The sequence below is a fragment of the Phalacrocorax carbo genome, chromosome 7 (assembly GCF_963921805.1).
Source record: "Phalacrocorax carbo chromosome 7, bPhaCar2.1, whole genome shotgun sequence".
Taxonomy (NCBI): domain Eukaryota; kingdom Metazoa; phylum Chordata; class Aves; order Suliformes; family Phalacrocoracidae; genus Phalacrocorax; species Phalacrocorax carbo.
The window spans coordinates 15,603,314-15,745,264 of record NC_087519.1 but is presented as its reverse complement, the minus strand read 5'-3'; the positions used below and the strand labels follow the sequence as shown (position 1 = coordinate 15,745,264).

Below are 141,951 nucleotides of genomic sequence, written 5' to 3'. Positions count from 1 at the left end.
TAGCTGGTGTGATGTTAGAATAGTTTATTGCAGAAGACTGCTGAGGATCAATATATAGTTTTACCTTTGCTTAGACCAAAGAACATGTGTTATTTAGTTGTTACCTATGGCCCTCTTCCTTCTGCAGCCACAATTTTTGTGATGTCTCTTTCATCCCCTAATAAAATTATAAAAGCATGAGATTTTTTTATTAAGCTATCACCTTTACACTTTTAGACACATTTTTTGTTCATAATATCTTCTTCTTATTGGCCGAAAGATTCATTATACAGAATTTTCCATGCTTCTCACAAAAGTTGTGACATTTAGTAGAGACCTAGAATACTATCAACAGCCAGCATTGTAGGAAGGGACAGGATTTCACTGTATATCACATTACTTGTTAGAAACACAGGAACAACTGTGGTTTAGGACAACATTTTCTTCCACAAAATCCATTGCAAATGTGTCAGGCCAAACAGACAATAGCTGGTACTCTTGCTCAAGTTTTTGGTGTTTGTTTTTGGTTTTGGTTTGGTTTTTTAAATAAGGCCCACACTTGCTAACAAATAAATAGCATCATATATATGCAAAAATGCTCACCATTTTTAGGCCAAGAATCATGTTAAGGATCATATATTGTCTTTGGTATGTGGTAGAGCTAAATTCAATTACACATATATATGGCAGAGGCCTGTAGTAAAATATTATCTCTGTTGATCCTACCTCTAGAAGGAAGAGTATTTTAGAGGATCTGCTGCTGCCTGCTGTACCCTCCATCCTAGGAAAGAGGAATGCTTCTCTAAGGCAGTGTAACACAAAGTGTTTTGTTCTTCCTTGTACACTAGTTTATTAGACCAGGACAGTCTGTACTGCTTAGATTACCCTGCTCCAGGTTCAGCAGTCATAGAGAGGCTGTTTACTGCACCACATTTACACTCTCAGGTCTGAATGCTGGTACTTTTCTCAGTCAACACCCATGTTTTTAGGCCCCAAAATCCAAAGCAATACGGTCCAAACTTGAAGGAGGTCTGTGTTACCACCATGGCTGCCTCTGTTGCATCAGTGTGCCACACAGCGCTGCCATATCTCGTGGTCCATGTGATATAAGCTACTGTTCACACCATGCCTCTTATTGGTGTGCTTCACAAGCAGGGCATGCACAGGGAGCCTCATGCAGATCAAAAACCACAGCCTGTGCAGGCTGAACCCAGTCATAAGGAAGTAAACCAGAGACAGGCTGACTGCAGCACTCACAGATGAAGGCAAAGAATTTTAAGTTAGCAGGCAGTTGTTTGCTTCTTTACTTATTTATTCTAAATGTACCAGAGAGGATGTCAAACTTATATCCAAAGCCTATCACTGTAACCTTAGCAACTGTAACGATTACAGCCCCTTCACACTTGAGTAGTTTACCTACCTTAAATTTTTGCTTCGTTTTTCTAGTTCCAGTTTCCTGGAGGGGAGAGAGGGAAGAGCTGAATTTTGGAATGAATTGTAAGTGAAATTTAATACTTAACAGCATTCTGAAAACTTGGATTTTTTTCTTTTTTTAATCTCTAAATACTCAGTTTTTACTTTAAAAGACTAAAAATACATAATTTCTATGCAATAATAGGAAAAATAATATGAACTCACGTACAGCATTTTCAAACATCAGTGGAGTGGTAGGATCTGGACAATGTGTAGCTATTAAATCAATAATCCAGACACCGAGGGAATTCCCCAGACAGCTGTTGGATTTTTTCCCCTAATCAGTAATAATAATCCAGTGGTGTTTGAAATGGCATGACTGTAAATTGGAACGTTTTTTTGTGCTGATATTTTCTCATCTGTCTCCAGTGGCTTCCTAGAATACAAAGAAGACCAAGTATTATGAATAGCCATGTGTTATGAAAAATCTGCTAGCTGTTTGGGTATCTGAAGTCTGCAAAAAATATTTAGACCTCACTGACAAATATCCTAAGCTGTTTTACCACCAGTATGGCCTGTTTTCTTTTGTTTTCTAGCAGAATTACCGTGATGGATGTCACTTGCTTGTGTCAAGTTTTGTGTGGCAGGAGTTGGGGAGGTGTGGGGGAACCAAGCAACTAAGCACACAGATTTTGAGGGACAATGGGACTAGGGGATGGGCAAGCTGACCTAATAAGTTTCTTCCATCTCCGGTGTCTCCAGTTTTGCTTCCATATAGATTTCAGTGCAATGGAAATGTGTATTCTATTTCTAGTAGCTGTATACACATACGCAGTACCTAGTTTCTACGCTAGTCTAAGTTATTTTTTTATATATCTATAACCAGCATACTTAAGAGTATCTAGACTGCTATTTAAAAATACAAACATTTTTCTTTGTTCTTCTCTGCTTCACTGCACTATTGGGGCTTATTTATTTCAGTGTCATCCTTCCTAACCTAATCCAAACAATAACCTTGGCTCAACAATTTAAACATATTGAATCCCCAACCAGAGTAGTTTTCCCTAGTAATACTCTGATTACAGCAGCTTTTATGCCTGAACAGGAAAGGACCTTAAACACTAAATCTCATCAGCACTGTGAAAAATAAGTGGTGAGCATCAGTCACATTTTCTTGAAATACCACAAGCCTTTCTTGAGGCCTAATCCTTTAATCTCTGGATTTTGGGCACTTCTGTTCTGATTACTAGGGATCAAAAGGTTTGGCAAATGCTCTTCAGACCACTCTTCGAAGTGGCCACTGTAACATCACCAGGTTGTTATGACAATTGTATAATTTTTCGTTGTAGTAGTAGCTGGTTTGGTGTTTGGTTTTTTTTTTTTTTTTCTTTTGGGGGGGCAGGGGACACACACACACAAAAAAAAACCCACAAAAAACCAGAGAAGTTAGTTTATCAATGCTCCAGTCTGTCACACTGAAAACTAATAAAGAAGCACATGGTCCTCTAGTACAGTAGTTCAGAGGATTTCAGAAAATGGCAATGTCAAAGTAAAAAGGAAATATCCTTCACTGATGATGGAAATTCTTCCTACTGTGTAAGACACATTTTCCAATGGAGGGTACCCATAAAGGGCTGCTGCAACGTATGCAAATGCTGTTTTCCTAGCTTGTTGCCAAAGCTACAAAGTAGTAATTTGTTTTACTGAAACTAGAAGTCTTGAACCATTTCTGACCCGACAAGCTATCATGTGTGAAGTTACATTAGAAAAAAAGAAAGAATTTTGCATGTCATCCATAGACCAAAATCAGTCCCTTAGACCCTACTACCAGATAGATTTGTCAAATGTTCATTGGTCTGTTCTGGAAGTATACAGTTTTTTCGTAACAGAGATGATTTCCTCATACTCTTTCAAACAAAGGCTATGTGAGTTGAAAGAAATCAGTGATGACTCCTTCCCAAGTTTCATGTTACTTATTGCAAACTAGAAATAAAATTGGGCTAAATATTTTTCCCTATGTTTGATCACCAGGACTCCTAAAGATTGTCACTTTACATGTTAGATCTCTGTCTGAAGAAAACAAACCCATCTCACTTAATTTTAAGAGCAGAAACATGTTTCAACAGAGAGGCATGCTATTGACAGGGTAGATTTTGAAAAAGAAACAATCTTATCACCTAGATGCAGAGCCCTGCAGGTGTAACAGGAGCAAGTGCAAATCTGTCCAGGCTATTCCTGTTCATCAGAGCCCTCACTACTGACCTGTATTTATTGTTCCTGTCCATGCAGTTGTCGGTAAGAAATCCAATTGTGTATTTAGTACCAAAAACCCTAGAGCCTGAAGGAGCCAAATACTCTTCTGCTCTTTTCAAGCATATTCTTATGTGCATAGGTGTGTCATCACTTGTATCCAATTCCTCTTCTCTTGGAAGATTATGTTCTGCTACATAGCATGAAATTCGTTTAGAAAACACTTTTTTATACTGTTGCTTTCATGAGCTTGCCACATGTATATTTGAGCATGCATACCAAGGGTGAATGCAGATGAGGTCTTTCAAAATTACTTTACTGTGGTGACAGCACCACAACAGATCAGGCCTTCACTATAAACTTGCATATTTTGATTAATTTTTCATTCAGTGCAGAGTAAGACATAATGGTTCTAAAATATTCAGTGAATACAGCGTGGCATCACCAGGCAAATTAATATCACGTAACAAGTACAAACAAGTTCTAACATTTTAAATGTGTCAATGTTAGCATTCAATGTTAGTCTTAAACTACAATAACACACACTTCGGCATTTGCTCATTCTATGTTGCTTGATAAAATAAATGCTAATTCGGTCTGTATTGTCAGTTCAGCCCTTGGCTTCCTTGCTAATGTCTATTCTCTGTGAGAAAACTTGTTCCAGTGTAATAAAATGGATTAAAAGTCAACACATATGCCCCTGTGTAAACCACCAGTGTGAACGCACTTGACTTGTTAGTGCATTAAACTGCATCGAAAAATTATTTCAGCTTATGGCAGGTACAAACTTCTTCCCTAACTGGAGTAAAAGATATGTAGCTCAGTGTTGGCTGGGGGGAGAAGGTTAGTTTGTTATCTTTTGCCTGTTTTCATAAACAAATGCCAACAGCAATTGTTGTTATTGCAGAGCCAGCAGAATTTCATAGGAGTTTTCTTTTTGTTGTTCTGCCACACAAAAAATAGATGTTATTTTAACAACAGAATGTTTGATAGCTTTTAAAAATACAGCATCACAGCAATCAGCATTAGTAGTAATGTGCAAGTTAGCTTAAACTAAAGCAGGGCCTCTCTAATGGGAATTGCTTTGTGAGAGGGAATGCAGAGGTAAGATTCAGACATAACTGCTGTGGGTCAATCAGGCACAGCAAAACACCTGTCTTTTGAAGAAACTACCTGTGGCAAAAATAACCCTGGACTGAACACTGAGCTAAATTCCCAGGCTAGGTTCATCTGGTAGGGATTTAAGGGTTTCTGTTATATGGTCACAATGTTTTGTTTCCCTTAGAGCAGCTAAGGTTTTCCCAGGATTCGTGCCTCAGCAGGTAACAGTTACAGATAACTGAGAAGGCCATCTGAGGGGGAGGGGGAACCAAACCCCAACCAAACAAATAACAGCAAAAAAACCCAAAAAACCAAACCTAAACCAAAACACAGAAGATTTCAAATCCCTTACAAAACTAAATACATAAATACATACTACAAAATGTATTAGTTGTATATGCAAATGAAGTGGAAAAATGCCCCTGCATCTGTCCCATCACTCCTTACTGTCCTCTTTCCCAAAAAAAGTTGGATCCCTACTTTAATTTAGGTGTTGTATATTCATTGAGTGTTATAGGACAGATGGACAAGGAATGTAGTGGAATGTAAAAGGCTGTGCTTTCCTTTAAAATATATTATCAACTAATTTATTAGCATTATTAAATGATTGTCTGTGTTCAAATGCTCTGAACCTTTGGTTAAGAAGGTAGGAGAGAAGAAAACTGTCTGATGTTAATTTTGAATTAATCAGCTTTTATGCCTTTGGCTGTCCTGGTAAAAAGAGCACTCCAAAGGCATTTATGTTCAAAGACTAGGTTGTGGGTTCTTTTCCCTAAAACCCAATCAAAATAAAAAGATCCATTGGAACAGCTATATTGATTACTTAGATTTGGACATTCTTCTCCAGTGTTGGCAATGCAGATTTTGCAAGATCGTGCCACTGCATAAGAAGCAGAAAGTAGAATGTAGAGATCAAAGCAAATGTTTGCTCTCAAAGAAAAGTTGAATTCTCACTGTAAGCAGATATTTTGAGTAGTGAAAATATTAATTGTAAAATTATTGCTGGTATCAGTAAATTTAAAAAATTACACTTAAGCATTAAATGTAAAGTTACATTTAATCACGTAGTGCTTCTTTTTGTTGCATAGGAGTCTTAAAGGTTACTAAAGTAGAATTAAACCTGAAAATAATAAAATTCTAGACTGAGATTGTCATAAACTTATGTCATACCTCCAGAATGTTGACTTAACTTCTGTGAGGATCACCTGCCTATCATTTCTTAACCAGGCTGAACTAACAGCTATATTGTAGACGATAGTCTTAGTGCAGACTTAAAGTCCGAAAGTGCACTATAAACCCCACACAACTGATACTGTGCAACTTGAAAATCTGCTGTACTCACCATAAAGGCATTATTTATAGAGGAAGTCATTATCTCTGATAGCAATTTTAGTGCACTCAGTGACAACAAAATATTGAGATTCCTTTCTTAGGGACTATCTTGGTAAAAATAATGTGTGATGCTGGTCATGTAAAGTTGCTGAAGTCAATCTCACTCCTTATTTTAAATATTAGAAGATGAATTAGTTCAAATAGAGGAGGAATAGTTTCCATTTGAAATCATATTAGGGAGATATTGAATACAATAAAATAATCTTAATATTTTCTAATAAGCTAATTCTTAGCGGGGGACTATGGGTTTCTGAGACAGTATTAAACTCTCAGGGGTTTGCTCACAGCATTCCTGTTTTCTGTACTCTAGCTACATAACAAGTTTGCTGTAGTCCTCAGTAACTCACCTGTGTTCTTCTGCTCCATTCACTGGCCTGAGGCACAGTAAATTAGTGCCTGTCCCACATGCAGAGGAAATCAGAAAAGCAACTTTCTCTGGCTGATTTGGGAGATGATGCCAGAGATCACATGAACTGAGGAAAAGGAAAACAGACCCCCAGAAAGGGTTGACAGGGCTCATTTAGCCTTGGTGAATGATATAAAGAAAGGGTCTCCAAAGTCAAACTGGGGCAGCAAAGAGAGAGCTGTTGAGAGTCTACCACATCAGTTGTGAAAGAGCAATGAGCAGAGTTAGCAGAGGTTTGCCTGATTCCTGTCTTTCAAATCAAGCACGTGGAAAGACAAAGAGAAGAAATCATTTCACCAGCACACAATGGGAAATTAAGGACTGGAAAAATCTTTGTAACATGTTGTTTGTGAAAGAGAAAGCAGGTAATGGCAGTGAAAAATAAATTCCATCTTCCTTTTTATCTCTGAAGTCAGTACAGCATGAACAGCAGCCATGCATCCTTTCCCTGTGCTGCTCTGGCACCATGACTAGGTGCTGGCCTGTAGTACAGAAACCACCTCCACCAAGGTTGTGGTTTATTTTCCATGCAGCTTTTCCAACTGTGTTGACATTAACCATAAAGCTGCACATAATGTTATTCCATGCCATGTATAATTTCATTTTTCCTTATGTGGTCAGCTGTCCAATAGGAAATTAAAATAAACGACCTCTTTTCTGAGCCATGTTGAACAACTGTTAGACAAGTGCCAACCACTTGTGTGTCTCAGCATTCAGTGTTTCACAGAGCACTGTCTAGGTTTGTGTCAGTGGAGTTTTACAAAGCTACCTATGTGACAATGGCAGTTGTTAATCTGAGGGAGCTATGCTAAAGAAAGTACTGCTTGCGTAAAACTGAAAACATTTTTCCCAACTTGCATAATATTTTTGTAGATCTTGTCTGACAAAGGTTTGAGTTTTGTTGGAGATTTATTCTAGTGCTGGAACTCTGTTTCAGGAAAGTGGTTAAGCTCATATGTAGTGCTAAGCATGTGAACTGTTATCTAACTACATTGCTGTATCAGAGTTCTAAATTTGTTTCATCTCCTTTTGAATGGAAATTGATCCATCTTCTGAAATACTGCTCATGCTAATGAAAACATATTTATTTTTCCAGAAAGACATGCTAGTTGAGTTAATATTTGCCTTTAAAGTTTGGTTTCTCCTGGCAGAGGGAATAGTTTATGTCTGGGCTGCAGTAGAACAAATTTCATGATGAATATATGAGATGAGAGAAACAACATATCTAGCATTCCTGCAAGTAATATGAAACACCCTATTTTATTGTTTGATCTATGGCTATGCTGTACTGTTTGAGATTAATAGGTTTTCTTCTTTTGCTTTCAATCTTTTCCTGATGTTTCAATCCTCTGAAGTATTTACCCTTTAAATTAGTAACATGGTATGAAACCATACTCCTCTAGAATGTACCTTTATACATGAGTTTAGCTCAATTTTGAAAAAAGCATTCATGCTAGCCTTTTCTAACCTGTATTCCTTCACTCGCCTTACCTATTTGTCAAGTTTTTCTATTCTACATATTAATTTTATGGCAGAGACCATGATGCAGAGACTACCTTTGGGACCGATGCTGTGGGGTCTGGAGTCTTTGCAATATGTCTTGCAGTGATTGACACAGGATACACCTGAGCTCATTAATTCAGCTTTCCACTCATACTGTGATATTTGTGTCTAGGTGGCTTTAACCTTTTAAAATATCTCATTATTACCACCTCTGGTTCCGCTTCATGAGAGTGCTAGTCTACAGACAACCAAGCTTTTGTGTTCTAGGTCAACTAATATTCAGACATTCATCACAAAAGCAGACAAAATAGTGGCAGAAATGGTGAGAAATTACTCCTTTGGTTGAGGGAGAAAAACTGAAGAATGGAACTCATATTTCATTATCTCAAACATCAGAGAGTGTTGACACTGTGAATCTGTTAGCACATGTGCACAGTTTGAGAATAACAGTGATCATGCCCGAATTTCCATGGCATCTATTCATGCTAGTCCCTCTTCCTCAGTAAAAAAAGCAAGGTTTTGGTGCCCTTTCTGAATTTGTTTTCTGCTGAAAACTATGTATCTTAAAATCTGGATGCAACTGCACTGTCTGGAGAAGGCCAATTCTTTTGTTTGTACTTTGACCAAAGGATTACACTGACAGTTTCCCAGATCCAAAATTGTATTTAATCTGTTTGCAGAGCTACATACGTCATTGGAATGAGAAAGAAGGAAATGAAAGTGGCCGTATCTGCATCAGCTGGTAGCTGTTCACAGGAAGCAACAATTACTGTCTCGCCTTCTTCCCTGGGAACGCCCTCCTTATGGCTTCACATGCCACATAACCATGTGGTCCATGGACATGCAGCGTTGCCATCCAAAATATCAAAAAAGCATCAGAGAGCAATAAAAACTCATACATGAGTAGAATAATAGGAATTAGAATAATTCCTGCATGAGCATAACTGAAGGTAATTTCAGTTGCCATTGTCAAACTGAGCTAAACTGGCAATGTGTATTTGTAATTAGTAGCTGTGCACTTACACCGAAGCAGGGTCTCCGACATGGCACACGCAGACATTATCACCTCCTTCAAATTCACTCAGCCTGTAAAGTACCCTGCATTTTTCCTCTTTGCTTTTTTTGGTCACAGCTCATGCATCCGTGAATCATTCAAGGTGAAAGTTTGAGAGATGCTATGTGTCAGGTCAGTCCAGGTTCATTCACTGTATGTCCTCAGAAAGCCAGGAACACTGGCTTGTAAACAACAGGGGAGGGGAAGGGCAGGTTTAACAAGACAACCAGGGTTAATATTTTCTTTCAGTATTGTGTATAATTTGGTTTTCTGATTACACACTAACCCACAGTTGTATTTTCTTTAATTCAGTTCTGCAAACACAACAGCCAATTAATATTCCTGCACTGTGTTTTGTAAAGGATGCATAGAGAAAACCTTTGTTATTCTTCTGGTGCTAAAGGAGCTGTTTGAGTTAAACCATATTCCTCTACATAGCAACAGCAAAGTAAATGACAGCATTAATTCAGTCCAGAATGCTTGATAAATTGAAAGGGGTTGTTTACCTAGTGTATGAAAAAGTCTCTTGGGGATGGGTTTTACTGTGATCTGCATAGTCATCCGTCTTCCTATACTGTCTGTGCTCATGTTTGTGAGTAAAACATATATGGTAATTTAGCATTCAGATAATCCCACAGCTATAATCCAGACAGATTTAGCTCAAATTTCTCCAGGATTTCTATTATCTAGATTTAGCAGTGTGGTATTGACTGGATATTTGAAAATGCTGCAAATGCTTTTTTTCTACACTAAACAACGTATTTTGATGTTCTCATAATTGAAGCTGTGGATTCTTCCTGGCATCAACCACATGTAAAAATGTATCTTTGTGAGGACAGTGATTGCACAGCTGGAGCATGGTTTTAATGGATTCCAGCTATTTGACTACACACCACATCAGATCATACAATGTTTATATTAAAATCAGTGTAACATATATGAAAGTACTAATAAGGATAGTCTGAAGAACGTTCACCTCCACACATCATCTATTTGAAAATGAACTCAACTGCTTCAGTTCTAATAATGTTTTACTACACTATATTAGGCAATATAATAATACAGAGCCTGGCTGTCTTACAGCACTTTTCATAGGTAGATCAGAACTTTTATTGTTTTTGGTTTCCTTAGACAGAACTTCTAGTCTTCCTTGCTCAGCAGTTTTGAGGAAAAGAGGGAGTCCAGGGGGAGAGAGAGCATCATTATCCACATGAAATGAGGGGATATTAAGTCCAAGTGCACTGGGTACCTTTCACGGCAGACCACCCTTTGTCATATGTTCCTCTGATTAATTGCAAATGTATTCAAGGGAGCAGAGCAGACACTGTAGAGAGGGTCCAAATATTCTTGTACCAAAAATGCCAACCCTCCCACACTTGCCAGCATTGGTGGAGCTGCAGGAGTAAGAATGCTTATGTGGGAGATTTTTAGCGGGGGAAGTGTACTGTGGGGAAAATTGTAAAGCTGATTCTTTTACTGGAATAGCTTGAGTGAGAATGTCTGAATTGAGGCAAACTGCAGAGCGGGGCAGTGCATGCACTGTGCTCTGCCTAGTAATTGTGTTGCAAATGCACAAAGTGCATTATCCACCCCCAGGCCAGATCTTCTAGGAAGAGGCTTGTGCACACTTGGCAATAATTTGATGCTAAGATTATGTCATCCATAAGTGTCTGAGAAATTCAAAATAAGCAAACCACATGGAAATGTTTGGAAAACAAACTCTTTGGAATGATTTGTGGGATTTGGGATGCCTTGTGTCATATTTTTGCTCCCTGAACTGGAGGATTCAGATGCCAGTTCACTAGGTGAATTCAGGCATGCTGCCCCAGAAAGCACCTCCATCATGCTGTGTTCCAGATACCTTCTGTGACTGTGCAATATCACCAGCCCCAATAACTGTAAAAATCTTACGAGATATTTTCAGTGTGAAGAAAGAGAGAGGATGCTCATTAATCAGTTGTGATAAAGGTGTTTCAGGTATAGAATTTATTTACTTAGTCCTCAAACTGCAGGTTTGCCTGAACGATTGGAGGCGGGGGGAAGCAAGCATGAATGAGAAAGACTTCTACAGCTTCTGGGTAGAAGCCTTCTGAAAGAAATATGCTGCATCTATGTGACAGTACTTTTGGTTTCATACTCGCTCTGAGTTATTCTTTGCAATACTACAGCAAGTGGGTTTCAGAAGCACCAGCACTTACATACTTGCAATGAAAGAGTCAGAGCATTCACTCGCCTCACTCCGATGCCCCTGCTAAAGCAGTGGGCCTGCTCCCATTGCACTAAAAGCCCCCACTTCTGGTGTGAGAAATTTTATTTATGCTGAATATCTATCAATATCCAAGTTTGATCCCCATTAAGTCAGAACTATGAAGCTGTAATGCCAGTGAGATGGAAAAGCAATCCAATAGCTCTTAAACTGCTCCTTCTTCCAGACGGTGCCTGGGGCACCAGCTGTTGTGGCTGGGAGTTTTCAAGCCCCAGTTCTCTTCTTTTTCAAAAGGATTTCCTTAGACCCCTAAAAAGTGGTATCAAATTACCACAGATGAGCAGAAGAATTTAAAATGGACCTGACATAACTATGTCTTAGTTCCATCTTTATTTGAACAGAAGTATACAGCAATTTAAAGTTTTAAAGTCAGTGTCTGAGGAAGTTGGAAATGCACCCATAGGCCTTCTCATTGCTGCACATAACTGCTCAACTCACTAGCTGGGGTCTGGTTGCCTGCTTTGTTTTTCTTTGGTGTTCTTTTTTTAAAATCCTATTAAATCCTGACCTCTTATTCAGCAATTATTTTGAATCATGCTGAGGACACTTTTCCTCACTCCCTTTGGATTTTCACTTGCTAATGCAAATGCATCTCAAACTATCATCTTCCCAAGTTATTAGATCCAGGGTTTGATGATGCATACTGGGCTTTGCTGAAGTATCAAACCAGCAAAGACAGGCCAAGAAACGAAAGAGCACCATGTAAATATTGACAGATTGTTTTTATGACTAAGCTATGATTATTCTTTGTTAATTTGTCTGAGCTTTCAGAAAGGAAGGGAGGAAATTTGAAAAGCAGCATAGTATTTTTTTACAACAGGCAACCATGTACTGTGATTGTAGAGTTTTCTATTCAAGAAATCCCTCAAAATGAAAAAACTTCAGAACAAAAAATCCCAAAATATCTTACAGTGAGGCAAGTCTGGTATATTTAAAAGTAACATCAGTGTGTTCTATGTCTTCATCTGTAATTTGATATTAAAGACACTGTGTATAAGGTTAAAAACATAATCTTTTCTAACCACCTACCAGGCATTTATGCAGGATGTTGTTTCCTTTTTGACAGTTAAATTACTAGTAATAAAGCGCTGTATCTCTGCCATGACAGTCTTTGTCCTCTAACATGGTTGTGCAACTATATCATCTTCTGTAAGATGTACCAATACAGTGAGGGGAGAATCTGGGCCTGTGATATTTAGTTAATGATTCTGTGTGTCATTAGCAGAGCTGATACCTTTCTGCTCCCTCCCCTACCTCAGTGTTAGAGGAATAAAGCAACCCAAACTAGTCAATTGCTGCAATTCGGAAAACAGATTTTCAGTTCAAGAAGTTGCCATCTGCACAATCATCCTTTTCCTCTTCGAGTAACAAACAGCCAGAAGGTACAGAGCCCCCTCTGTGCATTGCAGAGGGAATAATCTCAGACATGGCTTTGGTAGCCGTGCCCTGCTGTTTTTTTAACCCATTGAGGTACTTTCTAAAGATGCTCTTATTTCCGTGTGCTTGGGTGGTGTTATGGTGACCAAGAGTGAGTATATCAAGTTACTGGTATGGGAGTAGCCCTGCCAGGAAGCCAGAGGGCATGTTCAGTGCAAACTGGTTTTAGAAGCCTAAATAGGCACAGCTCTAAGTTGAGTGCCTGCTATGTTAATAAAAGGACTAAACATTACTTCTCCTACCTCCTGAATGTGGGCAGAACACAGCCTGTATCTAAGAAAAGGCTTACTTCTGGGTTGATGTCACACTTGGTTAGTTGGCCTGTATGGCATTGTGTAAATATCAATATTCTTAAACTAGGGTTAGATAATTGGATTTTTGACCTTGGGGTCTGCTAGAATTCAGGGGGAGGACTTTTTAAAAGTAGAAAGAGAAGAAATTAAGAAAAGAAGCGAGCGAACAAAGAAACAAATGCCCCATCCCCTGCAACATGGGAAATTGTAATGAACAAAAGGTGATCAACTCATTCTAGGGGTTAAAGGGCAGATGAAGAGCAGAGGGAAAGCTGCCCCACTTCCTTTCTTCCTTATGTTGAAAGTGATCTGTTCCTTGTCTCATGAAGGAAATAAAATTATCTGCCCCAGGAAAATCAAGTTAGGAAGGTGACCTACTGATTTATTTATTTTACTCTTCTCATGGTGGTATAAAACATCCAGCTGCAAAGTGCACTGTTTTGTAAACTAAGCTGCCCCACTCTAGAGGTTATCCAGATTAAAACTGCTGAAAAACTCTAAGCACCATGCTAAACAGTAAAGTCCAGGATTTTATCAATTATAATCCCCACGCTTTCCTCCTATCCCCAGATGATATCAGTTGTAAAATGGCAGCTTTTATCTAAATTTCCACAATTTCACACATGATATTTATTAAAAAGCTATTTAAATACATCAAACATCTCTTAAATTCACTTAAAAATAGTGGAGGACATGAAGTGCTCCCTTGTACTGAAGATTATACCTTAGTCTGTTTTTCTTTTGAATTGTTAGAGAAATGTTAGAAGCCTGATAGTATGAGAACAGCTGTTTCTTGGCTGAATCAGGTATTGATTTGTAAGTGTAGAAGTATTGTAATTGTTCAACTAATTAAGATATTGATAAAGCCTCTTCATAAAGGATGTCGTTCTTCTCTTATCTAAACTGATTTGCTATTGGGTTTTTTGCTATGTTGAGCATCCAACCCAAACACATTAGTTAAGACCACAAAGATCCCTGTGGCTACTGAGAAGACTATAACTACCACTGCTGACTCATTCACTGCCCCACTCATCTGACATGGGAACTGCTACCCAGCCTTTCCCTCATTACCCCGTTCACATTTTGTTATCTGCCCATGGATCAGGTTGCCTCAACAGCTCTCTGACTTCATCCCCATCTCAGTGGTACCTTTCCTGATAGCCTAATTTTGACTCTGAGCTAGATCCAGTGCCTAGATAGGATAAGTGTAAGATTTCAGCCAGATGGATTATGAGCATTTTTTTTCTCATGGTCTTGGCTCCATCCCCACAGAAGATTGCTTCAGCCCAAGAGAATAAAATCCCATCCTTCAGGCAGCTGAGCTAGTTGCCTTACTTTAGCATGCAATGTAATTATGCTCTATATTCCATGTAACAGATATTCCACACAGAGCTTCTGTTTTGCACCTGAAATCTGGATGCGCTGCTGACTTCAGGTCCACACAGTGCAAACTTCCTTACAAAGGTGGAAGAGGCATTAAGAATCTGGACCTAATTATAGTATAATAAATAAACAGCCTTTCATTTCTTACATTTCACCCTAATAAGAAAAAATGTCATGCTCCACTGAGCTTTATGCTGGTGGGGAAAACTCACTTGTGAAGCTTATAAACCTGTTCAATGCAAATAGATAATATGACTTTTATTCCCAACTTGATTCAGTCTATAAATGAATGAGATTTAGTCCACCAAGCCTTACTGAGTAATTCTGCAATCACATATTCACACTGAGGAAGACCTTTCAGTGGGATTCTTTGCAGGATAATACTTTGTCAGCTATTGGAAGTGGGATCATTGCAGAGATACTAACATTTTCTTGCTACTTATCAAATGCAGCACAGACCTGCCTGGCATCTTTATTAATTATTTACAGTGTAGCAGACAAAGATAATATTTTTAGAATTATTATTTGGAGAATTTATGATCTATTATAAAGTGGAAGCAATTTTTATACATGAGCAGTATTGGGAGGAACTGCCAGTGTGAAAACTCAAACCGGATCTGTGTGCATAATATTCTTGTCTTGCAGGAAGTAGTGGGAGTAATATGTGAAAAAGAGATGTTCACAAATCAGTATCCTTGGGAGCTCTCTAGATGACTTTTCATCCACTTTGTGATATTCTGCAAAAAGAAAGATCCTTTTTCCCCTTCTTGAGCCTTTTTATGTCACAAACTGTGCACACAAAGCCTTGTGTGTAACAGCTCACAGTGGTTCTTTAGCGAAGGATGCAGCATAGGATGAGGTACAAAACAAAGGTTCCAGTCCATGATGGTGGTTACAACTACAAACGTCTGTGCAAAATAATGTTAATCATTGAAACCAAATGTATTCTTAAAACTGTCCCTGTTATTAAAGGCTGAATTATCTTTCCACATTATAGTAGGACGAATACCACACAAGCCTTTGCACTGCCTTCACTCACAGCTTAACTGGAATCACAAACACTTTTCATAATGAAGTCCACAGCCTGCAAAAGGTCTGTATTCCAAGTGTATGCGTAGACCCTGTTTTCCAGATTGTACTTCTTTCTCAAAGCATGCACTGACAAGCTTGCCAGTATGTTTATTACTGTACATCAGGGTGAGCCAAATAATGTTTATTACTGGCTGCACATTAGGTCAATCCAGAGTTTCACCACAACATGGTAGTTTTAAATGGGTTGTGCCTGAAGGGCACTATGCCTTATGGATCAGCTTAGTGGAAAGGAGAACCTGCATCTTCTGGATGTGCTGAGCTCCCACCTCAGCCTCAGGGGAGAGTAGGTACAGTGACAAATCCTGTCCTTGTATTCCCCAAGCACAACCACTCTTGATTTGTACCTGGCCTTTTTCCAGGGCTCTGGGATGGAGGAAATCTTCCTCATGTCCTGCCTCACTCCATATAGCTGCACTAGGGCCAACCGCAGTTACTGGTACATGTATTATGCTGAATAGTTAAGTCTATGTAACATCATAAATACATGTGTATAATACCTAAGTTGTTATGTTCTTGGAGTAAAGATGCATCCATAAATATATGTACCAGCCTGATCCGTACATAGAAGACAGATGGTATTTATTCTATGTTAATACTGCATGCAGAATTTCGTCCCTCTAAATATCTCAAACATCCTTTTTTAGAATCTAAATCTACACATACAGATTCTTTTTGTTTTGACAGCTGACTGTTGTCTTTTACCTCCATTCAACATAGGCGGCCTTGGTTTGTTCTTATAAGTACTATCATCTTGTGTATCTTCAACCTAAATGTCTTGTAATTCTCCTGTCTTCTTAAATCAAGTTAATCAATTGATTTAATCAATTTAAAGATGGAAAGCAAACAATGCTGCTAACAATCCTGAAATTTGGAGAGTTAATAGGTCAACTTTGACAGGATTTGGATCTGCAGGTGTTGGCTTCACTGGCCATCACCTTTTTTTTATAGCTTGTTCTTTCTTAGTCATTTGTTTCAGAATACCATTACACATAAGGATGAAATGCAGCCACTGCTGAGATTTTACTGTTCAGTGTAACTTGTTCAGTTACTCAGTTGTTCAGTTACAATAGAAATACTGTTTGAGACACATGGTCTTTGCCATTGTAGTCTTACTCTGGAGCGTTTCTGCCTTACAACTACAGCCACACATAGATGTGGCTAAAAATTAAAAAGCGATGGCACTATCGTGGATATCCAAACCCCACTGTTTTAAGGGACTTTCTAAAGGAAACTAGGCCAAAAACTTCACCTATTTTAAAAGATATGGCAATCTGTTGTTTTAAAAAATCATTCACAATTCATTGAGTTCTTCTCTCTCCTATACCTTGAAAAATATAGTAAAGTAGCAAGATTCAGAATTCTTCTATCTCTGTACAGTTTTGCCTGCAAATATTGCATGCTGAAGTCTCCAGTTTGACAATTTCATTTTTCTCCATCACTGATCTTGAGAAAGAAATAATCTTAGAAGTCAGAAAATTAATAAATTGAACTAATTAGGTGTTGCTAAGTAAAATTGCTACATCACTGCATTTTCTCCCTAGTGTTAGCTGCAATTGACCTATTTGGCAACCAAAAGGTCTTAGGATCCATAAAGGATTTTTGCTTCTGGGGACTTCCATGTTTTGAAATTGAAAACCAGGAGCAGTAAGCCACATTTCTCAGTTATTTTGTTATTTGAAATCTGGCTGTGAAACTCTATTTACTTTGTGTTGGACTCCTGCCAGAGGAGGCCTGGTTTCAGCAGATGGTTGTGGAGCAGAGGCCAGACGTTTCCTGCTGCATCCTGAGGAGGCACTGATAGCATCACTCCCAGGCACAGGCAGTACTGTCTTCAGCAGCCATTGACTCTGGAGGTGCAGTGACTGCTGGCAGAAAGGTTGTGAAGAATCCATGAAGCAGCCCTTGGGGCAAAAGCCTGTGTGGACAAGAAAGTCCTGATGTGGTGCTCAGAGGTGGTGGAGCTGCCAGCCAGAAGATGAGCAGAGGGAGGGCTGGAGTTTTGACCAAGAGGAACTGAAGTGTTAAAACCATATGGACATAAACCAGTAGTGATGAGATGTGATTGCTTTGACCATTGACAGGATACCCCACTGTTCTGTCAGGGACAGTGTCAGAATTCTGTCAGAATCTCCCTAAAACTGAGCCTCCGGATTAGCACAAGAGACAACTGGCAAGATCAAACATCTGCATAGGGTACTGACTGAAGATATTTTTCCCCTAACTTCTACCTGCAGGAGCATCAAATATTCAACAACACTGAAAATGGAAGGATATCTCTGTTTAAAACCTCATAGAGTCAAGTATCAAACTTTGGTATTTTTTTTCAGTGACAGCCCTTCCTTCCTACTCATTGGCCTCATACAGGACAGTCTGAATCACCACTTTCATGACCTCCTGTCCCCTTCTAAGTAGTTTTCTTAGGCTGTGGTAGTTGGTGCCTTTTTCTTCCTTACTGACTTCTTCCAGCTTGAAGACAAGCCACAGTATATAGGAACACCATACTCATAACACTTTCAAGCTCAGCAGCGAGCCTATTTGACATTACATTGAGACAAAGATTTATTTTACTGTAAAGAGGAGGCAGTCTATGGAAATGAAGTTTCAAACTATCTGTATCATCAAAGAACCTGGATGGACCTTGGGAATTTATTCTGGTTATCATGACTTACAGAATGTAAATGAGCTGTGTATTACCCCAGCAAAAGGCCATACTCCTCACCTGACTGACCATGCCAAGCTACAGCCAGGCTTGTGTGAGCCTGGGCCATCGCTGTCTTGCACCTGATGATCATCCACATCTGCACAGAGTAAGGGCTGCATACCCATTTCATTAGCACCTATAAAAACTGCCTTGCAGAGATATGACTAAGTGGATGGCAAAGCAGAGAACTGGAGCTGTGTTTGCCAAGAAAACTGTTTGCATAACTAGTCAGAGTGGTAGCTAACACTGCTTCTTTGCTGGAGAAGGACTCGTGATCACGGGGACTACCTCAGACTTCCCTGGCAATTTTTTTAATGTTTCCTGTTATTTGGCAGGTTGCGATACTGCCCACCACACAACACTTGCACCTGCTCCAAACAGATGCTGCAAGACCCATTAAAGCTTGGCAAACTTCTGGTCAAGCAGGCTATCATTATAACTAAAATAGCCCCCTTTTCACTGCCAGGTTTCTCCTGTCAGTTAATATGATAGGATAGTATGATATGAGTTTGAAGGTTTCCTAGGTAAACTGGCTTTAAAAAAAATTTTTTTAAAATAATTAAAACCATAAAAGCTGAAGTATTCATTAAAATCGGTTAGGTAGTTATTGTACTTGCATTTTACAGGTGCTACACATGAATGGAGATAACAAAACAAAGAGAACCAGGGGGAGATATCTTGGGCATAGCTCAGGATACACGGAGACAGACATCCCTAGGGAAGGAGAGTTGCAAAAGGGCATCAAAATGGAGTTCACTGAACCAGTGTTTAAAGCTTTTGGAAAGTGTCTTTTTTTAGCAAGCCTTTAAAGTCAATTATCTTCACAGAATATGTTTTATGTTTGTCTTGAGGATAAAGACAGCAAGTTTTCATTATTTATCTGCCTCATGCCTCAGGTTAGTCTCTGAGCATGCAGGTCTAGCCTTGTGCTAGACAAGAGATGGCAGATCCCTCTCTGTTGACAGGAGAGCAGGAAAAAGCCTTCCCCTTGGTGCTGGCTGCTAGCTGGAGAAAGGGCAGCAAGGCATTCCTCCTTGAAAGCACGAGATGCTATATTCCCCAACTGTCAGAGACAATTCATAACTGGGAAGAAAAAAACAAAACAAAAGCCATACTAACGCAGAGTAGAGAAAATCCTGGAAAACAGGTTAGACAGTATTTAAATGCAACTTTTCCCCACAGACAGGGCTTGTGTTATATCCTAAACTCCAGAAATGGAGGAAAAATAAAGACAGCTTTTGGAATTAACCTGGCAAAATGGAGTTAGCTCCCACCTGTCACAAGACTGCACGGTAGAGTTTGTCTTCATGCAGACAGCCAGCTCTTTCTTTCCCCAAAACAGCTCTTTCATTCTCTTTTGAAGATCATCCTCTAATGAATATATCTGTCCAACGCAGCAGGCTTCCAGTGCTTTTGAGTTAGAAAAGACAGGAACTTCAGTGCTAATACGGCAACATCAGTTTCTAGACTAGCAAAACCTGTCTGCAGAAAAGGAGAGGAGGACAGGAAGCCCCCAGCCTACCTGCTCTGATCTCAGCTGCTACACTCTTCAATAAAAACAGACATTTGGAAAATGGGAAAGAACAAGCAAGATCCTGGTTCTGCACATACCAGACAGGTTTCTGACATGCTTAAATTTTCACACATGCTTTGTTGACAGTAACGGGGCTTAAAATTAACTCCTTTCTATTACTATTTGTGTGGTTTTTTATAGAGCACTGACCAGAAGCTCAATCTCTGTGTCAAATGAAGGTGTTCAGAGCCATTATGTACAAGAAGTCCAGCAGACGATTGTAGTGGTCCTCAGTCAATATTCCCTGGAGGTCTCCAGTCTGTCCATCTGAGTGCAGGTTTGTCTCTTTGCTGTTAAGTAACTCCCCTCAGTGTCTTCAAGTTAATTCTGTCAGTGCAAGCTCTTTATTTACACAGTTATTCTGGATGTATTTGCTTTTTGCTTTAGTTGTATATAATAATGTAAACTGTGTATAAGATGCTGCCATTTTTCTTTCACCCATTTTGCATGGGTGCAGAGACTGAACAAAACACAAGACAAGTTGAGCTGGTTGTGTAGGAGTCAGCTAAAATGGCCTCCGTTTATGGGCCTGCCTACTACATAAAGGGAAAAATTCCTCACTCAGAGTTAAAACAGGCATGTAAGAAACCTGCGCCAAACCCTGTGCTCAGTTGCACTGAGGGAACATGAGGAAAGCACTGAGGGGGAATTACTCCTGATATGGAAAAGGCTCTCAGAGACCAGAGTGTGGGCCTCTGCTGCAGCTATACACAACACAGCCCCATTTATTTCAAGTATCATGCTGGGAAAAAAATGTTAAATTCTTCTTTACTGCTAGGCCTGAGGAGAAAATCTCTTCTTTATGCAAGATGGGACCCCAATCTCATTTTGGGCCTCTGTGCAATCTTAGTTTGGGTTTATGACTCAAACCCAGCAATAGAAACTGGCTTACAGTTGAAAGACTTCACACTAAAAAAAAAAATACAGAAAAATAAAAGGTGTGTTTTTTTTTTTTTAAAAGGTGAATTGATGGTGCGATATGGGAGTATAGACATACATTTTGAGGCCCACTGACCACTTCCGCCACAAAAATGCAACCTGGGACTCTGGCCCAATTACTTAATCTCTGTGCTAATTTGATTGCATTCTGCCCTAAAACACCTGGTGTGATTGCAGGGTGGCAGTGGAAGCCCTGAGGTGCCAGCCTGGGCCTGGCATGGCAGATGTTACAGAGAGATGTGACTAATTTATTTTTTTGGTCATATGATGCCCATACAGATGTAAGTAAGTGTGATTACAGTTTGACATGATTGGGAAATATATTCATGAGGAACTAAATAAGAAATTTGTTGTCCAACTGCTGGTTTAGACTGAAAGAAACACTGAAAATATGTATATTTATTCAATGTATTGTAATAGTCTATGATCCTGCAAACATGATGTGCATCTGTTGAACTTTACTCTGATGTGTAGGCCCATCGATTTCGATCCAGGACTGATAGTTACGTATTGGCGAGAACATTTTTACGGCTGGGGTCCTCATGGGTTAAGCTCTGGCCAGGCAGATGCCACAGGGTACAAAGATGATCTCATTAGAGGCAACCCTGGCTGAGTTGGTACAATTGGTATTAACTGGAAATTGCCACAAAACTAGAAAATATCACCAAGGACATTCACCTTTGTCTTCCTGTCCAGCTTACATGCATATTGATGTAGTTTTCCTGCAGAAAGCAGAACAGTTAGGGTTTTCAGATTTATTACTTCTCTGTTTATTTCTGATTACAATTTTACTTGTCTTTTTGTCTTCTTTTTTGGATGCCCTTCAGAAATTTCCCATTAAAGTTAAAAAAAAAGCTTTTAATAAGAGGCAGGAACAAGAGAGCTTAGTTTTTGTGGTTCTGATGAGAGGTTTTGTAAGGAGAAGAAAATCACCATCGTCATGGCCATTAATGTTCTGATTTTGGAGCTTTGGAAACGTAAGCGAAGATTTATTTTAGAAAAGTCTCATTTTGTTTGGTGGCATAGTAATTTACAATGTTCATCTCCTAAATTCAGCAATGTCCTGTCTTCATGTGAGTATTTACATTCTTAGTCATCTTTAGGCCCACATTTTCTGTGATTGGCATAGGCAAGTAAGTCACTGCGTACCACTGGCAGAAAGGGTACCCATGTGTCGTCCCCCTGCCAAGTGCTGCACCAGTGAAAATTGTGAATTCCTCTCAGAACACTACCAGCATTGGGGTGACTGGGAAAAGAAGGGCAACACAGGGTGGCCTGAGCCGCCTTTGCTGTTTGCAGAAAGCTGGGGTAAAGGTCCAAAATAGGGGGACTAAATGGCACAACAGCCCCAGGGACACAGGAGAAGGCTGAGGGCCCCGCATGGCCCGGCCTGCTATCGCCCGGTGCCGAAGGCTGGCTTCCACAGGGACGCGTGAGCCGCGAGGTTTATTATTATTATTTAAAAAAAAACAACCAAAACCAAACAACAACCAAAAAAACCCCCACAAACAAGGATTCCGGGAGCGCTGCCCGCGCTGGGACGCAGGGAATGTGCCGGGAGCAGCCCGGGAGGAGCCGGGCGGCCGCGGTGCCGCCAGCTGATGTAATGCTGCTGCCGCAGGAGCCGGCTTCACGTGTCTGCAGAGCGCGGCTATGCGCTCGGTGCACCCGACACAAATCATGTGCATCTACGTGTATTATACATATCTCTCCGTCTAGAAGAAACGTACAGACACACATACATACACATACGTGTTATTTTCGCCGCCGGCGCGCAGCCGGGGCCGCCCCCGCAGAGCCGGGCCGCTCCGGGAGGAGCCCCCCACCCTGCGGCGGGGCCCCGCAAGCCCTGGCCCAGGGCTACCGGAGGGGCCGCCCCCTGCCTCTGGCTCTCCGGCTCCGGCCCCAGCCTCAGCCTCAACCCCAGCCCCCTCCCGGATCCGGCTCGCCACCCCCGGCCCCAGCCCCAGCGGCGGCGCGGGGCGGCCCGTCTGCTCGGGCAGCGCTGAGCCTGCGCACTGGGCGCCCGGGCGGGCACGGCGGCCGCGGGGCGAGGAGCGGCGGCGGGGCGGGCCGGGCCGGGCCAGGTGCTGCGAGACGGGGGAGCGCAGAGCTACCCTGCGCGGGGGTGGCGGCGGCCGTGCCGCCATGCGCCGTGCCGCCGGCCAGGTTCGCCATTCTGCGGCGTAGTGGAGGGACGCGGCTCGGCTTTCCGCCCGTGATGTCCCCCGGGCAACAGGGGAAGGCAACTCACTCGAGGGCTGCGGCAGAGGCCTAGTGCGGCCAGCGCCGCTCCGCGTCCCCGCCGCCGCGCCCCCATGGCCGAAGATCAGCAGTCGGAGGGACAGCCGCCACGGCGGCTGGCCGGCACCCCCGCGCCCGGTGGGGCCCTGCCGGCCCTGGTGCCGGGGCTGCAGGGTGGCGAGGCCAGCGCGCTGCAGCACAAGATTCGCAGCTCCATCTGGTAAGGGCCGGGCTCCTCCGCTGCCACCCGGGTCGGCTGCGCCCCAGGCCGGCGCTGGGGTACCCGGGTGGGGGGGGGGTGGGGGGTGCGCTGCGCGGGTGCGAGGTGGGGGGGGTGCGGCCCCTTTGTGCGGGGAAGCGCGGAGCGCGCGCGAAGCCGTCCGCGCACCCCGCCCATCGGGGGTGCGCGCCCCGCGGAGAACACGCGTGGTCGTGGGCAGGTGTGCCGGTTAGGCGGCCGGGAGGCCCGTGGCTGCTGCCGTGCCTGGCACTTCGGTTTTCCAGGAACGCAGCGGTCTCCCGTGTGCCGGGAGTGGGCGACGGGTACTGCCCGCCTGCGCTCCGCGGCTGTGGTGAGGAGGGAGCGGCTCTGTGCAGAGGAAGGGATGCAGCCTCACCTGCTGAAAGCGTTTTAATTAGTGGGCATCTTATACGGCCCTCTGTTTCTGTGGCTCGTTTTGTTTTTTTTAGCGCTCGCATGAGACCCCCCAGCACAGAGTCTTGATGCAGTGGGGAATGCAGAGCGTTGCAGTAAGGGTGCATTTTTTTTTTCAGTCTCCCTGTAAACCTCTGTTCTTCTGAGTTTCCGGTCTGGCAATTCAAATCCAGTTTTGACTGAAATTTGTGATGATGCTTTGCAAGTTCCTGCATGGGAATCCAGTTGGGGTGTTTTGTTTTTTTCTTCCCTGAAAATGACACTTTAAGAATATTTTTGCATGCATTTGGGGGAAAGAGATAACTTGAGTTTAGCTTGCCCTGCAAAGAAATTATTCTGTCTTTTTTAAAGAAACATCTGCAAGAGACTGTCACTTGCAGCATTTATATTTTGTTTATGTTTTTAAAAGCTGCTTTTGGCTGAGGGGGCTGATAAAGTATTGTGAAAGTTGGGAGTTGTAAATATAGGTTTCCTTTATATGTTCACACCATAGATATATTTATATACATGTACTCATCCTAATAAAAACATACTGATCTAGCTTGCCTGTTACTTCGTGTTGTACTTTATAGTTTCAGTTGCTGTAGCTGGAAAAGAGAATAAAAATATAATTTTTCCTTCACGTTCTTTTATTGTATGGCATACTGAAATTGCATTTGTTGTTTGATTGTTGGTCGGTTTAGGTTTTTTTTAATATAAACAGTAAATAATATTTCATTGTCCTTAATCCACACTTGCTACCTTTTGTTTTGGTTTTCTCTGCAATGTGACCTAGAGAAGCAATACAAACTGCTGAATCTCCTGTCTGTTTAGATGATGAAATCTTGACACCCTTCTATTTGTTGTGGTATTTAGTGATGGCCTTTTTATATTTTCTTCTCTTTCCATGAATGTGCTGTTTGGAAATGAGCCTCAGAGAGCATGTTTACATCTCATTTGGATTAGGTATCATGTCCAAGTTGAAGACAAAATGGCTACTAAGTAAAACCTCTGCTTTTATTATGGGTTTTCTTTTCAAGGAAAAAGGGCACATATGTTAGCCTTTTAAATGAAAGCTGCTTATTTGTTTCAGGTAAACTTGATGAATAGCCCTAGCCCAGGTTTGGTACAAAGGAATGCAGCGTTTTGCCCGGTGTAAATGGTTTGCCTGGTGTCGAGTGCCTCTGAGCAGCAGAGGTTTTGCCAGCACCTTACAGCACCATGTCCTGGTACTTTGACAGACATTCCTCACCTCTATGCAAGCATTCCTCCCTGGCTACCTGCCTCCTGCACCAGGCTGGGACTTCGCTGCTGCTTTCAGGCAGTATCTATTCCCTGTGTGTTATACTGTTGATATGCAGTATCTGAAGATAAGGTTAATTTTTAAATAATAAAACCTTTTCTTTGACATCTTAGAGTCTTTTTGTCTGGGACTACTAGAAATTTTGTGTTTCTGTATTGCAATCAAGCAGTCTTCATTTGAGGCTGGAGTTTAATGATAATTCGCATATTTGTGTAGATGCGGTGGTTGTTTTTGAGCAGCAAGGATGAGGAACATTGCCTGGGAAGTTGTGCACACTGCACTTGGAGTACGGTGGGAAGTCTCCTTCTGTAGTTGCTGTCTTGGATCCTCTCTTCTGTTCAGTGGCTGCTGTGTGCAGGTGATGGATAAACAGTGGGGGAGATTGTTGAAGGCTGCTTGTGAAAATGGCAGTGCTCGGTTGTTAATGGGACTAGGTGTAATGTGCAGAAGAGAGCTTCCTGTTTTCTGCCTTCCCTCCTCTTCCTCCTCTCTTCCCCTGCCATGCCAGTTGTGTGTGCTGGCAGGTTGGCATGTTCAGTTCCTCCTTTGCTTCCCAAAGGGTATAGCACATCTAGATTAATACTCTCCTGTATTGTTTTACCCCCACCTTTTCTCCTACATGTGTTTCTGCATAGTGGATATTTTTACTTGTTCGTTTGTTTTTAAAAAGGGTTTCAGTCTGCAGTTGTATTGTCAGGGGAAATAATAGTATAGCAAAATATAGCAGCTACTAAAATACTGGACTTGAGGATCACAAACAAGTCTGTGCTTGTCCTTCCACTGTACAGACAAATATAAATATAGCGTGTGATGTAGGCCCTGAGCAGGACAATGAGTTATTCATTATCTCAACTCATACTTAATTTATTCTGTTTATTAAATTAAAATGTAGTTCAGCAAAAGTAGCTCAAGTAATTGTGAACATGTGGAGTCCCTTAAAATGAAACAATAGGTTAAATACTGCTGGTTAAAATTCAGACACAGTCAATGTATGTAGTGAAGACTTAAAAATGTGCTTGCTAGGAGTCCAGTCTGGTTTTGGGTTTTTTTTTTTGTTTGTTTGTTTTTTTTTTAATATAATGTGACCATTAGTTTGAACTGAGGAGGGGAAGATCTGAGAATGACTGCACTGTGCTTAAAAACAAATCAGGAAGTAATAATTTCATTAAAAATATCACATACAGGTATATAACTGCTGTTTTAGTTACAATAATTCAAGTTCATCACTGTCTAACTGTATTTTTTTCCTGTCTGCCCCACTTGAACATATCCAGCAAAGTGGTGTCCATTTTTATTTCATGTTGCGTATGTGCGTTGCTGAGGCAGTCAGATGTATTCTTATGGTGTCGCTGAAACGGGCAGAAATAATATTAGATGTCTTTTCCCATTGATGGATTAGAAGTCTAGACGGGGAGAACACATCTTTGGGAGCCCAGCCTGGCTGATTAGTGTCAGGTTGGGTGGGTTTCTAAATTGCCCTGGTCTTCGCTGGACACTGGGCCTTAATCTGTCTGGTTTTATTTCCCTTTGGATTCATTAAAGCTTTCATATTTATTAATAGCTTTTTGTCCAGACGTTGGAGCCTGAGGCGGGAAAACCTCCCTAGTCAGCTGTCTGAGCATATAGACTAATGTGGTTTCAGTTATTTTCTTTCAGTGAGGGTACTGTATTACCAAATGTTTGGTATTTGTATATGATGTTTCTGTACCCAAACATACAGTGGTGAAGACAGAGTCTACTCAATATTATATTAAGTTGCTAAAGAATATCCTGTAGCTGAAGACAGACAGTGATGTACATACAGAAAAGCAGCATGGCACAAGAATTGAGATGTGGATGCAACCAGGGAAGGTAAGTGTTGGCTGAGAGTCTGCTCTCGCTGGCGTGAAAGACAGACCAAAAGTTTTAGGCAATTTAATCCCTCCGCTCACTGTATTAATATAAAATCCAGTCTGTAGCTGTGAACACTGAAGGAACGGACGGGTTTGTTTTCTTGCTTACTGTTGCGAATAACTGGTGATGATTCTTCAATAAGTACTTGTTTACTGTTGTAAATAGTAATCTGGTGATTGCATCTGTGTGCTTGTTGGCCCCAGCTTCTTTCACCTTGCCTGCATCTCGGCTGTTTTTATCCTAAAGGCATCTGTTAGGATTTGAATATAATAATTCTGCTCAAGAGATTAATTTCTCTCCTCCCCCTCCCCAATACCTCATGTGTAAACCAAGTTGATGACCAGGCGGTGTGGAGTAGCAAACACAAAGCATTGCTTTTGCAGCCATTTCAGTTGGATCTGAAACCCGTACCCACGTCCGTAATTTTTTGTCCTCAAATCACTCTCCTAGCTAGAAGTTGTATGGGAAAACCACATGAGCTAGGCCGGGTGGTGCCAAAATGATATGTCCTAAGGCGCAGTTTGTCTCATGTTGAAGGGGGAGTAGGAGGTAAATTGTGCCCTTGTTAGTTTGGGGCTCTTAATATTGTGCTAGAAAAACAGATTAGCTGGTTATAACACCAATATTTTCTAATCTTTGGAAAGCTCCATTCTTTCTTATGACTTGCATAATTCCTGTTCCTTCCTGTGGTTGCATCCATCACTCCTCATTAGGCATTGTCAGTGAGCGTGGATTGGCACTTAGCAGTTGGCACAGCAAATGTTCTGCAATTTGGGAAATGCCATTGAAATTTTTTGTAATAGGAACTACTACTTATTTGTATGGTTAGGTCAGCAGAAAAAGAATTCTTGACAGTCTTGGTATTTTTAATAAAATACCTGGCAATGAAGAGGGAAGCTCAAGGGGTATGTGTTCAGACTCTTTGCAAATGCAGGTGCAAATGCCTTTTTGGTAGTTTTCTTATGCAGTTGAAATCCCTGTAACACCCTTTATGTATTTTTCTAAAACACAGAGTTTTTTTGAGTTAGGTTGGATTAATCTGTAGACCAATCCATCTGCATTTATTCTTTTTCAGTTTTCTGTAGCTCAGGAGAGGGAGGGAGGGAGTAAGAGCAAAAAAGAAAAAAGCCCTCTATGTTTTGTTAAATGGTCTGTCAAAATTGAGTGGAGAACTTAAAATTTCCTGTAACTATTTACAGACTCTTTGTGGTTATTCTGTGCCCCCAACCTAAAATGCAGCAGCCCCCATTTCCTCCTTTGTTCTGGTTAATTGTTGGAGGTGGGAAACAAAACTTATAATTCTTCAATAAAAGATTACTAACTATTGTGAGGAACAGCTAATAATTATTACTGACAGATGTACAGGCTGTACTCTTTCACTAAATCTATGTAACATCAGAAGTGTGTTTACCTCCTTTGAAAAAGTACTTTGAGACCCTCAGCTAAGAGACGCTGTGTAGAACTGCAAAAATTTCTTCTCACTAACCCAGTTTTCCTTGGCTTTGTGATTCTATTGTTTACAGGTGATAGGGAGACTTGCCTGTCCTGAATGTATTTCCTGATATAGTGTATAAGCAGTCAAATACATAAGAAAAAACTGAGCTGTGGACCATAGTTTAGAGTAGTCCTTAATGATTTCGGGGAAGGTTGTCCTTCCTTGGGCAAAGCATTTAACAGCATGTCAGTCTCCTTCACACTCTGTTTCCCCAAATGGATGGGAACAAAAAGTAGAATTTGTTTCATTTGATTCCATCTGTTTCTCTACAAGTTGGTCAAGGTAGTTGTTGTGGAGAAAAATGTACCTGTGAGGTGAGAGCCAACTCCTAGGGAAGACACTTTCATAAAAACATCTATCTGATCACTTTATGGGCCTATTTCTCTTTGACTGCAAACAAATTTTAAACTGTGTGCCAGGATGTAACCATCTGTGGTGCAGATCTCTTGAGCTTGGCAAAATAAATCCTACTCCATTTGTCACTTTTCAACTTGACTTCTTTTCCTGGAGAATGGCCGCTGCATCCTCTGTCGGTTGTTTTGGAGACCTTCAGTTCCCTTAAACAAGGTCCACATACACCCTTTATCTATTACTACACATTCCTGCACAGAGGAAGCCCTCCTTTTGGGGGGAAGTCCCCCTAGAAGAATGCCTTCTGACCAAAGTGACTTAAAAAGCCATTTACTATTTGCTGAAATGCATCCCCTTGCTATTGGGAAAGCCTTCCTCCATGCTGCCGGGAGCGGGCAGGTCAGCGGTACGCAGCAGTCAGTGCCAGATTGCCATGGGAGGAGAACCAACTTTCCAAAACAGGGCATGGCCACCATGCTGGTGGAGTTTCTAGGTCAGCAGGTGTGGAAGCCAATTTGGTCTGCAGGCATTTTTACAAGGTTAGAAAATAAACCTGAATAAAATGAATGCTGACCTTTATGTAACCTTCTGAGAATGGAGTTGATATTTTATTGAATATCCTGACTCCAAGTTGGACCGAATAACTTTGCAGAAAAAAAAGTTCTTTGTAAATCTGCTTTTAGGAAGAGTGGATTTTTCACTCTTGCTTGTGAGTTTTGTTTGTCTTTGTTTCTTGAAACAATAGGATCTAATGAAGTATATGGGGGAAGGGAAATGATATTCAAGTAATAAAAGATTTGGCTGTTTTACTGCTGTTCATTTAAAATGCATAGGAGTGCATTAAATTGTTGACTTCACAGCATCAGACATATGCAATTCCTTGTTTCATAAACATTTTACTTTCCACTGCAGGAGTTCCCTTTGTTGAAGCAAGTCAGATGGTGTGACATTGTGATTCAGAGCAGCATTTCTGATAAGTTCTTAATAAGCACAGAATTTCAGGATTGTCATTCCAGGCCTCTGTAGCTGGGTTGCTCACCATTTGGGGCAACTCTGTTTGATTTGCATGTGTATGTATGCTATTAGAGAGAGGGAATCCACATCTCTGAAAAGAATGCTTAGAAATCCCCCCCCCCCCCCCCCCCCCAAATTTTCTGGATGCCGTATAAATTAATGAGAAAAAATACTGTAACTGGGTGAGATGACAGTATTGCTCAGGTTTGGGTGATCGGACTTACACTGAAGCACTGGTCAATTTTTTAATTAATTGGGGCTTGGGGTGGTTTTGTTAGTCTTTTTGTGTGTGTGTGAGTGTAGTTTTGAGAGCAGGGGTTGAGTTTAATGTTTTTATACAGATCCCATAACTTAGGTATGTTGCCTTCTCTTGTTACTCCACTCTGCTGCTTGCCAAACAGAAGTATTTGGAGAAGGGCCAGAGCTGCAAAATTCAGATCAGGATCCAAATTAGGATTTTTCGTTTAAGCCTTTCTAATATCTAATATTACAAAGCCTCACGTATAAACAAGGAACTCCTTATTTTTAAACTCGAAAGATGAGGAGATGGAGTTAGCTTTCTAGCTTGCCTCTGGAACAGTCCAGGTAGAATTCTGGACTGTTATGTTTGAAAAGTTATCAGGTGGTTATTCAAAAGCTAAATTGAATAGATGACAATGCAGTCCTCTCACCCAGAAAGAGCCCAACCAGAAAGCCAGCACAAATTCGTACTTTCAAGTCAGTGAGAAGAATCCCCTAAATACATCTAAAAATTCTGAAAGTGCTGAGGTGTTTCATTGTGTTCCCTCAAATCTTTGTGAATTTTGAGGGTTTGTTTTCTTTTGTGCTAAATGGAGTTAGCCAGTATCTAAATTTTAATGCGTTTTTTGATTTAATGGAAGAAGGATTATCTACCATCAGGTAGGATGCTTGTAATCGGCTGCTGTGCCATCAACAGGCTTTCAGTAAACTGCCAGGTGTTTTCTGTTGTTGAACGTTTAATCTTTAAGACAGTGGAAAAAACATTCAAAACTTCCTGAATATTTTCCTTGTTGCTTGTTTTTAATTGCCTGTGGTTGCTGCAGTGTCATTGAACCAGTCAAAGGGTGGGGAGCCCGGGTGTTGCTGCAGGCAGGACTGGGAATGGTGTCTGTGGGTGGGACCTGCACCCTGGGTGTCCTGGTGGAGGGGCCTCTCTTGGGTGGTAGACCTGCCAGGCTCTCCTTTTGGACCTGCTTGGTACTGCACTCAGCGAGTGGTCTAGTCTTTATCTATTGTTCAGGCTATGTGAGCTGTAACCTTTTTCTAACTATAACCTATAAACACACCGCATGGTGCAGTGTGTGGTGACTGCAGAGGTATGGGAGGTGTCTATGGATGTGGGTTTACCGGGGCATACCTGTGCTCTTCCGGAACAGTGGATCCTGCTTAGCTTTTCCCTGGAGCTGGCTGGGTATGGTATCACTTACTGATTGTCAGGTACGTCAAGTTTGGGAAGAAAATCTTTTTCCTGGGAAGAGCTCGTTTATTAAATGGTCAATATCTCAATTTAAATGGTCAGTATCTCCCCCGAGAGCAAATTTGTGGTTAAATGTCAAGGTCAGTGATTTATGGCTGTCCTTTTTCTTGGATGGTCTCACAGGCATGGAGGCAATCTGTATTTCTTAGTCAAAGATTCCTAAGTGCCATTATAAGGTTGTTGGAACTCCTGCCAGTGAAAAAGTTGGGTTGCGCTGGACAGCAGGAATTACAGTTCATTACTTTGCCTATAAAGCAGTCTGTCAGCAATACAAACAGACCGTTGGAACTTTTTCTTGGTATGAGGTTGCCTGGAAGCGCCACTTAATTGTCCGTGCTGGTGGTGTGCAGGCAGTAGGTTCTCCAGAAGAGCACGCAGGTAGCAATTACCCACCGGTGTCCCTGCTGTTCCCTCGAGGGAGACTCCCTTGCAGGACAGGTACCCTGCCGAAGCAAGCTGTGCTTGTTTGTACTTGCACAGCATTGTCCACCTATGGCTACCATGTTCCACACTGTGTTCAGATTCAGATGCTTTGTGCTTCTCACAGTGTTTCTCAATGAAAGATAAATGATTGCTTTGTGATCCTTGTGCTGATTTATATAAAAGTTGGTGGCTGCAGGTGAGGCACCTGTGAGGCCGGCTGGCGCTCAGCCCTTGCATGAAATCTGCAGCTCTTTCTGCTGTGTGATGGGACTGTCTGAGGCAAAGGCCAAAAATAATTTTGAAATTATCTTGTAAGAGTCAGAGACTGTGCCACAGGAACCATTTATCCAAGCTCTGACGAAGTATGGTGTTTCTTTCATTAAGGGTACATAAAAGTTTGCCTATTTTCTTTATGGTTTGATTCTTTTTTTTTTAATTAAGCTTTTAGCATTATAAATGAAGAGCTGTGTTAGGGCCTGCAGTTGCTATTAGTGGTCATGTTGACTAAATAAATTAGTTGATATCTAAAAGACAGTCAAATTGCAAGCTGCACACCTGGAACCACAGCATGCTGAAGAGCTAAGCCAGCTTTTGGCTCCAGGAGCCTGCTCTGTAGAATTATCTTCATTATGCTTGATTCCAGTGCTATAGTTTAATGATTAACTCATAAAAAGTTGAGCAATGATTTGGCAGCTGAGAGAAAAGTGTATTTGCCTCTTCCATTCAACAAGTGAATGAAGTGGGATTTACAGATCTAGTTTTAAAAATATGGAAAGGGATATTTTGAACAGAAACTATCGGTTGTATTTAACAACTAGGGATAGCTTACAAAGTCAAAAAGACCCCAAGTAATCAACAAATATGCTGAAGACATAAGAAAAAACACTTCTTTCTCTTTTTACAGCAATTTTGAAATGCTGGTTTGTGTGTCTTTAATTACATCAGGCAAAATTTGTCTAAATGCAGTTTGTAGTGAAATTTCAGTTAAAAATTAATCTTGTAAATCATAATTTTATCATGAAAAAAAAAAAAAAAGCTAAAATGCTGACCCTGAAGATTTGGTAACCTATGTAATTAAGTCCTTGGTCCATGAAGGTATTCAGACAACTATCTAATTGATTATTTCCAAGTAGAGGCTAGATGTCTGATTACCTTGTAGATATGTCCCTGAATGTACACTATGAGTAGTCAGTTTTCGTGGTTAATAATGGCTAAAAAAATGGTAATACTCTAGGTCTCTCAGGCTGAGAATAAAAATGAAAAACAAGATAATTTTTTGTTTCGTTTTGTTTAGTACCGATCTGTTTAAGCAATCCCCATTTAGCTTTCATTGTGCATATCCCCATGGACTGCATCTTTTTCTTGCTAGAAGCTTGCTTCTCTTGGAGGGATTAAGGACATGAGGTGAAACTTGTAGCTTAATTGAAAAACAAAATTTAGATTGTGTGTACAGTGTTTCAGTGTGTGGAAGCCCTGTCTCTGTGAACCCTTAGACACATGTGTATGTACTGGGATGTCGCCAGTCAATAGCTCCAGATGGTCAGGGTGAAAATACTTGTAATGGGTAAGTGTTAGCAGTGCAGAACCTAATAATTGTTACTTGTCGCTTCACAGTGAGTCTTGTCACTTCAGAAGAGTTCTTGGTTACCACTGGATACTTAAAATACCAGAAGCTCTGTGGCAAAACTAGGCTCAATGTAGGATCAGGAGATAGCTTAAGTACATTGTATTCTTCTGGAAGAGATGGTCCTTCCCAAGTTAATCAAACACAGAAATATTGATCTGCAGTTTTGGCTTGATTATTTCAGCTGCTCAGTAAGGGAGTGGCAAAGCAGCATGTATTTCAGCTTGAAAATTGAAATCAAACTATGTTAATAATCAGGAAAAGATACTTTCATTCCCTTAACACAGACGACTGCTCTCCCACTGGCATGTTTATGCATGATGTGGTTCACAGGAATGAAAATCCAGACGGATCAGTTCTATAGTGCTCTTAGACAATGTCTCCTTCTGGAAGGACCCATCAGACAAATGGTAACATTTGTGTGGTAACATTAGTGTGAGACTTTCATACAGGTATAGTTCAGTAAGTTGTTAGATGCTGAAATATGTTAGCCAGTTACATGCTGCAGCCTACAGTTACATCCACAGCCTACATGCTGCAGATATCTCTGTGAATATTGCTTTAGTACCTTTCTGTCCACCTCTGTCTTAAATATAATTCTCTGGCACTATTATTTTTTTTTGAAGGACAGAAGTTTAATGCAGCTTTTTTGAAATCTGGTCTAGATTTAATCAAGGACAGCCTTTTCTGTTTCTGACTGCTTTACTAAGTAAGTTGTGGTGTAACTTTGCAGTTTCCTGGGATGTTTGAAATGGACACGCAATGAGTAATGAATCCATGCAGGTATTCTGCAAATTGTCTAAATAGGGTGCTAAATGCAGTGACCCGCATGGCTGTGGCTTCAGTACTTTGTACCAGGACAGGTCATATGCCCTCTGCTATCTTTTTAGAAGAAAACCATGACAATATGAAAACTTGTAAAATGGGTATCAAAATGCGTATGGACAATGCCATGCCTGCAAAACAGGTATATTACTTGAGAAAAAATGGCTAAGTTCTCAGTTGCTTGGGTCCCATCTCCCCGCAGTTGCCTACAGAATGGGGTGGCAGAGCCAGGCGTAGCAGAGTCTGCCTGTCTGGCTCAAAGAACTGGCTGCATACATTGTCCTCTGTTCTGAGGAGACGGGGTACTGAACCCTGAAGTTGTGGGGTATTAAGTACGGGTCAGATACCTGCTGTTCATAATTTCCATTCATAGATTAGGTTTTAGAGGAAAGAAAGAATCTGATAAACTTGCTTGTTCATTCATTATGGCTGCAGAGGCAGCCCAGTAGTGAAGGAGGCAGTGGGTGGAGTGAAGGTGACTTGAGTGATTGATGCTTGTCTGCTCTACGCGACTAGTTTATGCAGCGCTCGTAATGGAATTGTCAGTTCTGGCTGCTGTGAAGCTGTACACGTCTGATGGATGCCTCAGCCCGTGACCTGGTAAACGTAATCTTGGGTTGGAGTAACCGGTCCTGCAGTGCAGGCTCATGTAAGATAGCATCTTACATTGTTTGACACAGTTAAGCTACCACCTAGCAGTGAGTGCAGTCGTGTTTAAACCCAGCTTTGTAGGTGCAAAGTGAAATAGATGCAAGCAGGTATGAACTTACATGGCTTTAACTTAATTAAATCTTGTGCAGCTTTAATTTTAAGCAAGTGAGCTTACAGGTTTAGACAAGCTCTTTAGTCTGCAAGTAAACTAAAGTTCACCTGGGTTGCAGGCTAAGGGAACTCAAACTTTCCAAACTAAATCCTTGAGAATTGGAGTAGCATGTGTTTAACTTTTCTGAAAACCCTAGTTAAGGATTAAAACCATTTTAAAGGACACAATTGGTATTTTTTTTTTTTTTTACCCCTAGAAACGGAGGGTTCAAAACTGATGGGTTATACTACTTTAGTAATCAATGAACTGACTGTTGAGGTAAGTGACAGACTTCTGGCTACTTGCAGCTTTTTATTTGCAGAGACCAGACGGTTTCTTTGCCTGGAGTGGGTTGAAGCCAGTAAACAGAGGTGAGTGAGAAACACCCCAGGATGCAGGTGCTAGGCTGAAGGGTGGAGACCTGAAAACCTGTGGCAGCTGAAAAAGGAGGTGTTTTTTGAGATGGGAGGTTCTATGGCTATTGCCATCAGGCAGCAGTACCACATTCATCCCACATATGTTCAGCTTTTAAATTTTCACCCCTACAAAAAAAGTCAAGGACAGGAGTAGGGTTATGGGATGTGCCAGTAAGCAGTGTGGCACAGGTCAGGGAGAGAAGTTGCCTTTCCTGTGGCAGCAAAGCTATGCCCATCTAGCACAAAAGAAGTGACCCTTTTAGTAGGCAGATGCTTGGAAAGTGCTTGTAGATACCTGGAGCATTACTCGCACAGGGAAACCTATGAGGTTGCGAGGATTGCATTCCCTGGGAGTTACCAAGGTCAGCACTTGGGTACAAGTTCCTCCAGTGGAAAAAAGGGTGCAGAGGAGCTGTGTGGTGGACAGCCATGAGAGGAGAGGGAGTGAGGAGGAGGAGGAATGCAGACGTGTGGAGATTGGGGCAGAAGCAGAGGTAATAGGATATTGAAAGCGGCATTGGGAGAAGGGGGCTAGATAAAAGCTGGATTTGTTTGCAGAAAGACAGGCTGATGCCTAAGGGTGAGCTGTTTAGTGTGGAGGGGAGAGATGGATGACTGCGGTATGGATGAGGGACAAAGTGTGTGTCAGGGAAGCACCGTGGGTTAAGCTGAACCTCCCCAGTGCAGCATCTGTGAAGGGCTCACCAGGCCCACTGCAGCCCTCAGAATACTTCTCTGCTTCGGTGTGTGTGTGTGAGGCCTCAGGTAGCATTGAGATGGTAGCATGATGTGAAGGCTGGGGCTCCTGCGGGACACCTGCAGCTGTTGACCCTGCAGGTTTTGGAGATAGGATGGCTGCATTGGCTGTCTGAGTACTGGCTTGTCTTGGTGGGACTCAAGTAGTATGTGGGGCTCAACGCTGAGCTTGGCAGTGCAGGAGGGTCTGGTCCGTTCCATAGGCCAGCGCTCACTCAGGGTAACAGCACAAGAGAGCTTAGAAAGGACTGGGTTATGGCACTGCTAACCAGGTGATACCTCCCTGACTACCTAATGAATAGGATAATGAAGAGGTTACAGAAATAACTAGGATAGTGGTGGGACATGGAAATGTCAAAGGAAATAATCAGAAATAAAGAAGAAACAACACACCTTTTACCGGCAGGCTTAAATCTGCCATCCTGGCACCTGCGCCGGCATTGGGAAATGCATATGATAGGAGAGCATTGCTGTAGAGCTGCTAACACTGGAGAAGCTTTTATATTGGGTTCAGCGGACTTTTGTGACATGATGTCCCATAAACATAGCTCTGTACATAATTCCACATTTATGGGTGTGTATTAAACATAAGTAGAGTGTATTTTCTTGTGAGTTTGTGTGTTGTTTCACTTTGCCATCAGCCATCTGTAGCCACCATTTCTTGAAGGAAAGGCAGCAGAGGACAAAGTCTGTGCCCTGTGGCAGGCTGCGATGCACAATGAGGCACTGCCTTCATCCTTCTCACCTTGTTGGCTCTGCAGGCATGGAGTGAGAGAGTTTTGTGCATGTGTGTTTTGTGCGTGTCATTTTTTTCTCTTTTTTATTTTCTTTTTTATAAGTGCTGCTCAGGAGTGCCACTGTTTTAGTTTTACTAGGCATCCTTTCTTGGAGCCATGTGGGACAAAGGCTTGAGAAAAATCTCATCATGCTTTATAGCATCTCCAGACCCCTTAGAAATACTAGCCTTAAGTAATAATGTTGTGATTAAGCGTCTGCTGACTATGGCTGAAAATACCACAGCAGATCTTTCAGCTATCTATAGACTGAATTCAGAAGCAACTAAAGATTGATTTGTTTTTTAATAATTAGTTTTAAAACCAGAAGTTTTCATTGTGAAATACGTGAACCATTGCAATGGATGACTTGCCGTTTAGCCACAAACCTGCTTATCTGGTGACTGTATCCATTCTTTCTGCTTTTAGTGGGACATACTTTAGATTAAGTTTCAACTCAAGCAGTCTTTTTTTAAATGTTGCTTTATTGAGATCGCCCTGTGCTTTTTTTACTTAGCCTTTTTAGGCAATTGATCCTTGCAGACTGATCTTAGAACAGTGCCCTGCAATGCCCCATGTAGATTATCTTCCTACATAATGTATAGAGGGCATTGCATCCTTGGAATGGAGTCCTGACTGAATGTAACAATATGTACTGATTTTAATTCAGAGCAATGCTGAAAGAACCAGGGTGAGAGCTGTGTAAAAGCATTTTCTTTGTCTCTTAGAAGAGTTCATAAAAGTAACTCGTAGCAAAACACTGTATTTAAATATATATAAAAAAACCCAAACCCTAGGAACTTAAATTTCTGTCGTGTTGCTGGAATAGAGCACCTAGGAGTGTGTTTGTTTCAAGTTCTTCCCATTTTAAGAATTGTGGAACAAGCCTTTAGCATTGAATACAGCTAGATTTCTTCAGAGAGCTAAAAGATGTTTGTAGACCAAAATTTCAGACATAGGTATTCTGATGTCGCTGGCTAATTATTTCTTGGCAGTTCATTACAATGGGCTGCATTTGAGACTTGTGCATTTCATCAGCAGCCTTATCTTCCTTCTTTGTTCAGCTGTTTGTATAGTTGGCATTATTTAATATTCATAAAGTCATCATAGTGTCAGAAATGGTGAAGGGATTAAATTTTTATCCTATATGAAATGTTTAAATTGCAGTGTTGAAGTCATGCATTTGACCAACTTTAACCTGCACTAAGTTAGGATGTCATTGCATGTTGAACCTTTTTCAGGACTGTGATGCAGCATTGCTCCTTCTTGTGTCTGTTGAAAAACCGGTCTGGCTTACTCTCTGGCAAGTGGAAGGAGGTAGATCAGGTTACAGGGAAGATTAAATGGTTGCCGCTCTCCCTTGTTGCACTGTTTTGTCGGCTTGCTGTGCTTGTTGCTTCCCTGTTTTGCTGAGAAGAGTGGTTTGACTTGGGTTGAGGAGGAGTCTGCTTTCAAGCTGCCAGTATTTACAAATTGGTGAATACTTGCTATGTTGACTTTTTGAGTCCTGAGAGTTGGGAACTTTTCTACATTTCCAGTGGACACAACTCTGTGACTATTTCTATGCTTTAGGGAAATAACAATACTTCATGTGCTTCCAAGGTGCAATTACGGTCCCTGTAGCTTTTATCTGGAGTAAGAATATGCGGATATACTGCATTTGAATACTGGAAGATTTAATTTGTCTTGTATTAAATGTTTTGCTTCTGTTTGCTTGTGTTTGTGCTAGGTTCAAGTGCCTTGTCTCTAAGGCATTGACATTGATATCCCCAGGGGAGAGAGAAGTGCAGGCAGGGAGAAGGCCCCTAGGTGGCATCAGAAGCCACCTGATTTTTGGCTCTTGCATGCCAGAGGGTGAGGTGCAGATGGGAGGGGAGTCTTTTGCTCTGGGATGCCAGGGTTGACTTGCGGACATGCCTGGCTTGGGTGTGCTTTCCTTTCTCAGTAACCCGTGCTAGCAAAAGCTCTTACTCCATTAGCTGAGCAGTATATATAAGTAATCATTTCACTAATTCAAACACGTTTCAACCTTTTTCAGCTCTGCTTTCTAAATATTTAATTGAAGTGCTTTTACAGCCATTTTACATCTTTATCGATGTGAGCCAAGCCAGACAATGTAACATGGCATATGTTAAGATGTTAATCGAGTAGCAGCACACATAGGTGTCTGTTTCATAATTTTCTCCTTAGGTGATCCTTGGCTCCAGTTTAACATTTCTTTGTGCTTCCGAATGGAAGGTTATATAAAGATATGTTTAGAGCTGTAAGTCTAAGAAAGAGAAGCATTAATTCAGTAAGATTAAGAATTAACTGCTGAATCCTGCAGTCACCGCTGGGTCACAGAGCTTGTCGTGATAAGGATGCGATGGTAGTACCTTTCTGATAGTGCTACTTACTGTAATAGGGTTGGTAATCTTTTTATCGAGTGGTTCCTTATAGCATGCAGAGTAAATAGAATTTTTTTTTTCCTTTTTTAAATGTCGCCTGTTGTTGTCAAGAGTTGTGGAAGAGATACCAAATCTTTCCAAAAGGATGCGTGGTCAGTTTAATAATGACCCTCTTTATTTTAATATGGCTTTCAGAAAGATGACTTTGCCAAAACTGTTGCTGTTGGTACTTGGTAGTGGAATCTAACTTGCTTTCCTCAGGGAGTTAACTGGGTTTTTGCAAGAAGCAAAGGGGCAGCAGGATGCTGCACAGGAAAAAGAGCTGCTGGGTGCTGTCAACACCCAAATATCTCCTGCGCCTGGGGACGCAGGCCTGGTAAATGCTGCGAATGTGGTATTACTCCCCCCAGAAGCAGCCTTTCGAGACTATCTGTAGACCCTGTTGTTGGTTTGACAAACAACCTTCTGCAATTGTACAGGGGAATGACTGATGCAGTGGCAAATGGAGGCTTTTCAGAGCTGAGTAGTTTTAAAGGACCATGTGGCCAAAATAATTCTTCCTTGGCAGACAGCTCTAACTGCTGTCTTGGGTATCCTCCTCATGCAGAAGGCTTGTTTTCAGATATCTGAGTAAAAATATTAGGGCAGTGGTGTGTCACCATGCAGCGTTAGGGTCATAAGCATGGGCTACAAGTGAGCAGTTGGGACAGTTTCCTGGGGCCCCGAACAGCCCCTGCACTGGTTTCTCTGCCAGAGCAACGCAGAGTTGTTGCTGGTCTTGTGCCAAACTCTCAAGAACAAAAACTTATGGGTGTTTTGGTTTGGTTTTGGTCTTTCCCCTTCTCCAAATAAAGCTTATTTGAGAACTTGATAAGCCTCCTCTCTCTTTTAATTGCCTGAGAGGGTAGCTGGTTTACCATCTGAGATGGTAACTAGTTAACAGTGCCAATGATAAGCAACTATACACCTGGGTTTTCTTTCTATTTGTTACTTTTCTTATTGCATCCTGTCTATCTGGTACTAATGTAACGTAATGCATGGGTACTGCAAACTGGGAGCCCTGCAGTGGGGAATCCTTGCTATCAGGTCAGAAGTCATATCCTGTCTTCATGATGTTTGTCACAGCTATTAGCAGTGATGGAAAGTGGCTCCTTTTCATAAATTGAATTAGGTTTTGGCAGAAATAATGTTTTCCTTAGGCTCTCCAAAATGTACCAAGCACAAGAAACACAGCTACACAGGCTGTTTTCGAGAGGGTATTCCAGTTTATGCAAATATTTGCAGTCTGGGGCTGAAGGTGATACAGAATATCTGTGGCAACTTCACTGATGGCGTGAAACTTTAGATGAAAAGCCTCTGGGCTTTCTGTGTTTGACCACCTAGACAAACCACTATGATATTTTGCACAGTAAATTGCAGTTCCACTTGCCCCCCAAATTTTGCTGAACTGGACTAGTTGCCGTTACTGACATCTTCCTCCATTCGAGGACTGAGTCCACTGCTAGTGCCTGAATGATGAGAGCCATATCCCGTGTGACTTTTGGGACTGGGAGGTCCCCTGCCTGAGCAGAACTGCCGTATTCTGGAGGTGCTGTGGTCCCAGTCCTGATGGGGACACAACCAGGAGCCCCTTCGCCAGCATACTTCTCTGCACAGTGTGTCCCAGGACAGGAGTTGTGCTTCAGCGGGTGGATGTTCATACAACACGTTCACTGTGCACATGTGTGTTACTCCCCCAGTGTTTGTTTCACTGCTAGCTTTCATAGGGAGTGAATGATCTGCCGTTGGAAAGCTGATAAGGGTTAGTTTCAGTGGCTGCGCAGGCTTTGAGAAGGCTTAGAGTTAACTAGGCAGTAACTAATAAGCTCCAGGGCTTTCTTTTACCCCTGCCAACCACCTTCCTCTTTCTAGTCTCACAGGCATAAGGCTTCTCATATCCCTTGTGGTTATATGGCTTCTATTCTTTGCAGCATTAAGGAAATACTGTGTGCTCAGAGCAACTGAATTCTGTCACCTCTTGTAATACAATAGCCCCATATTGCCCAGTGTAGTTCGGCTACCTATTCCTGAAAGTAAAGTATTGCTTAATTAGAGAAGGGTTGGCAGCATCTGGTTTTATGGCACTTTGAAAAAAAATACATCTCTCTGCCTTCTCTCCCTGCTTTTTTCCTTCCACCCCTCCCTCAGTGTAAAGTAAACCCAGCTGCACACCTGGGGAGAGGACACACTCCCCATTCTGCCCCTGCCAAGTCAGGGCTGTTTTGAGTAGAAATACATAAATAGATCAGGGAAAGATGATGTGCATACTTTGGCACACGATAGAAGAGCAGTTTGAGGAAATGCTTTAGTCTGATTTCCCCCTTCCCCACCCTCCCCAGGATACTTTCAGGAGTTTGTCAACGTGGCTTCAGCATTTGGGAGCTTAAATTACTGCAGTCTTTGAAAATTACCTTCAAGATTCTCTCAAAGGTCTTGGGCCTAAAGGTTAAGTCAAAAGCTGAGGCTGTTAAGGTGGGCTGGAGGCTTTCCAGTAAGGTTTTCAGCTGCAGACCCAAAGCAGCCAGTTGTGTGTTGCCTGGGAGGACATAAGACTGGGGTCTCTGAAATGCAGTGGCTTTTGTGGGGAGCCACCCTGCTATGCTTCTTTAAACCACAGGCTAAGAAACCCCCTTTTCTCTGCAGTTTTACTGATTAGTAAAAGCTGGGCTCTTGTTTTTGAGTGGCTGATGGTAGCTCTTCAGAGCTCAGCAGGTTGATCCAGACTGGTGGTGGTTGGGGCAGAGTTGACCTTTTTGAGGAGCATTGTTGCTCAAGAGGATTACATCCTTCTGGAGTTGCTCAGTGTGCCTTAACATTCAAACAGTCTGACTAGTGGTACCCACCAAGCAAAAGTTTCATTGTCGGTTATGATACTGTCATTGATTTCATATTTTTTAATTGGCAAAGTTTTGATATATAGTTTTATGCTTCCAGGTTCTTGTGGTGGATAAGTATCTGGTGAAAGCTAGTAAATCCAAGGCAGCTGTAAAAGCAGCCACCTTTGTTATCACTTGTAAGAGACAGCTATCCCCAGAATCAGAAAAGGCACATTCTTGTTCTGGATGAAACTGCTTGAAGTAGCCTGAATTGGGTTTTAGATCAAGTAAATGAACTAGTTTAACTTCAGGGACACTGTCAGCATGAAGACTATGAAAGAGAGAGTAACATCAGCTGTGCTACTAGGTGGGGATGAATTGCAGTGAGCCCCCAGGAGTAGCTCTCCAGAAAGAGCAACGCTGGCATGGTACAGTTTCTAAGTTTAGTTTTCCAATGGGATCAGGTCCCTAATAGATTCAAATGGTTATTTTCATTAGCAAGAACATCTATCACTCCCGCTGCTCTCCTGCAGCTGTTCCTAGATGTGTAGCAAAGCATGTGGATAGCAGCCTCCAAATGTTAGAAATGGCTCTGTGTAGGACCTGATTCAGCCTTGCTCTTGGGATTGCTAGTTGCAGTTACTGTAATTGCAATAGTAATTAGGTAAGGGATGCATTTGACAGAGACTTATTTATTTGTAAACCAAATTTCAGCTTTCAAAACACATCTATCCTGTTAGTGAAGGAAGAAGAGGGGGAAATAAACAGAAGTGGAAAATACATTGTAACTGGGATGGCTGATTCTTTGCCACCTTTGTCACTTGTCCTTTTATCTCCTGGTTCAATGGAGATGCATCCCAAAGCATCACCAGATGGAGCTTTTCTGTGTGGTGCTCAGGACCACGAAGAAGTGACTGTCCCAGCACCTTCCTGGTCAAAGAGCTGGTTCCTCAGGGTTGCTGTTGCTTGACTTTGACATGGATTATCTCCACTAGAAGGTAAATAAGAAGCATATATGTCATCAGACGCAGGCTTTATAGAATCAGGCCATGTTATTTAGGATGAAAGAAGCCTTAGTTTACCAGTAACAAACTTTAATGATGTCCTCCCAGTATACTAGGCAGAATGGAGCAGGAGATGGAAAAGTTGCTGTTAAAATAGACATCATGCTTATCCCTGCTGAAGCCATAGGACCTTTGTCTTTTAAAATGTCACAAAATCTGCTTGCAGATTGGAGGGCATGAACTTGACTATCCTTTTTGTGCCGCCAATTGATGCAAATGAAACATAGAGAAAGTATATTTCCTGGCCTTATTATTGCTCTTCTGCTGCAGCTTCTTGACACTGTTGATGGGTGCTGTGGGAACACAGGTCACAACTGGAAGAGCCTGAACTACATTTGAGAGTTTACATTTACTGACTCAGACTGATATTTGGAGATAAAAGCACAGCTCTAGGGATCTCCTGCCCAGCTGCCTCCTGGCAACTTGCCTCTTTCTCTTTGCAAGAAGAAATTAATAATGCAAATGGCCATGCTTATGCACAGTTTGGCAGAACCTAGCAGGCAGGGAAACCATGCTGGCTGAAGCATGTTCTCCTGAAAAGGCTAGGGCACAATGTCTTCTGCAAGCCTGTAGAGTAGAGGCTGTATTTGGACTAAGTTTGATCTGCCTGTACCCTGCATCCCCTTATCCTCCATGCTCCTTTTCTGCATTAAGCTATCATGTGAAGCCATAAAAAAGGTTTATGCACAAAAATGGGCACATATGCCTGAGCCCTGTTGCTTGCTGCCACACAGGAGAGAGGCTGTGGATCTGTGGCAGTACAGGGACTGTGAGACCCTGCTAGGGGCAGGATGCAGTGGGGTGAGGTGGAGCCCAGGGTGAAGGATTGCTGCTGGAGCAGCTGTCTGTTCACTGACTGTGGTGAATCTCAAAGCCACTCTGACTTTGGTCAGCATGCCTCGGGTCAGATGCAGTGATAACGCTTAGCAGCAGCAGCAGGTTTCCATGCTTGGTGTCCTTTGACTTTTCTAGTAAGATGGTGGTTTTTGAAGGGTGAGATGACACTTGAGTTCCCTTCTTCAGTTGCTACAGTAGATATGAGGCTCTTCCCCAAGACAAGGAAAAGCTCCTGTTTTACCGTCATTAGCGTTCCCTGTTCTCACAAATCCCCAACAGCTCTGCTTTACTCCTGCCTTAGTGTTCCTGAGCGTCTGCTACACAAAGTCAGCTGAAGATGATGTCTGCTGATGTATTATATTCTTACCTGTTGAAATTTTTAATTGTATTCTGTCACTATATCATATGCAGTTCTTTTATGGGAAGGGGCATCAGTATTAGCAGCTTCTGCAGAACAGATTTTTAGACCATCTTTTTTCAAAATGAGGTGTTGTAACAAGATGCTCTTTGAGCATCTAGTACAACAGTAGATGCTGGTTTGGTAGCTTTGGTTCATATCACAGCAGACACTAGGGCCATTTGTTTTGCTTGTTTCTTACCTATGATTTTAGTATATCCATCAGTACCTTAAATGGTCTTTATTTGTATGTGGTAGCACCTGTACAAAAGTAAAATAACTAGAAATGAGATACTTTATTGTGTTAACAGGAGATTGAATTATGTTTTATTCTACTAGGAAAAGAATCGCTCCCTGAACTCAAAAAATGGTTGTTTAGTGCTTGTTCAGTAAGTGTCCAGCAGTAAAGGCTATTGGTTTTTGTATGTTAAAGCTCCTGCTCCTCTTCAGAGCAATGTTAAAATGCCTTCAACTAATGCAGTCAGACCAAGCATGTGAAATACAGCACCCTTAAGAAACAGAAAAGCTGCTTATGGGTGTGTTTATATGAAGTATAATAAGTTCCATACTGTTTGGACTCCTTGGCACATGTACTGAGGTTATTTATGGCATACTTTAAATCAGTCCCCACCCACATTGTCTTAATAAGCCAGCTGGGAGGTAGTGAGATTAACGTGGAAAACTCCTAAATTGCCAGTAGGATATCAATTGTCTGCTTTGTAGCAGCTCTTTGGAAAGCTAGAAATAAATGCCTTGAAGTGGTGGGATTTACTAAAGCATGGGGAGAGGGGGTGTTAATTGTGTTTACAGACAAACAAGTAAAATGCATCTGAACAGTGGAAGAGTTTACAATAAAAGTAGTGACATCCATCCTGGCTGCTTTGCAGCTTGGGATAATAGCTCCCAGTTGCAATGTTATTTCATTTTTAAAAAAACCCGAAGCAAAAAAAAAAAACCCAAAACAAAAACCAGTTCTAATATAAAAGAGCAAAACAGCAAGAGTTCTAACAAATAGTTACATTTGGGTTGACTTTCTAGTAAAAAATAGCTGGATGAGTATTCTTTGATAGATTAGCAGGATATTTCATAGCAGGAGATTAAGCCTGTAGTACAGTGGTAGAAATTCTAATATGTAATGTTTTGTCATTGCCATTTAGATTAATCCAAGATTTCTATTCTCTCTTTCTTTCCTCACATCTAGCAAAACTGTACAATCTAAAGTGGACTGCATTTTGGTAAGTACCACTCCAGAATGCTTTTTAATATTTAATAAACTGCAAGACCGAAATAGATGTCTCTGGAGACTGACAGCTATTATGAAGCTTTTCTTAGCAGTGTTTTAAGGTACTGCCACTAAACATGATCAAAATTAGTTCCCATTGCCAAAAAATACATGACGTGGTTTGGCGTTTGTTTTCCATGGAAGTATTGACCTCTCATTGCTAGCAGCAAGTGGCTATGATGGCCATTTGTAGAACTGTCAGTATAGATACAGCACAGAAAGGTGACTTTCCACTTTTGTAAGCGTGATTTTATTAAATGCAAGATTATGTATTGCACAGATGAGAGTATGCAAGAAGCTAATTGTGCCTTCAAGTTCCATTGCTCTTTGGGCCTTTAATGGCAATGATTACTGCTTTTGCTGTTGTTTCCTTGAAACAGGTAATTCATGGCCGGTGCTACATTTTAAGGAAGGAACTATACTGAACTGCATGTTTGCACAAAACATGGTAGACTGATGTTCTGGTCTGTGAAAAACTTGTGAGGGCCACAATTATCAGAGTTTTGATTTTGTTTTTTAAAATCTTGCTAACTTCAAAAGTTGCACACCATCTCAGGTACCTTCCCATAAATGTGCAACACTTACAGGTCCTCTTAGCTCTGCTGTACTACTTAGGACAGAGAGATAATAAAATTTTTTGAAGAAGGAAAGCCCTTGAAATGCATAAATGTCATCTTCCTTTGTGCATTAAAACAACAAGATCTACACAGTGATAAGAGGTTATTTCTGGGAAGAAAATATCTAGCACTGACTCAGAAACAGGTTTTATTTGTTTGTTTTTAATAGTGAGTAGGTTGCGAGTTTCTTTAAATCAGGGTCTAAGTTCATAAATCTTAAGACTGGAAGGGACTGCTTATTCTGACTTCCTACCTGCGGCATTTCATCCAGAAGTACCAGCGGGTAAGATAAAAAGATGATGTAGACAACCATTTGGATACTATCCAATAGAATTGGTCCAGCTGTGTGGCTGAGCTGAATAAGAATATTCTTTAAAGTCACATTATGAGAGGCTAATTCAGCTGGCAATGAATTCCCTTTCCTTAAAATGTTGTCTTAATTTATTGTGCTAAGAGGTTTAAAGTAAGCTGTATTGTTGTATTGCAAACAAACTTTGGACCCAGTTTTGCCTATGCTTAAAAATTGTTGGGTGCATGCAATTAAGAGCTGTGCAAAATGTCATTTTTGTCTACTTTATTCCGCATTGACATTTGTCTACACAAACCAGGTGTCTTAAGATCTTAATTATTTTTTTTATGTGAGTCTTCAGTGGCGAAAGGGCAAATTGCACTTGTAAACCTCTTTTAATGCCAGGTTTTTCTGTGGTGAAAAATGGGAAGTAGGGTAGGTGTTCCTAAATAGCATTGGAGAGGGAGTAGTTAAGTAGGTTGTTAACTGGTCATCTGATTCTTGGAAATCTCTTTTAAGAAAATGGAATTACACTAGGACTGTTCTTGCATTAAATTCCGCACATTTGTGGACCTAGGGTACTTAGGTAGGGATTATCAGTTTGTATCAGCCCATTCATTCGTGTAGGTCCCATACATTGGATCGACAAGCTATTTTTCTGAATGTGCTCTTAGATACAGAGCAGTTTCCGTAGCTTGACTTGGAACAGAACAGCAGTATCCTGATGGTCTAATTTTCTGTTGCAGACGCCTCCTTGTCTGTCTTGCTGATGAGTTCAGAGGAGTCCTGTCAACAGTGGAAAGGCCACTCTAGGTTAGCAAAGGTAGATCTAATGCTGTTCAGGTAGTTTAAAAAGAAAAATCCAAGATCAGAATAGTTTCAGGAAATAAAAATTAAGCTGAATTCTGGCAAAATGGTTTCTGTATTTCTACATGCTTTTGGAAAGCTGTGAACTGCAAGACAGAATCTAAAGGTATGTTAAACTAAAAGGCTGTGACTACATAGCTCTGAATAACTTGTTTGGAGCTTCCTTGCGGGCCTGCCCAGTTTTGTCCTGCAGAAAGTAGATGAGCAGGTTACCCCTTTGGTGCAATGTGTATGGGTTTGTCAAAGCAGTCCTTTGACTGGGGTACCAGCTGCCAGTAGAGAGTCCGACTCCAAGCTTATGGGCAGGTCAGAACATTTCCTTTAAGTGCACATATTTACATTTTTGGTTCAGAGAGAAAACTTTTCAGGCCCTTTGAATTGGTCTCATGAAACATAAAGGGACAATGTTTGTCCCTTGTCTCCCATATTACTGTAAGGAAGAGATTTGGGGCTAGCTTTCAGTTATATTGGGAGATGCTGATGATACCTTAAAGTATTTAAACTTGGTCAGTTTGCTAGCAATCTTAAAAGAGAAAACACCAGTAGAGAAAAATCAAGAGTGCACTTGTTGCCATTTGTGTTTGGTAGCACCAGTCACAGCCATAGTGAGCAGAGCTGCACACAAATGCTCTGTAGTACATAGACTGTCTAGTTCAACACAGGGTAGCAAGAAAGAGAGAAATAGGAAGAAGCAGCAGAGGTGATGGCAAGAGTCTTTGTTATGGAGGTAGCTAGCAGCCGAGGACTATGAAAACAGCTAGTATAAGGGCAGTAGGACTGCAATTACTCATACAAGAGACCAAAGTTATCTGCCTTTTACTTGTTATACTGAACCACTTACATTCTGACATACTGTCAGTTTCTGGAAGATCATACGAAAATCATTGTATGCTGTGCAATCCAAAAAAGATAATTAGCAAGAATTGTGGTGTAAACATCCATTAAAAATTCATTATAACATCTTTTTAACTGTAGTAAACACGTCTAGCAGTAGATTCTCTTATGACTTTGCTTGTTATATTTGTTGCCGCACACTAAGTGAACTCTTGAACTTGATTTTTAAAATGGTATGCTCCATATAATCTCTCAGCAAGAAGGTTAAGGTTTCTTTCCTTAGTCCTCTGAAAAGAGGTCAGTGCTGGTGAGAGAGTGCTGGATCAAAAGCCATGAAAACCAAAGCTGCCTATGGCTGGAGCAGTTACAGTGTGGGCATCAGCAGTGTGTAAGATCTGTTGAAGCAATGTGCCTCAGTCCTGCTGTGGAGAAAGTGGTAGCTTGTCAGTTATCTTTTTGGCCCTACAGGAGACAAGCAGAAGCTCTATGAAGCTTTGACAGCTGTGCTTGGACAGAGTCAAGTACAGAGCTGCCATGTGTTTTTCGGGCTTGTTTGGAATATTTAGCACCTGAAATATGTTTCTGCTTCCATTCAGATAAAACACATCAAAAGTATTCATTAGCAGCTTTTTAGAATAATACGTTCTGTTTCAAGTATTAGCTGTTTTCTGTCTTGATCATATTTCCAACAAACCATCTGACCTTAAGCAAATTATTTAACCTTTGCTTCTTGTTGCTCTGTTCACAAAGTGGGGAGATGAGATGATTGCTTGACTACTTCGCTATTCTTAGTCTGGTTGTTAAGTAATAGATGTTTGGTCTGCTGAAGTGTGACAAGTTTTAGAAACAGTCTGCCAGCAGGTGCGGGTTACATTGCCTTTGGTGTAGCCTTTTTTACTTTGATTAGAGTTTAGTTATCTGTAAATACTCAAAATGTGGAAAGAAATATTAAGATCGGTCCATGCTCTCTAAAATAGTAGTCTTGTAAAAAGCTTGCAGCAGTACCCCTGGCCTTCAGCTCCTCTTCACCAGAACTTGAGGACAGAAATAAACTGTAATTTTGCCTTCATTGTGGAAGTATGAAACAGTTCGAATTTGAATGTCATTTTCCACTATGTTCATTAGAGAAGTTGTAACTCTGCTAATTGTTCCGTAGTGTATTCTACCTCTATCTTATTTAAAGTTTGGCCTGACTAAATATTTTCTACTTTAAAACAATCCAGAAAAAGCGCATTCCCTGGAGTTTTCCCATGGTAATCCCTTTTGACAGCTTCAGGATGAAACGTCACAATGTTAGTGACCTGACAGTAGATCAGCAGTCAAAGAAAATTGGATAGAGAGAACGAGTCCACCAAGGTCAGGAAACCTTAAGTGGTATTCTGTGACTCTGGAGACTCACATTCAAATATCTAGGTTCTCTGGTTCAAGCAGGAACATGAATAAACTCATGTTTCCTATAACACAGATTAAGTCCTTCACATTCTGTGTTGAACTGATCTTTGTCTCTTTGTGCTGCAAAAAGCTCCAGTGTCTAGTTAGTGTCTCTCAGAATGGAACCAGATGTCAAAACCTGCTATTTTCATTTAAAAAAAAAAAAAAAAAAACCACAACATTTTGGCCATCCTGGTTTTTTACAACTGTTCATTTACTCAATCAAAATGCCTGTTAGAATGAAAAAGTTGCTTCTGTTCCTAAGAGATCCTTGTTCTCTGTCTTAGGCAGCAAAAGGACACATTCATTTGGAGCAGATATATGTGGCCACTGATAATGCAAATATAAATGGATCTCTGGTTTAATTTGTTTGCATATTTTGTGCATTTCTTTAGTGAACTATATATATTTGATAACTGTCAAAACAAAAATATCAGTGATTTCTGCTACTTTATATGTTACTGAAAGTCTTTGCTTAGCTGTGACTTGAGGTTTCTAACTCTTTGTCCTTAGTGTCTGTGTCTCAGAACATATGATCACTCGTATTTTGAGTACTTGATATATTCTTTGGCTAAATTGAAGCCAGGTTGTGAAAATAAGTATGAACACTGCTTGCTCCCCATCTTCACTGAATCTTCCTTTATTTAATGTGGCTCCAATTACAGAAGGTAAATACAATGTGTGAAAAGCAATTGTAGCAGGGGTGGTGCTTTGTGATGGCTTTACACCTCAGTCCTGCAAGCAGTTTAGCATGCTTATGCATTTTTCTAATGCATCTTCAAGAAATATGGTTTATAAATAGCTTTTGGAGAATTAGACAGTCTTCATCTGATTTGTTAGAACCAGTCAGTCAAGGTCGGGAAACTTCAAGGAAAACTTTTACTTAGATCCTTTCAAGTAGCAGAAAAGGATTCCCCAGACATCTTATATTCTGTGAGTTTTAAAACTACTGTAGCATAAGGTTTAATGGGCTATGCAAAGGGGAATTTGTGCAAGATGATGCCAGCACTGCAGTTTTCCTTTTGATGCTGTGACTCTTTTCCACTCTATTGACCTGTTTTTTCCACACTGTTGACCTATTTGGGAGGGGGTGATAGGGAAAATTTATAGTGTATTTTGCGTTCTTGTTAATTTTTATTCATTTCCATACACATCCAACTTAGCACAAAGAAAACCTTGAGATGAATTAATCTTTTTCTTCTTGGTCAGTAGGCCAGCTGAAATGTTCTTCCATTTTTCCCAAATTCTTTTCTGATTGCATTAGGAAATTTGAAAGTTTTGATACTTTGAACAGTTGCAGTAACACAGTTGTTACTGAATTCACCAGACCTTTAGTACTGAGAACTGGTGGATGTCAGCTGGGGCTGAAGAAGAGATTGTACTTACAGAGGTTATAAACCAGGTTTTGAGAGTTTTAGAAACATTTAGAGAGACAAGCCTAAACAAAACATGATATTTAACAAATTATTACACTAAACAAAACATGGTTTCCTGAATCTACTTGCACTGACTGTCACACTCTACCCCTTTGCAGCCACTTCTTCAGTTTTAAGATAATTTTCTCTAAATAGCTTCAGTCTCCTCTAACAAGCTTAGGTTTATCTAATTATCACCCAGGTTAGGATTACCTCCGTGAACTGCCTGTGACTCCTGGTTGTGTGTTAGCTCTCCTGTTTTGAAGAGGTCCTGCCTGCCTGGGGCTTCCTTGCAGCCATCACTGGAAGCTGGAGGAGTTCTGCAGACAGTGCTTGCCTGGTGCCTGGGGCCAGCATGGAGAGGAGTGGGTTCTGGGTGAAAACAGTGAGATGACATCACTGTCCAGCTGCTTCTGATAAGGATGTGAGAAAGCCATAATCCTCAGATGCCTCAACTCTATGGATTCAGTTTTGCTGATGAGAGAGTTGCTGGCTTGCTTGCATCCTTTAGAAAAGGCTCTGCTAACATAATCCCAGTAAAATTTTTTCCCTACCCATATACCGTTGTGGTTTTTTTGGGGGGGTTGTTTTAATGAAGGGGTTTGACAGATGGGGCCTGTGTAGCAGAGCCTCCACAGCTCAGGGAAGGCCCTTCCACACAGCCCCTTCCTTCTGCCGGGATACAGCAGAATCTGCTTCAACTGCAGTGGATACTAAGATTACTTCAGTATTTTTTGATGAAAGGTTTAATGTTTCTTCTAAAACCTTGCCCTTTTTGTTGCACTCCGGCACATTAGATTTGGACATGAGAGGTTGTCTTCCAGCCTGGTGTCACAGCCGTAGGGAAATTTTTGTTTTGTTTTGCCTGGGATGCTTTTGGCACATGGATTAGTCCTTACCATGCAAGGTAATCTCACCCAAACAGTGTCCTTTGGTGTGCAGCTTTGGTATTTGATATTTAAAACAAAAAGCATTTAAATTCCTCAAGGAAGAGGAGGTCTAATAAACAAGTGCAGATTTTCTTGCAGTTGTTAAATTTCTATCTTTTCATAAATAAATTGTTAATTTTCTGTAAATTCTTCCTTTGAAGAATGTTGATCTTCTCAGTAATGAGTTTATTAAAGGAAAATGCACCAGTCCAAATGCTGTGATTTATGCTGGAAAGGAAGAAGAGAGAATTTCACAAAATGAGCCCATTAAGAAATACCTCTCTGGATATTTGGTGGTCTGAGCACTGCTGCTGTGTAAGCTGCTGTAGAGCCACACAGAAATTGGCGTCATCAAATTTCAGGAGTTTGTCAGAGAAAAAAAAACCCCAAATGTTGTGGTTTGCTGCGGCTTATAAAAGCAAAAAATCCAGTGTCTGTTACCTGGCTGCTGGGGGAAGCATTTCTCTTGTCTCTGAGAGCATCTGTCTTATCAGTGGTGGCCCAGTTCTGCGGTGGGTTTAGATGGTGAGGATTAGCGATCCCCCATGCTCTCCGAGCGCCCTTCCCCAGATGGCATGTCCCACCGGTCCTTGCCCAGAGTCTGGGATGAGGGAGGGACCTGTGCATTGGGTGCAAAGCCAGTGGAGGGGAAGTAGGAGCTCACCTCTCTAGTACTGCTGTTAATTTTGTGCCAGCTGAAGCGAGGTGGATCTGGACATGACTGGGACAGGTAGGGAACCCCGGTTTGAAGTGAAGCTTTGGTTTTTAGTTTCCCCACTCTCTATTCTGCTCATTGCTGAAGTTAACAGCCAGGTCTCACTACCCATCAGTCCCACTCTCTTCTTTTCCTTTTGGAAAAGGTTACATTGGCAGTGGGGAACCAGTGAAGGAAAAGAAAATTAACTGCAATCCAAAACCTGTTTTCTGACTTAAAAAGGGATCATGAGAGTCTTTGACTCTGTACTGGTGGTGCACCACCTCATGCATTGCTTCTGCAGCATCTTCCAGAAGGAGGACCTGTTTGCTCCTTGCTTCCTGGCTTTACACCTACTGTTATTGAGCAGGCACAAGACCACAACTGATTTTCCTAGTATTTCTAAGTCCGTGTAGCTGGTTTCAGATGACCAAAAGCTAGTAGCAATCACCATTTGCCTACACCAGGTAAAACTCCCCCTTGTGTCTGATCCTCAGCTGGTATCCTCCCGAAGAGTCATCTGGCATCACTGAGATTCGTGTTAACTGAATGGCTGGTCTTTAGTACCTGATCAATAACTCTGATTTCCAAAGGAAACAAACAAACCTATACATATATAGATAGATTTTAAAATGTCTTCATTGAAGTCTGTGCTGCTTAACTATTAATACACATAGTGGATCACAGATCAGGTCTGATGTCCTGCGTTGTTACAGCATAGCTGTTTTTGATGCTGCATTCTCAGAGGTGCTTCAGGTGTGCTTTGAGAAGATAAAGTTTTCATGTTACATGTCTGTTTACAGAAGTGATCTACTATTGACATTTTTTCCAGTCTGCTTTTGTTGCATGTGAATTTTGTAATGGTGACCAGTGCTTTCTAGTGTGTGATGGCGTGCAAATAAAATAGAAAATCACGTTTCTAGTCATAGGGTTCTCACAGTCACATTCTTTTGTCTTGTTTAAAATTATATTACTTAGGAATACGCTGTTGGATGACAATTTTTAGCTGTCAAGCTCAATGCTTATTGCTTGCTTTTCTTCCTTCTGCTTCCCCCACCTGTTTTGTTTTGTGTTTTTTTTTTAAACCAAAATACTTTTATTATCTAGCAAGAAGTTGAGAAGTTTACAGACCTAGAGAAACTCTACCTCTACCTTCAGCTGCCTTCGGGTCCCAACAATGGAGACAAAAGGTACATGTATGAGTGCAAATGTGAGCAACCAGTAGAGAAAACTTACTTTACTTCCTGTGACACTTACCTGCTGAGAAACCATTCATATGACATGTTTGGTAGCAGTAGCAGCCTTTATTAAACATTAAGGACTCTTCTTCTCTGAAGATTGTTTTTTTTTTTAAAACTTTCCAATCTTTAGTGCATGACTAACTTGTAAATATAAACCTTCTGAAATGCAAGAGTCATCAAAGAAAGTGTTTTGCAGTCTAAGTGTGATTGTTGCTTCGCTTTTTATGTAGGAAGTGATAATATAGCAACACAAAAGTGATGGGGGGGGGGAAAGAAGGAACTCCTGGTATTTCTCGTAACATTTGTTTGACTAAAGGAAGGTCTAGAAAACCAACTTGCAGATGACAACATCACAACATTAGTATACGCTTCCAGTAGGATGGTTGTAGGCAGGTGCTTACAGGAAGCACTCTGAGCATCTGCTGGCAAACTTGGGTGTTTCCAAAGGGCAACTGGCAAACTGAGTGGGCAAAAGCTTAGAGGTGGTCAGTAAGGATCAATACATTTAGGAGGGGAAGTAGGTCCCACCTCCATCACTGTCTACTCACAGCTGTGAGTAAGTAAATAAAGAACTGGAGTGCGGAGTCTCTTTGTTAAATTGTAGATGAAAGAGGGAGATAACTGCTGGTCATGCTGCAATCAGTAGCTAAATATGTGAGGCACTGGCCCTTGTCTCTGGTGTCTCCCCACCTGTGTAGGCAGACAATTATTAAGTCTTGTAACTGAGGAGGAGCTATGGAGCAAAGTCTTCATCAGCACTGCTGCTTCTTTCACTAGTGATCAGATCTCCATGTCGTCCAGCCGTGCCCAGCAGATGCATGCCTTCTCGTGGATACGGAACACCTTGGAAGAGCACCCTGAGACATCCCTTCCCAAGCAGGAGGTTTATGATGAATACAAGTGAGTGCTCCCAGACTGGATCCATATGTATGCCTTTAGCGAGTATAGATAGTTCTGTGACACTGGCTCTGCAGGTACTCCACTGATATACCTGTACAAGTGCATATAGCAGAACAAGACCTTACGTACTAATGTGCCTGAGAACGTACTAGCTACAGTGAGGCAAACTGTATTCATTATTTCTGCCACTCCAGATAAGAATGTCATGTTTAAATTGTGCATTACATGTGCTGAAGGAAAGGTACAAGTATTTCTTGACAAGTAAATATTTGTATGAAAATTGGGTTTGTTTTGTGACCGGAGCAGCACAGGTAAAAAGCACCAGTTACTATCTTAAGAGTATGTTTTGGTCTGCTTGTATATACATACATAAGTGACTGCCTTAACAAGGATGAGGGGTTGAATTGTTCCTCCTGAAAATGTAGCTATTTTGCACATAAGATCTAGCTCATCATACTGTTCTTTCCAGAATAATGCATAAATATTGGACCTTCCTGCAGCAAACCTGATTTTTACAGAGGCACAATGTATCTGAATATGTATGAAACCAGTAGCCAAGGCCACTGTGAGTCTTTGTTGTCAAGTCTCAAAGCTACCATGTAACAAGAAAGTGACCAGAAGCAAGGGAGAGGGAGCTGTCTGACAGAAGTTGGATTTCAATACATTTACAGAATATTCCCCACAGGGGTGGGGGCAAAGAAGGAATCATCTTTAGCCCCATTGCCTGAAGATGAATAGCAGATTTATAATCTAGTATGAATATTTCCATAATCAGAACGATTACAGTAATTTGCAGTGAGCTGAGTCCCTTCACCTCCTAAAGTGCCTACAGGATTCAGCCCTTAGTAATTGTTATTGCAGAGTTGCCTTCTGCGAGTACCTCCTTTTAATTAACTCTCTGGTCAAGTTTTTTACTATGAGCTGAAATGTGATGGCATTCACTTGCCTGGGGTTGATAACATGCACACACCTATTTCTGAAATCTCGCCATCGACTGGAGCGGTGACGCAGCCTGGAAATATAGCCAATGGTGCAAACATGCTGGGGTGGCCAATCCCCAAGCAGCAGCCGCTCATGCAGACACAGCAACAGCAGCAGCTGCTGTGCAGGAGAGAGATGGAAGCATTATTCTTAAATATATTTCTTTTTAAATAATTTATGGCCTGCTTCAGCAACAAATCTGCTTGGCTTCCATGCTGTGCCAAGCTGCAGATGCCCAGAAAAATCATCACCTACAGATTGTGGAGTGTGGAATTTGGATGGCTTTTGTATGTCGCTGCATCAAGTATTTGTGTATTGTATTTTTTTTCCCTAACAAAATAAAGGTGGTAAGCAAATATTCAGGAAGATATCAAATGTTTGGAATCTGTTCTCCTTTGAAAGCATCTGTTCTGTTTTTAAACATTCAGTTTTTTTGAATATTTGAATTAGTTATTCTTGCACACCAAAGGAAGAGTAGTCTTGGAGTGGGAGGTGGGGAATGGGCATATAAATAGATAAGAGCATTAGTTTTGATAAGTCATTTTTCTTTACCTAAGGGTGTTAAGACCTCTCAAAGCTCACTTCTGCCATATTAACAAGTTACCATTTCTCTCTATGTGCAAAGATAGATGCTGCATGAGCTTGCAGTAAGCAAGCGTATGCACTCTGCATGTATAAATCAAAGTTACAAGGCTTCAGAAGAGTGCTGTGTCATACCAGCATCTCAATTTCTACTGTAAATTTCAGTCAAAATAAATCTTGCAAAACTATTGGGCTTCTGCATCACCTTTCCCATGGATTTTTATCTATAAAGAGGGAAAGACAGACACTTGTACTCCATACAAGTCCACCACTGGCAAGTGTTGCTGGTGTTTCCAGCTCCTCCATGTTTCAGTAGCCTTTTCTTGCTGAGCTTATTCAACACAGTGATTCTTCTGTTTTCTTACTCTTCTATTTAATTACGAATTCATGTCTCTAACTGAGTAAAAGTGAATGGATTCATCTTCCTTTTGAAAGGGATTAAATAAATGAAAAATGGATGGTAATGTAAGGCAGTAGCACTTGGGAAGGTTGAGAGCCTGCAGCTGAATTTCAGAAAGGAGGTAGATGAGAGCTAGTTCATCTCTCTTGTTGATGCTGTGATGCTGCTTGCGCTGCCAGAATATGTTGGGCTGTAAGAAGCTGTGCTTCTGTGGGGCACATGCGGTTCTTCTGCCAGCTTCCTCTGGGAATTACAGGGGAGTACAGTCTGGAAAATATGGGAACTCTTGGGATACTGCCTAACATGTTACCTTGCTTGCAGATGCTGCTTCCCATCAAGTCCTTTCAATGTTTTCTTGTAAGTCAGTTTTACTTGGGTATCTTCTCCCTATTAGTAAACACCCTTCTGGAGGCAGCTGGGTATAGATTTAGCTGAGTTTAGGGAATTAGGATTTGGAGTCTAAGTGCAGTCCTGGAGTACTTATGCAGTCAAAATCCCTATTTGCCCACAGAATGATTTGTTTATCCTCCAGTAAACACTTGGGTCCTCTTATCTTGCTTCTACTACAGTGACACAAGGAAAGTAAGTCATTCATGTTTAAGTTTGGTGCCCTAAAGATTCACTTAATATGCTTAATATAGATTAGGAGGTCTTTAAGTCAGCCTGTATATCTTCTCTTTAGTCTGTAAATCATTAATCCTTGCTTTACTGGCTGCTGGGCCGCTTGATGTCACCTGGCGCATAGATTATGTTTACTAAGTGTTAAGGATGTTAACCAACAAGTTAAAAGAAAAATATTCAGAAGCTAGCACAAAAAAGGTCAGTAAGTATAGGAATACCATGTCTGTTAAACAAATAAAAGACACAAGATGCATACTAATCTTGTTTGATAGCACTTAACCAGTGTTTTTATGTCAAACTCTCCCTGATTGGAACAGGAGGGGGCCTATCATGTTGTAAAGTTCAGTCCTCTGTCATAAGCAACTACCTATGTATTCCTTTTAAAAGCTGACCAAACTCCATCTAAAGCAGTTGTTTCCTACCTCTGCTGCTGCTTTTGCAAGCCTGACCTGCAATTTCATTTCTCTGAGGGTTTTTAGATGTCTGTTTTCCATCCTACCTGATTTTTAGGACTCATTTCTGTGCCAGTACTGTTCATCAGCTTAATGAGAACCTACCTCTTCCTAAGGGTCTTCGCTCTAATCCATTTTTAGAGACCAGTTGTTCTGCTGGATTGGATAAGCCAAGATCTTGGTGTCACTTCATGCAATAGATTCTTTATCATTTGCTATTCATAATGGATTTTCTGCCTAGGAAGCTACATAAGCTGGCTGCATAGCCTGACTGTCTTCATTGGCTTTTTGGTGGTTTTTTTTGTGTGTGGTTTAGTTCAGGTGCGCTTCCAGTGTATTTTATGTCTTGAGTACATTTAATTTGAAGATGTTACAAAAAAAAAAAAAGGCCTTTTCTCCTTATCATGTAAGGGAGCTTTGTACAAAGGAACATAAGCAACCACGTGTCCATTATCATTCCTATCTCTGTGTAGACCTTCCCTCCCCCCACATGCTTCCCACCACCCTTCAAACAAGCAAAACAGCTCCTGGGCTTAGCAATGTGCCAAGAGTGCAAGTAGCAGAGAGAAGAGCTTCAGGGAAGAGACTCCTGTTATGCTTGTCAAGTCAATGAGAGACCACATGGGTGGGTATGGAGGGTTCTCGGCCAAGCCAGGAGGAGAGGGGCCACATGGGTTGATCTGTCTAAAACCTGAAATTATGTGGTAATAATAATAGCTCAGAAATCACAGGCTTGCAGGGGCTGTCAGTATGGATACAAGGGGACTATGTAACTGTATGTTTTGCTGCTAGCAGGTAACTGTCTTGAAACAGATGTGCTAGACTTGAGGAACAGATTTTTTCCCCCCTTATTTATTTATTTTATTTGAGAGAGGGAATAATTTTAACTTTGAAGTTGATTGATTGGTAGGTCCTGTTGTTTTGCTAGGTTTTGTTTTTTAATTTTATTTTGCTGACATTGTTGAGTTTCAGTCAAAGTTACTGCTGACTGCAGCAGAGAAATTCGGAGAGCCCTCCTTTGCGTGCTGGTTGAGACTTAAGCCCTGAAATCAACATCAGTAAGGGAAGAAGACCCACCTTTTAGGAATTTTCAGAGTAAAGTTAAAATCTGTTGGAGCCTGACAAGGTGCAAGGGGGGGAAAAAAAGGCCCACAGAGATCTATCCATTACACATAAAGCAATGCCTGATTCCTAAGAGGGTGCAGCGAGGCAGGAGAAGTATTCCTTTGTATTAACTTTAGAGACATTCAGAATCCAGACTGTGATTGACATGCATTGAAATATGTTGGTATATAAATTGGATAAAATCCTTCTTGATGTCCCATACAGAAACTAGACTAATGGCTGCCACATTGTAGGCAGTATCTCTTGGTTTGGAGAGAGTGCACTGGTAGCTGTGGGAAGCAGGTGCACGCAAGCTCTGCAGGAAATGGCAGAACCAAGTACATTAAACTTGCTGTTTAGCATCATCAAAACCATTACATTTGTGGTGGTGCTTTCCAAGTGGAGGGTACACAAGGTGCAGGACACAGCCAAGGTAAAAGCAGCAGATACTTGCTCTCTAATAATTAGTATTTTTACAGAGAAAATAAACAACGGAAGTATCTCAGGAAGTATATACTGCTTTCTATAGAGATACAGTTTTCATAGAAGACATTTTGACTGGCCTACTTGGGTGCAACTACCATTGCTAATTGTTAGTGTTTTTACTAGGTGATGCTTCTTCCCCACTCTGCCCCCCTTCCCCGCCCTGCCCCCCTTTCCTCATTAACGTTAAATGTGGTTCTAAATACGGATGGGTATAAGTGTGTTCTTTTGAAAACCTTTGATGGAGTCTAGCATGCAGGCTGGTCTCTTGTATTAACTTTGATTCCATTCACGCTTGCTTTCTTTGTTGCAGGAGCTATTGTGACAATCTTGGCTACCACCCATTAAGTGCTGCTGACTTTGGAAAGATCATGAAAAATGTCTTTCCAAATATGAAGGCCCGTCGTCTAGGCACAAGAGGCAAATCAAAATATCCTTTGCTAGAATGCTTCTCAGTAACTTCTTCAGTTGCTTGGAGAACATTTGTCATTATGGCTTAATTACCAGCTAAATGTAGAAGTAATGTGCAATAAAAAATGCAGACACTTTCCCAACATTCTTTAAAAATTATTAATTGGGGTAGTGTTAGGCTGCAAAATATAACTTTGGAAGCAAGTACTTAAATTTAGGTTCTGACGCTTAGTTGTCACAGCAGTGAGGAGTCAAAGAAGTTTCGTAATTTTGAAGATATTGGAGGGCAGAGGAATTACTGCCCTTCCCTCCTATCCCCCAGCTAACAACCAGAGGTGATTTAGACCTTAATTCTTGTTTACATATTGCTACAGTGGACTGAGGAAGAAGGCTTTCGTGCATATGCCAACACTGCCCAACCTTGACTTTCATAAAACCGGAGATGGGGTATGATATATATTTGCTTATTTATATATATTTCTGCAAATTATAATATATTATGTTGTTTTTTCTGTCCAAAGTTTTCAAAACAAAGAGCTGTGTATTTTTTAAGATGTTTTTCTTTACGATACTTATATTCTCAATCATTGCTTGATGTTTTTCTGTAAAGCTCAGAACAAATTGCAGTGCTATTAAAAAAACTTAGGAGGTGAAGCAGACTGTCACAGTGCTGCCACCCACAAGCTATATCTTTTTAACTTGGATTCTGTTTTGGTTTTACTGTTGGTTTTGTTTTGTTTTGTTTTTTAAAAAGCCAACACTAAGGAAGAGGAATCCGAGTGAAAGAAGCAGTTCCTGGGTAACAGTGGCTGCTGTGTTGACAAGACTCCAGATGCAGGGGGAATCAATTGTTTGTGGTCTGGATATTAGGATTCTCTCTGCAATTTTCTTCCAGAAATGTTAGCTTCATATAATGCCTTTGGAAACAACCAGTAGATTAATGTTAAGACGTTTCATTCTGAGTTATATTGATATTGTGATCTCATTCTCCCAATTTCATGATAAACTGTGAACATACTTACTCAACTTTTTGTGTGTTTCTGATCATCATTTGCTCTCTATTTTTGTTTTCATGCCTTAATAATTAAAGTAACCTTTCCTCCTTTGTTTGTTTTAGTTGGATGGGGCAGAGCCTGGGCAGCTGCAAAGTGCTGATGAGGAAGTTGTCTCTGCGGCCTGCCGGCTTGTTTGTGAATGGGCCCAGAAAGTGCTGAGCCAGCCTTTTGATACAGTCTTGGAATTGGCTCGTTTTCTTGTAAAAAGTCACTATATTGGTACCAAGTCAATGGCAGCTTTAACAGTAATGGCAGGGGCACCAGCAGGTAATGAGATAACTTAATGCCGAATGGATAAAATAGGGGATCTTTTTTTAAAGAGTAATAACATCTTGGTTTGAGGAAGCACTTCTCTTCAGGGCAAACTTTAAACACTGACTCTGAGTGTTTAGCATGTATTTATGTGATTTTACTCCACATTGCTGCAAATTACTTTTCTTGCTGGAAGTCTGGGTAGAGATATCTGAAAAACGGTGTCTCAGGTTTAGTTTGTGATTCTCCCATTCCTCTGATGAGGACCCTGGTCTTTAAAAGCACTTCAGGGCATGTGAGTAATTGTGCTGAATTTATGTACTTGCTAGATCAGGAGTTTTGTGCTGGTACAGTGCTGGTTTGTAGACAAACTGCTGGTGTAGCTCTGTTTCTGTCTGATAACTTGCCCTAATTTGGAAGCAATTGTCTCTCTTAATTTTCTTTCAAGAGCAGATTTCTGGTATGTAAGATGCATATGTCTTTGAGATATCTGGGCAGAGTCAGGTAGCACATCAGATGCTGTTGTTATTGATTACATTAGAAATAAGGGCTTGAGGGGCATTGAGAGGGACAGGAGAGCCTTCTCTGGGGGCAGTTGTGTGACTGAGATTCCAGCAGTCGGTTTTAAATCTTCATCAAGGATTGAGGTAAAGAGAAGAGTTATTTTGTATTTTGCTACACTGGATGAATTCCCGTTTTATTCAGTCAGTGGGAAAACTTACACTTGATGTGGTGCTTTGTACATCTACTTTTGTGTTCCTTGTTTCCCTCTTCATGCTCAAAATCAGTCACTTAATAATTTTTAGGGTTTTTTTTTTGTGGCTGTGGATGACGTAAATTACAGGAAGGAAGTGCAGGTGCACAGCATGCCCCCCAGACATCCTTCTGGGAAGTTCTGCCTAAATAGGTCAAGCAAAATGTGTTTGGATCAAGGCAAATCCCTTAACTTGAGACAGGTGATTTCAAATGGAAACTGGTGGTCAGGGCTGTACATTGGAGTGATCACTTTCTGGATCATGTTCTTTCTCCTTCCAGCTCTCTCTCCTTTATTGCAACTTGGAACTGACAGGTGGCAGTGGCAGGGTTTGCAGCCTATGTGCTCCTTTTTTTCCCTGCCATTGCTAAGCTTCATTGGTTCTGCTTGCCATTCTGCTAGAAGGTGCGCTACAGCTCTTCAACTCATGTAGCTTCTCCCCTTACTTCCTTCAAGAGAATATGGTTTTCTTCAAGGAAAAGGGCATTTATTTCCAGTGCATGCCTCTGTGGCTTGGATAGTCATTTCAGGAAAGGTTCTTTCTAGAATGGCAAATAAAATACTCCCATTCCTCTTTATTGGAAGGAACTACAGTGTTGCTGTGCATTAGCTGAGGTAAAAGCAAACTTTTATCCTCACAGAAAAATTTGTTGATTTTATTTTTCTCATAAATATTACTTGCCTTCAGTATTCAGCCCACATAGATGACTTGTTTTCCAGTAATGGTAATCTATTTGGTCATTTCACTGCTCTGTGAACAAGGAATTGTGAAAGTGGAGACGTGTTGCAGTGTTCAAGCTCTCACAGAACATGCAGACTGCTGCTGAGAGGGTGGGCTCCCAGACCACAGTTCCTAAGCATGTACTGGGTATCTGAAACTAAATAATTGCCCTAAAATGATGTTGATTAATTTATAATTACGAGTTATTTTAAAAACAGTGAAGCCTGTGAAGTGTAAATGAAATGGTATTGAAGCATTTTTAAAGGGGCAGTTCAAAGGGTTAGTTGGTCATAGAGAGAGCATGCTAATCCTCTTGACTGTTAATAAACAAAAGATCATAAATGTGTTGTGGTTTTGTAAGGGAAATTGGTACCAGCTGCACAGATGAGACTACCACCCTGTTCTTCCTAGAAGCACCACTTGCTTGCTTGTGATTGGCAAAGGTGTTGTCTCCACAAAAAATGTTCTCATTCTATTTTCCATAGTTTTTTCACCTTTTCCTTCTTCTTTTTTTCTTTTTTCCCTAGACACTTCTCTTCTTGCCCTTCTTTCACCATTATCCCTGATCGCACACAGGTTGTGATGCATTCTATTATATGCATTGCATTTAATGCCTTGGCCGTTAGATAACACAGTCTGTTCGGAGCTGCTCCTCTGTGACACAGACCCACAGCTTTCTGGAAAGATTTTTCATTTTTAAAGCTGAATTTTAAATGTTAATCTAAAACATATCCACTGCCCTCTACTGTCAGTTAAATGAAATGCATTGTTTTTTAGATTTTGCTGATGCAAAAGTTGCAATTTGGAGTTACTAGAAACAAGATGCCAGCACGTAGTATTTTAGCAGCTAATGTGCAGCTTATCCAACAGATAAGATTTTGCCACAAATGTGGAAATAAACTGCAACACCGAATAGATTTGTGCATGAAGTGGATGGGAGCACCTCATGGAGGTCATCCCAGAATGATGGTGGAGATGGGCAGAAGTGGCACTATAGCAGATGGTATGTGTGGTTATAATTCATTCTTTTTTTTTTTTGTATTCAGGAATAAAAGGGATCCCCCAGCCCTCAGCTTTTATACCTACTGCTGAAAGTCATTCCTTTCAACCGCAAGTGAAAACTCTGCCATCTCCTGTTGATGCCAAGCAGCAGCTGCAGCGTAAGATCCAGAAGAAGCAGCAAGAACAGAAACTGCAGTCTCCTTTGCCTGGAGAGTCTCCAGCAAAGAAAACAGAAGGCACTGCAGCCAATGGTGTGACCAGTATATCTAATGGAAGTCCTGCAATTCTGTCTCCTCCACCTATTGGCATTGTTGTGGCAGCTGTCCCCAGCCCGATACCGGTAATATTCTCCAGCAATTTTCTAGAGAAACCACCTTATGAAAGGGTGGTAAATTGCTAGTAACTAAGCAGTTGTGTCAGTGGGATAGAAAAATGGCTTCCATTCAAAGGCTTGGGTACTTCAATGCTTTTCTGTCCCAATGCCTGTGTTATACCACGAGTTACAGGATTGATACAGAGGGAGCAGAATTCTGATCACATAGGATAGGCCAAGTTTGTCTTTGAAGTCATTGACAGTGGGATTTCATCTAGCAATAATTAAGGTTATATGTGGGAATAATTGCCCTTGAGACGAAGTTTAACCAGATGACAGAGCTGACACCAGTTTTCTGGGTCGCTGAGCCCCTAGTATGGAATCTAAATTGCCTTTCATTGTCCCAGTGCATTTAATGACAGCAACAATTTTATTTTTGCATGAATATCTGTAGTACGGAACATCTTTGTCTTTCAGCCATACAAAACTGGGGGGTGGTGGGAAAGTTATTTGTTTTTAAGATGTTAGCTGGGTTGTTGATTTCTACAGGAAAGCCAATTTTTGTGCCTGATAGTACGTTTGTTTTTAACTTGCTTTTGAGACCTTAACAATGAGCAGTGTTTTGAACACATCCACTCCTCTTTAACCTTTGTATGTCTGTCTTTTTGTTCTATGTGCTGAAGGATTGTATGAGAATGACCCTTTCATTACCAGAAGAGCAGACTAGTGTGTAGACCAGTGCCTCATGCCTTAAAAATTGAGGCCACGTATCTGTCTACCAATCCTTAGGCAGACAAATAGAAATTGTCTTGTATATAGTTGAAGAGCTTGTTTTGTTTCAAACTGACATTGACCAGCTTTGGTGTATTGAGCTGTGTTGTCCTTCACCTTTGGACATGGCTTGGGGATGAGGTGGTCTGTGGGTGTTGGGGACTTCCTTGCTTCATCACCGCACCTTCTTCTTTCTCTACAGGTGCCAAGGACCAGGCAGCTGGTGACGTCTCCAAGTCCTATGGGATCATCTGATAGCAAGGTCCTGCCACTCAATGTTCAGGTGGTCACTCAGCACATGCAATCAGTCAAGCAGTCACCAAAGACTCCCCAGAACGTTCCCGCCAGCCCAGTTGGTGACCGCTCTGCCCGGCATCGCTACCCGCAGATCTTACCGAAGCCAGCAAATACCAGTGCTCTCACCATCCGCTCTCCCACGACAGTGCTCTTTACCAGTAGCCCAATCAAGACTGTTGTGCCAGCTCCACATGTGAATTCCTTAAATGTGGTAAAAATGACAGCAATATCTCTTGCCCCAAGCAGCAGTAGTGTGCCCGTCAAACAGACACCTTCAGTTAGCAGTAGTGCAGGAGCAGTGGAAGAAGGGAGGACTGGTCCACAGATCAAAAATGGGTCTGTTGTTTCACTTCAGTCTCCAGGATCCAAGCCTAGCACTGTTGTAGCTGCTGTGCCGGCAGTCAAGATCAAAATGGAACCAGAAGCACTGCTGGATGAGAGCTCAGTACAGGGCCAAGAGACCTCTGACATGTCTAAATCCATAAAGGCAACCCCTGACCTGCCTCCTGCTCAACTACTTAATTTTGAGGTTGCAACCTTGAAGGTTTCAGCTGATGATGTAATGGAGGCAAAACCCGTTAAGGGCTGTGATCAGGGAGCTGAAGAAGCAGGGACCAAATATAAAACACAGTCTGAGATCACACCAGTTTCTTCAGCAGGCAATAATCAAAGCACTCTAAAGCTCTCGGTTGCCAGTCAAAACTTGTCCAGCACCAGCATTGGTTCACCTGCTACTGGTGAGTCTACAATTAAAGACAAAACATGCACTAAAAGTCCAAGAAAGCGACAACCTTCTACACTTCAAGATCCCCATATACCACCTGTGAAGAAACCACTGGTGGAGCAGCTTTCAGCTGGTAATGCCGGAGAGGGTCAAAAAGCAAACAGTGTTAAGAAATCTCCAAAGGTTGGATCGTTAGCTAACAGTGACAATACAGCAACACTTCCTCAAGTTCCCAGCAAGGTACCTGTACCTTCTGCAGCTGCAGCAAACTTAGCAGCAGACATTTCTTTGAGCGCCAATTTAAATACCAGTGATTCTACTTTAGGACAACAACTTGCATCAGCATCATCTCCAGATATAAAAGTAAAAATGGAAGGAAACATGATTATCATAGAAAATGTTTCAAAATCTGATGGCAGCTTTAACCCAAATACATGGCACCATATCGCCAAAACCTCCGACTTTGCATCTGTGAATTGTGAACAGCAGCAAGATATCAGTGTTATGACTATTGCAGGGCACTCTGGCTCTAGTGACTTACAGGAATCGGCATGGGAGCCAGTGCACTGCGAAGGTATACAGCAGGATGCATACAACCAGCAGTTACAGAGCCAGATCCAAGACTCCTCCTTAGGTCAAATGCAAGCACAGTCTTCAAATCAGTTACCTCTGCAGTCTGAGCTGAAGGAGTTTGAACATACAGTTCCTCAGTCCAATGAAAACTTCTTTTCATTTGATGATGACCTTACCCAGGATAGCATTGTGGAGGAGCTGGTGCTCATGGAGGAGCAAATGTCCATGAATAATTCTCATCCTTATGGCAGTTGTCTAGGAATGGCACTGCAGAGTCAGACCACAGCCCCAGGAGCTCCCGTGTCATCTCATCCAAGCAGTGCACACTTCTACCATTCGATCCATAACAACAGCACTCCGATTCACACCCCGACTCCAACCCCCACCCCAACTCCAACCCCCACCCCGACTCCAACCCCCACCTCTGAAATGATCGCAGGATCTCAGAACATGTCCCGAGAGAGCCCGTGTTCCAGGCTGGCTCAGACGACTCCCGTAGACAGTGCTCTAGGAAGCAGCCGGCATACACCCATTGGCACACCGCATTCAAACTGCAGCAGCAGTGTCCCTCCAAGTCCTGTGGAATGCCGAAACCCATTTGCATTTACTCCCATCAGCTCCAGTATGGCTTACCACGATGCCAGCATTATATCAAGTAGTCCTGTGAAGCCAATGCAGCGGCCTATGGCTACTCATCCTGACAAAACCAAGCTTGAATGGATGAATAATGGCTATAGTGGTGTTAGCAATTCATCAGTTGCAAGCCATGGCATCCTTACAAGCTATCAGGAGCTGGTGGAAGACCGCTTCAGGAAACCTCACGCTTTTGCTGTTCCTGGCCAGTCATTCCAGTCTCAGCCACGCCACCATGATACTCACTTTGGTCGCGTAACTCCTGTTTCACCTGTGCAGCACCAGGCAGCCCCTGTCAGTAGCACCACCAAGCAAGAGGGCTTTGCTGTTCCTGCTCCTTTGGACAACAAAGGAACCGGTTCCTCTCTCAACAACAGTCTGAGATGCCGGAGTGTGAGCCCTGCTGTCCATCGCCAGCGTAATCTCAGTGGAAGCACTGTTTACCCCGTTTCAAATATACCACGCTCTAACCTGACACCTTTTGGAAGCCCAGTGACTCCTGAAGTTCACAATGTATTTGCTAATATCCATGCAGACACCAGTGCCAATAACATAGCGCAGAGAAGCCAGTCAGTCCCATTGACTGTGATGATGCAGACAGCCTTCCCATCTCTTCAGAAACAAACAAACACTAAAAAAATAACCAACGTGTTGTTAAACAAACTTGATTCTGATAGTGATGATGCAGTGAGAGGTTTGGGAGTGAACAACATGCCCTCAAATTACACAGCCAGGATGAATCTCACTCAGATTTTAGAGACATCCACCACTTTTCCTAGTGCCAACCCACAAAACATTATCAATTCCAGCACTTCAGTTTATGAATTCCAAACACCAAATTACCTCACAAAAAACAGCAGCACCGATCAGATCAGTTTTTCTTCTGGAGATAACCAAGCACAATCAGACATCGGAGAGCAGCAATTAGATTTTAGCAGCACCGTAAAAGACCTTTTAGGGGAGGACAGTCTGCCAACAAACCAGCAGCTGGTGAATCAGGTGGCATCAGATCTCAGTAATGTTGCATCTGTCTTTCCCAGCGACATCAGGTTGTCTTCCGAGCTCTCAGGCAGCATTAACGATCTGAACACTTTAGACACAAATCTACTGTTTGATCCAGGTCGTCAGCAGGGACAAGACGATGATGCTACACTGGAGGAATTAAAAAATGACCCCTTGTTTCAACAAATCTGCAATGAATCCATTAACTCAATGGCTACATCAGGTTTTGAGTGGATGGAGAGTAAGGATCATCCTGCTGTTGAAATGTTGGGTTAATCTTGTTTTATAATATGTATGTAGCACACTGTATCTAAAAGACAGATGTATTGTATTTGTCTTAATGGAAGTGCCTCCCGCAGCAGAAACATTTGCTATGTATTGTGGCATTTTTAAAAATAAGTTTGCTGTACCTGTTGCTCACTTCTCAGCAGGGAAAAGGCAGTCTTACCAATTTTAATCAAATCTCTGAAGGTGATGGGCTGTCAAAGAACCAGTATTAAAATTAGAATTGTGCAGTGTTTCCCATTCAGCTTTTCTTACTGTAGCAAGAAGTGGTTAATAGCCAGCCAGTAGTGACAGCTATGGTTGAGGCTTTGGGAGGGTTTTAAGTTGAGCTCATTAGTAGACTTTCCATACTCTGTATTGCTGGTTACTTCTTAGTAGATGATCCTTACTGACCTTTGTCATTCAGGTCTGAAATGCAGGGTGCCTGCAGATAGGTTGCTGGTGGGGAGTGGGTACAAGTCAAGTAGGTGGCATGCAGGTGCCTGATCACTGTGTAGCTGTCTTGGGGACTGCTCAGTGGTGAACTGTGCTAAATCTCTGTAGCACTGGTGCCATTGACATGTGTAGTAGAACACAGAGACAGGAAAAACTATCAGGAATGATCAAGGAAAAAGAAAGATGCACTAAATTTTTTATTTAAGATAAATAAATCTATGTAGTTATTTTATCCATTAACATTCATTGCATACTTGATATTTTAGTTCTCAGTTCAGTGTGTTTATATTAGGTAAAATTCATGCAAAAAGATTTTGAGCACTAAGATTTAATCTAGGCATAAAAGTACCTATCACTTTAAAATAGGGTGTTTAATTATTTATCAGTGCTAGAGAAGGAATGTGATACTTCCCCTCTTTTTTTTTTTTAATAAAAGAGCTGCTGGAGCTCATTAAAATACTATTTTTAAATATATATTTTTTTTAAGTTTGCTCTTTCCTAACCTAGTGGAGGGTGTAGGAAGATGTTGTTTTCTCTATATTTCAGTAGGTTGAGTCTTTCTGTCTTTCTTGCTTGCTCTCTTTCTCTCAAACAAAAGATGGTTAAAATATTAGAAAATGTGGTTGATCTAAAAATATTTCCTACAGAGCTGTAATACTGCCAGGCACTTTACAGATACACAGTAAGACATGTGATCTTTCTTTTGGTAAAACTTCTTTTAAAAGAAGTACTTACTGGTTTATAAGCCTGAATTCCATTTTCATAAGTGATTTGACAGGGCTGGTGAACCTAATTTCTTTTTTTTTTTTTAAAAAAGTCCTTATCTGCTCCTCTGGAAAATGAGATTTCAACTTCTGCCTCACTTGTTCCCTTGAACCAAAAAAGACCTTTTGTTTTATCAGCATGGCATAGATCTCTCTAATGGTGAAAAGAGAGAGGTACTTAACCAGCCATGGCCCTGATGCTAGCAAGAGGACTTGCGGAGGCAAGCTTTTACAAAAGAACTGGTGCACTGAGGATGCTACAATACCATCCTTTAATATTAGTATAGAACTGATGACTTCTCCTGTGAACTGACAGTTACAAAACCGAAAACAGAGCAGAAAATATTCTCCTCTCTTGCATTACCTCTTTGAGCGGTCATGAATTTATCAAGGGGGAGGCACAATAAGTCCCCTTAGATTTACTTAAGGGAAAGATTCTCAGATTCTTTGTGTGATTACTGTTTTTTTGTTTAAGTGTCTTGGTGGTCTTCTGTTTCTTCAGTTTTTGCTAATGACTTGATATCCCAGTACTGGTCAATTTTTTCGGCAGTTCTGATTCAGCTTGTGCTGCTACACTGGCACTTGAGGTGCTGGTGTACTACTGTTTCTCTTGCTCTTGCCCCAGTTCATCACCAGTCTGTGGCCTCTTCTGCAGGGACAAACAGTTGTGCCAAGCTATAGCACCTTATGGGGGCTTGATTTCACTGTGTTTGCATCAGAAGTTTTGTTGCTTCATCAGGAACAAACTTGGAGAGTGCAGATCCCTCCTTGAAGCATGTGGATGTGCGATGGTGTGGTTTGCTTCACTTCAAGACCAAGTTACCCTTTTAAGTTTTGTTAAGGAAATGGGGAGGAGAATGAAACCTGCATGGTAGCCTTCTGCTTGTTATCTTGCAGGTGTCTGTCAGTAAGGCTTGAACCATTTTTCTTGTAGACCGAAGTTGCCAAAGGCAGGGCTTGAGTTCTATACCTGCCTGTGGCCTTTTGCCAGAGATGTGCTGAACATCCTGTTACGCTGTTGACTTCATGGGGTCTGAGACACACTCAGCACTTCCTTTTTTTTTCCCTCCCTGCCCCCGACCCTGTGTGAAGTGCCAGCACTACTGTGAATAGGTGAAACCTATCTTCCAATAGAGAGTGATGGTGGAGGACATGAGTGCCAGTGCTGCAGCAAGAAGCCACATGTGTGCTGCAGCAGCCCATGTATTTGCATGACATTCTGGCCTCACTTGCAGGTCACTAACACAGAAACTGATGTTAGTTTTTGCCTAACTCCACTAGTTCTTTAAGAACGTTTCTCAGAAAAGCAAGAGTAGATTTAAAGCTGATTCGTTCTAAATTATTCAGCCAAATGTTTTTAAAAGTGCATTTAAAGTTATTTTTAAATACAAGCATTATATTGGGCCTAATGTGACTTAATTGGTGGAAATATTCTATAATCAGTGGATTTAAAGCAAATATATGTTTAACTTAGGAAGTGTTAAATTTAGTGGGGATTGTTTCAAGTAAATTCCAAGGCACGGGTACAGCATTGGTTTGTATTATTTTAGAGGTATTTGTGTGTTGGTGTTATAATTAATAATGTTAGGTCCCTGTACTTAGTGCTAGTTAGTTCTTGACTATACATTGAGACACAGCACTACTGCACACCAAATTATGTAATACCCAAGGGAAAATTCTGAGATTCTAACAGATGGAAGTCTGTCTGTGTCAGATGCTCCAAAACGAAGAATTTGAGACAGTTCTGACCCCTTGTTTACATTACTGGCCTCCTACTAACATGAGAAATAAATTATTTTGATAGCAGTTTTTGCTAAAGTATACAAACTAGTGAATTTGTACCCTGTGTACAGTATTGCGGCAAACACTTTAAATTTGGTTGGTTGGGTAGTCCAGCAAACTTTCTGGGTTCATATATTGCACTAAAATTCTGTTGAACCTGTGGCAGGCACATTCCTTAGGATAAATGCAACAAATATTGCCCACAGATTAAAAAAAAAAAAGGTAAAACAAAAAAAACCTTTTTAATGTGTTTCATTATTAAAAGGCAAAATGTCATTAAAAGTGACAGGTGAAATTGTCTTATGTAGCAATGTGCATTGATCTCAATGAGATATTTCTATTTCTTATTCTCTTACATGAGAATATTACAGCAGGAAAAATTAGTTTGCTTCACCATGTTAATACATGATCACAAAACGTGCATGAGTGTTAATGACTTAATCTTGTACAGTACTAGATGTATTCCTGTAACCACTTTTTTTTAATTCTTTTGCTGTATTGAAACTGGTTCAGCGTTAACCAGGTGAGCATAGTTATTCACAAGTTATTTACTTTTTTATGTTAACTAATTCAGCTTAGTTATTGTTGAATATGTTCCTTTCTTGGATTATTTTTTATTGTTCTAGTGTTGAAAAACATTTTTGCATCATTTTATCACTATAAGAATTCATGAAGTAAATAATTTGCAAATAATTGCAATAAGCACTGACTTCTGAAGTGAAAAGAAGGAAAGCATTTCTTGTGCAGTGCATCTGAGGTTCATATAACAGTCTTGTACTATACTGTGCTTTATTTACTGCACCATAAGAAAAGAAAAATCCCTGTTCCACATTTTCATTTAGTGCAGGAAATCCAGTTTCTCCCCTCTTCCCCAGTGTTTTGTTGTCTGTTGTACTGCTGAAACCACAGTAGTTGAATATTACAGTAGCATTTCAGTTATTTTTTTTATTGAAAGTGCTCAAAAATTGTTTTTTAAATGTTTTCAAAAACAGTAAAAACCTTTTATATTAAAATTGCTTCTGGAGTTTTTTTCTTTATCTGGAAAATATGCATTAAGGTTGACCTAAAATACAGAGCTTTCTAGTTTGTGTGAAGACAGACCACAGCTGCCTAGCTGCACTGGCTGAGCCTGGTCATACACTTAAAGCTGAGCATGAAGGTGGATCTTCCCAGCTGGGATGCCTTGATCAGCCTGTCCCCTCAGAGCAATCTCTTGCGAGAAGCTGGTGGTAATGGGCTTCTGACCATTCACTTTATGTCCCATTTCTGTAGGCATTCCTTTTAAGTGGAAAGTACCTGTGTGGTGTTACTATTACATTTGGGAGATAGAAACAGCTGCAGCTTACAGATGAACCTGACAGTTCAAATTTACCATCAAACCCAAGGTTTGATGGCTGAGGCTGTACTTGAGAACCTGCTGGTGATAGTTGTGCTGGTTAGGACTGTCGTTGTGTGCAGCTTCTCTGTGCTGCATTAATCCTGGTGTGGGTGCTGGTCAAAGTGTTAGTTTTGCACCTGGGTGGTGGCTCTTGCTGTTGTGGCATACAACATGTCATTGCTGGTATAGCCATCCACAGTGGTGATGCTTGGCTGGTGTTGCTTTCTGATGCTAGTGAAGCACTCTTACAAGATAGTGTTATGATGCAGGTTGGCTTGCTGCTAAGAAGGGGAAAATACACTGTTTTGATCTATTAAGTCCTTTATCTGGGTTGTAAAATTTTATGTAAACCCAGCAGCGCTCCCAGCGCAGTCTGCATGAACATGATGGAAAAGTATTGCTACAGAGCAGAAACTGGCTACAAGAAAATGAGGGTGAGGATAAATATTCAGGTTTTCATGCCAAAAAGATAGCACTGGTTAGACTCCATCCCAGACTACAGAGGTGCTGAGATGAGCTGGAAGGTGGCAGATTTGATGGTGGCACAAAATCACTTCAGGTTCATCAACAAAGAAAAAGAATCATTAGGGAGACATAAATGAGGCAGCACGTGAATGAGAGAGCATCAGAAAGACATTAATTTTAACATTACATTGGAGGGTATGCTATTAATATATCTCACTGGATTGTAAATTAATGTGCTTTAAAAAGAGTTTTCAATAAAAAATTCACAGACACGCTTTCTCCATGGTCACAGTCATAAAAGCAAATTAAAAATCCCCAAAGAATAAGATGGAATATAATGTAGATGTGAAAGGCCATTTTAGAAACAGTTCTTCTGAAGTAATAATGCATTTTAATGGGAGCCTCTCAGCTGTGGACTGGAAAGGATTGGCCTTATTGATTAATAAAAAGGGCCATAAGAGCAAACAAATCTGTGACTGTGCGTGGAAATGGCCTAACAGGAAAGACTTAAGAAGGTAGAAATGTCAGACTAAAGGCATGATCAAAATAACTACCTCAAAATGTTGAAGTCAGGAGCTTTGTAGGTTCCAAAAAGACTAGATGTTTACATGTTTAATAAAGACATCCAGAGTAAATTCTAAACAACTACTTAAAAACATTTTTACATCTCCAGAAAGATAATCTGCATGTGTGAATGCAGCTGGTATTCTGGTAAACAATTCCCCCTGTCAGGTCATAAGGGTTGCTGTGTTGAATTAGCTGGTGGTTCATGTAGTCTGTACAGTGTCTCTGGCAACTGATACCACCAGAGAAAAAAACCCTGCATTATTAGGTGGTCACAGAATAAATTGTCTCTGTGACAGCTCCTCTCCTATACCAAAGAGCTAGAAGATGAATCTGAACCCAATGCATTAGAGCTGGGGGGGATGGACTAGGTGACCTCCAGAGCTTCCTTCCAACCTCCCTTTGTCAGCATGTGCATCAAGGCTGGAGGGTTGAGTAAACCTACCTGGATCCAACTGTGCAGCATGGCTGCTCTCAGGTAAAGTTTAAGCACAGTATTTGACAATTGTCAAATTCATCTGACAGCAAGCTTCTAATTCTCTAGGCCTCTCCTGATGCATAAGTCAGAGATAACCAATACTTGGATCTTGCTGCCCTCTTCCCTCTCTTACAAATGCCATGAGTTAAGCTTGGATAAGGAGAGGAAATACAAGAAAAATGTATAGTGAGGCTTACAAATAGTGGAATAAATCTGGAGAGCAATTCCAATCTTAAGAAATGAGCAGTGACCTGACTATACACTTAAGTTTCTGAATAATGCTTACAAGGGAGTGCAATAAAACTTGCAAACTTTGTGGTTCATGTAAAACTTTCAATCTGCATAGTGTTTCTAATAGTTACTTGTAATCATCCAGACCAGAAGACCGTTACACATCAAGCAGTTAGTGATCCACTTAACTGTTAGCAATTAACCTGAATATGCCCAGGCCTGTGTTACACTGTGGTCTTCCTGTGTTGTGCTGTGCTTATTGCCTGGCTACAGGGTAAACTTGGCTAGGTAACCACAACAGAGTAGCCCACAGGCCACTCCCACTTGCTGCCAGTGATTACACCACCTGTGCATCCTTGCCCTTATCTAAAAGCGCAGCAACACATTCTCATGTGACCATCCTTTCTGCTGGACAGCAGAAATGATGAACAGAGTTATTTTCTTCTAAGAAAGTTCCATAATAGCTCAAATGAGCCAAAGGGCATGACCCTTCCATGGGCAGGATCTGCATGTGGATCAGAGGCCCGTTCAGTGCTGAATAGGTTGAGGATCTGAAGGGTTTTAAGACTCTCTCTACTGTCCTCTATTGTGCTAGCTCTAGCAAATGGCATTTTAAGCAATGCTTCGCATAATCTGAGTGCCTTTTTTACTGCTATCATAACAAACCAGCACCTTCTAGTGCATAATTAACATTACCTAATGAAATTACAAATCATAGAATCATAGAACTGTTTGGGTTGGAAGGGACCTTAAAGGTCATCTGGTTCCGATCTTTTAGTCTCTCTTGCTTTTCCTGCTCAACTTGTTAAAAGAAGAAAAAAGGGTAAAATATAAACTAAGCAAAGCAGATCAATTAAGTCTGAAGTGAACTGATGACATGGAGAAATTTGATTAGAAAACATTCAGTGCTAAAAAGACAACAGTTTCATTCTATAGATTGCAGTGTGTAAATACTCAAAATAGAAAACCACCTTTAGAGCACATATAACCAAGTGATTTTTAGTTCCTGATTGATCATAACATTTCTGCAATGTGTTTTGAATATGTAGGAGATACCCTACTAGAGATGTAAACACTTGAGATGTGTTGCCTTGGAACATTTGCATATCTATTCTCCGATGGCTTTGTCATGGCTCCTCCTGAGTCTGTTCTCCTGGGCCTGCCTACCCATTTTCTGTATCTGGTAATGCGTCAACTCTGCAGTCATTAAAAAGGTCCAGTTTTGTTCCTGTGGCTCATCTTTCCTCTATTGTCAGCCTGGATATGGATACTATATATAGATTATGATAAGTTATGTATCATTGGAACTTTGCCTATCCACGCTACCTAACTGGATGATGCCCATTAGAATTGAATTTTCAGTGGATCTCAAGCTGCTGTTTCAAATAACGTTCAAATAATGTCGGCAGTGTGCTATTATCTGGAGCATAGTGTGTTGCATATGTGGGATTTTTTTGACGCAAGCGTTAAAATTCTACTTGAAAAATTGGCCCAAGGATGGAAACGAGTCTCAGGAGCTTATGAGAAGCTTCCATTTTAACCTAGCTATGCATAAAAGTAGCCACCTCTGGTAGAAATATTTTCAGAATTCCCAGAGAGACCAAGTCCAATTCCTCTTTGCTCTGAGACAAGAATAGGCATTTTGAAATGTGTGGTTTAAAAAGCTGTGTAGTAGCAATGGTTATGTCTGACTGGAACAAAATGCTATTTGATTCTGTTTCAAACTGCTTTGAAAATTAGAACAATTGCTCTTGCTACATATGCATAGATGAGATGGGAGATGAAACACTTATGTCCAAGAGGCCCTGCTCAGAGGTTCTTATGCCAATGGCATAACTAAAATCTACTCTGAGAAGGATTACTTGTGGAAAGCAAAACTAATGCTGGGGCCTAAAATGACTGTCTCTGCAAGAGCAAAATAGGAAATCTCAGTGCCTACTAATAAGGAGTTGCTGAAGACCTGTTATGCTGCACATAACTAGGATTATTTTGCTGCTTTAGGAATTACCTGAAGTTGCATTTTTTTGTAAATAATGTATACAAAAGGTAGCTATATAATACAGGAGGATATTTGCATTTCCCTTTGTTTGGCAGAGGTAATAGTCTTCTCACTGATAGGTATCCTTTTACAGCACACGCAAAGCCGTACATCCTTGTCAGACATTGTGGTTTTTTAGGAGTACTTTCTTGTGGAATTACTTTCTACGCCAGCCAGACCTGAAGATGTGTGGACAATTCCTGGATGCTGTGCTATTACACCTAGTTTGGCCTTATCAGTAATTAATTCCCAGTGGCAACACTTTCCAGTTCTTTGGAAGCCAATCAGTAGACCAAGGACAACACATGGAAAAACTGTGTACTCAAAATTGAACACTAAAAAAATCCTCAGAAGTAAATAAAACCCACTTAAAATGTCAATTACTTATTACACCCATTTTCCTAAGGGAATAATGGAGAAACACTATGAGAAGGAACATCTTGTATGAAAATGAGAGAGTAAAGATGGGAGTGCATGAGTGCTGCTCACTCACATGCCCAGTCAGAGAGTAGCTTCCTCTGGTCTTAGCGATGTTTTAGGCACTGGCAAAGAGTGTATAGTATGTACTATTCATACATATATGAAGAATGAAAACCTCAAGGTATTTAAAGAAGAAAAGCCCAAATATGTCATGCCCGGAAAGATCTCACTTCTGTAACATGGCCATCGGTTGAGCTGTTAGCAGAAATATCCACAATGATTCTGTTAACCATGGGATCACTGGTGGTAAATTAAGATGAGAACAGCATGACAGCAGCTGACTGGAGCTCAGCACCTCCAGATTTTTGTTCTGGCAGCTCTCCGCCCACTCAAGCTGAAAATAGGGAGAGAAAGATGACATCTGAGTGGTGGTGATTCAGACAAGTGTTTACCACTTCATTCAAATGCATATGCACAAAACGAGTGTGACTTTCCACCTCCACCACAGTTGCTCTTCTTACTATGCAGGTTTGCTCATCAAGCCAGAGAGATTTTGAAAAGAAATTGCTTGTAAGCTGTTATGCTAGTCACAGAAATTAGGAAAAACATTTCTTACATATTTCCCTTCTCACAGCCTCACCCTGTGAGAGCTGGAGATCTCAGCGGTTTTCCTGGGGGACAGGTATCTCTGCGGTGGGGATGGAGGGAGCTGGCTCAGAGCAAGTGTTAGTGCCTTGGGAACACAGACCCATGCTTCAAGTTAAATTTTTAATGCAGTGTTAAATTTTGTCTACAGGCTGCCCTCAAAAGGAGCTACTTGAGTGGAGAATTTCTGGTTCACATCTGGTCTCTCTCTGGGTGACAGTCATGCCTTGCTGTCATCCTGCAGGGAAATTAGGGCTGAAGGGTTTGAGATGGCTGGAGGCAGTGGCTTGGCAGCAGTCAACACAGAAAGCAGCATGTGACCAAACAGAAGATATGTTGCCTTTAAGGGAAAGAAAAAGGTTGCGGAAAACAGAACCAGTGACTTTGGAGAACTGAGATGAAAAGGAGCAGCAAGGGACTGGCAAAAGCCTGAGTGTGAGTTAACAACAGTCTAGTTCCAACACAACGCAGAGACAAGTCAGTCTGGGGTGACTTCTACCAGACTGAAGTTCTTGCTTACAAAATTTAAGCTTTTGTTTTGTACCAGCTTCACATCTTGTTATCATGGTGTTTGAAGTTCTGTATTAAGCACCAGCATCTAGCACATATTTGCATGTAACTATGGAGCCAAGAAGAGTGTTGAGTCTTGGGCTCTCAACCATATCTCTGGCATTATCTCATTAGTAAGTCATTGCCATGGTAGAGAAATTGAGCTTACTAGGCTATCAGTAGGTATTTACTTCTCTTATTCATAGCAATGACTCACCAGCAATACAAATTTTTTCTATTGGTGCCCCCTTGTATGTAGTTTTCCATCTACCTGCCACTGTGACATTGTGAGTGGTTCGTCATAACATTTTCTGTTGTATGACTCAGTAGAACAAAAGACAATAGAACAAAAATCTGTGTCATTTGTATCCAGATTTTTTGTTTAATTGCTAAAATTTGTTTAATCATTAAAATGACTTCTGATTCCTTTGGTTTAAAGGAAGAGCAGTGAAGATAATCTATCCAATTTGATTTAAATTCCTCTCTAGCAAAAGTGTATCCTATATTTAATAAGGCAAAACATACTCTGATGTCACTTGATGTCCTAGCTTTTGTAACTTAACCATTACTATAGTTAACATATATTCTTAAACTAAAGATTATTTTTTGATAACCCTCTGGAATTCTAAAACCAATCTCCTTTCCCACATTATTTCCTCCTTGAAGAACAAACAGTGCTTTTTTTTTTTTAGAGCAGTTCCATATTAGAGTGTATGGATTCTCTTCAGCTTATAATAACATTTACGATAAAGAAAGATGGAAATCAAATATTGTTAATGTATATAAAATTTAGACCACAAATTGGGTCTATCAGGCCAAACACCATCAAAGAGATGGAAAATATTTTTAAAGTTTCTAATTTTTGGATCTTTCATGGGACTGAAGGTTGATTTAGATGGCAAGAGGAGCCCAGCTTCTTTGTTACCAGATGAGAACCCACTATTGGTATGGAGTAATGAGATAAAATATTAATATGTTTTTAATAGGCTTGATATACACTTAAAGGGTTCCACTGCACTCAGATGATCCAAATGCAGGTTATTCTCTCAACTGAAAAGCACTTATTTGCAGAAAGAGGATACTAGCCTGTAATTGCGTAAGACCATAAAATATTAAATGCTGGAGATGATACGTATCTTACGTAAGAACCGACTGTATGTCAACAAACAATGTGGTTTATTTTCCCCTGTTTTTAAGTAAAAGAATAAATGAAAATTCTTCTCTTTTGAGTGAACTGCTAGATGTCTTGCTGGAATATTGAAGATAACTATTGATCCCACTGAAAATGCACATAGACCTTATCTTAGTGTATGGATGCCTCTGGGTTACAAACCCAGAAACACAAGCCTTGTTGGTAGCAGGTCATCTATGCACGGATTTGGGATTTGACTGTGTTGTAACTCCTGTTCTGGACAGTCAGCAGTCTTTCCACACAAAAAAATGAATCAGTGAGGTCTTACCTGTGGCCACATTATACTCTGCTACTTAAAAAATGTAATAGAACAGAGTATGCTAAAGCCCGTTGTAAAATTCAAATGGGTATAATTTAGAATTTCAATGTTATTGAAATGACACATTAGTCAGAATTTAATGTTCAAGTTTTTATGTCTTACAAAAAAGCCCAATAACTAATGTGCTAATAAAATATTCACAAACTAAACCTTTGCTGAACAGGACTTCAGGATGCTTGAGAGTGCTTCTTCTCATAGCCTTCTAGGGTACAGAGAAGCTAAGATTGAGACTGCAGAAAACCAGATGAGTTCAGGCAAGTGACAGTAATGTTGTAGTAGGAGATTTATAGGGAGAAATAAACCAGTATCTTTTATTAGACTAACCAATACAGTTTTGAAAAAAAAAAAACAACCAAAAAAACATAAGCTTTTGGGGGTCTGATGTTTTCTGTCTGACAGGGTTCATACACCCTATCAGAGTGTAAGAGGCAGCACTGCAAACCCAGGTATTCATGCTTGACAGCCACAAACACACATGCTTTTTAAGCAAGCTGTAACAACAATTTAATAATCAGTGTTACGCTTTTCACAGACACAAGTGGTTCCCGGACCTGGAAATAGTGCCTGCTGTATCTTAGGCAGGTTTTCCTTGCTTGGTTGTCACTCAGGAAGCTCCTACTTAAATTTGGACAAGCCTCTAAACTCCTGCTGGGAGAGTGCTTGTAGGCAAGGCTGAGTGAAGGCAATCGGAGAGAAATGCTGGGTGCCCAGAGGCTTGATCCAGAAACAGAGGGGACTGTTACTTTTGAATTACCCAAAAGGTTATCTGTGTCTTTTTTTCCAAACTTTTTCAGTTGGTCTTATAAAAGGCATTGTTTCCCCATGTAAATCTACCTGTTCATATTCATAGACGATCATGACTATGAAGACTGAATGGCATTTTGTCTGTTTCCCAGACACGCCCGATTTTTCATAGGTAATATCCTGTGCTGATTTTGGAACACAGACAAACTGATGCTGCTGTTGAGATTGCCTTTCCTTGGAGCCTCCCGCTAGGCCTTGGTGGACAGCGCAGGTGTGTGTGATAACAGGCACAGGTGTGCCTGAGCCCTTCTGTGGAGGTGATAGTTATCTGGGTGTTTTGTGATCTGCTTGGGGCACAGTCCAAAGAGCTGAGCCTGCGCCTGTGTTTTGGAAAGGGTAGAGTTTCTCATCAGGTGATGAGAGAAATAGGTCACCCAGGTTGTGAGGGGCCAGGCTGGATGAGCTGAAAGATGTTGAAAGACACTGGTTCCTTGCTGGTACAGGTGCTGCTATATTTGTTCTTTGTTGGCAACACACATGATTTTCCACATGTTCATCGAAATACGCAGGTACATTCTCTGCACTCGCAGGCTGTGCAGTGCCTGGAGGAGTTTGGCTCAGGCTTGTAGAAATGCTTATGGCTATACAGCTCAGACTAAACCACCCTACTTTATTTAGTTTTTTAAGCACAGCTCTGCTGGCTGGGAAGGCCGGGGGACAGGGAGGGATTTCCAAGTGATTCATGGGCAGCTGTTGCAGGCAGCATAAATTCAAGCCATTTACAAAATCATCATGGAACAAGGTCCTTCCAACAGGAGTGTGGGTGATGGCTGAGAAGCACCACTGAATGGCAATTTGGGAATGACCTCAACTGCTCAGCCAAAATATTGTCATGCTCCCTTACTAACATGTTGCTATACCACTTGTTGGCGGTGTGTGTGTGCGCGTGCAGATTTTTCTTTTGAGAAAATGGAAGGTCTTTACACTGTTGTTGTTTTGATTTCAGACAAGGCTTTTACAGTTTATCTTTTTGTCTCATCCAGCATTCTTGCTGCTTTGGTCTTATGTCAGGTCAGCTCCTTCAACAGCAGGGACTTCCTTCCTTTTCCCAGAATGCAGGAAGGCACCACCACCTCGTCGTGGTGGGCCAGATCCTTTCTGTGCATTGACAATGATAATTTTTACCTCTCAGTTTTCCCACATTTTTGCAATTCCAGAAGGTTCCCTGGTTGCTCGTAGGCAAGAGCGCCCACAGCGTGCACCTAGCCCTCAAGGACATGTGAAAGACCCCGACGATGTAAACCAGATGTAAAACTTCTAGAAAAATGTTTTTTAATAATCTGATGACCTAGCTAAGGGGTGCCCATGGAGTGGGGCAGGCGAGGCAGGGCGCTGCCCCCGTGTCCCCCTGGGGCGGGCAGCACGCCCGTGCACCCTGCGGGCTGGCGGCGCAGAGAAGGACTGGTCCACCCCGCCGCCTGGGGCCGCGCGCCCCCTCGGGCTGCCCGCGCGGCGCGTGTCTCCGGGCGTGGCGCGGAGCGAGAGCCAATCGGGAGGCGCTGCTGCCTCCCGGGTGGGCGGTGGCGCGGGCTTCTGCGCCAGTCAGACGAGGCGGGGGGGCGGAGAGAGGCGGGAGACACGCGGGCGGGGCCGCGGGCAAACACGACGGCGGGGTTGCGGCGAGCGCCTGCCGTTCGGCCATGGCGGCGTCTCCTGTTGAGGTGTTGGGGCTGCCGGGTGAGGAGGTGAGGCCTGTGACCACCCGCTCCCCACCGCTCCCCCCCCCCCCGCCGCGCTTCCCGCTTCCTTTCTCCGCGGAGGGCGGGCGGCGGCTTCCTCGCGGGGCCGGGCGGGTGGGTCTCTCCTCAGGGCGGGGGTTTCCTGCGGGCTCGCTGCGGTCTGGCGTGGCGGCGGGGGTGGGGGAGCGGGCTGAGGTGGGGCGGGGGCCCCGGCGGGCCTGCCCGGGGGTGGGGCAACGCCGGCCCGACGCCCCCCTCCCAGCTTCCCTCCGTAGAGGCTGCCGGGCCCCCCACCGACTCCGGCTGAGCGCGGCAAGCTGGCGGCTGCCCTGTCGCCTAGCACCGGCATTCCTGTCTCCAGGCTGCTTTTTGAAAGCTGTGTGAGCCTCCCCCTGTAGACGGAGAAATTCGCGTTCGTTGGGCGACTTCCTTGTGACGGAGCTAGATGGGTGAAGCGGGATTTCTTCTCCCCCCGCTCCCTCCCTCAGAACTGAAGAGTAAAGTCTTTGTTTCAGGCTTTGTCACAGCGAGCGTTTGAACCACTGAAGCGGTGCGTGGATTAAAATTGTACGAAAAATAGTTTGGGGCCTGAGCGATGGCGCTTTTCTCTGCTTTGCCGTTAGCGAGAATATGAAATCTTGTGTGCGTTTCAGTGTTTTTGTAATAAACTCGTGGGTATCTGAAAGTGACTCCTACAGCGACTTCTCTTATGAGATCGTAGTTTCGGGGCGCGTGGATCTTTGGGAGGTGGATGTACTGATGTACCTGTTATTGTGTTTAAGTGGTAGGCAGGTGGCGTGGGCTTTTGCGTTTTAACTGTGGCTTGTGCATAGGGCAGAATATTAAAGGAATAGTTAACTTTATCAAGAAGAAAGAGGGTGATTTCTTTTTTACTTACAGGTACAGGAAGACTAACGCTGTATCCATCTGAAAGCTGTTTGGTGACCTGTGTGAAATGCCAGTGATGATGTCTTTGAGCCAACAGGATATTTTACCAAGACTGTCTTTGACCAGCTCTTTTTGTGTCCACCAGGGATGATCTCTGTGTGAATGCATGCTCGTTGTGTATTAGCAGGAATTCGCTTTATTATATTCCTAGTCTGTTAGCATGGCTCTCTTTCTGAAGTTCTGCTTTACTTCTGGAGAAATAACTCTAAATCTCTCAAATTATTATTTTTTTCTTCATCTTAATATTTGAATTGCATAGGAGTTGTAACAGAAAATGAGCACAGTGTGCTGCAAGGGCTGCATAGCACTTCCCATTGTAAGATTCTATTTTCAGTTGCTAGTAACTTTTTGAGGCTATCTAGTTGGACTAAAACATTCCATGCCTCAGGCTCTCTATTTTAACTTTATTCAACTTTGGTCAGTTCAGTTGTTTCTTAGCCTCCCTTGCTATGGGAAAAATATTTTGTAATCTGCTCAAAATGGAACAATTCTGGTATTCCCTCCGTCCTTTTGAACATGAATACGTTCCTTTGGAACAGCTGGGGGAAGGGGGAGAAGGTTCGAGTATGTAACAAATCTATCAGATACAACTTTTTCCATAAGTCAAAAATTTAACCAAACTTTTTCAAGTTATAAATGTCAAAAAATGCAGTTCGTTTGTGATCAGAGACTTTGTAATGTAATTGGTGCATATTGATTAATGAGTAAAGAACTTGCTCAGTTTTCTTCATAGCTTTTGTGTGCGATTCTGCATGCAGAAATGACAAAACAAATGATCTTAGGGTGATAGGAAAACTGCTGCCAGCTGCTTTTGTACTAGAAAGGAAACTACGCTTCTGCCTTTCTAGGTTGCCTTTTTTTGTCTTTTCAGAGTTTAAATCTGGAAGATTGCATACACAGAATCACAACAAAAATACCATGTTGGAACCCCAAATCATATACAAGGTAGCATCAAAGAGTTTTTTGTAAAAACCTCCCCCGCCCTCATTTTGCAGGCTTTTCATAGTTTATGTCAGCACACTGCTGCTTACCCAGGGCTGCTCTGTGACCCATTGTGCAAGATGGATCTGCTTGGGGTATGATTCAAAATTGTCTGGTAAAAAAGTAGTGTTACCTGCAAAACATCTTTACTTCTTGCAGCTACTGCCTACAACCAAATGTTAAATATAATAATTGTAAATAAATGGTAAATAAAATAATGAAGGAAGGTGAGAAGTTGGTCTAATTGTTGAGGCAGTTGAATGCAGTATTAGAGTGTGGATTCCCCTCCCTCCCAATTATGCATTTCTTCCAGATTTCTTGGTTAATGGTGTATTAGTCACTTGAACTTAATAAAGGATTGCTAACATGATGTTGCTGACACAAACAAAATGATTAGGAAGCTGTAGCTGACGTTATTGTGAATACAGTGGGATATTGCATATGCTGTATGTAGTTATCTGAATTTCAGTGCCTGAATTTAGCAGATGCAGTTGTCCTTATTTTCTCTAGTTCAGTTTTTCTTCTGTAAAATGGATGTAGTATCTTTCTGTCACCCATAGGACATCTTATGATTTAGCTGGGTATTGAAGTAATGAGCACTAGAAAAGTCAATGGGGAAAACTAATAATTCTGTTTTCAGAGCAGGGTCTTAGTAGTGTGTAGAAAGTTAGGTCTGGGATCACGTGCTGAAAAATGAAGACAGGAGAAAATACAAATTAGTAGTTTGTGAGCAATACCGATTTTGTTTACTTAGTGAGGTATCCGTCTCTTAGAAAGAAATAGTTTATGATGCTATGATCAGAAGTTCTAATGGGATGAATATACAATAACTGGCTAAAATGAATACAGGGACAATATTAGACTAAAACTGAACGCTGATCACATTTCTGTATTCTTATTTTATTGTGAATTGTTTTAAATTGCAGGATAATATATAGAAAAAAGCAAATGAACAGATTATACACCTTGCTACAGCTGATCTCAATGTAGAAAAATGAAGAGCTGTAATAATATTTTTAAAAATTACTTTTCATCCTCCCGTTAACTTTTTCTAAAGAGGAAAGAAATGCTGTGAAGTATACTTCCCACCTCCAGGTCAGACTTTCTCTCACAGTGCTCTTTGCCTCAGGCTGCTTGAAAAAATCAGTTGGGAGCATTAACTGCTGCAGACTTAGTCTTGACCTGTGAAGTGGGTAAGTGTGCCTGTTGTTGCATACTTGGGATATGTCTACCTTTGAATATAGTTGCAGTGTTGGTTCAGATCCGCAGGAGTGGACTGAAAACTGCTGCTTTTCTTTGTCATACCAGTGCTAACTTTGCTGGTGCTCTTAAATGTGCTTGTTGAGGTGGGGTATCCTTAGCTACAGGGTTTTTGGCTGAAGGACTTCCTAATACAAAACTTTCAGGTTGCAAAGGCTTGGATTTTTGTAGATTAAACACTTCGATCAAACATTTTCTGACACTGAGGTATTATTCATTTTGAGTTACTGTGGTTTTGTGATATTTGACTGCAATACTTAATGCAGCATTTTCTATCAGTAATTGTGGAATGATTTTTCAAAGACTGAAGGAAGAATCGTTGATATCTTGGCTAATGCTCTGTTATGTTTTTGGTTACAGAAGGATTTATGTTTTTAGTGGATTGCTGGGTTAAAAATGAAGAACTGTCCAGAATGACAGTGTATTTATGTCTATTAAAATACCTGCTTGCACAATAGGGCTTTGGAATGGCGTTTAATAAAATGGCACCCCCTGACATGTATTTCATAGCCAGTTTAATTTAAAAATTTCTATATGTCAGAGTTCTTGCACTCCCAGCCTGAATTAAAGGCTTTCTTATTTTGCTTAGCTCTTCTTATGTTGCCTAACTTAATATAAGTTAGCTGTCTCTTTTGATCTGTTGTGTCTGTTATGTTTGATCTGTTTCAGGGATCAAGCTAGTAATGGGAACTTCTCATAGGCAAAAAACCACACTTGCCATAGGCAAAAACCGCACTTGCCACTTGTATGCATTTGCCATTTTGGAAGTCACTTGAGAGCTGTCCTATGTAGAACTGTTCTTGTTCTCTGTAGATCACATAAGATTTCTCATAAGTGTATGGTATTTCATTCTGGAAAGCTTTAGATATATTTTTACATTCTTTTAGGATATACTACTGGAGTAGGTTGCTGCTGGAGTAGGTTGCTTATGGTTATTTAGCTTGCTGCTGGTGAATGGGATGTCTTGGTTATATGGTTTGTCTCCTCTACTTCTGCACATCTTACCTCACAGCCCTTTTCTTATTGCTGTATTTTGAAGATGATACCGATTACCAGAAATCTTTCGGACATTACTTCAGAAATTGACATGTACAGGTCGTCTTCTGGATTGCTTTTGCCAAAACCAGTGATTTTCCTTGGCTTGTTTGTGCCTGAGCTTAAGGCAGCCCAGTGCTTCTGTTCCTGTTCAAACTCTATGGCTTCCCTTGTACCTCTGTACTGGATGTCTGCTCTATCTGACTGTTCTTATATGGGGCACTCAAATAGAAAAAAGTAGGAATGTATGCCTCTGTGCTTCAGAAATGCTCTGAATTTATTCTAGACTGTGAAGGACTTTCCCATTGCAAGGCGTGATCTGGAATCCAGTGTATCTGGAATAGTGTACACACTTGTAGAAAAGGTGATGCTTGCTGGTTTGGGAGGTTTTTTTGTTTTGCTTTGGGTTTGTTAGTGAGTTTTGTTTGGTTTTTTTGAACAGCAATGTATTTTGTGTAGCTCTGATGGTTTCCAGAAGCTGTCTTACCTACCTGCGTTTGTTTTGCTTTTTAAAGCCTTTCACACTGAACTAACAAACACTGACTATTAGGGGTGTTGGGTTGCACATGTTGAAAAGTGGCTGGTTTGGGTTTTTTGTTTGTTTGTAGGTTGGTTTTGTGGTGGTTTGTTTGGGGTTTTTGTAGTAAAATTCTGTTGACAAATGGATAACTCCATTAGTAGACCCTTATCTTGAATCTTTTCCTTAATTTGCAGTCAAGCGGAGGTGTTAAATACAATCTGTAGCAACGTCCAGCATTTATTGAAGGATGAGACTTCCTTATTTATGAACACAAAATGCTCCTATAGTACAAGTAATGTTAAAGTTCTTTTAGTGAGTTAGTAAAACTGGACTGTAAGCAGCAGGTGGAAGTTAATGACTTTCATTGTGTTTACAAGATTGATTAATGTAGTTCTATAATAGCAATCTTCCTGAATCTAAAACTTGCTTTGAGATAATTTCTTCAAAGAAAAATGGTTCAGCTCTGGTCGCCATGGAGGGGGAGGGGAGTGCTTTCTGGGTTGTGAAGGTATAGTCAAGATGGTGAAGTCTCCTTCCCACTTTCTACCTCCAGGTGAAATGAACTGGTGATGCTAACAAAACTTATTATAATTTAGAAGTCACCTAGCATATATGTCTGCCTCAGTTGTAAGGTCTGGATACTGCAGGAACTACTTTCCTTCAGTTAAGGCTCACCATTCTGTGGGAAATGCTTTGTTTCAAATGAGATGGTAGGCTCAGTGAAGTTATTGTTAAAACCTGTTTGTCATGTTGTCAACTTCTTACCTATCTCCTGGTGGGATTGCTCAAGCTGAATATAGCATATATAAGTGCTCCTAGCTAGCCTGATTTATAATAATGTGTTGGAGGTTTTTTGTTTAAGAAGTAAAGAATTTTATGATAGTTCATAGTACCTCTTTCTCCATAATGTGTGAAGAAATTCTGTTCTTAAATGTTGTTTTTAAGGTTAGACAGGTGAAGAATGTCAACATCTTTTGGACCACTTAAGGGAAAACATTCTGTGCTAACCTCAGTGTAGGTAATGGAAGAGCCAAATCCTTAATTATTCATGCTCTGAAAAGTTTGAGATGAAAAGACTACTTACTGGTCCAGTAAATGCCATTAAGGAATTTGGTTTTGTTGTGAAACACTCAAATGTAACTTTATGGTCACTAATGACCTCAAGGTAAAACCCAAAACAAAACCCATTTTTTTTTTTGCAATTTGAATTCAGTAAAGTGCTCTTGGATGGGAAATACAGGCTAGGAAGCTTGCTAAAATATGGGTTCTTTAACTTAGAGAAACACAGCAGTTTCAGCTACTAAAATTGGCATATGTAAGAAGCTGTCTGTTCAACTGAAATATGTAGTCACTTTAGCCGTAAGCAGCTTTCAGCACTGTTTCAGAGCTGCTCCTAGGCTTCAGAGCCTTCTATGGGATGATGTTGGTCTTTCAAGCACAAATCACTGATTAAATACAAGCCTCTAGTAGGGTAAGGCAGAGTACCTTGAATGAGATGTCTCAGAGATTTGAGAAGCACGCTATAAAAGAGACTATATATTCATGGTATGTCTCTCTTAAGCTAGTACTTAATCTTTAACAGGATCTTGGCTTTAGTGCACTTCTACTCATGCAAGTGTCCTGACTTTTCTTGCTGTTCATAGCTGTTCCTTAATGAGATCAGCAGTCTGTGTAGATGTACACTAAAATAGCTGATAATCTTTTCTTTTTTTCTTCTCCTCTATTGACCTTCTGGACCTCAGTACTTGGGATGGGAGGGATCCCTCTACATGGGATGTAGAACACTTCTCAGCCTGTTGACAATCCCTTCCTTTTTATGCTCTTTCGCTGGGCCAGGCTATTTACTGGTTTCTGTTTTGAACTTCCAAACTACTGGTATGTTTATTTCAGCTTGCCTTATCTGCATACACCCAAAGTTGAATTTAATGTTCTCTTTTTATCTGTGCACTGTATGCAGACATGGTATGAAACTTAAAGCCTTACTATATAATTCCTGATATGACTAGAATCTTAAAAGCTGATGCTGCTGACTGTTTTATCATTGTAATATCATTTGATGCTCTTTTTTTGGCTTGATTTAGGTCAAGAATCAACTGCCACTATCTAGCTAGAACAAAAGAATAACAGGATATTGCTGCCAAGAGCAATTGTTTACTACAAAGTGTGCTCTCTGTTAGCCTACTCAGACATATTTCTATTGGTTTCCTCAAAAAAAGCTGTCTAGTAGTCCAGCAGATACTATCGGACAACCATCCTATTTTTGGTGTTTCCTTATATCCTGTGACTCTTTTCTGTAAAAGAAATATCTTGAAAAAGGAAAACCAAAACTTGAACCAAAGATAAAAATAGGAAAGCCTAATTAAAAAACCTAAAAAATTAATTTTTAAATACTAACCAAATAGGTACTCTGAAGAACTCTACTTCTAATTAAAAACCTTTCTCTTCCATTGCTATACAATTACTTCAATTTATCTGAATTTTATGTCTTATGCATGTCAAACTGCTTTTTCTGTAGGTATCTGAGTCTGACTCCAGTCAGTCATCTGCTGGAGGTTTGGGTTGTGTCAGGAGTCATTGTTCAACTTGAGAAACAGATTGCAACTTGCTGAAGACTCCTCTGAAATTGTCTGGACTTGAAGTGTTTATGTTAACATCAGAGAGAACCCTTACAGCCACTGAATTAGATAATAGCATATTATATTTTGTCTGACCACTTCAAATGAAGGAGAACAGTTAGTATAATATGTTTGTAGCTGAATTACTGGATGTTGCAGATGTTAATGACTGGCAAAGATAAATGCTTCTTGCTGCTGTAACATTACAGTGTTTCAGTGCACAAAATGAAAAATTTTGAGCTTCTCCTCCCCCTACCCCGAGTCAGGAACAGGCAGCAGCTAAAACTTGTAAGGTGACAAGTTACAACTCTCTGTTGTAATCTTGTTGCAAAACTTAGCACATAGTTTGTGCAGGAAATATTTTAGCATTTACAGCCCGTAGAACTGACAGCACACTCTGGCTGCATGCACGCATATGAAAACAGAAATGTGCGCATGCTCACAGATTGGAGTATGCCTTTGGGGACTCAGACAAGGATCACACTTTATCATCATTCTCTGTTTTGTACTATAGTCATCACCATTTCTTGATTTATGCCTTCTTTCTTACCCTTTCTTTCTGTGTCTTTTCTTCTGTCTCCTGCTCTGTCTTGGACTTCTGCTGATGAAGTAGGAGTCACTCTTCTGTTTGTCACTAGCATTATTTTCCTACCATGTGAATTTGGGAAGGATGGGGGCGAGAATGGACAAGGTTAATACCTGTCCTTTATAGTCATTGACTATAAACAGCTGTAACCCAGGCAAGTTATGAAATCATGAACAAGTTTTAAACTCCTTAAAAGCTTGACATTTCTTTGCAAATTCAGTTTTCTTGCCCAAAATGAACACTTCAAGAACTTCTCATCTTAATATATATTTATTGAATCTAGGCAGATTTGGAGTGACTTTGTGGAAATGAAACACTATACAGTTCTGGAAGTTCCACTTTATTAGTTTGGCTCTTGCTTTGCTTTGTAGAGAACACATTTAAAATCTAATTTAATTGGCATACATACAAAGGATTTCTGTGTTATGATCAGTTCAAAGTATCACAGGCTGGCAGGCATTGCCTTTAAAGCTTTATGTTATTGTCTATGTATCAGCTCAGAAACCTTCTATTTCATCGTCTTGTTAAATATTATCTGTTAGTAAATAGATTCAGTGTTGGAAATTGTGAAAACATCTCATGTTTGCAGACCCAGCTGTTTTGACCAGTTGATCTTGAACATCTACGTTAGAATATACTAATATGATTAACAATAGAATAATGATAAAAGCTGGAAGTTCATAATAAGATAACTAACTTGCTGATTCAGCTCTGTAAAGGATGTTTTGTCTGACTTAATCAGACCAAGAATTTTTGGATGTGCGGGGTTGTAGCGTGATGGGTCCTTCCAGTGTAAGGCAATTCTGATTGCATTTGGATCGAGCTCTCTGAATTTCTCCTGATCTGCCTTGTGCACTAGTGTGACCAGAGAATGGGGAACCTAATTTCTTAGGATTAAGTGTTGCCCTTGCACATTAGCATAGTTTTTTTTCCTCAAGTTTCTAGTCTTTATAGCCTGGAAAAGGAAGAATTGGACCCTTCAGTATCACCTATCAGCTTAAAAAATACACAGAAAGGGGTGTGGTGGGTTGTGGTGGGTTTTTGGGAAGTGAAAGGGGTTAGTGGAAAAAGTGAAAGTGAAAAAGGAGCTCTGTGGGGAAGACTGTTGTTCAGAATTATTTTTTAAACTGTGTTTGTTAATCTAGAAGGATATTTCTAAATGGTAGTTCATAAGCAGATGTCAGCTTGCTTGGTTGTTCTGCTGGGCTAACTGTAGTTGTCCCTGTTTAACACCAACCCCAAACAAATAATACTCTTTCAGCAAGGCATGTTTAAATCAACATTCAGCATGCCAGCCTCAGGTTTGCAGCTTATAGTTTCCTGAGGTCACATACAAAGCAACTTGTCTTTTTTGTAAAACGGCATTCAGATAAATTCAGATCTGTATTATGATACAAGTAAACAAACTGCGTAATTAAGCCAACTTTAAACTCTGAGGAGCGTGGATCCTATTTCTGGGATCTCCTCTGTGTGGACTATGGGGATGCCCTGTTACGCCTGACTCTGAGATGCCCATGCCCAAAAGTATCTAATTGTCTTTACTTTTCTCATGCTTGAGTAACTGAGAGAAGCTTGTGGTCTAAGCAACTAAATGCAGATGCAAGAGAAGGTATTTGTCTTTTAGGGCAGTATACCCTATACCAATGTCTGCCTTTTTCTGAGAAGGGGATGGTGAGATTGTTTCTTGAGCTGGATTCTGTCAGTTGGGTCCCGTGGGCTGTGACTGCAGACCCTCCTCTTGTTGGGAGAGGGTAGTGGTGCACTGAGTGAAGTGCAGGAAGTACTCAGTGAGAGCGGAAATGCACACGTAGTACTCTTCAGCTTGAGTAGTCTCCGAAACATGCTGATGTTGAATGTCACTGCAGCTAAGTAATTGATGGAAGATAAATTGGGCGCTGTTTTGGAATATAAGACAAAGGTGGATATTTTAGGATATTTGTGATATATAAACATATTAACAAATGGCTATTCTTAAATTGATGCCAATGTATTGTTATTTTTTTTCTTAAATCTGGTCAGTTCTATTGCCATCATAAAACATATTGGTAATGGTATGTGCCTTAAAGTCTGCCTCAGGATTACCATGCAGTTCTCTCCATTAGCTGTTACAAACCACTCCAATTGGTTTTCATGCAGGAGCCTGGCCCAGTGGTTATATAGGAGACCAATGATAAAGCAAACTTTGAGTGCTTCCTGTGTGTCTCCTTTTGAAAGCACTTTTAAACATATGTGTAATTCAAGAAGGCCCCAGGGACAACATCTGCTGCTTCACCTATTCCTCTTAGTATCTGTTTAACTCCTTAACCACCAAGATTGGATCAGCATTCCTCACAAGCATCTCTTACTAGCCATTGCCTACAAACAGTCCTTCATCTGCAAAGCTTTTTGCTTTCCAAAGAAACAGGGCTCATTTGTCTTCTTCCTCTGACATGGTCACAGCTGTTGGGATTTTTTTTTCCCCTCCTCTTGAATTCAGTAGCTTATCAGATGAGCCATGTAAGACTGCACAGCTATGTTACTTAACAGGAAGAGTGCAATCACTTATGTCACTCCTGTCAAGCTGTAATTTGAATAATGTGTAACTGTAATAGTTTTTTGGTTTTTAAAAATCTCATACCCCACTGATACATTTCAGAAATTCCAATTTTTTGAGCATGGCCTCTCTGTGCTGTAAAATAAAAACGATTCTTTGTTCTTGCCTTTTTTTCAGGGTTCTTTTACTGCTTTATTAATCTGTTCTGATAAATTTAATACCCTTTCCATTCCCCTCAGGAAATAAACTTATGGTCAGACTCAATTTCCCACCCTGTGATGAATGCCAAGATACCATTATGTGAAAACTTCCTTGGTCCATACGCATTTGAGTGTTCAATGCAACTCGCTTGAACGGCTAGTGAGATGTAGATGGCAACCCTTTCCTTGCATCCCAACAGATCATGCCCATGTGCACCAAAACTTGTTACACTGTTCATAGCATGTTCCCACAAAGGTCCTTCCTTGCCTACTCTCTAGTAAAGATAGCTAAGAATTGCCTGCTGAGAAACATGGGAACTGCTTGTTGAAACTTCTCCCAAGTGCTTTCCTTCCTGTGGGCAGCTGGGAGCAGTAGAAGTCACTGGGCTGTATGAATTGTGGCAATAGCAGCTTGCTCTTAAAATTGCCCTAGGAGATGATCTTCATGTGTGTGCTATGCAGTATGTGCATACTGCATCCAGTCTGATACAAGTGTATTGCAAGGCTCGCTGGGGAAAATGGTGACTGCTGCTGCCAGAACAGTTCAGAATTTGGGAAGGAAGGCTGGCAGGAACAGTTGTACGCTAGGTTAACAATCCTGTCCTGTGGGATTAAGCAACCTTACTCAAATAACCCCCCCCTCCTTTAAAACACTGAGCAATACAATAAAATTAATTTTAAAAAAAACCAAACCAAAACCAACAAACCCTGCAGTATTTACTTACCCAATTTTTTGGATTCTGTCTACCATCATGTGTGGATACAATGACTTAAAAAGGGTAAAGGTAGAATAAATTTGCTACTGAAACTTAGAGCTGTTTCTATCAGACAAACTAACTGAATTACTTAGTCTATAGTTTTCAGTGTAAATTCAAAATTATGCCAATAATTGCTTTAGCTTTATAAATTAAAAATAGATCTCAGAAATAAATCTGAATGCATCTTGAATATGTTATCTTGCGTTTTAGGAGAACACGCAAATCGTCAGGGTGAAGGTTATAGCTGGAATTGGCCTGGCCAAGAAGGATATCTTAGGAGCCAGGTAAGAATACATATTGTTAATGTATTAAGGGACAGCTGCTTCTTCATTTTCTTTACACAGCTGTTTAGATCTTAGTAAATCCTGCTGTGCCTCTTTCAAAAAAAACTCAGAACTGTTTTAGCTGGTAACCTTATAAAATGACCAGAGACTATGTAAACATGAAGATATCTGTTTTCTTGCCCAAGAGTCGCTTGGACAGATCTTATGCATTGACAGAAAAATGTGTGGGAAGGTTTAATTCTGTGCATGGTAAAATAGTTCTGCTGTGGAGGGATAGATACAGGTATATATTTTACTTTGTGTAGACTGCAGCTAAAACAAGAGTTCAGTTATAATAAAAACTTGTCTCATCTGTGCTTTAAAGACTTGGAACGAACACAACACTAAACACTGGTAGCAACAAGACTATTTCAACTCAAATTATATGCAGAGGAACAACATCCACCAATTCTATAGTTGTGGTAAACCCATGCCAGTGGCTGCAGGCTCTGGGTATGTACAGATTTAAAAGTTAACAGTCTGTATAAGGGAAGAAACAATAAAAGTGGCTTAACCTTTACCACAGGAAATATTAGACTTAGTAATTGAAATGCTTTGTAGGATCTTGTACAATTGGCAAGTGGCAGCATGCAGCTTGTACTAAAGCTACATTTTCTTTTGGCTCATGTACAGAGGGTTTAGAAAAGTACTGGTGGGTTTAGTACTAGTTCTGCTGTCTGCTGCTTTGGCATATATGCAGGAATGCTGTTATTTTAGCACTAGCAAAATTGTTGCATGTGACATCAGTTCAGCATTAGAAAAAATTCTCCTGTGATATTCATATTTTCCCTAAAGCCAGACAGTCTGTCTTCAATTTTTTTCTCACTTTAAACAAAATAGGGCAGCTTTTCTCAACATAACATAAATATGTGAAAACTGTATGTTCTTTTGCTGTGTGGCAGATAGTCTTGGTCACCTGTTGTTACTAGTCTGTTTGAGCAATTGAATGCATTGACTCTGGTCATGAAAAGTAGATATTTGTATAATTTATTGTTTATTTACTACAGGAAGGAGGAAAAAAAATCTGAGGCAGTAGGCCATTTTAAGCAACCTTATTAGGACACCTTCATTAACATAAAAATTTGGGTTAAATTCAAACTCTGTGAAACTGATAAAACATTTAGTAAAAATATTGCATGTTCAAGGAAGTACCTCAAATTCCAGGTGTTTTAAATTGTTAAAAACAAGAGATTTAATACTTAAAGCTTTTCAGTCAACTGATTTTTTTCATGTATGTCTTGATGAAATGCATGAGGATTTATTAAATCTATCTCATGAAATAAGACCTGTGGAAGAGGAGAATCAACTTGTAGTGATATGCAGAATATAAAATGGCATAACTAGTATGGTTATAAGTAACAATATTTAGCTTAGTTTTATCTCAAACTATTTTAGAAATTATTTTAAGTACAAATGTGTATGGTGTTCATAAAGTAATTGTAACTCCTAGTTTCATAGCTTCTATTAAGTGAAGCCTTTTAAAACTCAACTGTTAATAGTGCTGGCAAAAAAAAAAAAATATATAGCATGATTATCTTTTTCTTTCCCCCTCCCAGTGACCCATACGTGAAAATGACAGTGTATGATCCAGTGAATGGAGTCCTTACCAGTGTTCAGACAAAAACTGTTAAAAAGGTTAGCTGTCTTATCTTTGTGGGTGTGGTGGTTTTGTTTGGTTTTTGATCAGACTCTAGAGGAAAAGTTAATACTACAGGAAATATGAGAATTAATGTCACTTGAGTGAGCAGACATGGCAAAGGAAAGTTCCATGACCTGCTCTGTTTCTCTGTTCATGGCATTATTGAAGGGAAACCACCAAAATAATTTTAGTGAAAGGTAGAGAAACACTAGGGAATATAAGGTGAGTACTGACTCAAAACTACGTCATTCATGGAAATACTGGATTGTTCTGATTTTCTGAGATCTTTAATAATACAAGAATCTCTCTTGCTGTACAACCTTTTACTCTTTTTTGCTGTACAACTTTGATCTTTCTACATTTGAAACACAAACAAAATCTGTTGTATTTCAACATAAATTGCACAGTTCACGTGAATCATGATACTACTTGTTTCCCTAGAATACCTGCAGGAAAAATTCAGTATTAGTCATGGTAACCTATGTTAGACCAACTGAAAACGAGAAATAGTACACATGAGAGGGAACGTACTCTCCAAATTGTTGTTCTCAGATAGTGGCTGTGATTTATGTTATGAGATCACTCATGCATTTTCCCTTCACGTTGATAATTGTTAGTGTAGGTATGATGAGAGTTCAGAGTGTATCTAATATTTTTAAAAATAGCCACAATTTAAAGACGTGTTTAGTTGAGCAGGTTATGTTGTGTTTGGCCCACCTGTGTCTGGTCTGTCTAGATAACATTGAGAGATTTGGCATTTGCTAAGTGTTCATAATTTCAGGATTAACGTGTGTTTGTGTGTAAGCAATGTGGATAGTGGACTGAGGAGAAGGCAGTGATTATTGCTGAAGATGTACCATAAATTAACTGATTTGGATTGTATAACGGTCCTTTCTCTGCATTCATTGCATTAGACAAAATTTGAGAATGCTTGCATAAATTGTTTCTATTCTGCACTGTATTAAGACTTCTATGACTTATACCTGCAGGGTTGAAGCTTTTGTACTTTAAGTGGATTGTTACATGGGATAACACAGATATAAAACATAGACACACACATAGAATTGTCACTATAATCAATGCTGTCTTTTTTTTTTTTATTCCCACTTATAGTCCTTAAACCCAAAGTGGAATGAAGAACTCTTATTTAGAGTAAGTGTTTACTACAGCTTTATTACCTATGTTGGATATTATATTAATGCATCAGGAAAAATGTTTTCTCACTAATTCAGCTTAAAATCAGAAATACATCTATAATTAATGTTCAAAAAGGCTCACAAATTGCTTTCCTTAGAAATACATTTGTTAAAATTTTCATTTGTACCAGAGTTAAATTTTCAGTCTTGATGTTATCTTCTTTATTCTATGAATGTTTAAAAACAAGAGCATGGATTTTAAAACAGTTTGGGATAGCACCAGTTGGCTCATTGGTGCTGATAGGCATGTGTTGCATAGTGAAATGGCAGCAAGGTGTAGATTTGCAGTTTAATTTAGGTCTTACGTATTTCTTTCCTCCTGCATAAACTTAGAGATTTTGCTGAAGGCAAATGCTGGAATTCAGCATATATTTTAACTATTAATGTATTTCTTTCTCCTAGGTTAATCCTCAGAAACACAGACTCCTTTTTGAAGTATTTGATGAAAACCGTTTGGTAGGTCCTTTTGTGGTAATACTGCAATGTATTAAAGACTTGAATGAAAGTAAGTTTATCTGGATTCAACATGGATAAAAAAACCACACCAAACAATCATAACTTCTTTAATGAAACCTAAAGCTAAGGCAGACCTGATTCGTTTACTTGTCTGATGTTACCATACTTTGTGATGCTCTGAAGCAGCTATATTATTATTGTTAACTTCTGATGTGCTTAACTCATAAAAGCATTGTTCTTTTATAGTGCTTTTCAAATGATATGGCCAAACTCTTCTGTAATATTGAAAGCTCTGCATCGAATGTTTATTTTTTTTCCCCCACAAGGTAGTATTGACAATGGAGGTATCTCTGTACACAGTGTGAGAAGCTTCTTCAGTGTGTCAGGAGTAGTATGAAAGAAAGCATGTGTACATTTTCTTTGGAAATCTTAACAAGTGGACAGTGGATTGTGATCTTGTAGATAGGTGTCACTTTTTGAATGGCAGGTCATAAGTAAGATAGGGATAGTTTGTGCATTTATTTTCTCAATGAAATAAAAACTCCTCCTTTGACCATGTTCCTATTTTATGTGTGAAGATGCCTACTTCCCTGTCTTTCTCTCTGTATGCTTTACTGTAAATGAGTAAGGCTGGTGGCAATACAATCATGAGGCATCCTAGGGCTACTTCACAGACATTCCTCCTCACTGGAATACCTTTTCCTTCTGCAATAGTTTGAAACTAATAGGAGGGATTGAGTGCTTTTCACTTTGTACTCCACACACAGTTTCATTCTGATAGCTGTTATAAAGGATCTCTTTGTGCTTGAACAGTGTGTTGGCTATGAAAAACTAACTGTTTTTGCCTAATGCTTTCTGCATGTATTGAGTAATCCATTGCATCTTTTATGGAAGTACTGCTCTGCTAAAGTCAGGAAGAGTGAAAATGTATGTAAAGTAAGCGCAGTAAGAACAAACCGTCTAGAATAATTAGAATTAAGAAAGAGGAGGCTTGTTTCTTGGTTATAGGCATCACACAGTCCCAAACCATTCACTTCTTGACTGGTGGTATTACCTGTCCCAAGTATTTAAAAAATGCTGTCTCTCCCCCCCCCCCCCCCCCCCCCCAAAAAAAAAAAAAAAAAAAGAGAAAAATAATTTAAAAGGGAATCAGCAGCATTTGTGGCTTACATGGCAGGTTAAATATAATTTTTCAGGATGCTCAACTGTTCATCTCAACTTGATGTTATGGGCTACAGTGTATTCTTCATGAAGTGAAAGTACTTTTTCCATTAGTCATTAGAACATTGCTGCCACCCCCTGGAAGCCAGGAGGCAGTCAGAGTCCTGATTTTTTTGGGAGAAGGCCAATGCTTTCTTTGTCCATTCCACCAAGAGAATTCCTTAGCATTCTTTCTCTAATCTAGAATAGATAAGTTGTTTGACCTGTTTGTTTGTGGGAGGGGAACCAATAAAACGTTTTATTGGCATCAGCTTGGGAATGGTGCTTTCTTTCCTAAGTATATTTGGAGATCAAAACATCATTACCTCATTCATCAGTCACTGTAGTTCTATAATAACGCCAGCATTTTTCATCTTTTCCATCTCCTTACTCGGTGAATGGAAAAGGCTGGCTCCCTGTTTCTCTTTAGCTTGCTTTCAGAAACACTAAGTTTCTCTCGCAGATGTCTTGAGCTGTTTTAGTAAGTCAGATTGTTGCCTGTGACCGTTGTGAAGATGAATTAATAGAACTGGGGGATCTTGTCAATGCTAAACATGTCAGAAATCATAGGTGCTTTGCACTTTTTCACTAGGATGTGCAGCTGTGATTGGAATGTGATTCATCTTCCATTTTTTTAGGGAGCTTCAGTGTTAATCAGCCTTTCTTCTACCTGTTGGATGACTCTTTAAACTCTAGATCTGAGCAAGCTGATAAAACTGAAATTCTCTTACATTTGTGAGACTGTCCTCCCAATGGACAATTTCCTCTTTATAAAAAATTGTCCCAAGTGCTTTTATTTCTTCTAATTTTGGGGAATAAACTGAAGCCTGGAATCTCTGCTTTTTGTTTTTAAGAAATGTTGCTTTCTTGAAAACCAGTCTCAGAATTTACCTTCTTCAATATTAGGCTTAAGTTCAAAGTCCTGCTGCATTGTTATATCACCAGCAACTGGAGTTTTAAAATCTTTCTGTAATAGCTTTAAAACTTTTCAAAGATCACCTGACTTGGATTTGGTAAGGGAACACTAAATCTGGTTTGTTCTGCTGACTTGTTGCAAACCATTATTAGAATAAAGGGCTTGAGCAGTTTGTGGAGTCCTCAATTACGGTTGTCTTTAAAAACACATTAGAAAAATCTGTCAGGAAGGACGATGAGATCACTTATGAGATGGACCAGTGAAAGGACTAGATGACTTTTTCTATCTCTTCTTGTCTTACAATAACTTGTCACAATTGTGTATACTTCAAAGTGCCAAAATCTGTTACTGATACTGAAGAGGTCAAGGATATTAAGATTTGAATGGAGCTATTGGTACTTCTTAAAAATTATTAATTTTTATTTATTTTTATGTCAAGTCTAATTCAGCAAGACAGAATTTTGCATTTTAAAAGCCGTTTTGTGTTGACTAAGAAAGCTGTAGTTGGTTGGCTATACCTATACACTTACACTGGCACGTTGAGAAATTTCACTTAAATCTTAAGCCTGAGTTAAGAAAATATGTCAGCTTATTTGCTTAGAGGTTTTTTTAATAAAATTGAAAAAAACATTTCAGATAATTTGCTGGAGGAGAAAGCATTGCTTTCTTTCACTAAAAGCAGCATCTCTTATAAAGTAGTTGCTATTTGTTGTGTATCACATCAACATGTTACAAACTGTGCTACCAATAATTTTGTCGTTGAGGGGGAAAGGAACTTTAAGAAATGCATTTTTGTGCTCTTCACTCACATATCTTAGGGTGGGGTTTTTGTTGGTGTGTTTTTTTTTAAATGTATTGCCTGAAGTTCAAATGTAACTTTTTAAAACTGTGTCCGAAAATATCGTTTATTGTATTTCCTTTTCCTCTTCTCCCCCCCATGTCAGTCCCCCTCCAACATACCATGTTAGCAGTCCAGTTGGTAAACCGTAATGAAATAAATGAACTATTGTATTTGTTAGCTTTTTATGAATAAGCTAGTATTCATGTATTGCTGCATTCTAGTAATGGAATTCAGGTAAGTAAGCCCTGGAGTAAAATTAGAAAACAAATTTTTTTCTTGCAGACAGGGTACTATGAATTTGATTCTTGGCTCTTTTTTGGGAAAGAGGTATAAATGTTAATTTTACTGCCTTCTAGCTTAAAATACAGTAATGGTTAAATAAATATGGAGCAGAAAAAAATTCTAGTAGTATGACCTATAAAAGTATAAATGGCCTAGTGTTCTCTGCTGTTTGCACTTTTTCAGCAGTGCTAAGTAATTTCATATTAGTGTGGTAGTGTTTAGTACTGCATCATATATGGTTTCTGTATTCAAAAGTATGTTCATAGCCAAATGTTTGTTTAAAAAACAAAATAAAACCACCCCCCCACCCCCCCCACCCCCCCAAAAAAAAAACCCAAAAAACAAAAAAAACCACAAAAAACCTCAGTTAACAGCAAGACTCAGGATTTGTCTTTTTTCAAAAGTCCCACTAGGTGCCAGCAAAGGACCTTTTCAGACAGTATAAACCAGTGAAAACATTTTGTAGCAATTCTCAATCCCATTACCCTTCTAAGAGTTGATGGTAATTAACTTCTTGTCATGCTGATCCTTTTATCTAAAAAATAAAAATAATAATTGGTTATGAATGTATGAGACAGTTTGTGTCTAATCATACAGAATAGCACTCTTCTGTAACTGTGCTTGGTAATCGTATTTATCTTTGTTTATGCTTAGCTCAGTGTTCTAAAGTTTGCATAGCTGGTCATATATGTGCATGCAGTATTGAACTCCAATGAACGTCCGCTTATTGTGGGCTTCCAGTAAACAAGATGAAGTGGTTCAGCTTGTAAGAGTAGTTTGTTTCTTTCTAGCTTTTAACAGCTGTAATTTGGAAAGGTTAAAATATAAAGTAAAAGGTTAACACAGTCAGCTGAAAGTAAATGGCAAATTACTAATCAGGATAACTTGTGGTTCTAATTTGGTTGCATATCACTGAAGACTGTGAATTAATTGGCAGGAGAGAGTTTTACTATGTGCAACTCCGTAGAAAGTGTGATTGCTTAACAGCGTGTGGATTGCGAGATAATGCCAGATTTCTTTCAAGTTTTATTTAAATAGTGCAGAAGAGCTTTTTTTTTTTTTAAGGGGAGGAGGCTTATTTCACTGGTTTATACATAATTTAGACCTCAGCAGTTTGCTAGCATGGTTACTATTTGGAAATTCAATCCTAGTCTTGATACTCAATTATATGGGACTTCATTCCTACAGACTTCCTGTAATTCTAAACCTATGGGTAAAAATATTAGTAGTCATACGCTGCTGAGGAAAGTACGGACACATTGACTCAGCTACTGCAGCTGCAGCAGGAGTTGCTGTTTTAAACTTGGAAGTACTGGAAGTTTATTATTGTATTAATTTATGCAAATTACAGTAGGTATAATTGAATCAAGGTCAGTAGTGTTTGTCAGTGTGTCACAGCTGAAGTCGTTGGAATGTAAGTGCTTTGTAAATGAACGCTTTCTGACTGCAAGCAATCAAAGACGGTCCAGAAACGGCAGTTCAACGAATGGCTGACTTATTTCAAGAGGTACAGGTTTTTTTTAACACTAGTATCTTGTAGAAAGTAGGACAAAGACTGCAACTTTTATGGGCTTTTACTGTTGTGATGTACTAGCTCTAGGCTCTGCAGCTGCTTGTAGCCTTTCTGCTGAAGGATCTTTGTGGTTTTCATTTGCTAACATGCATGGAAATAAGAACAAATGGCACGACAGCTAAGACTGCATTTTGCGACCCAAAGAAGCAACACAGATCCATTATCAGAAACCCCTGAAGATGTTTTGGATAGTGACAATTTTATGTACTTCAAAAAATTGCAGAATTCTGCACCTAATGTTACACAAATGAAACTGACTCCTAGACAAGTTGCTTATGCACCTGTAATGCAACAAATAATTAATCAAGAGGAAACTGCAACTATTTCTTCATTGCAAATAAAAAAGAGCACCTCATTGCACATTTCTCTACAGTCTAGAAAGTATAGTGGATGTTTTCAGTCTGGTGATGCTGTTGCTACTGGTGAAGATATTTCATTCATTGGTATGGGTAATGAAGGAAATTGTGGTGCTAGAATTGTGGTTGATCATCGATCTAATGATGGCCTTCTGAGCAACACTGCCCTGTGCAATGGCAGTCTTGGCAGCATTGCAGCCAGTGACAGTGGGTCGTTCAGCAGTGCTGGCAGTGACTATGGATCATGTGCAAGTACCACAAGTGATGGCGGCTCATATAGTAACAGTGTCATCAGTGACAGTGGTAGTGGCACTCTTTCGACAAGTGATGGTACTTTCTGTAGTAGTGTTGTACATGGTGATTCTTCATATAGAAGCACTGCAAACAAATGTAATCCCTATAGGAACAGCTCATCTCAGGAAACTCTGTGTAAAAGTAATACTACTTTTGACCAAGATGCTTTGTCACTGAGGAAGAAAACTATAATTCCACTGCGACGTTGTTCATCACTGGTTATTTTCCCTAGGAGTCCTTCCAGTACTCCTCCAGCTTCTCCAATAAGCTCAGGTCAACTACCACATAGATGCGCCTATCAAACATCTCATAAACTAATGATTTCTCCTAGTGAGCTGGCACAAAAAGAAGATCAAACCATTTCCAAAGGATTCCTTTCAACAGCAGTCAACGGACTTCGACTGTCTAAAACAGTTTGCTCCTCTGGTGAAGTCAGAGATATTCGACCGCTTTCCTTGAATACATCATTACAGAACAAAAGTCTGATTTTGAATAGTTCTGAGCAGGCAACTTGTGAAGAAGTATCCAATGGCTTGTCATATATTTCTGTTCATCTCACTCAAAGAGCATTTGCATCGAGCAGTGAAATGGTTAATGGCTGTTGCAGTCCAGAGTTAAATCTGAACTCCAGTGCAAAATACCCTCATTTAAAACTGGCACGTAGCACATCTGTGTGTTTACCCTCAAAAATAGATTCAGAATATCAGATTAATATAAATGAACTGGAAAGACCGAATGCACAGATGAGCAAAACCCACCATGTGTTGCAAAGAAGTGTTTCATTGGAAGGATCACGTCAAAAAGTTTCTTGCTGTTTATCCAGCCTTAAATACAAGTGTCATAGTGCAAGGACGTCTCAGTTGCATGTACAGTTCAAACCTGGAAATGAAGGAAAAACAACTGGTGTTAAGAAAAAATATGGAAGCTCTAAAAGAGATATATCTAGCATTTCTTTGTGGAGGCCCCATAAGGTAAGTGTTCTGGCTTACAGAAAAATTCAACAGCTCTTTACAGCTGAAATTTAATTGGAAAATAATAAAATTTACAGTCAAGACTTAAATGCAGTTATTTCAGAATTTCCTAATGGTGTCAAACTGTCACCATTAGGAAATGAATTTTTGTGATCTGTAACATTTGATTTTTAGATTTGTTGGAATATGGTACATACAGTAGCATAGGTGAATAGTCCTTACAGTGAAATACCTGCATTTAAGATATTATCAACCATGATTTCCTGTTTACATGATCTCAAAGGGATTTTCTTGTCTAGTTATCTAGACATGGGTATTATTTTAACTTCAGGTGAAGTTTTGTAGTTTTAAATACATAACTTCTGAATAAATTAATAGTAATTTCTAAAATTGGGTACAAAATGGGTAAAAATGAGTGGATTACTGTAGAGTCTTTTAGGTTTATTTCATATAGGCTTTATTTTACAAAACAGTTTGCAGTATGTAGAATTAAAGATAAGTAATATTTGAGCAGAGAAACTGTAAACACCATTTGTTTCTGTATACACCCTGAACCACAGGAATTCTCAGAGTTTCCTCTTCCTTTTTTTTCTTTTTTCCTCCCTTCCAACCACTACTTTGGCCAGAGCAGCACACTGTAACTTAATATCTCTCCCAACAACATTTCTGTTGACATTATAGTACTTGGGTCTGGAAGGCTTATATTAAATATATTTTTTTGTTAATGAAACTTATATCCAGCTAAACTGCAGAAGCATGTTTGCTTTTATTAACTCTTAAGGCACTTTATATTGTTAGGCATAGCCATGAAATGTGGATTTTAAGACTTGTTTAGATAGCACTGTAAAGACTTCAAAGATCTGAATATTATATATTAGTTTTAATTATGAACATTGATAAAAGTGCAACAATTAATGTTTACCAAAATTGTTTTTGAGAGATGATTCTGTGATTCTATGAATTGGCAATACTACCATTTAACTAAATGCTTGTTTAAGCAAAAGGCTTTATGCCAAAGATCTATAGTTATGACAGTCCCTTTCTAAGCTGGTAATATAACTAGCTGGAAGGTATTAGCCTGTAACTTTCATTCTGTTGTTGCCCTTAGAGTAGTGCCTGATGATTCTACACTTTTTTACTTCTTTGGAGTTTTGTATTGCTTTTTGCTTAAAAAGAGTTTGAAGAAAAATACACTTTCCCTCTTGTAAAACTGTGATCTATGTTTAAGCTTTATACTAAAACTCACAGGGGATCACAGGTAATCACTATGCATCTTGTTTGGTGATTCCTCATCCCAAAATCAAACTGTAAAGTTTATCGTGCTTCTTGTGGAATTTACCAACAGATGATGGCATATTTTAAGTAGTCTGGATCTATTTTTAAAAAGTATATTGTAAGAAGGAGAAACATGTTGAATCGTGCACTTAAGTACATTTCTGGTCAACTTGCACTGCTAGCCTCTGTGTTTAATGGCAGTTGATATGCAAGGTATTTTATATTTTAATACTGAGTGAATGTTAATAAATTAAGTTCAGATAGAATCCAAATTGAGTATTAGATTGTTAGCAAACATTTCCAGAAAACCTTGTAGGATGCTGGACTGGCAATAGTTGTTCCTGGGAGCAGTATTTACAGTGACATAAAATCTAAGGAGACTTAACTTTTTAAAGCACTTGATAGCATGTCTTTGTGGTAGTTGAGGATTTTTACTGTTAATGTGGCAGCATGTTTTAAGCTTCTTGAATTCTTAAGATTTCATCTTCTGGTCAGAAGATGAGAGAAACAAGTTTAAAAATAATGGGAAAAGAGTCTGAATCCCAAATTATTATAGTTATCTTGTGATTTTCATATATTTGCAAATAAGTAGATTTGTGCCATATCTACCTACAAATTAAAAACATATCTGACATCAGAAAACTGAACAGTAAAGATTTAATAGCAGTATACTTGTTTCAGATTCCTTTATGCAACAACAGACACAGGAGCCTCTCAGTCCTGAAACATCGGTGTGTTATCAACATTGTTTTCATACTAAGTCCAAAGCACAGCACTATGACAGCTACAGTGAAGAAAATTAACTCTATCCCAGCTAAAACCATGACAGGCCCTTTCAGTCCTTACGTAAAATCAGTTTTTATAGAATATTCTATAAAACACGTTATCAAAAATTTTAAAAGCTTCTCCCACCAAACCAAGCAAAAACCATAGTTGACTTTATAGCAGTTCAGCAATTCACTGGAATGAAATAGATAAATACTATCTATATGCTATTACAGTGTTAGTGACAAATAAATTTTATGGCAGTCATTTAATTCTATGGTCCAGTTAATTATCATAGGGTATTGTTACTCATTTAAAAATAAACAACTCCCAAAATATTTCTCTTGACTCCAGTTAGTCTGGCCTAGTATATTGATATGATGAGTCTGGGTACAAATTTAACAAGTTGATACTGGAGTAGCATTTAGTAATGTCAGCTATCTGTACAGAGCAGTCATGAAATCAAATCAGGGCTTTGGTCAGAGACTCCAGAGTCTGAAGCAGTGAAAGGTCTATGCATTCTTTTCTTATGTGCCTAGCTAGCTACTAGCCTTCAGCCACCTCATATCAGATTTCCTGCTTTCCATTTTCAACAGCTTGTTAAAGGCTGACCTAAAAAAAAAAAGAAAACTCCATTTCTGTGACTAACTGGCCTTGGATTACTTTTAATTCAGTTGAAAAATGTCAAATGATGATGGCCTACATACTGCTGCTGATCTTTCTGGAAACGTATTGAATAGGTTCTTCAGTAGATAGTGGAATTTCATTTATGCAAAACAGGAGGAAGAGATAGTCCATGGTTGCAGCATTGAAGGTTGTCCTTGACTTTGTATTTCTGTTGTTAACGGTGGTTTTTTTTCAGTGCATCTATCTCTTGCTTAGGATAGAAATAAATCTGCAGCTAAAGCACTTTGACATCACAGGTATGAATTGGGAGGGTAGGAATGGGTAAGGAAACAGTTTACATGTTATCTTATGTATGTAAACTTTAAGAGGTACAGAGGAGGGCAAAAGCACTGACCACAGTTCCATTTCTTGTAGACTACAAAGAAACTTAAAAAAAACCCAACTGTTTTAATCTCTTCCACAAGTATAACATTATGCTGACATCCCTGTTGTCTTTAGCCATTCCTTCACCATCAGTATCACTGCTAATTAGATAATGTGAATATCATAAATGTACTTGCAAATCTGCTTCAGCAACTGTGTACCTTTAAAACAATTTCTTAAATGATTAAGGGAATCATTGTGTTATTGTCCCTTTGTTTACAAGTAATTTTTGTCTCTAATGAACGAAATACACATTTTGAAGCAAATAAACTTGAGAGGTGATATAAAAATAATGAAAACATTTTTCTACTGTCAAGTTTATGTGAAGAAAACCTTTAGTTGGAACTCCCAAGTTTTTTTCACTAGATTCTAGAACTCTGCCTTTTGTATTTGTATAAGGAGATGCTATTTGAATCTTTCAGTGCTAAATGTAAATTTTGGACAAACAGTAATTTGAGGGTTCTATGTGAGGATGTCTCTCTTAACTTTCTTCCTGGCTGATATGAACATGCTGAGGGGACCAGAAGCTGTGCCTTGGAAGATCTTGATTCCCTTGGTAAATGCAGTACCACAAGTTAGCACTGAATAGTCTGAGGTTGTCTTCTCTCTTACATCCTCTTTAAGTATAGAGCTTATGTCTTAGCAAAACTCCTTCACAGAAGATAATGGTCCAACCAAGGAGAAGTGCCAAGAAGGAGAGGACGACTGTGACTTATCTCCAGCCACCTCCATCTTTGCATAGTGAGTGAAGGTGCTGCGTGGGTATCGGTGTCCCAAATCTGTGGAAGAAGTGAGGTGGAAAAGGGGCAAGTGAAGCAAAATATTATAGAGGCAATACAAGGCAAAGCACCAACTGACATCTCTTTATGCTGTTGTGCTACAATAACTTCATCCCCTAATAATTTTCATATTGGTAGGTATTGCATATCTTGAAGGATCATGTTCAGGACTGTCTATGGCACCTTGCTATGTTATGGTGTATCAGTTCAGTCAAGGAGAATTGGGGTTGAAGGGAAGGTGGTGGAGGCTGAGAAATCATGGTGAGAACTATGTTAGACTTAAATCACATAATACTACTTATGTTGTTTCAGACGAATTTTAGAAGTTGAAGTATACATCAAAGCATTAAAGGGAAGGCAGTGGAAACTTAATAATTAACAATTTATAATGAGTTGTAGGTGATCACCTACTTTCATCCTTTATATAACAATGACTTGTTGTGCTTTGGTAATTTGTACTGATTTCTTCTATTTTCCTTCTTGCTTAAATGCAGAACTTTGTTACAGCTTCTTCACCTTTCTTCATGCCGTTAGCTTTTGATTAGCGATCTTCTTCAGGGGGGAAAAAAGATTACAAATGGTATGATAAACCTTACAGCCAAGATCAGCTGTGAACAGTTGCTATGTGGAAGCATTAGCAAAGAGAGCAATCAATTAATATTATTTGCTATCAGCTCTGTCTCTAAAATTTTTGTCAGTTTTAGCAAGTTGTATTTGGCAACATTGAACAATATGTAACTTTCAGAATATGATCATGCTGTAAGGAACAGCGTCTGGGCTTTAGCAGAATACTTGAATAACCCTGTATATTAAAGCTCTAGTCACCAGCATACACTACACGTACATATTAAGGAGGAGTTTTATTTGATTGTGCTCTGCACAAATCATGGTTAACCTCGTTCTGTTTATGGTCTTCAGCTGAACTGAGTGTGGGTAGATTTCTCATGCCAACAAAAGGGGAAACTAAAATCGCAAAACCATGCGGAGCAGAGCTCCTGAAACAGCTTATGTAAATATTTAATTATCCAGCCTTCAGGTTGATACATGTCCTTTTAATCTACCATGAGAGAGTGAGATGCATTGATGATGTGGCTTCTTTGATATAGCCAGAAGCTATAGTTATTCTGTCTCTAAAGGCTGAGTATACATTTAAGAACGTGTTGAAGTAAAATTTGTTCCCAAAGCAACAGGCCTTCTTCCCTTTGCTCCTGACTAGCCAAGTAACTTGCAGGCTTTCAGATATGAGACCATGATGAATGCTATAATTTTTTTTAATGGTACATCCTTTTTGCTTTCTGTGAGAAATTAGCTCAACACTTGGGTTAAACAAAAACATTTATTGGAAAATGTTATGGTGATGTAGTAATCATAGTCTTTGTAAACATAGCATAAGACAGAAGCCCTTAATAAAACTAATAGTACCTGCAGGTATTCTTCCAAGAATTGTCAAGAAGCTCAGCTATAAAATTGTTTAAACACTAACTATAATGAATAGTCTTTTAATCTATTAGATTCCCTTACTGAAGGAAGATAAGTAGTATGCAGGTATTTTAAAATGACCAAAAGGTGAACTACAGGCTGCTGCAACAGGCCAGTCTGGAAGAAAGAGTACATGGAATAGAATTAGTAGACATGTGACACTTCGTTTTTACAAGGAGGGAGACAGAGCACTGCTTTCATAAAAGGAAGTTTTGTCTCAAAATCAAACTAAGCAATGATATGCGAAGATGGGAGAGCTGGTTAGTGAAGGACACCAAGCTTTTCAAAATGTTTGACAAGAACCTTTAGCAGAAGTTCCAAAAAATCCTCTCAAGACATAAGTGCAGAAAAAAGCTTCTTCACTGATGACAACTAATTAAGAGTTAGAAACAAAAGTGAGAATTAAATTGTCACCTCTGAAGTTGCAGAAATTCTGATGGTAGTGAGTGGCTAGACAGTAGAATGGACAATTTCAGAATCAGTGTTAATAAATGCCAAGTACTGCACACAGAGGAAAAATAGCTAATGATGCATGCGTCATAATGGTTTCCCATACTGGTCAGGAAATAGTTTATGTCATGGTGAGTGACTTGCTGAAAATGTCAGCCCAAATCTTGTTGACAGTTAAAAGGCAAATAGAAGGTTAGGATTTATTAGGAAAGGAATAAACTAACAAAATTAAAAATGCCCTTATGGAGTTGTACAAATCCATATATGTGCATGGCATGCATATTTCTGGTCATCCTTTTTCAGAAAGCATGTGGAACAGAACTAGAAAAATACCAAGAAGGATCACAACGTTGGGATAAGTTCTATGTGAGGAGACACTAAGTAGACCAAAGGCTTTTCAGTTTTGGCAGGGGGCAGGGAAGTGATATAAAGGGAGTTTTATAAAGCTATAGTTCAGGGGAGGTGACTTTAAACAGAGAATCCACTCTTATGAAACAGATGTGTTTTCATATATGTTGCTGAGCTCACTGTTACAAGATCTTGTCCATACCAAAAGTAGAAATGGTTTTCAAGAAGAGGTTAGATAAGTTGAAGAAAGTCCATCAAAGGGTATTACATTCTCAATACATATTTTAACGTCAGGATCAAAAAGTCCCTTACCACTTATTCATTAGAAACTGGGGGATATCTCAGAGGAAGTACAATTCTTAATTGCCGCTTTTATTATTTCCTTAAGCATCTGCTCTTGGCCATTACTGGGGAAAGGATACAAGGCTACTCAAAGCATTAATCTGCCTACTAGGTTCTTCAGTGCCTGTTCAGCCCTTGTAGCCACCTATGACCGAACGGTAGAAATGTTCTCCCCTCACCCTGGACTGAGTGTGATGTTCTGTGTTCCAACATGTTTTCTCATCTTCCAGAAGTGGATGAATTTCACAGATTGAGCAAGTAACAAAACTGACTGGTCTTTTCAGGCAAACCTTTTGCTTACGACTGGTTTTCACCCTTGCCTGAAGGAGACTGCCCTGCATTTCTGTTAAGAGTCTGTGTTTCAAGTGAACTTTCTCCCTAGCTTCCAAGCTCAGAACATGCTGATTTAGGAATGCAGCCAGCAAAATGTTTGTAGCTCACTTCAGTGTTAGTTTATGGATCTACAATTATCTCTCTTTCAAGAGAGTACATAACTTGTTTTTTGTTTTGTTTTGTTTCCCCGTTATGGCAGTTTACAGTAAACTGAAAAGTCTATGGATAGATGCAGTTATTGTTTGAGATCGTGGGCCACTTTCAGCTGTATCAACTGGAACATAAGCAAACAGAATTTAAGAAGGGCATCAGCAAGTTCCTGGCTGAAATTACATACAAACTTGAATTAGAGTCATTGAAGTTAGGGCGTATTAAAATGCAGCTCCTCAGCTGCTCAGTAAGAGGAATATGGGAAGAAACATAGAACTGGATTATTTCAGACCTAGATGATTTCTCTGGCAATCTGTGATTTTCCTAGAATAAGGGAGAAGGCCTTGTTCAGTAACGTGAAAGCACAAGGGCTTTTTGAAGAAAAAGGTTACCAGAATTTATTATGACCATTCCTTATTTTTTAGAGTTTCTACCTTAGCCAGTTGTTGTAGTAATCATTCTTTCTAGTAAGTTCGATTTGGGACAGATGGTTAACTTACAAAGAATAAATCCAAAGTGGTTAACATCTGGCAAATTATAGGCCAATAAAACCCGTGTCTAATGTAGGAAGTGTAATGTTACTTTAGCAGGAAATGATGTTGCGCTTATCTGAAATAAATGGTCATACTGCTTTTGTTGTAAAAGTAATTGTGGGTGGATTATTTATGTTGTAGTTGCTTTGTGTCATAGAGGTTGAGGTATCCAAGGTCAGTTCACACAGACTGGTTTTGGACAGATAGGATTTAAAACTTGAGCATAGCACAGTTTAAGACAAACCGGTAAGTTCTGCTGTACCCAGGTCATCTGTGTCTACGTTTAGGACTGGCAGCAGTAGGTTTAGGCTTGGAGCTGGGAGAGGTCAACAGGTAGGGCTTGAGGCTCCCATTCAGATCAGCGGTGGCTGAAGACCAAGGTGGAGTGCAGAAGAGTATGGAAAACTGCAGCATGGCTGGTAGATGTGTGCTGGTGCAAAGGCCCTGGGAATTCCTGAGCTAGTGTTGATGTTGAATTTGGATCAATAGTAGCTGAGAACAGTAGACTTAAGAATGCTTTTAAAAATGTTAGACTAACTTTGGAGTAGGCTAAGGCCATTCAGCCTGCATCCAGCCCTGCTGTAGGTCCAGGTTCACAGAAATTTCTTAGAAGGGGTCTGTTACCTGTACAGTCTGGGGCAACTGTTCAAGGTTATGTTTAGGGCTGGAAAAAGCAGCTTCCAGACTCTATCTGATTTTGTGCATCTGCGTGGCACTGTAGTGGACCTAATAAATTTTGCAGGAGTGAGACCATGCTGCAGAGGTGCTCTAAATGCTTATCTGCCTTTTGGAGGCAAATTGTTTGGTGTTTTTTGTTTGTCTGTTTGTTTTTAATTTTGTTTGTTCCCTCTTGCTCTGAATAACAGAAAGTTGAGTGTATTGAGTCCTTTGGCTGACTGCATTAATTAGCCAGTGAGGTTAAGATCTGTCATATCTGGTTTATTTGTTGCTTATTGCAGGGAGCAAATTACACATGCAGTTTAACATTTGATAGGGTTTTACATTTTTTGGAGTGTTTTAAGTTTTATAGTGTTAATCGGTGAAGGTAAAAGTGCACCTGCAATTGTTACTACAAGGTTTGTTTTTCAAACTTTATTTGAAGTCTTAAGACTTGGCACAAAATGTTCCACAAATAGATGCAAAAGTTTTATGTTTTTATACTACTGTGAAGTTAACTGATTTGATGTCAGGAATGACTTGTTGAAATAGTACCTAATAAATATTTGGTCCTGTTTTCTGACTTGTTATCTGTTTGTTGTGCTTAACTATGCTTTGATTATATTAGATGACTTCTTATCTTCCTGTGACCTATGTAAAAATGAGTTCTTGTATGAAAAAGAAGTCATCTTAAAAATTCTTCTTAAATTTGTTAACGAGCCTTTAAGCACAAGTTTGCAAAGTAGCAAATATTGAGTGGAGTAATATACAAATGTTAAAAAGTTACTGTAGACAAAATATGAACTTTTAAGCTACCTATAAGATATTGGTTCTATATAAAAAGTGTAAGCTATAAATGGAGAAACAGATGACACATTTGCTCTGGTCTTCTTAGAGAAGCAGTTCTCTGAAAATATCTTTGGAAGCGAGGGGGAATCAGTGAAAATAACTTCAGTGTCATTTCTAAACGCTGCCTGTTAAACAGATGGTAAAACTGCTGAGACATTCTATGGTGACACCTTGCTGTTGAAGCAGCCAGCAGGTCTGAAGATCCTGCAGAAACATGTTGTGTAATAACCATTGATCTAACAGTACATATTTACTCTATTTTGGAAAATGCTGATGGGTTCTTATATTTCAGTATCATAGATAATTGACCATAGATGCTGACTAAAAAGAAATACCTACGTGTCATTAAAAAAAAAAAATCTTTTCACCATCTACCTCTCCCCCTTAAAAATACAGGAGACTGGGACTTGCATGAATTCCATCCAACAAAGTGTTTATTCCTCTGCAAGATAGAGAAAACATTACTTTTAGAATCCGTTAATTTTGTAAGATCTTAACATGATAATTGAATTTTGCTTTTTTGAAACTGGTTTTTTCCCCATGATGAATAGCATATCCTGGCAGTATTTTATGGAAGAAAAAAGCTCGCTTTTCTCAATTTAGAGTTCAAGAGCACCAAATAATATACTCAGTGCAGCATGAAAAGAAAAATACTTGCAGCTGCTAGTGTAGCTCAGGAAAGTTTTGGGGTTGTTTTTTTATTCTCATCAAGCTTGTAACTAATATTGATGTTTGGGCGTTTAAGCAAGAAGAATGTTGGTTTTATAAGGGATCTATTGAGCTCTTGTTTTCTTAAGCAGCGATAGTCTGGATCACTGTTTGTTTTTTCAGTTTGAATTGATACTTTATATTCCCTCCAGTAAAAGCTATGTGCTTTCTCATTTTGCTATGCAGCTGTAGATTTCTGTGCGAAGACGGACTTAAGCACACCTAGCTGTCTGTTTAGTGAGAAAAAGACTGGGAATGCACTTAGATTCTAATTCATGCACTAACACCAACAAAAACTAGTCAAAAAAGTTGGTAGAGAAAATACTTGTTATTTCAACACCCTGGTCTTATACAAGAGTTGTTTCAAAAGGCACTGTGGTGAATCCAGCAATTAAGAAAGGCATTAAATTCACTTAACTGTCTTCAGACATGATAAATTACAAGTAATGTTCTCAGCAGTGCTCTGAAGTGTCTGTTTAAAAACGTGTCTGTTTAAAATCTACTTCTCTTCAGTTTCTGATTGGAGTTGCAGAAGGCTTATTAAATATAGATTCATAAAATAGATTAAAATGAGTTTTGGACTGGATTACTTTCTTTTGGTGCCTTTTCTCTTTGAGCCCTTGCTTTGGCATTGCACTAGAGTTCTTTAAATGTATTGTATACAGCAGCTGTCTGTCCTCACATGTTTTTAATAACTTTCTATAGACTAAACTGGTGAATCGGTAAAATAAAAGGCCTCTTTGTTAGCGTACTGTGTCATTAATTGAGGTTTATGCACTTACAGTTTGTCAAGCAGAAAGTTTGAGTTCTGTGGAAGTTAAGAATTTAGAAGGTGACAAGAACAACTGACCCACTTGACTGTCTTCAAAAAACTGGGATGCCTGCTCTCATGCAACAGAGATCCAAACGCTTTCAACTCCATTGACATTTAATTGTTAATGTGTGTGATGTCTATTTCAAAGCTTCTTTGGCACTTCTTTGAAGGCAGTTAGTCAGCTTGTCATAGTGAGGCACATTGCTGAAGAGCATTCCTGCTATCTGATCTATGTATTAGTTTGGAGGTCAACAAAAATCTCCACTGGAGGATTTTACTCTCTGGCTAGAGAAGGTACTGTTAAAGGTTGGTTATGGAGGCTAGCTCTGCTAAAAATAGCAGGAGAGACAGCAGAATAATAAAGTGAATAACAGGAGCCTGTACTAAAATAATTCTGGTAACAAACACAATGTTCTGAGGTTTTCTAAAATACAGCAGACTTCTGTCCCACATTCCAGTAACTTATTTGAAAGGTGTGTTCCACTTGAGAATTGCCAAGAACTTTACAAATACTAAGCCTTTTAACATGTCTAAGGTATATGCCATGCCATTTTAAAAACAACCTCATACGCAAAAATGATAGCTATATTTTTCCGAGAAGCTTGTGGTCTATAATAATACAGAAAGTTTTTCTTCAGTAGTTCATGGAAGCTTCAGACTCTTCAGGTATGAAAACCTATTGTAGCTTTCTATTTCAAGCAAGTTTGTGGACTAAAAGGTGGATGTTTTGCTTTTATTTCCACTCCTTCCCCCCTTAAAATCTGAATATAAGACATCCACACTACAAATACAATTTGAAGTTATGTATCCCTAGATTTCTAGCATCTTATAATCTATGACAAGCTCTGCAGTCTAGATGTGCTTTTTGGAGGTATAAAACTTAGAGCTTACACAATTGTGAGGCACTGGTTCTCTGTATGCATGTATGATTTAAAGTTGAAATGGACAAACTTAGGATGACAGAGCTAATGAAAAAAGGTACCAGAATTAATAAGGAGGAAAGAACTGCTTTAAGAAATACCTATAGCCTTTAATGTCAGAACTGTTTGGATGGACAATGCCATCAATGAGACAAAAAAATTAGTAGAATTGGATTAGAGTTTTAATACTGTAAAACATTGGCATTGAAAATTAAAAATATAGTTGTGCTAGAAGGCAGGTGAAACACATGGCTCTGCACTGAGGTAAAGGGAATAGATGTCAGCAAGATGCGGAACCTTGTAGTGGAAAGTTTTATGGAAGAAGGCTGTCAAAATCCTTGGGTGCTGAGTTTGAATAAAAGCTTGTGGTATACCAACAGATTTAGTAAAGAATAGGCACCAAATCTTTTGTTAGCTAGAAAAATCAGGAAGACTAGAAAGCCAGAGGCTGCACTGTTGAAGACTTTCACGCTTCCTTACTCTGTCTACATAAAAAAGCGTACTCTTGTTATAGTGTAGATTTTTGAAAAATGCCATAGGCTTATATATACCTTTTAAAAATTTCATGCCCTCTTGATTTTTAGCACAGAGCCAGTGATATCTCTTCATGTTAAATGACCCATATGATAACATTTTCCTGCTTTTGTGAAGGTTTGCAAAGGCTTTCAAATGACAAATGAGCTTGAAACAACCTAGCATATGTTCTAGTAATCCAGTAAGAAGTCAAGTAAAGTACTTTGACTGTTGGTGGTAACTATTGGTGACTACTGAAATTACCTATGTAAACTACTAAAATCTTAATTTCTTTGGCAGGCAGAAATCAACGATCAAAAGTAAACTGTACAATGATGCCATGTATTGCCAGTCCTTCCCCTGGTACTACAGCGTAGGCTGGAGGGAATCCAGCAGCAAAGTTGCTGCATTCAAAGCATGGTTGTAGTTGGATGATGAAGACATCCAAGTCAGGGCAGAATCTTTCAGATGTTAGTTGTTAACTAAACTCTGCAATGTGCATAGGCAAATGGTATTTCTCATAAATATAACTAATCTTAGCACATTTTAATATGTCAACAGGAATGTTGGGCAGGGGGGTAGGGGAGATGCTGAATCTGAAGCACTAATCGCAGATGAAACTTGGTTTTACTTCATCTTACTTTTTATAATAACTGTATTTTGAAAAGAAAATGTTTATATGTGTCTGTCTTAAACAGCTGCCTAGGCTTAGAGGAACTGGCAGGTGCTCATATGAGGAAGGTCTTTAGTTAATCTCTGATAAACGTTTAGTTGCTTAAGCATATACCAAGACAATTATTTTTCTGAAACAACTAAAGGAAAGTGTCTTTGCCTTTAAGATGGTGTTTCTACTGGAGATGCTGACAATCTCAGTGTTGATGCTGAACACCTCTCTCTTGTTTAATTACCATTAGTATATATGATTCAAATAACAGTCTAAATCTCCACCTCCAGGTCCCTCAAACTTCATTTATTTTGAGGAAGGCAGAACGTTCCAATGCTGTGGGTCAATCAGAACTCATTCTATATAGAACAAGTTTTATTGTCTGTATTTCAAGAGTGTCTTCAAATTCTTAGAAAGCATTATAATGCTATCAGGGGTTTGGAACAATGTTTTTAAAAACACTTTGCAACTTTAAACATTCTCTGGTTTTTTTTTGCTTTTTTTTATTTTCTGTAGACTCGAGACGATTTTCTTGGGCAAGTGGATATTCCTCTTTATCAGTTACCGGTTTGTATTTTTTGTTTTTGTTTTAAGACTGTGTAAGAGAAAAATGATTCTGTATGCAACTGTATTAGTCATCTAAGGAAGTTAATGGTACTGATAATATAAGTGATTAAGTTCTCCTGCTCTGTGGATTTTTTGTTTGGTGTTCTTTTGTGGATTTGTTAGGGGTGTTTTAATGCTGATATTTATCAAAGCATGTAGGTTAACTTGTGTTTAGATATTGCTTTCTGCTGCTACAAGTTAGGAGTGCTTTTAGCTTTTTCAAGAATGCAAGTTTTGAAACAGTTTTAAAGACAAGAAGATATTGTGATATTTCTTAAAATATTTCCTTTAATTTCTACAAATTTACTTTTAATATGCTGTATTCCCATAAACAGATACAGAAGTGGGTAAGTGGGAAATAGAGCTAGTGTTGCTTTCTACTTTTTTTTTTTAATTTTTGTTTTTGTATACCTTTTGCAAAGCACGTTGTTAGTTTTAAAGAAATATCTCCAAGGACACTGAAATAAGTAAGGCTTTTAATTTTCTTCGGAGGTCTCAAAACATAAGCAAATACGAACAGATTTATCAGCAGCTGTTTTAAAGACAGGATAGAAACTGTGGCAAACCTTTCAAAGAGCAATTGTTATTTCATTCTGGTATGAACCATGATAGGAGTAGTTACTAACTAACTACTCTCCTTCAGTCAGGTGGGTTGGAAAGACTGTCTGTAGTGTCCCTCTGGAGAAGACTTTGTTTTCACTTCCCGCTAATAAGCTAGACAGTGACATATGGAGTGATTTGGAGATACTGATGCATTTCCTTTCCCTTTTTTTTTTTTTATTTTTAGCAGGAACTAATTTATAGAGCTTCACTTGGGTATTTTCATGGCTATTGTCTTCATTGACTTTTCCCTGTTTTCTCTTTGTTTCTGCCTTCCTGGCTGCAGTTCTGAATTATGTGATCTTGCTGTCTAAGTCCATTGTACTTTATTGGCCCAAATATAGGTGGATTTTTTGGAAGTCTTTCATTTACATGAGTAGATATATCTTGGACAAAGAAAATCAATTTATAAATTATTACATGCAGTTTTGTTTTTTCTTGATACTATGCAAATACAGACTGTTCGTAACTAAAGAGAGCTGCATGTAAAAAAGGGCAAATCATCTGCAAGGTAAGATAGTTGGCAGATGTAAATTTGCTCTTTCCAAAATCAAAATGTATTAATTCAAGTGTAATCTAGCATTGAATCTAAGGCAACTCTTGTTTTTGGAAAGTGAGAAAAATACTTATAAAACTTAGATTAAGAAGGCAATATTTTTCTCTCCTGTGATATATTTCCACATGGTCTTCATGTGTGTGTTGGTAGAAATAACGTAATGTTGGTACTACCACCTCTAAAACCACAAAACCAAAACCTGAGCTTAATCACATTTTAATTTCAAAGAAGTATTTATCTTAGTTGTAAGACAATTAATTTTATAACTTTAGAACCTTATATTATAGATAACACCAGTGTAACACACGTACTGTTACAGCAATGAAGATCTGCATTTTAATTCAGTGAAGGTGAAACACTTCAACTTGAGTGTAGTGTTTCTAAATTGTATTAATAAGAGCTTACACTGAAATGTCTGAAATAAAGAGAGCATTTTTCTTTCTGAGAATCAGTGTAATAGTTACCACATCCAGTAAAATTTAGTCAGCTTAATCTTAGGGCTGTTTCATAGCAAAGCTCAACAGTTCCAAAACAAATCCTAAAATTTCTAACTTAAAAATATCCAGCCTTTAAATTCTGGTAGTTTTGTGGTGTTTTGGTTTTGGTTAGTGGGGGTTTTTTTCTTTCCAATCAAATATTGACACACATTAGATAGTATTTTCAAAAAACAGTATGGAATTAGCTCAACCTTTGAGGATTGCATCATGTACCATTGTTCTTAATTAAAAGGCCTACAAATACAACAGTTACAAGGTTTTCCTCTATTATACAGTACTTCTGGAAATGGTTAAAATGTATTGATTAACGAGAGGCTAGACTTACTCCCCAGATTTTACAAACAGCTCGGGGGGGGGGCGGACAACACACGACGACAGGGACGGGGAACCAACCCAACCCAAACAAACTCAAAAAAGATATTTACAAATGTTGCTAAATATATAGTATTATAAAAATAAAATATTTTTGTAAGAATTGCAGAACTTCAGCTGGATTATAAATATTTATGTTAACCAGAAAAATAAATAGCTTCGTTTTCTTTAATGATCCCTCATGTGTATTTCTCTACCTGTACCTGGGATGCATATTTATAAAATGATGTCTTTTTATCTCTCTGCTTCTTTCTGTTGAGCAGCTCCACTTTTGTGGATCAGAACAGAGATGTTCTTGGAATGGATGATTATTTGATTATTTTTTATCCCCAAGTCTAAAGCTAGAAATGTTTTTTTATGTATGTTCTGTGTAAAATATTTGAAAAATACTGAGGGAGGAAAAAGAGTTATAGTAGATCTTTTAAATGTGAAAACTGAGAATCTGTTTCTTGATTTCAGGCTAAAGAGGTTTTTTGTCTGTGCTTTAGAAACTGTAATATACGTATACACTGAAAGGTAATTTTTTTTTCTTGAACTGGGGAATTAGTCTTATTACTAAGATGAAAGCTGATAATGCTATTACTGTATCTAAACCTATAATTTAAATGTTAATGTTATATGGCCTTTAAAAAGCTCACTGTGAATTTCTGATAATTTTCTTTAACTTCAAGTGTTTGATACAGATTTTTCTTGAAAAAAACTTGTCTTATTCCAGACAGAAAATCCAAGTATGGAGAGGCCATATACATTTAAGGATTTTGTTCTTCATCCAAGAAGGTTAGTAAATACCACATAAAAATTCTAACTTTCATATCCAAGCGATGCTGTTATGTTGTACATCAGAACATATGTAACTATTGTCTAAATTTTTATGTTTTCATCAAAGAAATTTGAGCATAAATGGAGTGAGATATTTGTGGTTCTATTAAAAAGTCAGTATTTGTTTAAATACTTGGTTTATTCTTACCAAATCTCTATTTTCTTCAGGCCATGTTCTAATTGATATTATAACTTCATTTGAACAATTTACAGTTTCGCTCCACAGTGAAACTAGTGGAAACTATGGTGTAACTAGTGTTACACCATAACTCATTTTTCCCTTTTCAACTTGAAATTGTTTCCTGCCTTCCTGTCTCTCTTGTTTGCCTCTTTCATGTGACCTTAATTGTAAACATAACAACACTTAAACTGAAAAGCTGCTTAACATTTAGGAAGGCCTGTGTTTAAAAAAACAAGGACTTTTGAAATGATAGGTAACACTTTAACACTGATATTAGCGTTATGCATTTCATGTTTGTTTTTAAAATGTAGGTTCTTAACTGAAATCTGAGCAGTTTTTAGCAACTTTTATTAGAAATAAAATGCATGTCAACATTTTTCAGATAATAGGTTCCAATTTAAAAATAAATCTTCATCCATTTATAGGATAGGAAATGTTAAATTGAGAAAAATAGGAGATCAAAATGAAATTTGACAGTCACTAACTCTGTTTAAAATCATTGATTTGCTAAAAACCAAGAATTGTAAAATACTTAAAAATTACTCTGCTACCAACGTGGCTGAGAAAGATCTATACACCCTACATGTTCTGATGTTTCAGGCACTTTTCTGCCTTGAAATCTTATTGTAACTTTTTAGATGCCTTAGTATTGTTAATGCATGTTTTTCAATTTTGCTCATTTTTGCATTTACTTAGACAGGGATATTAATAAGGTTACTACCTTCCCAGTACCTCAAGCTGAGTAAGAATTATTAACATGTTAATACTCTGAAATTAATTACTTTAACTATTTTATTGGAAATAAGATAGTAGGTACTTCCTCTTTTGAAGGGACGTGGGCTTTTCTGAAACCAAAATACAATCTGAATGAACATGTTTATAACCTAACATGACACATTTTTCTGGATATCAGAAAATCTAATTCACTTTTTCTGCATGGCAAAAAAAAAAAAAAGGCAAAGCATTAGACCTTAGTAATGTGGAAGTTTGTGGGGTTTTTCTTGTTTATTTTAATAAGGTGCTGTGCATCACTAGTGATATTTTCAGGACTCTGGGTTGTTTGTTTTTGTTTTTTTTAATTTATTTTTTACATCAATAGGCAAACAGCTGAGATAATGTGGCAGATTTCTTTACCAAGGGAAAATATTAAATAAAATGGATGTGGGGAAATCCTATTTTCAGGCTTCTAATGATACATTAAGGTAAATACAGAGAGGCAAATGCTGAAGTATATGAGCTTGCTGTAACTTAAAGTTTTAGGAAGAGTAGTCCTGTAGATTGAAATAATGCTTGATAATAATTTCACAAGCGCACGATAAGAACATTTTATTTGCTCTTCTGCAGCCATAAATCAAGAGTTAAAGGCCACCTTAGATTGAAAATGACTTACTTACCTAAAAGCAATGGGTCTGAAGAAGAAACCACAGAACAGGCTGAAGAATTAGAGGTAGGAAAAGATACATTTATTGCTGAAAAACCTAGCAAATGTTTTCCACTATTAAGGGTAGTTACAGTAAAAATGAATGTTAGGAATCACTAAGCTATAAGTAGCGTTTGAGAAACAAACCAGTTAGAAGTGATTGCTTGTATCTTACATAAAAGTTTTAACTCTGCATAAAAATTCTGGAGCAGTTTTTCTAACTAACGGAGTGGCTTTGTTAGTATATCTAAAAAAGAAAACATATATTAGGCTTTTGGTTTTTTTCAGGTACTGACTTGCCATATGTCTATGTAACTTTTCTTGTTTTAGAATTAATGGAAGTATCAGTGCCCAGTATTTTTACTGCTGTTTAACGTTGTTTGATGCCAGCTAGCAAGACGCTGACATCTTGCTGGTTTTGGAGTTTCAAATCTCTCCAATATATAGGGATATTTTGATCTTAACTAGTTCGCATTTGTAATCTTTTGTAAGCACATCCAGTTTAGATCAATGGATTTCTTTTCAAAACTTAAGCAGCTCTAATGACTGTTACCACCTTTACTGTAATTAAATCTGCTGTTACAAAATGGTATGCTCATCTAACTCTAATACATTTATAGCATATATATGAAATGAAATGCATTTACTTTTTTTAACCTAATGCTGTTTATTTTCCTGCAATAAACAACTTTTGCTAAGAAGTTTAAAGAACTTGAGTTCAAAATAAGGTTTCTGCATGCATAATTTGTCCTATCATTCCTCGGGAAATATATGTAATAAAACCCAGAGCCAGTCTTAATGGCTCAAGATGTAGTGGCACTGCCCCTTAAAAGGGGAGTGGTTTAATAAATTGAGATACTTTTTCAACTTTGATAGTATTAAAGGTAGTTAATATTATATCTCTTAGCCTGGGTGGATTATATTGGACCAACCAGATGCTGCTAGCCAGCCACAACAACAGCAGCAGGAAACTTCTCCGCTGCCTTCAGGCTGGGAAGAAAGGCAAGACATCCTCGGCAGGACCTACTATGTCAATCATGAATTCAGAAGAACACAGTGGAAAAGACCAACTGCTCAGTATGTCTTTTGGCCTGAAAATGCAAGTCTTGCATTAACTATCGTAACTAGTTCCCTCTAGTTATGTTGAAAAGGAGAACTAGAAAATGAACAGCTTGAGAATTGTAAAGAGCTTTCCATAGCTTAACCTTCAAGCCCACATATAATGGTCACTGGCTGGTAGTCATTTTAACTGCACAGTACTCTTCCTGTTCTCTGGAATTATGCAGTCAAAGAGAAACTGGTTGCAATTGTAAGAGAATAACTATAGTAATGGAAAGGAAATTATTTTCCAGCTCTAAGCCTGGTTCCTCCTTCCCAGCAGGGACTGCATTAAATTATTTACCTTGGGTTTTTTCAGATTTTTTTTTCCCCTTAGCATGTGAATTGGAAAAATAATACCTAGAATGCTCTCTGGTTCTTTAGTTTAACTTACACTTCATGTTGACATGAATGCTTATTCTTTTTAAACAGTTTTTATTTTCTTATAGCTCATAACAGTTTCTTTCTTCTGCTAAAATGACTGTAATGTATGTTTTTGCTGTTAGCCTAGTTTACTGTTGAAAGATAAAATATGGCTACTGTGTGCTGACTTCCTGCCACACCCACCCCCAACAGGGACAGTGTAGCTGTTGCAGATACTGGTAGTGTGCAGCTGGAGGCCCAGCATGTGTTCACTCATCGTCGACAAATATCAGAGGATACAGAAAATCTAGACAACAGAGATTCCCCTGAGGTAAAAAAAAAATAAATCTCTAAATGTTTCTGAAATGCAAGTAACTTTTAATCTAGTCAAAAAACTTGTTTTACCTATTTGTAACTTGGAACTACATTTTTAAAAAATTTTTTTCTTTATTTTCTTTTTAAAGTGCTGGGAAATTGTTACTGAAGATGAGGCAACAATGTATAGCAATCAGAACCTTCAAATACCTGTCTCACAGAGTAACTGTGATATACAGACTCATCTTGCAGAAGAATTGAATACCAGACTTACTACCTCTGGAAGTTCAGCTACTGGCCAGTCAGCAGCCTACACTGTAAATTATTTTTCACATTGTTCTTATGTACAGAAATATCTATAATATTTTGCACAAAATATTCCTACTGATAGAATTAGATCCATAAATACTTCATATTAGCAATTATATTTTTAATTTAATCTTGAATGCAGAGAATTTAAGAGTAAGCTTTTTCCTATAGAACCCCATCTAGGCAAACATTTTATTCTTCATCCCTTTGCTTATATGAATTTCTGCCTGAGATTAAAACAGATTTCTGTGAACTATTTTTAGTCTGTAAATCTACTTGTTACTCTAGTGCCATACTGAGTGCTGCTGAAAACTGCATATGAAGGAAGCTGTCTGTATCCTGAAAGCTTATTTCTAAGGGAGCTCTACTATATTAGTTACTTTTTCCACTAGGACAAGTTTTAAGATAACTCATTTTTCATTGTGAATGCTGGCATAAGGTTTTATGATTGGGGTGAGTAAACCTGGTGACTCTATAGCAGTGAAAAAAGGATCTCCCTCATACAGTTCCACAGCTCTTCCACCGGTTAAGAAACTTGTCTGACCTCTCAGTGAGTCTCTTCAGCTTGCTAACCTGGCAGAAAACTATTCTCTTTTTCCCCAGGTCTGGGTTTTTTTTTTGCAGTTTTAGCAATCTGAAACAGCCTGCTTGGTCATCTGACAAATACTACGTTGGCAAAGGGGAAGGAGGAGTATATAGCCGGGAGTGAGACATGTCTTTTTGATGGTAGCAAGCAATTAAGTAAGCTCAGCTGTCTTGTGAAACCCGAGCTTCACAAACAGCCTTGTAACCTGATATGTGACTTGAGAAATCCACTGTCCATTGAGGAGAGCCTATAGTGGTGTCCCAGGCCATCTAGTCTGTAAGATTTTGGTATTCTAATAAAATCATTAGCTTTTCTGATGCTGAGAATGCCATTCCAAATGTAAATTTGGAATTTACTATGTTTTCTAAGTTTGTACAAAGGCATGACCAGTGTTGCTTGGAAACAGCAAAGTGAGAGTAACAAGACTTGACTTGATCTCAGTTACTCAGGATCCTATAGACAGCAAGAAAGCTGTTATTTCAGCTTGCTTAGGTGGCCTAAGCAAAGGAAGAGGCAGATATTCAAATTACTTGCAAGAGCCAGCTAGAATAACAGTCTTGCTTCCCTTTACCTCCATCACCCACCCCCCCCCCACCCCCCAAAAAAAAAATTAAAAAACTTAATAATGCCTTTTCTTTGAAGTATTCTCAAAGGGTATGTAGATAGGGAAAAAATCCTTCAAATAATCTGGGGAAATTACTTAATTGTAGCAGATGAGATTGAAATACGGCTCTAGGCAGAAAGATAGATGCTTAAAAGTCCAGGGATTGAGTTACTCTTCTCAAACTGGATGTCTCAGACTCTCCTATCTTGTCATTATTAAATTAATCTGCTCTCTGAAAAGTTGTGTTAGCTCTGATACATCACAGGCTTTAGTCTGATGACAAGATAACACAGTAAGTTCTATAATGTAAATTCAATGATAATGTAATGGGTTGCAATTGACTGTAATGTTTTGCGTGCCAAAATATCTAGGGTTTTCAGAACTTTCACAAGCCTCTCTATTACTCTGTTTTAAGGGTTTAAAAGACACTGTGAACTTGATGTTTCTAGCAGTGTCAGTAGTTTCAAAAACATATCGATGTTTCAAAACAAATAAGACACTTTGTTCAAGAGGAAAACTGTAATAGTTTAAAGTGTGATAACCATTGACTGTTTGCTGCCACCCTTACAATAATAGCTAATAATGTCATTCCTCTTCACCGCTTCAAGAACCATTCCAGCAGAAGAGGTAGTCTGCAAACATACAGAGTTGAAGAGCAGCCTGCACATCCAGTGGTACGTCATTTTCTGGAAAACAAAGACTTGTGTAGCAGAAAAGCTGAAGGATTTTCTTCATGTAAAACTATTATATGCTGACATTTTAAATGAGATTTGGCCTTCAGCTTCTGGCAGCTGTCCTGAGGAAATTGCCATTATGAGTCTAGCAAGACGGGTTCAGCTGTAAAGCTTTCACAGTAGCTTAATGCATGGATAGGGCCTGCCTACTTCCAGAAGGAAGTAGTCTTCCCATGAAGATAAGTTTTGTTTTTCAAATTGTTTGCTTTATAATTAAAAGGTGTACCGTCATCCTTTCATTATGTTTTCGTGGTGACACTGCAAACTGTGAGCTCATAGCCAGAAGTACTAGGCTGGATCAGCCATGCCTAAATCAGATCTATAAATTGATCCTTTTAGATGAGGAGCTCAAATTTAAGAAAAGAATAAATAAATAAATAGAAATCTGTCCCTTTATACTCTTCAGTAAGGACTTAAATACTGCTTTTCTATCTTATCCAGTCTGTGAAAATCATTAACCTCCTGGATTATTGTTTTGTTTCGTTTTAATTTGACAGAGGAATACTTTTTCACAGTCAGTTTCATAGTTTTCTTAACTGTTTCTCTTCTGTTATCACTAATATTTAGTTACTGCCTACTTCATCTGGATTACCCCCAGGCTGGGAAGAGCGACAAGATGACAAAGGGAGGTCATATTATATAGATCACAATTCCAGAACCACTACCTGGCTAAAGCCAGTTGTACAGGTACTTTCCATCTTCTAATTATTAATGGTTTTACTCATTTAACCTTAGAAACATCTCACATAATAGAAGTAAAGTTCAGAGACCTCTTGAAATAGAAATGCAAAAGGCATGAATGGGTAAAGCACTACATAAAATATCTGAGAGAATGCAGTGAGGGTTAGGAACGGTAATATTTACAGCAAGTCACTCTACTATTAGTGTACCAAGACAGCCTTCTGGAGAGCGGTAGCTGATTGAGAAGCCTGAAAGACTTCTTTTAACCCCGGTAGCATAATCGGTGATTACTAGTCAATGTTGTTGATATTGGACTAAACAAATCTATGTACTGTCTGACACTTGCTTTATGAAACTGCTTTCATGAGTCAAAAATATGTTAATAGAAAAAATATATTGCTCTACAGGACTTTTTTTTTTTTTTGGTCATTTACCATAGATTGCTATGGAAACAGGTCAGTTGTCAGCTGGGCAAAGTATTTCTATAGGAAGACAACCACAAGCAACATCAAGTGATTCATCACAACAGTCTTCTCATCAACAGCCTGAAATGGAGCCAGGATTTCTCCCTAAAGGCTGGGAAGTCCGACATGCACCCAGTGGGAGACCATTCTTTATTGACCACAATACCAAAACTACCACATGGGTAATGGAAAATTGCTCTCATGGACTCTAATTCTAGTTCCTCTCAAGTCAGAGCTTTATTGCTTTAGTGCCAAGATAGCTGTGTCATGTCTGTTAAGGAGCATATATAATAAAAGTGCAAGGTCATTTAAAATATCTATCATGAGTAGAACATTATGAATTTTACTAACTGTATCAGTTCTTGAAAGTTTAGCTTGGAAGGAGGAAAATACTGATGTATATAGGAATGTTTTGCAGATATAAAGCATCTCCTAAATGACAGTTCTGTCATAACTGTAAAACTGTGATAACTTATATGTGCTGTTAACAGAAATCAGTTAATTAAATTTTTAAAAATTTGTATTTTGTAAACTTACCTTCAACAGGAAATCAATTACCTTTAATTTGTAACAAGGTACAATTATTAACATAAATTTCTGTGAATTCTTAAGAAAGCAGGACAGGTGCAGCTGCAGTATGGTTGAGGGAGTTGTACAGCTACAGTTCCACAGAGTGGCACTGCACACCGCTAGGCAGTGCTAATAGAGGGACTTAGAGCATTTAAAGAGTAGGTCAGTATCGCTGTCAGGTGAAAGAGAAACAGAGAAATGCATTAAGCTGATTCAAAACAAATATTTTTCCTTCAGGATTATGGAAAGACCTCATTTAACACAAATACCTTCTTCCTACCCCCCAAAAAAACCCAAACAACCAACCAACAAAAAACCCCAACTACCAAACCCAAAAAGCACAGTGTGTGCCAAAAACCCTGTGGAAAGATTAATTTGACTCAATTACACTAAAATGAGTTGAATGAGGAATTTATAAATAAACATATAAACTGAGAGATCATTAGAAGATGATTGTAAACTACTGGAGGACTGAGAATCCTCGAGGAACTACCTGGCTGCAGAATATGCAACAATTATCGAGTTGATACTAGACATATTCTTCACATAATCATTAATAAAGAGGAAAAAAATTAAAAGCAAAAGAACAAAATGATTTTAACATGCTGCTTGATTTGTTTTCAAAGGAAGATCCAAGACTGAAAATTTCTGCTCATCTGAGGAGAAAAACTTCCCTAGATCCAGTAGACCTGGGCCCATTACCAGTAAGTAAACCATTTTATACTTGTTTTGCAGATACAACAATTTAAATACTTTAAATTAGCATTATCAAAACTTGCACATGAGGAAAATGCAGCCTGCTTTTTCATCCAAAAACCCTCTATATTTAATTCCAATGCTGAGGGTAGATGAAGGGGGGGAATTCCCCCAGCTGCAGATCATGTTGAGTTCAATGCAAACTATACAGTCCGAAATCTATAATAAAAGTGTTTCCTTCTTACAGCCAGGGTGGGAGGAGAGAACTCACACAGATGGAAGGATATTTTTCATAAACCACAGTATGTACAATATAGTACTCTCCCCACATTCATTTCACTTCTGAACATTACCTAATTAGTGGAACTAATTAAGAAATGTTTTGCAGATACAAAGAAAACACAATGGGAGGATCCTCGACTGCAGAATGTGGCGATAACTGGACCAGTAAGCTTTTCTTAAATAGCTTTACATATTTTTCAAGAATATTGTTAATAGAATCCAAACAAACTCTTGTCATTTATCAGGTACTCAGTCTAGAAGCTGAAACTTCCGGGGTGTTTGAAGAATACATTTTTATTTATTTTTAAAGACTGTTTAGAAAGCTTTCTGTGAGGATGGTCTTTAAATGCCAGAAAGAAAAATCAGTTCCTGTAGTAGTAAGAACGTTTCCTTAGGAGTCTGGGGGGGATTTGAAGTGGGTAAGAAACTTCATTTAATTTTTTATCCACAGTGTCCAAAATGAGACTAGCTCAATTCATGAAGCAAACCTGGAAAAAAAAAAAGAAAGAAAAGAAAATGGCTTTAAAAGGAATGAAATTAATTTCCAACTGAAAAATAATTATCTAGCCTTGATACTTAATCTGAAGTGCAAAATTACCAGGGCTAATTGCAAAGATGCAACACATTGTAATTTTAGATGGGTTTTAGAGTCCAACTGATATCTGTGTTTATTAATAGCCCACATATGTAAACAACCTTCTCTGTCCATGGAAAATAGAGCTGTTTGTAGCCAGGTCTCTCATGATACAGCAAAGAAAGACATAAGTCACCGAAGGCATTTTGGTCACTTTGATCTGGGCCAGTCAGTGAACGTAGTCAGTCACATCAGCTGATAGTGAAGTACAGGATAAATTCTATGGAACTGATCAGGACAAATTATCTGAACAAAGTAGTACATTTCATTCCAGATGTTTTGAACTGTCCATATATTTATAAATTGAAAGTCTTCCTTGATACTTAGTAAAACACATATTCCTGTTTTCTCAGAACTTAAATGCATTGTCCATGTTTCACAAATATAGACTAGTTTATATTACATTACTTGTTAGAGTGTCTCAAGCAGCTTTTTTTTTTTGTATTCCTAAAGGCTGTGCCTTACTCCAGGGACTATAAGCGGAAGTATGAGTTCTTCAGAAAGAAATTGAAGAAACAGGTTAGTAATCAGTAGGAATCCAGCAGAACTTATGTCCCTAAACAAAGGAAAGCTTAGGTTATAGGGAAAGGAAATTGAACTTTGTGACCTGCTTAGGAAGGTAGATTTACTGTCTGATCACAAATACACTTGTGAGGCAGACTTGGTAAGAATTAGCATTTAATCCAACAGTAAAGTTTGTGACTTTATGCAGTGATGAGACTGCAAACAGTCTAATTAAAAAAGTAGAAATCCTAAAAGGTTAAAACAGTTGTGAACCTGGAAGTAGGCAGGCAACGGTAAAGTCTGGACATCACTGAACTTCTATTTCCTGTATATGGAAATAGAAGTGCTCAGAATAGATTTTGGATTGTTCAGGTAGAAACCTGTACTGTCATCTTGATCAGGCTAGATGACTAATAAATTCTTTTAGCCTTAAAAGTGTAAGTTTATGACTCTCATTTGCAAGTTCTAGTTTGAAATGGCAGTGCCAGATATAACGCATAGCATGAAAGACTAAATAGCATCTGGATATCCAGATAACAATGAGTCTTTGCATGACTGCAATCAAATTTGGTATCCTTAGGAGATGTTTTATGTATATAATAATTGCCTTTGAGTTTAGACCTATACTTCACCTTTTACCTACCGAGTCTATCTCTAGCCTTTCTGAAACCTGTGCATTTTGAGCTGACATGTAAATTGCACACAATTATGTATTCACCTCATTTTTTGTGTTCCTAGTCAAATAAGCTTGGCATTCATTCAAATGTCATTATCCTGATCTGAGAAGTGATAGACAGATCAGCCACACAATATAATCATAGTAATTTAAGAACTAAATACAAGCTCTTTTGCTCAAGCTTATAATATGATGAATTTTGAGTGTTAAAGAAGATTTCATGCCTTGCTGCATGCAGAACTACTAAGCATATGCTGTTTTACTAGTAAGAACTTATTTTAACCCTATTTCCTTGGTATGAAGTAGAAATTACTATCTGAAACTCTCCATGCTAGTTGAATTGTATGTACATAGAGCCTTTTGTCAATCATACTGTGTTATATTTCCAAATTATTTAAGAAAAGGATTTGTGTGCCATTCTTTAACAGAATTTGCATAGTCTGCAGGACTAGAGTTGCTGGGTTTTGTTCTATTATTCTATGTTTTTATATTCTCTTTTTTTTAAGAGTGATATTCCAAATAGATTTGAAATGAAAATTCATCGCACAACAATCCTCGAAGATTCTTATAGAAGAATTATAGCTGTAAAGAAAGCAGATTTCCTTAAAGCAAGACTTTGGATTGAATTTGATGGTGAAAAAGGTTTAGACTACGGAGGAGTGGCCAGGGAATGGTTCTTCCTTCTCTCTAAAGAAATGTTTAATCCTTACTATGGATTGTTCGAATATTCAGCTACGTAAGTAATACAGGTCTGGAAGACATGAAGACTAGTTAGGGAAAGCAGATCAACTATTTCTCATACCTACTACAGAAATAGAATTGCTTCCCCCCGTCCGCAACTGTGTAGGAGCGTTTAGTTGTTAATAACTGCAATATTCTGCACCTAGTTCTTTGTTTGACAGAACAATAATGTGGAGACAGTACCTCTATCTTTTTTTTTTTAGCAGTCTTACATAAGCCATGTCATCCTTGCATAGACAAGAATATGCTTGCAACCATCTACTACTTACAGAAGAGGCAGTATTTAACACAATGTGGAGGATGTTGTTCTGACTACTTTAAAATTAATAGGAGTTAGGCCCTTCTCTTCATTATATCTCTAACTTACAAAGCTAGTTTGTGGTGTTTCAAAACTGTTATTTTGCTATGCTATTATTCAATCTTCTGTTGAATATTGATTAATATTAGATTACTGATTTATTAATCCAAATATGATTATTTTTTCAACTTTATGAAAAGTAATACCTGATGTAACCAGTGATGTCTTTCAGATCATCAAACGTGGGACTGTTCCTATAGTACAATATCTTGTTTTTCTTTCTCTTTCCTGCTCCCTCCCTCAACTTCAGAGATAACTATACCCTGCAGATCAATCCAAACTCTGGACTTTGCAATGAAGATCATCTCTCTTATTTCAAGTTTATAGGTCGTGTAGCTGGAATGGCTGTTTACCATGGCAAACTTTTGGATGGTTAGTATTTCTTTTATGTAATATGATATTTATATTAATATTGTGCATATTTTGATTTTTAAGTTACATACTGTTCAATTTATTTGTTCTTCTTTAAAGCCTTTTTTATTCGTCCTTTTTACAAGATGATGCTCCAAAAGCCAATAACGCTTCATGATATGGAGTCTGTGGTATGTAATTTGCTTCATCGTGTATGTTAGGATTTCATGTTCATATTAATTTTTTGTATATATCTTTAGTGACATTGGGCAGGTTGAAAGTGCAAGGTTCAAAGAAATTTTAGGCTACATCTTCTATAAGTCTGTAAGTCGTATAGGAATTAAAACTTCCAATGCCTATCAGAGAGACCTAGACTCTGGTTTAAGTCTGGTTTAAGTCTAGTTAAGCTGTATTGAAAACTTGACTCTAAACTTCCTATGATGTTTTCTCAAAATATTTTTAATACTAAGGTTTTTAAAATTAAATATAAATGTCTTTGTGATTCCTGTCTCAACCTGTGTTTTAAATTAGTTTGTGTCTTTCAGTTACTAAAAAGAAACATATACTTTCAGAGACTGAAAATATTAGTGAGTGGTACAGTGTAACATTTTTACAAACATTTGTTTGTTTGTTTCCCTGATAATAGTTCTTATCTAGAGCAGTCGTGGGCAGAGCGGCTTTTATTTGGGCTCTTCAATATATTACTGGTTTTGCTGTCCTATAAGAATACCAAATATAGCTCCTGTCTGTTTGAGTAATAGATTTATAGGTGTGTCCTGATTTTATTTTTTTTCCCCCTAGTACTACAGAATCATAGAATGGTTTGGGTTGGAAGGGACCTTAAAGATCACCTAGTATGAACACCTTCCACCAGACCAGGTTGCTCAAAGCCCTATCCAGCCTGGCCTTGAACACTTCCAGGGATGGTACATCCACAGCTTCTCTGGGCAACCTGTGCCAATGTTTCACCGCCCTCCCAGTAAAGAATTTCTTCCTAATATCTAATCTAAATCTACCCTCTCTGTTTAAAACTGTTATCCCTCATCCTATCACTACACTCTCTGATAAAGTCCCTCCCCACCTTTCCTACAGGCCTCCTTTGAGTACTGGAAGGCTACTATAAGAGCCTTCTCTCCTCTAGGCTGAACAACCCCAACTCCCTCAGGCTGCCCTCAGGGGAGGTGCTCCAGCCCCCTGATCATCTTAGTGGCCCTTCTCTGCACCTGCACAAGCAGCTCCATGTCTGTCTTATGCTGGGGGCCCCAGAGCTGAACACAGCACTCCAGGTGGGGTCTCACGAGAGCAGAGTAGGTGCAAGAGTCAGCTCCCTCATCCTGTTGGCTACACTTCTTTAGATGCAGCCCAGGATACAATTGGCTTTATTTTAATTTTAATTTCCTAAGGCTCTTTGTAGTAATGCCTAACAATAAAGGGAAGATAAATACAGGATGAGAGACAGAGAGTCCAAAATACATTCCTTCTGATAAAGCTGTGACATCACGATTTTGCTATGTGAGAGATCTTTAGTCTTGAGATTGCTGAGTCTTCAAATTTCAGATGTCTTTAAAGTTTTTTTTGTAGCTTTGTACAATTGCGGAGTCTCTGTATCCGATACAGGATTATCCTAGGTAGCAGCATGCACTGGGCTGTAATGAAGCCTCTTGTAGATTAAAAGGTGGCTGCCCTAGTTTGTATTTACTAATTTGTAATTCTCTGTCTTAGGATAGTGAATATTATAATTCTCTGAGATGGATTCTTGAAAATGATCCAATAGAACTGGACCTCAGATTTATAGTTGATGAAGAACTTTTTGGTCAGGTTAGTATGTTTATGTACATTTGACCTGTGAAATTAGCTGACTTTATCTGTATGGTATTAAGAAAAACCCTTCGTTCCCAGTTATGTTGGTTTGTTTACTCAGCTGCTTCTTTTAGCTGGCACATGGTCATGCATTGCTCTTTTAGCCTGGCTGTGATGTGATAAAGCACTTGGAAATAAGCAGAACCTGGAAAAATAGCTTGTGCTTTTTTCTTAAATAATATTTTTATTGAAATGTAGCTGTTGCTGTGAATGCAACTGAGACTAAGATATCCATAGTCCCATTATTTTATCTGGAGTAGAGGTTGGTTTTATGTGGTTGGCTGGAATGGATGAGCTCTTCTGAAATGGTTGGAATCATAGATTTCATTGGGAGATTGTAGTAATAGGGTTTTTTTCTCTAAGATGTACTAGAAAACTATGGAATGAACAAGTTTGCTGTTGTGTAGAAAGTTATCCAAGGTAAGCCATGTAGAAGTACCACGGGTCTTGAATCACAGAATCCCAGGTTGGAAGGGACCTCAGAGATCATCTAGCCCAACCTTTCTGGGAAGACCACAGTCTAGACAAGGTGGCCCAGCACCTTGTCCAGCTGATCTTAGAAGCGTCCAATGTGGCCGAGTCAACCACTTCCCTGGGGAGATTATTCCAATGGTTGACTGTCCTCACTGTGAAAAATTTCCCTCTGGTGTCCAATCGGAATCTCCCCAAGAGCAACTTGTGTCCATTCCCCCTTGTCCTCTCCATGTGACTCCTTGTAAAAAGGGAGTCTCCATCTTTTTTGTAGGTACCCCTTAAGTACTGGTATGTGGTAATGAGGTCCCCTCTAAGCCTCCTTCTCTCAAGGGTGAACAAACCCAGTTCTCCCAGCCTGTCTTCATATGGCAGGCTTCCCAGTCCTTTGATCATCTTGGTGGCCCTTCTCTAGATCTCTTTCATCCTGTCCACATCCTTTTTGTATAGCGGGGACCAGTACAGGTGCCAGCTAGATCTAAGTAGGATAATAGCCTTTGTGGTCTTGTGTAACTAAAGTGATCCTACGTAGGAGCATGAAAATGTACATCTGAATGAACTGAAAAATCAGATATTTGTCTACTGAGGTTCTAGTAGTATAAATAATTATGTAACAAATGCATATTGATTCCTTTATTTACTGGGGCCATTGATGAAATTTTTCTCCAAGTGTTTTTCCTTGAAATTTGGAAAAAAAAGACTGGGTCATTGAATCATGCAGTTAGTGAAGTCCACATTACTGAGAACTTGTGTGCAAACTTAGGCAATTTACTGTAGCAGATCAGAAAAAATGGAGGTTGCCCCATTGCAATCTGAAGTCCCTGAATAATATAGTTTTTTAAAGCAATCAACCAAATCCTGTTTGTTCAGGTGACCTGTGAAACTGGTTCTATTTCTCATAGTTTTCAAATTCTGCAGTCTTCCAGAGTTAACTAAATTACCTAATATTAACATGAATTGTGTTGCACATCTCTTTTAAGACTACTTCTGTGTATTGCATTTAGACCCATCAACATGAACTAAAAAGTGGTGGATCAGAAATAGTTGTCACCAACAAGAACAAGAGAGACTACATTCAGTAAGTAGTGGTCACTATATGCAATGTATATCACTGGATTGCTCCTCTAGTAATAGGAGCTGTGTGTTGTATTAACAAAAGGAAGTTGTTGGTTTTTATATAAATTGCTGTTCTTTTAAATGTTTTTGGTTTTGTTTGGTTTTTTGCAGTCTTGTAATTCAGTGGAGATTTGTGAGCAGAGTACAAAAACAAATGGCAGCCTTTAAAGAGGTATAGTTTTAATTACAAAATAAATTCTTCTAAGAATTTCTTGCATATAATCTTAAAACAAGCTTTTTTTTTTGGACATCCTGAAGACCACCCAGGTCTTCCTGTTGTTTATACCTGTTGTTACAGGTATAAAAAAGGGCAGCAATACTGTTTGTAGTGTCAGTTTTGAATTATTTCAGACTTTAAAATCTTTTGGTATGTTTTTACTGGGGTTTTTGATTCATATTGAAAGATTTGCTTATTTCTCAGTCCTGGCTGACAGCTTTAGCTGTAGTGCAGGGTATTTAATGAACTCTGCAGAAACGAAAATTAAACCAAACTAACAGAATTAAACTAAATTAGCTGGTTTATCCTTATTTGTATAAATATTACATATATAATATTCAGACTTGTATATTCACCATTCAGTGTAGCACAGTAAAGATGTAAGATAAGTCAGAATTAAAAGTACTGTAACCAGACTGGGGACTGCTGGTGTCCAAACATCTGTATTTGAAGTATTGCTTTGGCTCTGTTTGCTAAAGCATCTAAATATTGTTCTCAGTGAATCAAAACCCTTAAATAATGTTAACTTGATTTTTGAAGACCTTCCTCATCTTTTTAGGGCTTTTTTGAACTAATACCACAGGATCTGATTAAAATTTTTGATGAAAATGAGCTAGAGGTAAGTGTATCATGGAAAAGAAAACAAATTATGTTGAAACTTAATGTCACTGACTTAAACTTTGGGTGGTTTTTTTGTTTGTTTTTTTTTTTTTTTTTTTATCTGTGTAGTTATTAATGTGTGGACTGGGAGATGTGGATGTAGCTGATTGGAAACTACATACAAAATACAAAAATGGCTACAACATAAACCATCAAGTAATACAGTGGTTCTGGAAGGTATTGTGAAGTTCTGGTTTTTTTACTTAAAAACTGTTTGAAAGCTGCTGCTTTTCAGCTATGCTAGTTTGTCATGTGATTCATCAATAGGTAGGTAAATATTTGAAACTCCTCAGAAAGATAGTAAGAAAACTGAAGATGAGACATGGTAAGAATGTAAATACACTGCTGATACTTGCTTTTACAAAAGAATCCATGTCCAACCAGGGTTAAAAATATTTCTGTGTAGCTTTTTCTGGCATGGTTACACTAAATAGGTGTTAAACTCTTCTGTTTAATAAACTACAGGAATTTGGCTGCTAGTTCATAACATCAGGAAACTTCAAAAAAGTATGGGCCAAATCTTCAAGGGAAGTATTTTAACAGCCTGCCAAGCCAGTAATGGTACTCTTGTTACAGTGCCATTAAAAAACTGTTGATTTCATAGGTTTTAGCAATAGGCAGAGAAGTAGACTATGTGTGTCACTTAAAAAAAAGATGCACATACACACACACACACACACACATATAAAGGATAATTATTTAGAGATAGAAACTATGTTGCATAAATCTGCTAGCTTAAAACCTTAATTTAAAACTAAATCTTTAATCGTGATCATTATCATACATAGGCAGTCTTAACGATGGACTCTGAAAAGAGAATAAGATTGCTTCAATTTGTTACTGGCACGTCACGTGTACCTATGAATGGCTTTTCTGAGCTGTATGGTGAGTACTTATGATTATGTTCACAGTTAAGTAGCATAGAACATGATACTGACATTGTCATGATATTTGACTTAAAACATAGGCACGTTATTTCACATTTTGCTTTAAAATGAATATATACTGGCAGTTACAAGAAGCAAAGTCAGAGAAGAGTCACTTAGATCACACGTTTCCCGTGTTCTATAAATACTTGGTTTTAATTCTGGTTTAGAAGTTTTTTAATGTATAGGACTTCTCAAATGAATGTGGATTTTAAAGTTCTAGAGAGCTCCAAAAATCCCTGTTTAACACATGATTGAGTTTGAAGAAAGTTCTGTTATCTAAGATCTTATTACAAAGACATGCTGGCATCAGCAGTTAACTTCAGATTCTTGTAAGTTCCCAACTGTTTTTATCTGCTCACAAGCCACAGTTATCCTTACAAACAATTGTATCTGTATATACTCTAGAGAGGACCACTGAAATGACATTAGTTAACATAATGCCAAAAGAGAACTAGTGAACCTACAGTGCAGAGACTGAAACAAGCAGATGGCAGCGGGGAGTGGGAGCAGACTTCAATACCAAAGCCAGAAAACCCACTGTGGAAAGAGTGCAGGCAAGCAGATAGAACAGCCCACAAAGGGTGGGGGTGTTTTGCTTATGGGAAGTCTGTTTTCAGCTGCCATCGGCTATTATGTTTTCTGCTAGACTACTTTATTAAGGCTAAAAGTGCTGAGAACCTATGCAAATGACCAAATAGCCGAACCTGTGTATTTGAATAAACATTCCCTTCTTTGTAAACAAGACACTAATTTGTTTATAAAACACTAGAATTGTGAACAAATACCACCCACCGTGTGTCCACATTTCTCCTTCTCTTCATTTTCATCATAAATACTTCGTTTATTTTTCCCATTCCATCAGTGAATGAATTTTGAGTTCCAGTGGGAAGGACGGTGCCTTCAGGGACTTGAACCATGTGTCTGCTCTTGCACCTGAAGCTTGTTCCTGTTGGAGTTATAGCACATGCTTGTTGCAATGGAACCTGATCAGAATTCTGCTGCCTCGGGATTTTTATTTGTCTAAAAACACTACCAGAGATAGTACTAAGGAATGATACAGGGAAAGAAGCTGTTGAAGCCCTTGGCTCTCTTCTGCCCAGGGTTTAGGATATCCTTGGGCAGTCTTCTGGCCAAGTCCCAGTTTCTGTATTTCTATTCAGTCATTAATGAAAAAGTCAATTAGCAGTTGTCTTGCACAGTGCTTTGTTTCTTTGTCTTACAGTTATCTCTCTTTTACTGTGGCCAGCATGCCATCCCAGTAATGATCACACTAAATCCCAGTAGTGATCACAATCACAATTCTAGTACCTGCTTGTATTTGAAGAACTGTAGGTGGTTCTTCTGTGCTTTGTGTTGGTACTTGGCTTTTTGCCGCTGCCAGGCTGCTCCTGTGGTTGTTCCCTTCCCACCTTCAGGCTGCAGACCTAGAGCTGGCTTCCCAGTGGGAGGTCTCCCTCTCGTGGCCCAGAGAGGCTTTCCTGCTCATAAAAAGGGAGTGCTTGGTGTCCAGGGACAAATCAACCCAAGTTTCAGAACTAAGACACTGAACATATGTAGCTTTCTGGTATTTCTTGTCTTCCCCTCCACCCGTGATTTGTCAACCTCTAGTTAATCAGTTGGATAGCTACAATGAAGGCTAATTCTTACTTAGCTATTAACAGGGAGTTTTATCATCTTGTCACATGGTAGAACACACTGTCAGTCATAGAGCTGCTTCTCTGCTTAATCCTTATTCCAGGCATTCTTACAATTTACCTTTTCTAACCAGCCTCCTGCTTTGAAGAAACATGTAACCCAAGCAAGAAGGTAAAGAGGAGGAGCTGAAAGTATTTCCACAACTACTGACATATCTGTCTGATAAGACTTTAGGGTGAAGTGCTTAGTGTCTGCTGTCATCTGTCTAGTTCATTCACTAGACTTGTGCAAAGTATAGTTTCTGTGCATTGATTGGTATTTCCTGCTTTTTTGTGTATGTTAGTAGTGAAAGGTTTTTTTCCTTCTCCTGCTTTCTTTTCATCTTTGGGGTGAATTGTCTTTCTTTTCTGTATTTCAGTTGGCTAACATCTTCTTCCAAATCCACTTCTATAACATGCATTGTTATATATTACCATAATTTAATTTTATTACGAATGTGTATACTTTTTTCATGTCTCCATAAAACCACAATTGAAATTGTTAGTTAAAATAATATCGTTAAAACCAAACCAAAACCCCAAAACCCCCAACATTATGGAGAACTCTTTAAAAAGAGGAAAGTGTCTGTCTGCATTATAAAACTGAATTAATGTCACAGGTCTAAAGGTACTCTACACAAAACTTACACCTTAGCTGTATTCATAGATCAACCTGTTCTCATTACTCAACTTTAATCTGAAACATGTTTTGCATCTTCCACTTCAGAAGCAGAAGGCTACTCATTCTTGTGTAGCCATCTGCTTTGGAATATAATTCTCTAACTGTATTGATGGTCTCCTTGCAGAATAGTCAGAAGACACCCACCATCAGATATAATCTCCTGTTCTCTGACAAGATAGTGATTTTTTTTCAAAAATTTTTTTTAAACTACACAGTCTTCTCCATACATACACAAATGCTTTCAACAGCTTAGGAAAATAGTTACAAAATGCCCTTTGCATCCGCTTGGCAAGAGTTGAGAGGTCCAAGAAACTTTCAGATATGACGTGCTGTAAGACAGTTGCTGAAGGCACAGGGGTAGCCGGAGCTGCATTTACTAGCCAAAAAAATCTCTCTCAGGTGCATATGTACACATACAGATGTGAAATACACCGTATTTCAAAAAGTTCTCACTTACCTGTGCAACAACAGAGTAGAGTAAAGGTGGACTTTGAATACTTTCTGCCAGGTTATATAACTTGGCACATTTTACATGGAAAATTTATACAGTATAAAACTGTCTTCTGCTTAAAATTTGCAACACCAGCTACTATGCATATGCATTTAGGTCTCAGACTTCTAAGCTTAAGGTGTAAAAGTCTCTTGAAATTAAGATATAGCAAGAAATAATTGAAAATACAAGTGACCATTACGAAGTATAGACTGTACTTGATTCATATAGATAACTCCTACTTATGTCAGAATTGAATTACAAAAACCCAAAATATTTCATAATTTGAATTTCTAATTCTAGAAGAACCTCATAATGGGATGAAAATTGATGTATTGTTTTCTGCAGGTTCAAATGGACCACAGTTGTTTACAGTTGAACAGTGGGGTACCCCTGAAAAACTGCCAAGAGCTCATACATGGTCAGTATTTAATTTAGGTAAATTATGACCTTTAATGATAATGATAAAATACTCACGAGTTTTCATCTATTTTTCAGCTTTAATCGCTTGGATTTGCCTCCATATGACTCATTTGAAGATTTATGGGATAAACTACTTCTAGCAATTGAAAATACTCAGGGTTTTGATGGGGTTGATTAAGACACAGACATAAATTATATTGGTCCAGTGCTGCAATTTCATTTTAAGGGTTTACAGACAAATTTGAATTTTCCGGGGACTACCATTGTATTTAGTCACATGGCTATTGAACCTCAATAGTATAACTTGTAAAATAAGTATTAAGAATTCACTAACTTTTGAAAATGTATTTTGCCATTTCCAGTTTTCTGTACTTCACTCACAACACCAATATATACATTGGATGGGCCAGTGCCAAGTAAGTAAAAAACTAAAATGCAGTTGCCTCTTCTACAGTATTTGACAGACTGTCCTGCAGTAAACTACTGAAGTAAAAATGTGAAGAAATCTTCACAGAGGTGTAAATTTGTATGGCTGCTCTAAGAGGAACAACTGAAATGGTTAAACTGTTCTTAAAAAACAAACAAACAACCCCCCAAACCCCACCCCACCCCCCACCCCCCAAAAAAACACAACCAAACAACCCAAACTACCCAACCCCAGAACCAACAGACTTCATGTAATGCATTATCATAACCTGTGCTGCTTCAGGCTGTTTGCTACAGATCTGTCCAAAGCACCTTATAATTCAGCATACTAGGTAAGATGTTGGAAACGTTTGTTTGCATTACCAGCCATCAGTTTGCAGAACATTGACTTGCTGACACATTTTATTTGTTAGATTTCTGTTTCTAACTTGGTTTTGTTAAAACAGTGTAACAAACCCAGGATTTTTATATAAAACGGACAAGCAGCATAATTCTGAGTTGTAATGAGAAATTATATACAATCTTATATATTGTATACTGTCATTGGTTTATTGAGTGTTCATCAGTTTTTTTTATAAATTTGTAGTTCAACGATGGGTAATATTTTCAATTCAGCCTTTTGCAACAAATTAATCTTAAAGTGAAATTTGTATGGATATCACTCAGTTACTGGTAGTTAGAGGCCTTTATTATCCATTCTTGCATTGTTGCACTACATAACAATAAAGAACATGTTTACAGGGTTTTCTGGGCCAAATTCAGCAGTCTGGTATGTGCGAACTTCTCTGAACACTGTGGAGGTTATGCACGTATAACCAGGTGCAGAATTTGGTTCTGTAATATGTTTACAGATTATGCTAGTTTCTATAGCTGCATTTTTATATTTTTTCTCTCCACTGTTAGTCTAGAAACCAAATTTGTTAATACAGTATAACCAAAGTCATAACCAACAATGTGCAATTTATTGTAGATCAACTTGTCATATAAACATTAGTTTTATTTCTTTTGTAAATGTGGGTATTTTTTGTATTGATGTTAATGCTTTTTTTGAGCAAGTGCTGGTTAAAATGATTAGTGAAGTTGGTTCTGAAAGAAGAAATTGGTTTACATACCTGGCTTGCTCTAACTTTAACATTTTTATTACCAATATGATCTGAGGAAATGACAGTACCTAGCTTTGGCCAGCAAATTTCTGTTTAGTCACAGTCTTCATAAATATGCAAGAAGGAAGTATAGCACACCTCTCTATAAAGGTATGTAAATTATGTAACAAATGTACCAGGTCTTACGGGATATTTAAAATCCCACTTTGTTTTATTCTTTGACTAGGTCACTAGTGCTGAGAATATTACATGTAAATATAGGTAACTTATACAAATTTCCCAATTCTATATGCAGTTTTGTAAAACATTAATGATATATCAGTAAATTTGTATAGGTTTGAATGTAGCAGATTTTGTTGCATACTTTAAAGTATAAAATAAGGATCCTGAGAACAGTAAATAAAAGTTTATTCTAATAAGTTGTGACTCAGTTCTTTGAAGTGCAATTTAGTAGCAAGAATTCAGGAATTTTAGTACTCCTAGGTAGACCAGGGCAGCAGTTCCACCACAATATGCTGTTACTTTTGTATAGGTGTTGAGATGCAGCAGCACTGTTTCCTAGGATTCTGCTCCCAAGACGTGCAGTCTTTGAAAAATTAATATCATTTTTTATAAAAGCTCTACGTGGTTCTGAGCCTTCATTTTATGGCCAGCCTCAAAACACTACATGGCAGCCAGGCAAAGGTGGAGGCCCCACAGAAATGCCAGCTGACTGCTGCTGAGGGAGGGTCAGGCTCCCCG

The 141,951-nt window shown here is 39.3% G+C and overlaps 2 protein-coding genes across 7 annotated transcripts; both read left to right on the top strand.

Annotated features, from left to right (window-relative positions):
* The first annotated feature begins 22,669 nt into the window (after positions 1–22,669).
* Positions 22,670–72,285, top strand: RFX7 (regulatory factor X7). 3 transcript variants are annotated; one of them, XM_064456466.1, is made up of 9 exons: positions 22,671–23,246; positions 45,575–45,608; positions 53,839–53,921; positions 54,750–54,872; positions 59,809–59,929; positions 60,273–60,353; positions 61,024–61,228; positions 63,735–64,030; positions 64,977–72,285. In XM_064456466.1, the coding sequence occupies exons 1-9, from the start codon at positions 23,101–23,103 to the stop codon at positions 68,277–68,279; spliced, it is 4,392 nt and encodes a 1,463-aa protein (XP_064312536.1). In that variant the 5' UTR covers positions 22,671–23,100; the 3' UTR covers positions 68,280–72,285. The 3 variants fall into 3 exon arrangements, with proteins under 3 accessions (XP_064312537.1, XP_064312536.1, XP_064312538.1); XM_064456467.1 differs by lacking the exon at positions 59,809–59,929 and having other exon boundaries at positions 22,670–23,246; positions 60,281–60,353; XM_064456468.1 differs by lacking the exon at positions 45,575–45,608 and having other exon boundaries at positions 23,122–23,246.
* A 9,633-nt stretch (positions 72,286–81,918) lies between these two features.
* Positions 81,919–140,296, top strand: NEDD4 (NEDD4 E3 ubiquitin protein ligase). Of its 4 annotated transcripts, none has more exons than XM_064456462.1 (29): positions 81,919–82,037; positions 93,678–93,751; positions 95,347–95,425; positions 96,543–96,581; positions 97,028–97,081; positions 116,660–116,710; positions 119,490–119,551; positions 121,119–121,221; positions 122,102–122,271; positions 122,869–122,986; positions 123,120–123,287; positions 125,078–125,143; positions 125,771–125,890; positions 126,324–126,530; positions 127,545–127,622; positions 127,862–127,916; positions 128,003–128,061; positions 128,984–129,049; positions 130,217–130,446; positions 131,060–131,181; positions 131,281–131,351; positions 132,883–132,978; positions 134,496–134,569; positions 134,719–134,779; positions 135,384–135,443; positions 135,554–135,661; positions 136,273–136,369; positions 139,607–139,679; positions 139,757–140,296. In XM_064456462.1, exons 1-29 carry the CDS (start codon positions 81,993–81,995, stop codon positions 139,857–139,859), a joined length of 2,709 nt encoding a protein of 902 aa, XP_064312532.1. In that variant the 5' UTR covers positions 81,919–81,992; the 3' UTR covers positions 139,860–140,296. The 4 variants fall into 4 exon arrangements, with proteins under 4 accessions (XP_064312532.1, XP_064312535.1, XP_064312534.1 ...); XM_064456464.1 differs by lacking the exon at positions 81,919–82,037 and adding an exon at positions 83,810–83,924; XM_064456465.1 differs by lacking the exon at positions 126,324–126,530.
* The last annotated feature ends 1,655 nt before the right edge of the window (positions 140,297–141,951 follow it).

Coding starts and splice junctions, on each gene's coding strand:
- RFX7 (XM_064456466.1), top strand. CDS start 23,101: ATGGCCGAAGATCAGCAGTCGGAGGGACAGCCGCCACGGCGGCTGGCC. Junction 54,873..59,808: donor GAGGTTTATGATGAATACAA/GTGAGTGCTCCC, acceptor TCTTTGTTGCAG/GAGCTATTGTGACAATCTTG. Junction 64,031..64,976: donor CTGTCCCCAGCCCGATACCG/GTAATATTCTCC, acceptor CTTTCTCTACAG/GTGCCAAGGACCAGGCAGCT.
- NEDD4 (XM_009510461.2), top strand. CDS start 102,000: ATGGCACGACAGCTAAGACTGCATTTTGCGACCCAAAGAAGCAACACA. Junction 135,444..135,553: donor TTGATGAAAATGAGCTAGAG/GTAAGTGTATCA, acceptor TTATCTGTGTAG/TTATTAATGTGTGGACTGGG. Junction 135,662..136,272: donor TAATACAGTGGTTCTGGAAG/GTATTGTGAAGT, acceptor TATCATACATAG/GCAGTCTTAACGATGGACTC.